General features: G+C 39.4%; 1 long non-coding RNA gene across 2 annotated transcripts; it reads right to left on the reverse strand.

The window, feature by feature from the left end:
• Positions 1-42,016: 42,016 nt before the first annotated feature.
• Positions 42,017-111,442, reverse strand: LOC146985880 (uncharacterized). Of its 2 annotated transcripts, XR_015036000.1 has the most exons (6): positions 111,292-111,442; positions 110,004-110,084; positions 107,700-107,817; positions 92,789-92,882; positions 45,645-45,751; positions 42,017-43,140 (listed from the first exon to the last, which is right to left on the reverse strand). It is a non-coding gene; the product is annotated as an uncharacterized LOC146985880 (long non-coding RNA). The 2 variants fall into 2 exon arrangements; XR_015036001.1 differs by lacking the exon at positions 92,789-92,882.
• Between the last annotated feature and the right edge of the window lie 32,737 nt (positions 111,443-144,179).

Raw genomic sequence — 144,179 nt, forward strand, 5'->3', positions numbered from 1 at the left:
GCTAATTTGATATTTAATTACACCCGAAGGAGGGAATAATGTAGAATTAAACAAATGCAAACACACCTTTCAGGAAATACATTGAACATGCAGCTGAGGTGGTCTTATACATGTGGCGCAATAAGCTCATGGTCCAGAGCCGAGCTCATCGCTGACATTTCGTTTTTTCTGAACAATCTTATTCTCTTGTAAATATTTAGTATTATGCGTGGCACCAGGCCGCGCGCCGTGTATCGAAATCTACCCAACACTCCTAATTAGTGTGTTTTTTTAGGCCATGTGAGTCTTGTTCAAGGAAATAAACCGTTTTCCCTCAGTGCCACCGAAAGAAGTTGACCCTATTCCTAACTAAGGGTTTCCTTCTTTTCACAGCTTCATGTCACTCACGTGCTCTGCTGTCACCAGCTCCTCGTGCTTTCTGAACTAATTATAAAAAATAAATAATAATAATGAAGTGAAAATCAGCTTTCTTATTTGCTGATGCTGCCAGCGGCCTGGTAATGACCGGGTATTCGCTGATAAAACAAAATGTAAAATTATTACAACCTTGTAATTAACTCATCCTATTAATCCACATGCCACAATAACAATAATAATATTAATAATTATCCTCTGGATTACTGAAAATGAAACGAGCTAATTCTGAGATGTTTTTTTCCCGTTTTAACTCGCCTTTGTATTGCAGCTCTTGCTCCTCTGCTAGTTGAAATGCAATTAATATAAACGGATTTTAAAATTGATCTTATTTTTTATTTTTGTTTGCAATGACGAGAACAATTTTTATAAATTAAACATGGAAAAACTCTTAAATTAATAAATTCAATTGCTGTAAAACGCATTTTATCTGGCATCAAGGACGCTGAAACGAACCTCTCACACTGGATGACAACAGATTTAGCACTAGTTTATAATATGTATTGATTTATAACCACTAAACCTTCTATATTATACACCCAAAACGTGATTTAATTGCAAAAACGAGAATATTATTGTGAGTATTTTTCCTATGTGTGAATCTAGAATAAATGAGTTGAAATGAACAGTGTCACTTGATAAACCGTGTTCATTTCCTTTCACATGTCCCTCCCTCTGAGCAGAGCTGCTGCAGCTACAGAGGTTGAGGAATATCAGGGACCTCACTGGATGCTCACATGTTGTGGACTCAGTGATCAAGCTCTTCTAAGCCCTGGCGAGTCCTCTGAACCTCACAACTATATGTAAACAAGTTGTCAGTTTGGGAATAATCTTCTTTACTTTTTATTGGAATGAAAATTCAATCTCCCCAAGCCTAGATTAGGCAGACGAGTTCTCTCTCTCCCTCTCTCTTCTTCTTCTTCTCCTTTTTTCCGTTCCTTGTCATTGGTAGGGCTGGACTTTGGTGGACAATAATGCAGCAATTGTTGATGCTTTGTGACCCATAAAATTTGAGGGTGGCTATTCTGGCTTTGGTATGTAATTATGCAAAACACTTTGCATAAAGACTTGCCATCCGATCTAATGATAGAGCCTGCAGTCTCATTTCCAGAGAGGGAGGCACCAGCAAAACCCTGCACACCGAGTGGCGGTGGAAAAGCTGCTATAATAAAACCTGCACATAAGAATACATGCTATTGTTCAGGTAATTTTGTTGTGGTGTGGATATTTATCATCTAACAAAATAGCATAGTGTATTTAAATTTAACTGCTACTCAAAGTATGGATGTCTTTTGTGCAGATTATCTGTTTTCAACCATGTTATCATACAATGATACTTTAGCTTTAGATTTTTTTTCCAAACACCACACAACAGGGTTTTTTTTCTCTTTTCTCTGGATCTATGGTTATTTTTAGTGTGAAATGCTCTGGTTTTCACTATGGAGAGAAAAAATATATATATAAAGAAAAGAAATGCAAACATGAGGGGAAGTCAAAGCAATTTGACTTGATGTGTCTGCACGTAGGAGCAGAGGAGCCAAAGGACACAGTTCAGGTTCATCTTCTGAATTGAGGAAACCTATTTCATGGCTCACACAGGGTTTCCTGACTCCATGGCTCTGGACTAGGCTGAAACTACCATCCACATTACTATGACAACGTTTACTCCCTTTTAGTTTGGCGAGAAATAGGAGGTTGAAGATTTTTGTACACTAAATTTCAGAGGTGGTGGAAAAAAACACAACATACATTACTGTAACTTTTTTTTTTTTTTTTTTTGGTCAGAATTTCCAGGATGTTTATTAAAAGACTTGCAGACCACATGCCTTTGAGGTGTACACTATATGGGAGATTCTGTGTATGCACATAATAAACACTTGTGCTGCCTGACAGAGGTGTGAATCTGAGAGCTTTTCTACCAAATGAAGTGCCAGCAGAGAGAGAAATAAAGAGATCTGCAGCTGTCAGGGGTCAGTCAGGCAGAGATTGCTTCTAGAGATCTTTTGAAAAAATCACACGTTTGAAGGCTTAGTGCTTTGCTGTCTTCGCATTTCAAGCTCAGATCAGTGGAATCAAAAAAAAGAGAGAGAGAGAGAGAGGGAGAACATGGGATGGTGAATTCTGATGTTGGGATGGACAAGGAGCGAGTGATTTTTTTGCAAAGAAGGAGACAGGAGCCTTTTTACCTGAAGCCTTTAGAGGAAGGAGGAGACCCCAAGTTTTTTTTGTTCTTACATTAAAACATGTAACACACAATTAAAGCTGCAGTGTCTCTCATGTCTGTGTGGAAATGTAACGTACAAACCGTGCTCTGCTCTCTCCTCTAATTTGCTCTGTGTGTGTCGACAGCAAAGAGGAGTGAAGGAAAACAACTCTGAAGTGTTTCACCACTCTCACATGGATTCAGTTTGCTGCTGTTGGGGAAACCTTTATAGTTAAAATGCAGAGCCCCACTTCAACACAACTATTCATGCACAAGAAAGCAGAAATAAGGAATTAAATTAAGAGAATTTAACTCGTCATTACTAATTATTTACAGTACATAACTTCATTGTTGTTGTTTTTTCTCCTCCCAGTTACTTTGCTGTGGATTTGGAGGAACTTTTGATCCTTGTTCTGACGCCTGAGCCAAACTGGATCTGTGTTGCTGTGTTGAAATGTTGTGCTGGTGATCACTTGCTTAATCCTCGGTCTTACAGCTGAGTGATCAAAACGTTAACATTTTCTCTACAAGCTTTTCAGATCGCTCCATTTATTGTTGAAGTTGCCTCATCACACACAAGTACAAGTTTCAAGTGTTGAAGTTAAGTAGTAGAGGAGAGGAGGTGAGTGAGCAGGTAATCAAGAAGTCATTAACAAACTGAATGGGACCATGTTTCATTTATTTGTTCATGTGTCTGGATGGAAACACAGTGATGTGATGACGACCAAAGATCCTAAAGAATCAAATACACACTATTCAACTCAATAGGTGTTGTCGCTGCATGTTGCAAATTAAGTGAAATATTTCATTTTTCATTTTAAGCGACAGAAAAGTTGTGTTTTCAAATCACTCTTGTACACTCTTCTCTCTCTCTCTCCCTCACACACACACACACACACACACACACACTAAAGCCCCAGTAAGCAGTGTTAGTCGATTTTGCCAAGGTGTTGCTTTCACTTCAGAAAACCAACAGTGAATCCTCCTTTAAGTTTAGACCTTGAGCTTTGATTTGACCTTTGACATTGCAACAGTGTCTTCTCAAACTTTTTTATTTTATTTTTTATCTGTTTATTTCTTTTCCAGAAAATCCTGGACTGATGAGTCAAGTCAGTGTTTTCAAACATTGTCTGGCTTCTTCCCCCACAAGTTATAATAGTAAAAAGAAAAAATAGGTGATTCCCTGACAATAACACACTGACAATGAAATGTATAACAAGCCCATCCTTAACCTGATCTTCCAAACTTGACTTGACACTTTGATTCCCCAGTTAACTGACAGTGCTCCCTAAGCAAGGACTAACATTATCTGACAGCTATGTGTGTATTCAGTGTGTTCAGGCTTCTTCTTTTCATTGTGGAAAAAGTAAATCTGTTTTTAAGATGAAATAAGAGAGAAGGGAACCAAAGAGAAACTGTTAGAGAGACACACAGGGGTCAAATAAGCACATTATGACTGATTATTTGATTAATAATCTTCTTGACTTTGAGTCTTTCTGAGACAAGCATTCAAAAAAAATCTTTTCTTCAAGTAGCTTTTGCCTTCAAATCCTCACGGTTTCAATCACAAGTGAGTTCTGGAGAAACACATCTGTCTTAATGTGAACCCTAACTTCTGAGCGTGTTTTGTAACCATTCCTTTTTTTTCATATGCCATGTGATTTCTTTTTTTGCCTGCTTCCTGCTAGAGAGGCAAAATATGCAAATCCCATCAGATTTATAACACTCGGTGCCTTTCAGTTGTTCATGTGCTTCTGCTGTGGTGTATTATTATTTTCAAGGGGTTCTCAGCAGGACATAAAATGATCATAAGTTATTCGTCCACCTGAAAAAAAAAATTTCATTCTCCCTCTATTTCAAAGATGGACCCAAGTAAAAGTGATAATGACGTGATTTATTATCGTCTGAATGGATGACGGCGAGCTGATTGCTTCTGACACAGCTTCATGCAATGCTGCATATGAAACAAAATATAAATTGACAGGGAAATGATTTGGATGAAGTAAGAAATTCTTTCATGTGACAGCATCATGTGCTCATTAAATCATCAACTGCAAAACAGGTGATACAAACATTTTCATTCAAACAAAGGGAAAAACCACCAAACTTCATTCATCTGGAGCTGGAAATGAGATCCAGAGAAGCCTCTGAGTGAACTCTGAAACATTTGTTTTTGCTGTTAATAGTGTTCCTCAAGTTTTATTTTTAGACAACTAACTGAAACTTTGTTTTTCCTCTTAATTAGCGGTATCAGTCATTTGAAACTCATTGTGTCAATCTCTTATATAATCTAGAATTTCTGTGTCTACACAGATTGAAAGTTTCTTGCATTTGTACTTGTTTCACTTTGGTGATATTTTCTTTCCCTGTTAGTGTTTTATTTTTCCTCCAAAGCTGTCCTGGCAATGAGATCCAGTGGCTTCAACAGAAAGACCTCTACCAGGCCTGGTGTTAAAGAGCTCTGATCTCAGCCATGACAGCTTAGTCCAATCAGCCTGTTCAACATGCTGGTTTGACTGTCACTTTCAATTTTCACATGACCCCTTGGTCCTAGAATGGGGGATAAGTGGCAGAAAGTAGGACTGAAAGCTCATATTATTGGTCTGACAGCTTCACTCATCTGAAAGTAATGCAAAACGCAGTTCATATTTATACTCTGACCTTATGCTCAAACAGGGAATCTACTGTATCTACATGTTAGGTGCTGAGACAATATGGAGGATTCCTGCAGCAGCATTTAACACAATGCATATTGTTTCCGGGCAAATTATTCTGCAGATTAAAGAACATCAGTTCACTCTTTTTAACAGTTCGGTTTGCATCAAAGTGTTTGACTAAATATTGTTATGAGAAAACAACATATGGAAGTTGGGTTTTTTTGACAAAAGCGCATGAAAAAAAAAAAGTTTTTGTAGCTCCATGCGCACATATTCTCAATATCCGTCCTGAAATGTTTTATCTGAGCCGCATTTATGCACATGTAGGTCATAGAAGAAGAGCGCTATCGGTGACGGTGGATGTGGTCATTATCAGACATGGTGCTAGACAGGAGGGAGGGGTTCATTGTTCACTGTGCGCTGCCTGTCCAATGACTGAATAAGGTGTGTTCATTGTTCATTCTCTCTCTCTCTCTCTCTCTCTCTCTCTCTCTCTATGTGAAAGCAAGTGGCTCCAGCTTTTCACCAGAGTTATTACTGCGCTTAACTACAACATTCATATAATGTGGTGACAGTGAAATACTGTAATTTGTAAAAAAAAAAAAAAAAAGGGAAGTAAATGAGAAAAAGTGAAATTGTTGGTTCACCTCCCACAATGAAAACATCCATAATATTTTGTCATTTGCCAAAAGGCTGCAAATGAATGATGGTGTTTGGTTTAAAAACATGTTCTCGCGTCAAAGTGAAGGCAGTAAACATGTTCTCAAATTACACTCACATTGGACATGAATAAATAAAAACATTATTAAAGCTAATACACAGTTTCTTTCATCTGCCAGTGTTGTCTGTTTCAATACCAACCACTTGTCCTAATTCACTCATATCTCCATGTTTGTAACTCCAGCAGTAAACATAGAGAGTTGAGTGATGGAGCAGTAAAGTGTGTGTTTGTGTGTGTGCGTGTGTGTTTTTTTTTTAATACTTGTATAATCCACACTTCTTGTCCCCTGCCTGCCCTCCTAATCCCTTGGCATGTGTTGGTGACATCACATGGCTACTGGCTCCAAGTTCTCGTCCCCCTGCAACTGTCATTAACTCTGTGAACAAATGAATAATGACTGGGAGACTCGCTGGCTCCCACCACTGACCTTGGGTATTATTAGAGTGACCTTTCTTTGGCTTGACCAAAAAACCTTTTTGATATCATTGCTGGAAGTACACTAGGAATGATGGCCTGTCTGCCGACGAGGGGGAAAGCCGAGCATTACACATGGGGGAGTGTGTGTGGGGGGGGGGATGCTGTCGGAACCACCACCAGTGTCGTGTAAACCTATACTTTGCTCCCACTGCTCCTTCATGAATACTTAATTAGAGAGCACCGGCTGAGATACCCGGCTCACAAGTTGCCTGACCTCGCTTTACCAACAATGCACAATATTTGGGTTTAGCTGGGCGACATGGTCAGGTGACATGTTTCACTGTAAAGGAGAGAGCCTTTTGGGAATCTTGTCGCAGTTAGCTGTGTGATATCATCTGTGCTGTGAGAGGAGAGGATCAGTCAGGTGTGGCTGTGGGAGGAAGCATCTCCATATGTCACAGAGATGGTTCTCAGAAGAACATGCTGGAAATCACATGCTGATACTGATCACAACCTGCACACAGATGACTGGTGTTTCATCTCTGCTGCAGGACAGGAGAGGAAAGTAACTAACTACATGTACTCCAGCTTAATTTTGGATTGAAAAACACTATTTGATACTTAGACTCCACATTTTAAATTGACAGCTACAGAGACTTAGAGATGGTGGTTTTACAAAGTATCAGCTCCACTCTCAATTATCTACAATATAAGAAACAAAAATCCAACATTGTAATATACTGTAAAGGAACCCCCTTCTCATAATCACTGTGCAATTAGCTGACAATTACTTATGTAAAACTCTGTTATGTTGCTGCTTTGTGTTCATCCACCTCCTTACTCGTTACTCTGGAAGTGTCTCAATATGTGTCTCCTGTTATCTATAAAAAGAGGAAGTAGAGAAAGAAGACAAGATGTTACATTGACACAGTGACATAAATTCAGTGATGTAGACACTGACAATTACATTATGAAGTCAAGGGACAATGTAGCGTGTATTGGTGCATGGGGTGCAGGCGTTGACCTTTTCCATCAAATTCAACTTCTTAACTAAAACACTAAAAATCGTCAGAGCAAATTGTTACCTGATTTTTTTCACGGACCTTCATTTGACACCATGAGTCAGTTACTTTGCAGATTACAATGTTACCAACAAAATACTATGTGATGAGCTTTTCAAATATTCTACATTATTGTGAAATATGTGAAATATCTATATAATAGTGAGTAGTTGAACAAGAATGCATCAGCATTATTTATCCAATCAAACACATATATATTAAATGAATGAAGCTCATTCTGGTAATAATTATGATGATAATACCAATTTAAGTGGTATGTGTCAATGCAGAACTTTTCCTTGTTATTTTTCTATGGCATTTGAAGGATGTGCAGACCCCCCATCACTACTACATAGTAACTTTGCATGGACACATGATTTAGTTAAGGGAGGAGCCTCGTGCCCTCCACTCCCACTCAGAAACACTCTGCTCTGTGTATATCTAATTAGCCTGCAAAGCTCTGAGGCTGCCAATAGGGAATTACAAACGTGTTTTAAGCATAATATAAACAACTAGATGTACTTTTACGCAAACTTAGTCTGTTTCTTAATTAAGCACCAACAAGTATTCAAAGAATGAATAAATGCAGTAAATGAAACTGTTAGATTGTTATTCTTACCGCCAGTAATGGAGAATCCGTCCCAATATGAGCAATGACAGAGATGTATGGAAGCTGTAGCTATTTAGAGCTCTACCAGAACGAATAAATACCTGAGATGAAAGGTAGAGACAGAGGCTGGCTGATGTAATCAGTGCTGCCACATCAAGGGCTCTCCATCATTACAATCTGTAGATTGCAATAAAAGTTCCCAGAATTGCACCGAGGAACCCAATCTAAACCAATAGACAATCACAGCCTCTGATCTCAGTCCCAATTGAGACATATCCCAGCTGAATGTCTCAGAAATTAGACCTACGAGGTGTGTCCATGATCCGGAGATGGACAGATAGAGCAGGTGCTTTCTCTCTCCGACACAGACCAACACTCACTCACACACACGTGAACGCCAATCAATCGATAAACTTCACAGAAGGTTTTGTTATTTACGACAATTAATGTTGGTAAAAATCTTTTTTTTTTACACAGCTTTGCATGAGCCTGAGGGGGCGGATTAAGTCACTGTTAAAGGGCGACAATTAGTGGTTTGGTTATGTTGAAGTCACAGGAGCGGCGCGAGCTGCTCAGAGGAGACAGGAGGATGCTGATGTTGTCCAACACAGACCAACACCGCGCGCACAATAACACGGGCTGTGCAAAAGTTGCGCTGCTCGTGCCCTCACAGAGATTTCTTAAAACATAAATACATAAATAAAATACAATAAAAATAAAATCAAACATGAAATAAAATAAAAACAAAATAAAATAACAGGCCATTTCAATATAACGAGAGATATTTTTTAAAAAGACATTCCGTCGATTTCCTGCTCCATTAAACAATTCTTAGTGAAAAAATAAACTACTTAAAAACGAAAATAAATAAATGTACGCGAAGAAGCATCACTTTACCTCCTAATTTAGTTCTCCATGGTTGTTAATTAAAAGTGCCACTGCTCAAAGCTGTGATGAGCATGGTGACCATTAGCCTACGTCAACATTTTATTCATCTAGCAAACCGTTTCAAATTTTATTCGTTAATATTTTTTTCACAATTACATCTACACAAAAATATTTACATTTAGGTCTACAGCCTGACCTATAACCAGGAGATCACAATGTATCAATCAAAATATAGTTATCAATTAATAATAATAATAACAATAATAATAATAATAATAATACTTGTGTGGTAATCATAACAATAATAATAGTTTCATTGTCAGTATATTGCTGTGACATATAGCTAAATGTGTGGGCTTTGTGGGAGAGATGAAATGATTCCCACTGCACACAGACACATTTTGCCTAGAACAGATCGCAGAACGCGGCGGAGAAAACAGCAGGTTGAATGTCCGCCCAACACCTGTCATACTGACGATGACGAGAACGACATATCAGAAGAAGGAGAAGAAGACGCGCGTAACGAAAAGGAGCGAGGAGGTGATGTGGGGAAGTGGGCGATAGATGTGCACAGGCTCTGACCTTTCACACAAAGTTGAAATGTTTCTGGGCGCAGAGCACATGTGACCAAGGTGGCCTAGATGATAGAAATCAGCATCAGGACGGTAATTACAGTATAGTTTATGGCTGGCTGCCTTTGCCAAAAACAGTAATTGGAGCACATCTCTTCTTTTAAGCAGGAGAAAGCGTTCAGCTTGGAGGATAGAGGCAGTTGTGAAAGCAATGATGGATACTATTGTCCAAAATTTGACCCTCTATTAACATCTCTGGGCAGCATCTGGATCCTGTCACCATGGAAAAGGACAAAAGTCATTTTCTCTACATACCAAATCCCCTCTTTTTAAACGCCCCCCCACCCCCCAATAAATGGGTGGAGGCCAGCCCAGAAGCCCAATCTCTTCCTTTATCACTCCACACTCCACACTCCACAGCACCACCTCTCCATCCTCCCCTTTGTTTTGCAGGTGTCTCCAATTACCTGCTAATTTGCCTCTAATCTTGGCACAATTCTTAATAAACATGTTTATCCCCCCAAAAAACCAAAGTCGTTGAATTTTTTGGGCCAAAAAAAAAAGAAAAGAAAGGGAAACATAGCAGTGACATTCTCCACCACTGTGTCATTAAACAATGTGCTGATTTATTAATTTCCGAATAAAAAGTATTGCAGCCCAAGAGGGAAGTGAGGGGTGTCTCTTGGTGATAGATGCAGGTTGTCGGGTGGCATTTCATTATGAATTTTCTTGGGGAAAGACGAGTGCCAAGGACCAGTCAATTCAACGCAGACACCAAGAGAGAAAGAGTGTTGCTAAGAGACAGAGATGCTGCACAACTTCCATCAGGAGCTTGACTCTGACCTTATGCAAATTAGCTTCTGCCAAATCTTTTGTGTGAAAGCAACTGCAATGTCTCTAATACCTGGACTAAAAAAAAGAAAGAAAGAAAGAAAAAAGCACTTTAATATCTAGATTCCTCTCAGGATGCAAAATGCACTTTGAGAAGTGTAACAGTGCAACAAATCCACACCCCAGCACACTTGTTAGGGTTTTAATTGAAATGAAAGAATGTCTAAATCAAGTGTACAAATAGACTAAGGGTTGCCTCTATAAAGCTTTAATTGAATTTCACAATCACAATAATTCAAAATGCTCTTTTTTTTTTCAAAATAACACCCTGAAATTTTAGGACTTGACATGTTTTCCTGGCTGTACATGAAAGTCCCGCTACACCTACAGAATATCAAACTGAATGTGCAGAAGGCACCGCGTCTTCTACGCTGCCTTCAACATGCTTGTCATTTTCCCTCCAGGCAGAAGTATGACATTTTGCAGGAGACGTCTTGTAGCAACATGGATTATTTACATGTGACACATCAACACAGTGCAGTTTTCTTGACCTGTGTGTCATTTAAGACAAGCATGATAATGATGGTTGGAGGGTGTGGGAGGGCGGTGCAGGGTTAGATGATGGCAGAGGGCAGGGAGGTTGCGACCTGTAAGAATGGCTGTATCAGGTTGTAGCAGGTTATCTGAAGTGGACGCTGATAATGGCTTTTTAGACATGCCAGGTTTGATCCTTTCACCGCAGAGGAGGGAGGGTTAATCAATAGTCTGAGCAGATCAGTGATATGAGGTTACTGTATGAGCAACTAGTCAGCAGCCAAACAACAACATGGGCAGACTGGTTAATTGGCTGGACATTTGACGAGGTCAAGAGGAGAAAGCAAAAAAAAAAAAAAAGATGCAGTTATCAATAGAGAAATATTATGAGCTCTGTGTCATTGGGTGTTAAAAATCAAATCAATTGCATATTGATTGCACATTATGTTATTGGCTCTTTATGCAAAAGAAGAAGCATCTGGAAATTTGTAAATTATGATCACAGCATGCTCTTCGCATATTAACTTATGGGCACAATAAACACGACTTCAAGGCGCAAGCATAAAATAGGCCTTTTAATCAAAGCTTAGAGAAATATAGATCCGTTTTGTTCACTGATTCTTCACATTATGCAGAGAAAAAGAGCGAGAGAGAGGAAAAAAGAGAGGAAACAGAGAGAGAGAGGGAGAGAGAGAGAGAGCAATAGACTACCGTGTTCAAAGCCAACCTTGTCAATAGTACTCACAGTGGGCTAGGGGAGTGTAATAGCACTTCCCTGATTCTACATTGATATCATATAATCCAGTGTGCCCTGTTTCAGTATCATATTTATCTAACCTGCTGGGGGACAGGGTAAGGGGGACAGTGTCCCTGCTGCTAGGAGCAGACACATTACACACTGCCTCGTGTATTCTTATTGATTACTCCCACCCCACAGCCCAGGGACCATAATTTAACTCAGCAGGCACTACAGTTAATACTGGAATTCAAACATTCCATCTACACTTCAAGAGACAAAAACAATTGACACTTTAAAAATGTGCAGGGCCTCTCTAAATGGGATCTGAAGGGAATGGATCTCCATTTTCTGGTCTCTGCTTTTTTCTTTTTTTTTTTTTTTTTTACTCCTCCTCCTCCTCTCCTCTCCTCTCCTCTCCTCTCTCCTACTTCAGACTCCTGTCTGTGCAGTTACCATATTGTTTCTGTGGATAAAGTGCCTTGAAATAATTACAGTATGTTAAGGAAGTTGTTCTTTTCAAAGAGGGTAGAGACTGATTTAAACATTTTACTTTACTGTTTTATTTTTCATTTTTATTTGGACATAATAATAAAAAATGTATTATATTAAAATTCTTGCTGAAATGTATTTTATCTGCTGTTATTCAATGCATAGGAGGAGCATAACATAAAGAATGGGACTGTGCAGGCTTGTGGTGTCTTGCTCAAGAGCACAAAGGTAACAGAGGCAGCAGGAGGAGATTCCCTAAACTTATGTGAGGTAATAAAAAGTGAGAATTTCAAGCAAGTAAGAACAATTCAAATATCGTCTTTCTTTAAATGTTGCATGCTCATCAGAAAACACCTCAAACATCCCAACACCTCCTGTAAGAGCCTTTCTGTGGGTCACTGCACTGCACGTCCTGCATGGGGTTTAATTTCAGCTCATTATAATAACTTCAACAACCCCAGTCAACAGTTTGATCGTGATGTTTGAGTCAGTTACATCCAGTGACATTCATAAAGCCATGTTAAGAGCTCTAACAGCAGGGAGCTAAGCTGGTCAGTGGAGCAGCAGCTAGAGGGGGGTGATATGGACAAAATTAATACTGTGATAATCATCACAGCACTCTCATTACCCATTTTTTTCCCTTAAATATGTAAAATAACATGATTGGCTGAACAACTAGTGTTCAACCCATTACGGCGGATGTTTTAAATTTTGAAAAATACCTGTTCCAAATAAGACAGGGTTGAAAATGTAACTTATTTAGATGATGGAGAAATGAATTCTCTATGTGATCATTCTGAGGCATGATCAACATAACTGGATTTCTACCTGGCTTCAAATTAATATTAACAAACAAACACAAAAACATCCACTATGCAGAATTATTGCTCATCGTGTTTACAGGTAATCCCTCCACCTGAAATTCAATTTAAAAATCTAAGGATTATAAAAAAAAATTCTAATCATGGGTTTTTTTTTTTGGGTGAATGACGTCGACAGTGACATGTTTTTTTTAAAGCTAAAATGAGCATCAGTGGGGATTAATATGCATTAATTAAATTGACTCTGTTTCCTTTAATGAGAGGGAAAGGATTTGATGTTAATGCTGTTGATCTCATGGAGGCTTCAATCCACCTAATTAACCAGTATTTCTGCAACACACTAAAATAATCAATAAAAAAAAGAGATATATCATCACTGCTATGGATCCCTATACGCTCAAATATTCCGATAATTAAAACACATCACATGCAAGCTCACCTCAGCAATGACAGAAATTGGCTTTGCCATTTGGAAACATGTTTCTTTCTTTCTTTCTTTTCCTTTTTTGTGGTGGAATAATTAAAACCTGCCTGTTTTATCTTGCTGTTAGTCATAGTGTGGCAGCACTCACTGTTGCATCTGTGTGCTGTGCAGAGATAGAGCATCTGTAGAGGGCCAGGGAGCAGACTCCAGAGATCCATCCATCTCAATCTGAGGCTACAGCTGACACCTTACAAAGAGGTACAATTAATAGGGGCATTATCCAGCAGTAGGCAACAATAGAGTCCTAACGTAGAGACACCAACCTCGGGAGGCCCGGAGAGCAGAGAAAGGGAGTGTTTATGGGTGGGGGGAAGGGCGAGCCAAAGTGCTTCAAAATGGGATGCATTACAACCAATGTCTTCAGAACATGAATTACAATCTATTATAACTGAGCCTTATGATAGATGGTACCAGCTGCTTTGTGTGCTAAATGGGTCACTTCCAGCAGCTCACCCTGCACTCTTCACGCACATTTTTTAAGGCTTTGTACCTAAAATCTTACATTTTCATAATGAAGTGTTCTGTGATTATAATAAATGAGATTTAGGTTTTTAGATCTTTGGTGCTATGAAACTCAGGCTTTGAAAAAAGAAAAATTAAGTGTAAAAAAAAAAAAAGGATGTTTTTTTTTGCTGGCAGTGGTTCAGTTTATAGAGACATCATCAGGAGGAAATCTGAGATATCAAATACAACATAACTGATAATGGACCTCTCATGAAAGTGTCCTATTAGTGCAGGTTGATTGCAGCCCTATGGTTCACAGGGGAGAGGGCGGAGACACCGCTGCACTGACATTTACAGCAATCCAGGAGTTGTTTGTGGTCACTGGACTGGAGACAAATGCTGAACCCAAAGGTCAGAGGTGAGGGCTAAATTTCATCCACAGTGGAGGTCCCTCTGTTGGAAAAGACAAACAGAGAAAGCAGCTGAGGTGTGAAGTGTTCCTGCTGTCCGGAAAATCAATCAATCGCCATGTATAAACACAACAACCCCAGACCAAAGGAACACAGAGCTGTTATGGCATAAAATTGTAAAAAGGACAATGAACACAAACGTGTGCACAGATCAATACGAAATGAACTCATGAGTGAAACAATAGTCCGGGGATGTATTCTTAAATAATGAACCCTAATCACTTTTAAGTCTGCTCCAGTTTTTATACGGAGTCAAGAGTCCCCCACAGTGATCGTTTTATATTTTCCTGCTCATTCCAAGGGGAGAGGATGAGCTTGGTTATGGATTAACGCTGTGATCAATAACAAGATAGGAGTCCGGCTTTCTAAGCTGAGGAAAATTAATTCGAAATGCAGTCAAACTCTTATCGACCCACCGCCAGGGGTTGCTTTCATTGCAGGTTGTTGATAATCCACCAATATTGTGATGAGCAGCTAATCTCTCATTTTAAATATGACCTCCACCGCTCATAATAAAAGTTAAGACTGCCTGTCCATTTGTTGTCCATACAGCGAGGTCTCCTGCTGCTTCTTTGTCAGTAGCAAGATTTTGCGATCTATTTGTCCACATAAAGTGGTATTCTTCACTCCAGAGTCTTAGTCAATCAGACAACTTAAATATATTGATCATGAACTGCTTTGAACACTGTCACACCCTTGCTCAGCTTTAATGTATCAGATCTGAAAAGTCTTATTTTTGAATACATATTTGATCTGTTTGAAATGTTTCAACACAGACGGTTCGTTCATGATTTTCAAGCATTAAACGCAACATTTAATATATTTGAGAGATCTGATTTGAAAATGAAATGAGATACAAATTTAATCAGATGTCATACATATAAAGACTGTGTGTTTACATGTTGTCATACACACTTTGCAAAGGTGATGTGATTCATAATTTGCTGTCACAATTTCATTTGTGCAGTAAAAATGGGCTGAAGCAAAGAACTTTAGTTTTCTTTCTCCTATTTACAAACATTTTACATAGTCATAGAGAAGATCAAGGTTATGCTAATTAAGGTACAAGCCATAAGCAGATTCTTTACAAATAAAATATTCTTTAAACTATTATGTGCCAAGGCCAGTTACTTCCACTGGGTCAATTGTCCTGTCCAATCAACCAATCAAAAGTTAGCCCTCAATGATACAAGGCAGCTCTTGTGATATGTCTTGGTCACCTCCAGCCAAACATTATGCACAAACCTTAATGACTGAAGAGCAGAGGAAAAGAGGTGTTACGCGAGTTTCAAATCAGAAGCAAAACAAAGCAGGTTAATTGATGATCAACACATTCTGACTTTAATGAGGCCCTGCTGCCCACAGCCAGGCCCAGTTCAGCATATACGGGAGTTTCTCCTGACTGCTCCAGTTTCTTTGATCTTGTTTGCTTTTTCCACTGCTGGGACCGTCATTGTTGGTTTTAATTACTTCACCACCAAATGGTACAGATGAAAGATAGGTGTCTGTAATTAATAAAATTTCCATAAATTTGAATCTCTAACCAGTCTCATTAGCTCATGCCTTTTGTCTTGACTGAAGTCCCCATGTCATCTTTTTCCAACTCTAACTATACAGAATAATATTACTTAGAGCAGGAAATCACTTGATATGCACCATATTTTCCGATAATCAAATTTCACTGTAGGTAATTAAATACACCACATACTGTAGTCCTATGCCGATGATGGAGGTCAACCTGAAGAAAATGCCAATTGTTGTATAAAACCGGTATAAAACTCTAAAGTCTTTTCAATTAGTCATTTCAGAGGAGCAGCAGTGGGTATGTCAATTTTATTCAAGCTCAAAAACGTAATCAAATTGTTGAAGAACTCATCTTTGATCATGTGTAATCAGGATCAGGGCTGTGTGGTTCGTCCCTGGGCCACAAACTAAATGAGTTGCTCTGCTGCTGGCACTTACTGCTTTGGATGGTAGTCAGCTTGGCAGTAAGAGAGCTGTGGTGTATTCACTTAACCAAAAAAAAAAAAAAAAAAAAAAAAAAAAGGACAGTTACACAGAGGGGCATTTCGAGGAGAAAACACCTGTTGTTTTGACGACTTCAAATATGTTTGCATTGGAAAGCCTGGGCTCTGGTTTTCACGTCTGATCAGGACTATGTGTTTTTAATGTGATTTTGACTGTTGAAATATATACGTATTTAAAACATAAAAGAAAATGTAACAATACCTCTGGTGTCTTTTTCTCTGTTGAACAAGTTCCCAACAAAACTCTTGGGTAAAACTGTGAATATATACTTTTTTTTCAGGCTCACATACATAAAATATCAATTTTTATGCAATCATATTAATAATTCATCACATTACACCACCGCCTCCCTCTCCTCCCTCCATGATTTTAAATATAATAAAGACATCCTTCCATCAACATTATAATTTTTTTCTGTTTACCTACAGAGTAAAAATGAAACTATTCTCAATTATAGTAGACCAGGTCAGACACAGGGAAGCAAGTCTTTGTTGCTTTGTGACAGAGCTCTATAATCTTGTGGGGAACAGCCTATCATTACCAGGCAGTGTGGTAATAGACTGACATGGATGCTATGGGGAGCAATTGATTCCACACATCAATCAGGAGGGAAACTCATCTTAACGATTGCCGAGAAGTGGCTTGTTTGTCCTCAACATCACAATAAATGCTAACATGGAAGCAACGCGTGGTACCTGCATCTGAATGAAGGGGTAGTTACCCATCATGAGAGATTCATTAGTCTACTCCTACTTCGCCCGTGTCTTCCTTCTGATATTTTCAAACATGTCTAATACCTGCAGATGTAAACTGATGAACACCAGCCCAGAAAAAATACTAAGTAGTAATTGCCTCTCAGCTGTGAACTTAGTTTAAAATTCACACCATTAATCTCACATTTGATTTCAACACTATTTTTTTTTTCAGTTGCTCCACTGATGGACTTACTTGTCCTTGTTAATGAATGAGGTCACATGGTTTTTCATTAATGGGGAAATTAAAGTATGTACGATATGTGTATTTCTTGATATTGAAATGTGTTATTGACATTTTTGCATGTTCAATAAATCCAAAGTTTTGTTTGTGGACCTTTGAAGATTTTCTTTTTCTTCCCCTCTACCAACAAAAAGCACACAGCGATATTACTTTCTTCCATCAGAATGTCTCTGCTACGTCTTTATCTGTGGACATCTGTGCCAGTTAGTATAAAAGACGCAGCTGGATGCAGAGAATTTACCATCTTCCACTCTAAAAGGGAAGGGTCCCACCTGATTAAGAAGGGCAGGGGAAAGACTTTGGCAGGCCAATGGGAGAGGTCAAGGATAGACCAGCCAGTTTCACTCCCCCACCGCATCATTTTTGTATGACAGCATCACCCTAAGGTTGAAGTTCACCCAGACTTTTCATGAACAGAGCGCTTAACGTCAAACACAAGATTAAAGCGGGGGTGTCGCATCTTGGCAGGACCAAATGAAAATATCAACTGCTAAGCCCCCCTCTGAAAAGCCAGGGGACAGGTATCTAATATTAGAGAGTAAGCCTAGTTAGCAAAGGCGGCCTGCTGCTTTCCACGTTCTCAGTGGTGGTCAAAAGGCCAGGCTGGCTTTGGAATTGCTTTATTGGTGAAATATATTACAGTAGAGGCCTGCAGAACTGCCTTATTAGGAAGGCAGCGAAGAGATGCCCTCATGACATATAGCAGGAACTGAGGACATTTCCATATTACTGAATAAAATACAATCTTAGATTCTATTTTATTTGCTATGCACCAAAGAGTCATCCCAATCAAAAATTTTGCATGGACACACATTTACTCTGGGGTTCTTTATTTAGAAATACAAAATGAAAGAAAAAAGACAATTTTATTAGCTTGAAGCAGTTTGAAACACCAAAATAAGAGCTCAAGTTAAAAAACAGAAATGATGAAATAATAAATTTAATTACTATTAACAAATATCACTGTGTAAGTTTTAAAGACCTTCCTAAATTGTGAAACTGAGCTGGAAGTAAATGATAAATGGAGACAAACTGGATCTAGTATTTGAGGAAACCCATTTTTAGACAGAAGCCATTTTGTAGTACAAAATGACTTGTTTTCTTCACCAGCAACAGAAGCTGGTGCTTCAGCTCCTTAAGTGGCTTGGAAGCATAAAAGAGGCTTATCTACCCCTCTCATTTCTTCAGCCACATAATCAGATGACCTGAGCAGAGTTGAAGAGAAACAAAGATAGTCAGCACATCTATCTATCTATCTATCTATCTATCTATCTATCTATCTATCTATCTATCTATCTATCTATCTATCTATCTATCTATCTATCTATCTATCTATCTATCTATCTAAAGAGTTAAAGAGTTTAACTTGGAATCCGTATTTGACTTTGAAGAGACAAATCACTGGAAAGAAATTAAAGCTGGAAGTAACAGAGTTCCCTCCACACATCTAAAATAGTAGGAGACAAAGTTCATGACCCGAGTTCACTCAGCTTGGAGCGCAGACATAAATTAATACACAGGAGTCTGACCACAGGGTAAACTCTGGCAGAATATATTGAAAGTGGATTTAATATGGAGTCTTTACTTCAGATTTTCACACTGCAGGTTTCCCCTTTAAAAAAAAAGTTTCTTTAGTGAGAAAATGCTACTGTGGTGCTTCATGAATGTATTTAGATCAAGAAAAATACATTGAAAACAATTAAAAGTTGGAAATGTATTAATAAATGTGATGAAAATATATATTTACAATGAAATCTTTCTTAAACATACACAAAGTTCCTCACAGCATGCGTTCATTTTAGGTTGACATTGTAGGTAAATAAATGGCTTAAAGATATTTTCCTCATATGATCCTTGGCAGTGCCTAGTTTTTTTCTGTAACATAGCACTATTTATAATCAGAAACTCTAGTAAGACATGAAGCTGATCTCGAAGGCTTTTCTATAATCCCTCCCCTGGAAGTGGTCTTTACTGGAAGGCTAGTTTGTGATGGGCTCACCCAGTAGCACAATGTTGCATTGGGATACAGCATTCAGCTTAAGCCAACTTATCAACTACATTCAAAGCACATCCATTGAGCTATGTGGGGAGACTTTTTGCAGATCTATTAAAAATACTCTTATCTGTATTTAGCATATGCTGTGTATGTCAGTGCTGGCAGCTTTAGACGGATTTACACTCAAAACACCTCAAGCTATTCTTGAGCTGAAACTACTGATAACATTCTGAAACTTCTGCAGACAAGCGGGTTTTACAAACAGATAAATTCATTCAGCACAGTATTGTATCATTTTATTTACTTATTGTCATTTTTTTGGGTCCACAGTGGCTGTTTTTAAATACAATTTTTGCCCTTTTTCTGCAGTGTTTGTTTCGTTTTTCCTTTACAAATTACTTTGCTTTCCACCTTGCGTATAAATAAAAGCTGATTTAAATATTTAGCAGAAGTTCATTTATTGTTTGACCGTGGAGAATAAAAAGTCACTCTGAAAGATCTGCCCTCCTCACTCATGAAATAGCATCTCACAATATTGACACAACATGGAAGATAATTTTTGTGACTTTTTTTTCTTTCTTTCTTTCTTTCTTTTTTTTTTTTTTTTACTGTTGCAGAGGGGACATGATCATTTATGACACAGTTTTTATTTTCCCTTTATTTTCATTTTGTTTTGGAAGGTGAGATTGGAGAAAAAAAAAAAAAAAAAAGGTTTCCTAGCTGTTAAACAAACATTGAAAGAAGACAGTCGGTATAAAAGAAATGTTGTTGCTAGTTAACAAGAACTTTTGGAATCCAGCAGCAAATAATGTGGAAATAATCCACGCGTGAGGCTTTCAGTGCGTTTCAGTGGGAAGTCCTTCAGAGGAAACGCTGGGGCTGCAGAAAGCCTCGCAGTCTCTATTTCTTTCACTTTTCTTTCTTTGCAACAGACAATCCCTATTTATACTGCAGAGTAATTACTATAAGACTGAGGCACGCTCATATTTACTTTAACTAAAATGTAATTAAAAAACAGTTGAAATTTGAAAACCATACAAATTAGTTTGAGTTTTCTTGTGATATAATAGGCATTTTAAAGAGGATTTAATTTTCCTGCTGCTAAAATTGGGGCAAACAGGTTAATTTGTTTATTTATAACAAGTTATAAAATATATCTGGCCTATTTTTCCAGGATATTTGTTGTAGCTTAAATGTGTTTTATTTAAAATAATTATCTACCCATCCGTATTTTTTCAATTGCAAGCAAACCTTTATTTAACTCTGCTCTCTGGGCTGTAGAGGTCTGGCCTTTGAAGCGATTGAGAAAGAGCACCGTTATTCATGCTGCATTCAATGCTGAGAACTGAGACTCCAAAAACAGCAGTATCCTCTCATACCTGTTGAGAACACTTTCATCCTTAATGGGCTCATTAGCCACATTGTTAATTGAGTGCTATTCAGGCCAACATCAAACCTAATAATAATTGTTTACTTACTTACTTACTTCACCAAAATAGACCCAACTGTGGCATAATGCTGCTCTCTTAGAAGGTATATATGTATGAAGGGACACATATTTCTGAATGAACTGAAAACACTCTTGTCATTAAATGCCTCACTTCACATTTTGAGAGTTGTGCACTGCTGCTATTTGATTGAAAAAATTTGTTGGCTCTCTCTATTTTAAAAACTGAATCAACAGATCAAAACACATTACAACTCCTTTTTTGTGTTTAAAACCTGCACTTTAAAAACTATTTTCAACACCTTTAATTTTTGTTACTTTATAGTGCAAAACTCTAGAACTGATTTTTAAAAATTATTTTATGGATACACTTCAAATCTAAACGTTGCACGCATAATAATAATAACAACAATAATAATAATAATAATAATAATAATAATAATAATAATAATAATAATAATAATAATAATAATAATAATAATAATAAATATCTGTAGGTTATTTATATGTAAAGACATATTTTATTTTCTGAGATCTTGTCCAGTAAGTTTCCTCCTCCCACACGCTGCTGCCATATTAGTGGATAATGGGATCCGAAAATGGAAGCTAACTCATTCGAATTAAATTTATCAGCATGTGCTCAGAGGTAATAAGCTGTCAGTTATAAAATGAAGATTTGTATTTAGATATATGATAGGAAGAAAAATGAATAGGCAAAATAAATGAAGCTGCTTTACAACTAAATTACTTATTTGGAGCCAACAGACCACGAAGAGAATCATGATGATGACAATGATTATTGCAGATAATATTTTCCCCACGGAGGTGGAGATAGAAAAATATGAAATAATTATGTAATGCAGGTCCACAAAGAGTTAACAGGAGGGAATATTTGCAGAAATGTTTTGATAGAAGGCACCAAACCTTGAGGCATTATCCAAACATTATAGGAAATCTAATTAGTACTGAGGGGGGATGTTAGTCCAAGATGCACTGATCAAAACCAGACATTGTAAACTGCTACAACTGACACATGAAGCATTAACATTCATATACAGGCATATAAAAAGAAAACAAAAAACAAAAAACAAAACAAAAAAATACACAAGCAACTCCACTACTTATAATCATCACAGTGATAATTAGGCTATGTAAATTTCTGTGAATTAAAGTGAACGTAAAAAACGTATAGTTTTTGTTTACGATCTTCTGTCCAAACTGCTCCCACTCTAAATACAGTTGCAGCACAGTGGGGAAGCTGCATATCCATTTCAAACTGAAATTTTCATCATAGCAGGATTTCTATTTTTAAAAGGCTGAGCTGATGAAAGCTAGTTTAAGTTACACCTAAGCTTGGGGCTAAGGCAGCTGAATTTCAGTTGATTATGCATGATGAAAGTTTTTATAAATGACACCATAGTCAAAACATTTCAAAGGAAACAATCCCTGCTGTATGCCAGGATACTGCAAATGTGCCAGAAACCACATGAGAGAATTAGATGAGAGGAAAGCGAATACAACTGGGTAAAACAGAAGCAAATTCAAACACATGAAATGTAACAATATATGACAGTAACTGTCTTATTATTGCTTATTTTCCTCTGGTTCCCCGGTAACTAATTTGTAATTTCTGTTATATGTCATTTTGTTATTTACAACCGATTTGATGGCTGCAAAGTGTTGTTATTTGCCTGTTTTGTGTCTTAATGACATAGTTTCTGCTGGAACAAAGGCGTTAGGAGCACTCTTTGTATGTTGATGAAGTGAAACATATACATTATGGCCAAGACTTTACATTTTTTCCTGTATAAAAATAAACACACTCACACAGCTATAGAATTAAAAAACCTTCCCATGTGTAGCACAACTGATACAATCAGAAAGCGGCTGTAGGGTTTAATATATATCACTTATTGGGAGAGAAATAGATGGTAGATATGTGCTTTCATCTGACCAGCTTGGTGTAAACAAGCAAAGAAAAGTGTATTAAAAATGCTGTGTCTATAGGGCTCATGCCTGATGCCTGTCAAAGCATTAAAAAGGAGAGGTACTGTTATCAAATGCTTGGGATCAGCAATAGTGGTGGCACATCACTGAGATGAGGTATGTCTTCCATGGGGGCAACTTGAGGGCCTTTTGTGAATTTATAGAGTACGATAAAATCAGCTTCATATTTCTCCACGAAATCGGCTGATGAAAGCAGCCTGAGAGAGAATTACATGGCAAGAGTTTTGTCACCAGACCCATAGGCTTTATAGGCTAGGAATTGAAAAGGTAATGAGAAAAGCCATGCTGCAGGTTGGCTGTGTGTTTAATAAGTCATCATGCCTCTATCTATTGTTAGCTGCGCAGACCCCACCAAGATTGTGTTTTCACCATGCTTAATACGCTGCAGCTAGAAGGCATTTCAATGGATATAATATATCCAGCACAGTGGCGCAGGCTAGCAGCTTATAGCACAGACACCATTACACAGAGTCGTGTGATAACAATGAACAAAGAACAAAGTCTAAAAAATGAGACTGTTCTCTAGTTGCCTCTCTTCTTGAAGAATATGTGATTGCAATTAAGATAGACGACTTTACCCCCCAAAATAGAAGAAGAAGAGAAAAAAAAAGCCAATTCTGGGACCTGGTAATTATGTGCAGAAGTTACAAGTAAAATTCTCCCTTCCTGCACAATGCATGTGTGCAAACGCACAACATTGTCAACCACAAGATAAAGAGTGATGTAAAGGCTGCAGTGCTTAGGATACTGAGGCTGACACTTGGCAGATGTATTTCTCTCTCTCTTTTTTAAATTGTTCATCCCATAACTCATCAAACAAATTTCTGCCATCCCAGTGATCTCTTTATTCTCCTCAGAGGTTTTTCTGTCTCTAAGTAAACTCAGGACACATAGGAAAGAAAAAATAGAAGAGAGAGAGAGAGAGAGAGCCTGAAGGAAAATGAATTTAAATGTGAGCTGATGATGAATGGTTGAACTGATTTTCTGGCAAGAATTAAAGCTTTGCAACGACACTTGACACACATTTGATGAAAGAGTAAAAGAAAAAAAATGAAAAGGACTACTTTTTACAGTTTGTGTAATTACTGTATGACACATATAATGGGCCATATTTTCCATTTTGACAGCACATCCAGAGCACATCTTTTGTCTTTATGTCATTGCCTCTGGGTATGCATGAAAACAACACCATTACTACACTCAAAGCTGGCCACACTGTTTGTTGTACAGTTGTACACTTCCATCTTCTTACATGAGCAGACCTGCTCTAAAAGACAGGCTTGTCACATGCTCTGATCAACCAGAGTCAGTCAGAGGGATTTCTGAAGCGTGTGGAGTTTTTAACATGGAAATTGGCTTTGAACCCCATCTGCACAGGTCGGCACATCTTTGGGCAAAGCTCTGCTACTGCTGACAGGGAAAATGAACCATCAATTCCTCATAATGTGGCCTGATTATTATCCTACTTACCCCCCACAAACTAACTTAGTGAATTTCTGCACCCTATGAAATCTGTAAACTCAGAGACAAGGAAGACCTAATGACTTTTTCTTTTCTCCAAATGGCAGTCAAACAGAGGCACCATCAACATAGCAATTCCAAAGTAAAATGAAGCTATCAACACACCACTTTTAGAGCAATGCATGGTGGTTTTTACCAACACTTTAACACACACCACACAATGCCCAATAGAAGAAAAACCTATAGCTTTAAATCTGGGAACAAAAACAAGCCTATGTAAAATCTTTAAGGTGACTAACAAATAATCCCTAAGAAACAAAGATGACTGACAGTAAATTGGTATAGAGGTATTCTTATCATGACAATAAATACACTTTCAAGTTTAACATAAAATTAAAAGATATATCCTACCTGTGAAGAAATGTTGATTTCAGCCCCCAAAACCAAAACAAAATAAAGCAAAGAAAAAAAAACAAGTAAATATAGCTTAATATATTAATTTTTAACAAGTGAAATTGGACTCTGACTGTGACACATGATACAAACCAGAGTAGAGTTTGAATGTGTGAAGTGTGTTCAGCAACTTCGGGAAGGGACCTGTCAACGTCCAATCTAGGATGTCTTTATTTGACACGATTGGTTTGTTAGGGTTTCTTGAGCCAGTCCAGCCCGCTGGTGTCCCTTTCACCCCTAAAAGCAGCTGGGCCCTGACCCTTGCAGCACTGGCCCTCAAAGCCAAGCTCTTTTCAGCTCAGGCGTATGGGGAACCTCCCTGTTCCCTCCCACCAGCAACATCCCATTCAGCTGCAGAGATAACTTTATTCATCTTGTGCATCATTGTATCCATTTGAATGCAGAAACTATGCAGACACTCGAGTGAATTGGACTAGCGTGCGTGCATGTGTTAAGGACAGGAAAGAAGGGGAGGTGTTATGTCTTAATTTCTTCATTTTGACAGAAATTGCATGCATGGCTTCACTTTGGAAAACCACCTTACGCCTTTTCATTTCAGTACGAGTGCTTAGAGTATCACATCTGAGGAAGACGGTGCTATGATTACATGTTAGGATTCTAAATATGTAATCATAGCACAGAAATTCAATACATTTTGACAAATACACCAAATGTGTGCAGATGACTCTTGTGTGCCACTAGAGTTAATTTACATGAAAGTGCCAAACAGCTTCTTTTTTTTTAACTCGCTTTTTTAATTTGGTAAACTCTGCTCTCCTATTTCTGATTTAGCGATGGGCAGCTGGCAGGGACAGTTGAGCTTATTTTCACCTGCCTAACACCAAAACAGCACTCGGACCACCCTGCTCTTCTCTCATCATTCATATTCAAGCCAGGGCCTCTTGACAAGTCTGCTGATCTCACTCAATGTTTTGTAATTTGAACAATACGTTTTCACTGTGTGGGCAAAAATGCTGAGGCCATCACACTTCTTGAGACCAGTCTTGTGAGACTCAACTGAGGCAGAAGCTCTGAATTATTCCTCCTCTGAGAGAGAGTTATGCTTGTCTGTGGATCTGCCTGATCCCAGACAAGTCTAGTGTTGCAGCCACACAGAGCACGATATCCTGCGTTTCCATATTAATGTGGCCAAGACACTTTTTTAAAGACATAAAACTAAACAAGTAGTGTGAATGCATGAAGGTTTCTAGTTTACACCTTATTCTGCACTTTCGAATTTCCCGTTGTTAGTTAATTGATGCTTAAGACATTTCATCTCATTTTAAAGCTGCTTATTTTCAGCCATGTTGAATATAAATTCAGTCTAGGGTCAACAAATAGAAAGGTCCCCATCAGATTGTGTTCCTTAGACTGAATTTTGCTCTGAAATGTTGTAACAAGGGTATAAATGGTGGATATGTGCTATGATATACTGCATGTACATAAGTCACATTAAGTTTTATGTTACATTAAGTGGATTGGAGACATAGTTCTTTAACTGTCCAGTTCAAATATGAGTTTTCATGAGATTACGATTTTAAGACAGTAAACAAATGTAGGAAAGTTTTATCACAGCTAAAAAAAGAAAATGCTACAAACTTCTGTCCCTAACTTGAGCTTATTCTCCCCACTTGCAATGTGGCTTGCTCCTACATAAGGTGCAATGATACTCAAAAATATGATTCTTCATAAAGCGCACAAATATTTGTGATGTAGCCATTGGTAAAAATCCTTTTGGGGATTTCGATCTAAAAGAGAGAGGTTTATACATTAGCGCTGTAGTTGCAAAACACTGTTGATATTCAAATGATTATTGTTCAAAATCTGGGATAAGCCTCTGTGTGAGAGCTCTTCTAAGTGCCTACAACTATTGCTAATTCCCCTCACCATTGTGGGCCGAACAAAGGCCTTAATCCCATTTCACTTTTGCAGAAGGCTGGGGCTATTTTCCCTCTCATAAACCAACAACACTCCCCCTAGCCAGAGCTGAGAGGTTCTGAGAAAGGGGCCAGTGTGTGTATACTTCAAGGCTTTTTTGTCCAACTTGGCTAGTGCTCTGCATAAACTTTTAAGTGGTCCCAGTAGGCCTCAAACACCTTTTGCCAGAAAAAATAAGCTACCACAAACTGTAAAAAGGAAACCAAACACTCTCTTAACCTGGACAATACAAAAGAAAATATATGAAGTCTTTTATAACTCTGATTGGGTATGGGCTGCAAAGAGTTAACATGTTTTTTTCATGCACTAGTAAAGGAACTTTCATTCTTCTCAAAGCAGCTCTCTTTCTGTGCATTGCAAATCCTTTAATACATTATTTATAACATGGTGGTCCACTATCAAAGCAAGTGAAGGAGGACAGGATTCAGTTTTTGTACTTTGTAGTTTAGCTTTAGCTTGCAGCAGAAAAATAAAACCACTTCTGTGACTTTGACATAATATTTTCCTTTGTTATTCAACCCACTTTATTTCTACCTTTCAAATGTTATGCTTTAATTCAAACAAGTAAGCGTTGGTGTGGCTGAGTGTATGTGTGTGTGTTTTTTTTTTTTTTTTGCTCATTCAATTATAATTACATCACAGAGCCCCAACTGCAAATGTGAATATTGTAAAGAAATAGAATTACCTTTCTTTAAATAATCAAAAGCCTGCCATGCCATTTAATGTTCACCCAAAGAGTATTTAATTTCTGCTCATCATTGAATTCCAGAAATTGTATAGAGGAATATTAAACATTCCATATTCAATGACCTTTAAAAACCTTTTTATCTGTTTAATTCAGTTTTATATATAATGGTAGAATATATTCAACAGGAGTTCCTGAGTGTAAATAGTAATAGTGAAACAGTGTGGAGCAGGCAGCAGTGCCACAAACCCAGTTGTTTAGTAAGTAAGTGGAGGTTTTATTCAGCTGCTGTGTCATGTGGTGCATGTGAACCAGCATGCAGACCAGCATGTGGCCTGTGTTGGCTCATGTTAGGTGTGTAGTCAGAGTCGACTAGCACTTAAAGACGAGGGGCATGGCAAATACAAACCAGCCAGGAATTTTCCTCGACAGCCAGACAAACTGTCCTCCTTTAATCTTAATCAATTGGACACCCACGAAGTGCAAACAAATCACAAACCTGTCAGTGTACACAATACAGTGTAAAGAATCTGCAAATTACATGCGGTGTGGACGAGCTGCAACCCCCCTCCTTCCTACAAAGCTGCTGGGCTGAGTCCACTAAAAACCTTCACATTACCCAGATCATATTTGTGCCATTGACTTACAGTGTAATAAAGAGGATCTCTTTGCAAAGATGCCCACTGGAGTCCAGAACTGTTAGCTTAATATCCACTGGGATCCACTGAGGTGAGTGTAGCCTTTCACATACAATACTCGGTCCTGGAAAGTGATATGTCTTTGCTTGATGTTAATGGTTTGTAACATCCCAAGATAGCAAAATTTATCTCTGGCAAACCTGGCTTTATTTTATTTCCTTTGCTAAAGTTGACAGAGAGAAAAGCCATAGTTAAAGTATGATTGAATTTTACGTGTGCATGCAGGGAGTCATGTATCAAATTCTAACTCTTATCTGCACAGAGGACCACCTGAGGCTTTTTAAGGGGGTTGCAGATGGGGGAGGGGATAACTTCTTTTCCTGCCTTCCAGTGCCTTGAAAATGAACATTCACCAAACAATGAAGCTGTAAAACATTTGTAAGTGCATTGAAGTAAAATCATGAAATTAGGTAAGTATTATAGTAGCTACACATTATAGAAACCTTTACTGATTATCTCAGGTTTGATGTGTTTACAGCTGCATGGTCTCATATCTTGATTGGTGTCAATGATATTGGTGAAATTGATTGTTTAATACCGAAAAATCCAGGTTTAAGGCATAAGTTTGCAACATTTTACTTGAATGCAGTAACGCTGTGCAAGATGTAGCTATTGAATAAGTGAAAACCACTGCTCAAATAAAACACAGAAAACTGTTAACATGAAATACTCAAAAAGGAAGAGAAATCTACAACCCATTTTGTTCCTCTTGCTGTACATGGGAAACACTGGAGATAATAATACTGGATTACAACCACACAGTTAATATGAGAAAAAAACTGATTTCAATGACGATCCTAGCTGCACATTTCCGTTGCCAAACCTTGACCATATTTCCCTTGACCACTGTCTTTCCATAAGCTAAACAAAGTAGCCTTAGTTGGCTAAACCTAACCAAACCTTAACCATGCTGTACTTGTCATGAGCAGATATTGAAGGAATAATCAATTGAAAACTTTGGCAGTGAATGATTAAAAATGTTGTCACTGAGTGTAATCTGGTTTTTGGAGAAATCGTCCAATATCAGCGGTCTGTCTGGTGAGTGGGCTGTGTAAAAATGATCTTTGTAACCAACATGTTGTGAGTTTCCCCACAGAAAACGTCCTGGCAGCAAAGTCTGGCAGTAGAATCATCTACAGGGTGTCCTGATTCACTTCACTAATATCCCATTCAACTCAATGATGTCCGTCGTCGCAGAATCAAACCGAACTCTGCAAACTCATTTATCGGGCTTTGTATGTAGCCTCAGCCACAGAACCTAAGCTAGTGAAAAACACAGCTTTTGGTAAAAATCAAGTGTTTTTGGTGGTTTGTGTTGGGCTTACTTTTGATCTTCCTCTGGCTGCAGAAATAAAGGTTTTCATCATGGAGCCGTTTCGTGAGTTTCAAAGTGTCTTTTTGGCACCTGTCCTAAAAGAAATGAAGAAATATAGTCTTTAATGTCAGTCTCTAAAAGAGGCTTCATCTTTTAATTCCACATCATAACTTTTTTGAGAGATTTAATAGCTGGGGTAGAAACATTTGTATTTACAGAAGGAAATATCACAATAGAAAGTCACAAGATTATAAATTATTATTCTTTAGTTTCATTTAAAGAGCTCATAACCTGTTTTTAATTTTATTCAATACCTGTCATATACAAGTTTAAACACAAAACACTTCAAGCTAAAAAGACAGTGATTTAGTTCATTTTGTTATCTTGAACTTCTTGTAACAGTTGGATGGAAACATAAAAAGACTATAAACCGTTTATGACTATTCTGTTATGTGACATTAGAAGTCAAGTAAGTCAAGTTTTTTGCAGTAAAAAAATATGACAGAGGTGACTTTTAGGGAGGATATAGATTACCATATGTCTGTGCTGTGGTTCTTGTTAATGCTAACTTCTACTTTTATCCTGAGAAAAGGCACAGGGTCGTCAGCTGCTTCTTGTCATCTGCCAATGCGGAGTTTTGCAAAAAGGGGAAAACACACATAAGTGTTATCATGCCTAGACCCCACCCCTCCATCTGTAAAGTCATTGTTATCAACCACAGGGAGTCACTAATGCAGACGTCACCAACCACATACCTGAGAAGCAAGTGGGGTTACTGGGACTAAGCTGAAGATACTGTGGTTATCTGCTGTTATCGGCTGTTATCCTATCTATATTCTTTATTAACGTTGGCCCTGACAGCTCAACATATACTGCAACTTGAGAAAACAATTGAAAATACACAAATGCACGGCAAATTCAGAAAACATCTGTTGGACTGAACTTGCGGCATGTTTGTCTGTATGTGTTCTTTTAGGTTGCAGGGGGTTGAGCTCTCAGGGCCATCAGATCTATACATGAAAAAAAATCTTGGTTTTGCATTTTTTGTTAAATTGTTAAAGAAATTGTTGAAAATTTGAAAATATTTATGGTAAGTCTTGTTTATTTGTCTTTTTAAAATATATATTTTTTTAAAGTGTTGTGAGATTTCAGTCAAGATTTTCTGTAGAGTAACTCAACACCATATGGTTTCACTGTTCAACTGTTTGAACGTTTAAAGCCTGTCGCACTTTTGACCACATCCAACAGTGATGGTGCATTGACACCCTGGGGTGCATCAGCACAGCATGCTGAGAAGTTAAACCAATGAGGTCAAACAAGATCTTAACTTTTGCTACTTTAGCACTGAAGACATAGTACAACTATGGGTGACGGGAATGCCATTAGTTTTTCTGGTGAATCCTGATACAGGAAAAACACTGATCATATCATAATTTGACCTGATAATGGTGTTACATGAAAAGTCTAGAGATCACTAAAGTCAGCAGCATGATGGTCCTCTGTTGACTATGATTAAATGTAGGAAAACTTCATGGCAATCCATCAAATATTTGATTCGATATTTTGTTCTGGACCCAAATGATGGACCAACTGACCATCCAACAGACCGACATTGCCATCCCTTGAGCCATGCTAGCAGGCTAAAAAACTGTGTCCACATGGCCACATTTGGGATATTTGCAGTTCTGGCACATTTGATAGCAAAAAGCTGGCGGACAAGAGAATAACAGACAGACAGAACATGTTCATTTTTTTTTTATACCTTTCTGTATCTTCAGATAGTAGAAGAACATTTAGAGCGACTCCACAAGGAAAAACTCAATACTCACATAAGCTTCTGCAATCCTTTGTGCTGTGGATCTATTGTATTTTATCAGACTTGTGCTTTTTGAGACGGCTGTTAACTGGCTGGTGATATAGAGTCAACCAAGGAATTGCGCCTGGCAACAAACCTTTAGCTCTGATTTAGAGCAATGCTTGTCCAGGACTGTTTGATTAATTGCAATGTTCAATTTTAACCTTCCAGCCAATTAGCATTCACTACACTAAAACATTTTTTTCCAATTGTCCGTGAAGTGATGATCAGCCTTATCTACAGTTTGTTTCCCATCAATTTTATTATTATTATTTTTTTCTCACATTTTTTCTCATATTCTCACTCATATTTTCCTTCCTAAACTCAATACCTCATAACAATAAAGTTTTATTAAAAAGTTAAAGTTGAAATATTACGTTGACATAAGTCTTCAGCCCCTTGCTTAGGTCCCTCAAATTTCTCTTTATTATGTTTCTCCACCAGCTGACTGGAAAAAGCACATACCTGTCTACATGCGACCTCACAGCTGTTTTCAGACAGACAACCAGTTGTAACCATCATGTCTGGTTTCCTCTGACATGGGTTAGAAATGACATCAAACTGTTTAGTCTTGGTTTAATCAAACTGGGGAGTCTTGTTTCCTTTGTCTTATTGGGGCTTTTGTTTTTGAAATCTTTCACATCAGGCTTCATCTGGCCAGTTTCTCGATCATAAAGCATTGTTCAGACTAGTGATGCAGGAATGATTGTTCCTCTGGAAGTTTCTCCAGGATCTCTGCAGCTCAGCCATGAGTGGACCATTGGGTTCTTGGTCACCCTTCTTACCATGGCTCTTCTTCCCTGTTCAATTGAACCAGGTGGTCAGCTCTAGAGTCCTGGTTATCCCAGACATCTGCCATTTAGGAATTATGAAGGCCACTGGGCTACTCCGTGCAGCGTAGATTTTTTTGTGGCTAATCTGGACCCTCTTATTGCTTGGCTTTTGGTCTGAAATGCTGTGCTCAGCTGTGAGACTTTATATAGCCAGGTGTGTGTTATTCTAAATTGTGCCCAATCAACTGAATTTCCCAATTTCCCACAGCTGGACTCTTAACCAAAGCGCAAAACTATCTCAAGGACTAGCAGAAGAAATCGAAGGATTAACTGCAAGTGCCGAAATGTATGAATACTGTTAATGTGATATTTCCGTTTCTTCTTATCAAGATATATGTCAAGAATCAAGAATTCTGTTCACTTTCTCATTTTCATATAGGTTATTGAGTTTAGATTGACAATGGGGGAAAAAATCTTTTAATTAAGCATAAGGCTGCAACATAACAAAGTTTGATGGGGTCTGACCACCTTGAATGCTTGTATTTTAAGATGCTTGTATGGTGAAATTGCGAATGATTTGTTTTTGTAAAACTGGATGATTTACATATATTTTTTATTTTTTTAAAGACCACAGTTTGTTTTGTTCTGTTGTTCTGTTCTGTAAGTTAAGTTATGACTCAATAGATGGAATTAAAAATTATCAACATGTTAACAGACTTATGAGTGGGTGAATTTTGCTTTATTTTACTTAAGTATTGCCTAAGTATTAAACAAACAAGACTGGTATGTTCCATGATACAGGGCCATAGCCCACTGAAAACTCTTACGAAGGCCACACACAGGGTGAAATAGTCACCTCTGATTGGAGGGAATTTCTCCCACTCTAGTTATAAACTAACTAAAATGCTTTTAGCTTATGAAAAAACATCTAAATGGCGTTAGAGGTTGAATAAATGAAATATCATTGGGATCGGACAAACATTCTCAAACAACTGCTATCTGCAGTAGCGGAGGTTGCATGTCTGAGGATGCACTCTGAGGATTTGACAGCTAAAACTCCAAGAATGAAAATCATCAGTGTGTGGTAGTTCTGTTTGCAAATGCCATTAGTTAAGCATTTGCACACTGTGTTTTTAGCTCTATTGTTCTCTATTAACAATTTGCACAAAGTGTAGTAATAATCTAGCCTCGTAAACCAGCCTCTCCCGGAAATGGATTTCATTTCATTTCTGAGGGAGAGTCTGGCCTCATCCCCGTTGTAAGCGTTTGGGGTGGGCGGGAGCTGGGCAGGAGTAGTAGCATTGACAGACAACCCCATTCAGCCAATCAGCAAGTTGGTGTAGTGACGGGGCTTTGCACCAGTCGGTCCCTCCATCAGAAATGAAATGAATTGCATTTCCGGGAGAGGCTGGTTTACGAGGCTAGTAATAATCTAGAAAACCGTTAAACTTAATCCAAAATTTGTTTCAGTTTCTATTTCAAATCTACACATTTTTTAATCAACACCGAGACAAATCAGTTGTTAGCACTATGTGATTGAACATAATAAAGAGACTTGATGTAAGAAAGGTGTGCACTCCTCAGCACCTTGTACAGAAAAGGCTGTATAGAGATATCGTGTATACTATTATATAAGTCAATATGGCTAATAATCTGTCTTTATGTAGTTCATTGTTAAGATGGTGTAGTCACATCTCCTCTCCAGGAGCAGCAGGTATCTCTTTACAGGAAACAGAGCTTTTAGTTGTTGGCTATCATGGTGAAGAGTCAAACATCTTTAAAGATCCAGAAATGTTTCTCAGGAGTTGGTAGAAACCAAACCACAGTAGAGCTGCCGCCCCATGTTGAGGCTATAGTCCTTACTGCAGGCGGCCCTGGTTCGAATCCCGCATCGGGCAGCCCTTTCCTGCATGTCATTCCCCCTCTCTGCCCCCTTTCCTGTCTCTCTCTACTGTACTATCAATTAAAGGCATTAAAAGGCATTAAGGCATTAAAAGCCCAATATATATATATATATATATATATATATATATATATATATATATATATAGTATATATATATATATAAATAATCACAGTACAGAGGAAACTGTGATCATTGGGCTCACTGTGGGTAGAAACACAACTCTAAAGGTATGTCAGTGCTGCTCCATGTTTGCGAGATGTCTAAGTAGGAAAATGTTTGCTTATATACAAGTCCTATAGTTTTGCTTTCCCTCCAGAAATGTGTCTTGCAGCTATCTGTTAACTTGTAACCAAACTTAATTTACATTATCTTCAGTGTCTGACAGATGTGTCAGTATTTCTGATTCCAATTCTGATTCAAGTTACATTATACAACAGCTGTGTCTACACATATCAATGTGCACTGCCACATACAGAGGTATATACTCAGGTAGAAGAGGTACAGTAGAAGTCTTGGTACTATCTTCTCCAACTCACCCTATTGAACCTTACACAGCTGAGCTATTTATGCAGACACAAATAACTGTATAGATACTAAGATATGTGCAGAATAAGCTGTCATGTTCTGTTAAGATCTGCTAGAAATAAAAAATAGTTTTACAGAGAATAATTGAGTTTCTTTGCAACATGTTTTTTAGGGGTTAAGAAAGAAACCACTTAGAAAAAAGAAGAGAAAAGCTTTGACTTTGTGGCACTGTATAAAAATGCGTATGTCTCGGAAATTGTACAACACAAAAGAAGCACTTAGCCCCAGTAGCTTATTGGTCTTATTAAGGTCCTAACTGGTGTGATAAGTTGTAACATCCACGTGGTCATTAAATAAAATCTCTTATCAGGTGTTCACTTGTGTAGAAATTAATCAGTAGTTTAGTAAAGAACATTTTCACCTCAGAGTTTAATTAATATTAAAGGAGTGGCAAAACAATAGCCCCACTGCATTTGAAATCTTAACCCCAGGTGCCCTCATTTGGAGTGCCTAGCATATCTCCATGCTGCACAAGTCTAATCTATGGCATGTCGGTGTGACCAGGTGAAAAGTGGCGTTAATTCTATATTGGAACTGGGCATGTGTTGAGAGCAGCAGAGACAGGTAGAGCATGCCATGGGAGTTAGAGTGTGACCTGACAGGGATTGGCAGGCAGGGTGTTAATTGGATAGGTGCGCCAGCCCATTTGTGTTGGCCATCCCATCACAGAAGACAGTGTACCTAGTTCTTGACTCCCAAGACAAGCTGCTGTGCTCTTCTTAGACATGCTCTGAATATAGCTGGTGAAATTATTTGTTTCCCCAACAGCCATGTGACTTTCCGCAGACACAAAGCCAGGGGGATGGAAAAGACAATACAGTACATCACAAGGTAGAGCCTCTCTAGGCTACAATGCAGGTTATTTGGATCGGTAGAAATTCAGTGTGGGTGGGCAAATCATTTCAGAAAATAGTACATATGAAATGAGGAGACAAAGATGTTTTCACATTGACTGTTTGACTGTTCACATTGATTGTGAAGTTAGCTCTTCCTGAACATAAACTTGTCGTTTCAGACATCAGAACATTTCTAAATGGTAATTTTATTACTGATATTAATCAAAATGTAGGTGGTTACATGCAAATGTACTACTTTCATTAAAAAGACTATATAGAATGCAATATTCACCCTGTTCATCAAACTGACTAAATGCACTCTTGTGTTTTCATTAAGTGTTATTAAGTATTAACTTGTAGAGGTCATTAGGTTGTGAAATTTTTACAAGCCACTAACAGACTAAATTAGTGGTACTGAAAAGTAATCAAAAAGTAATCATATGTAATAAATTACATTACTTTAATGAAGTAATTCAAACATTTACATTAGTTAATGATTTTTTGACCAGGTAGTTAGTCATCTGTAGCTAATAACATTGCAACAGTTCTTGTTATTCAGGCTGAAAGAAGTTCTAAATATTTACATCATGATCATTAACCTATTTGATTGTTTGTGCTGTGTTTGATTCCAAACATTTTGTAGCTACAGTGCTGCTAAACCTTCTAATGTCAATTATGTCACGTCTTTGCGAAGTAGCTTTGTGATAAACAGAATAATGCTCAACAGTCATCACAGTACACTGCTTTAGGTCACTCAAAATAGTTAGCTATACTTTCATGTTCACTTTTAGATATTGTTTCTTGATAATTAGACTATTAATATCCATGATGTAAAACTTAGAGTATAGGTGAACACGGCAATGAGGAGTCACAAAATGTTCCATTGTAACTAGGGAAAAAAGCTAAATCTGATGTTGCAGTGATGTTGAATATAGCTGACTACTGTAGCTTGCTTTAATTCCACTGTGAAACTAGAAGTGCATGGATGATGTCTAATATAATCCACAACAACCTTAAATCATATCTTATTCACATCTTAAAGCTTTCTTTCAGCCATGTTTGGAAATCTCTTCAATGCATTTTTTTAAAGTCTAAATTTATGTATTTATTTTTCTGTCTCATTAAGAAAACTGACGAAAACATGAATGTGGCAAATTGTTTGGAGAAATGTTTGATCCTCTATTTTGCTTTGCACACTGGCTACAAACATCTCTTTGCTGTCTGATGAGCAAACATGGTTCAAATTATAAATGCTTCTGAGTTATCATCATCAATAGTCATGGACTGCATTTCTTAACCATGATTAATATTGACTGATAAATATATGTGTGGGAATAAATAAATGTTGGTTAAATTAAATTTAGAGGCTTAAATTTGTGTATTTTTGTATGAATCTGAAAAGCTAGCATGTGCACCAATATACTGTACCCGTCAAGTCCAAATGTTAAAGGTATTCTGTCGCCTTAAAAAACATGCTTTTTCAGTGATTTTGACGTGTACTGATACATCGATCATGAAGGACCGGTTCCAGTAAGGGCTCTGTTCTCTGATTGATTTTCAGCCTCCTTGGTTGTAACGAAACATGTCTAAGTTCACACATCAGCCTCTAATTCTACTGGACAACAAGAAGAATTTTTGGGCGAGTTCAGCAGATCCTATGTTTAACCTCGACCCATGGCTCTACAAACGCTGTGAACCCATTAGCAAAATGTATGTCCCAATTGCTAACATGACTTAGATTGTGTGAAGTGACTGTCAAATCTAGGATTCCTCAGTGACTCCTGTCTGACAGGACCGCAGCTGTGGTGGGGTGGTTTTGTTGTGTGTAAAGAATTATGACTCATACAATATTTCCCACAGTATGGATAGTTTTTATTTTTTCTGTATGTTAGTACAGTAATAGATGAAGTGCTAAAGTAGTATGACTTAGAAAGGCATTAAGTACTTAAGAATAAATTACTGCTCTCACGTAAAATGTCTAAGTAACTGCAAAATGACAAATGGGTAAAGGATGTTTTTAATATTAGAAAACTGTAACTTTGCATTGCATATTTTGCTTTGTGTGTACGAATGCACAATTGCACATTGCTATGCCATATGAACCAGTGATGTCTGCTTTTATTTGAATATGAATGCTCTTTTAATACAGCAAAGGGTACACACAACCTTCAATTTAACCTTAGCCATTGTGTTCGATGCAGACTAGCCTTTCTATTGTTAAAGATGCTGCATCTTATTTTTTTAATAAGCAAAAGGATTAAATTAAACCCCATGCAATCCAAATGGAATGGGGATTTTTGGATGCATTCATACAAAATGTGTCTGGAAAAGATAATTCCACTTAATGGAAGCATTTAAAGAAGTTGGCTGAAGCCTCCACTGCAACTTGGACTATATCATGTGTTTTTTTTTCTTTCTGCTGTCATAATTTATCTTAAAAAGGAGGAAAACTCAACATTAAGACAACTGTTTACCACCAATTCTAAATCTACTTTTAATTTTGATATACGCTGTAAATAGTGCGCTTTTCTAATTTGGAAGGATATTAAATTATGCATATTAAGATCACAGTTTAGTATCATCATAATTCTTCTTCCTACTCTTCCTATTGTTATTGTTATTATTATGTTCTTTGTTATTTCATCTTATTTAACTACCTTTTCCTTTCCATTTCCTGTCACTATCGAGCTTTCTTGCAGCCGGAGTTGGGGGCTGGAGTGAGCTGTCAGATTTGCGGCCGATATCTCAATTAAGCAAAAAAGGAAAATCTATTGTTTATGGGGGTGTGAGAGGGTATTTCCAAGCCGCAGGCTTTAAAACGAGAACAAGAATGTGTTCGGTCAGCTTGAACAGCGCAGGAGGATTTTGGGGAGGACTCCTCCTTTGTGACACATGCAGCATAGACATAATGAATTATATTATAATTACAAAGCACAGTCTGTAGAAGTGGACAATATAGATATTTGGCCAGGGGGTGGAGTGTGCTGCTCCATAGAGACTGGACCACTCCAGACTGCATTTCTATTCAGATCACTTTAACTTAGACAAATCTCAATATGAATGAATGGGGCTTTGTCTGGAAAATAAAAAAAAACATTTGAACAAGGACGCCTCATCTTCTCATACGCTGGGGGCACATCAGCAATTTTACACACGTCTGAAAAAAGATATTGAGCTGCCAAGACTCTTTTTTGTTTTGACTTTGTCAAAATAGTATTCACTACATATTTATCTATAAATAATCCAAAATAACTGGCAGAAATACAAACATGTTGCACTCCTAATATATATGTTTTTGTTAGCGGAAATATATTTCACCAGAGAACAATGATTTGCGTGGGGGAGTGCGCCGTGTGTGGTGGTGACGGTGGAGGAACTGTATATTGTGGAGAGACTGGGCAAAGCAGAGCGAGCAGGGAAGCAGAGGGGAGGGAAGCTGGCAGTGACTGAGAAGATGAGGATTTGACGGCAAGGTGACAAAGAGTTCAAACAAAATGAGGCTTGTAGATTAGCTGCACTCCCCTCAGTGACAGGTGTCATCTCTTGGGGCAGTCTGTCACTCTGCCTGCTGCCACTCTTTCTATAATATGAGGAGAGAGAGAGGAGAAGAGGCAGCACCACTTGCACCTCACAAGGCACGGCCTAGCCTGCTCTACCTGCCAGCTACCCAGATTAAAGCCTAAGTGGCAGAGGGAGCCACCGAAAGTCAGGCAAATGTTTATTTACCTTTGTCATGATTTTACTTTGATGATGTCATCACAGTCACGGAAAGTTCTCAGTTAAAGTCACTGTGAAGCCACTTAGTCAGGGACATTACCTTACAATAGTGAAACCTGATTTCCTTTATTACTCATTGACAGGCTGAGGCTATGCCCTTCAAGCAATCTATATTACTTTACACCTTTAATCTGAGCCATATTAAGTTATCACTTTTCCCATTCCTATTCCTGGATGTATTGATCCATTACGGGGAATGTTCTAAATATTTTTTTTAATATATGAATTTTGCATCAAAGGGATGAAATGCTTTAATGTATCAGGTATGCAATTATCTGAATTGGAAATATTTCCATATTTATTTTATCCATAAAATGTTTCTCAGTGAAACTGAAACAATACCTATTTAATGATGTACATATGTCAATATCAAAATGATGTAAGATTTTGAATATATTGTTCTATTAATAAGTTTGTGTTTAAATAACAGGAGACAACCCTAAAGTTAACAAATGGACAAAAAGGTTAAGGGAAATAGTAACCAGTGAACGGGCAACGCGCAGAGAGAGAGAGAGAGAAAGAGAGAGAGAGAGAGAGAGAGAGAGAGAGAGAGAGAGGGAGAGAGAGAGAGAGAGAGAGAGAGAGAGAGAGAGAGAGAGAGAGAGAGAGAGAGAGAGAGAGAGAGAGAGAGAGTATTCTTCTTTTGTAAAAAGTGCGAGTTTTGCCCAGACCCTTAACAAGTCTGTGATCTAGGAAGGTATTAACTAAAGCTTGGAGGGAGCCAGCTCACATCATCCTGGTGACATGCAGGCTGAGACCTGCTGCTCTCTGCCCAGGACTCCAGCCATCTGCTCCACAGATTGCACTGAAACTCACACAGCAAGCCCTACTGCCACCCCTCTGGGTGAGAGAGTCACCAGAGGGTCACTTACTTCTTCAGGACTTTCTCCCTTATAGGTTTTGACTGCTCTCACTTGTTTGTGTTGATTTGGGTCGCTAAGCAACCTGCCGAATAATCTCATCATCTTGCACGTGAGTGACAAACTGAGTGAGAATCCACAGTATGTTCGACAGGCAGCGAGGGAGACTTCACAAAAGGGAGGGGAACAAGAAATGAACGAAGAAAAAAAAAAAAGCAGAAGTATTGTGATGTTTGTTTTTGACAGATGAGGGATGCCCCCTATTGACTTTGTCAGGGAAGCTCGAAACAGGGGTAGAGAGATTAAAGCCAGAGTACAATGGTGATTTCAAATTGTGAAGAGAAATAAATACCAGCATTCTCGGTTACAACCATATTAGTGGGAAACGGGTCCCTAAGATTATATGGACAAAGGAAGGGCTTGGGTTGGAAATTCAGATGGCCAATATACATTAAGTTTTTAAAATATTCATTGCACGGGTTGGAGGGGATAGAAGGTTATGTGAGTATTTGGTGCCCTCCCGAATGGAAAATTCTCTCTGAATAACAATCAGGTTGTATAGAATCAGATGTATAATGAAAATGAAGATGAGTGGTAGCTGGTTATAACTATACAGGATATAAGGGGTGGGGGGGACAACAACTATAGATTATCATCCAAAGTTTGACACAAAATAAAGCATGAACATTTGTTGACCTTCAATTTTTTTTAAATATATATATTTTTAAATGGTTGTTTCTCTTTATTTAAAAATGTTTCGCTGTAATGAATTTCCCGATAAAGCGATTTCACACACTTGCAGCATGACGGCATCTGTGCCCTGCGCATTGAAAAACAAGTCATATGCCTCACAGTGTGTCTCTGGTCTGTGAACCAGTGTCCGTTGGGGGAAGCGACCACCCTGGGCACAGTTGTGCTGGAGTGAGTAATGAGGCAGGCTTTCCACGATGGCTGATAGAGGCTCCCATTAACAGCCATGCTTCAGGGTATTCTCTGTCTCTGTGTTGTGGAATGGAAATGAGATCTGATAGAGCCATGTATAATTTGTTGTCACATCAAAGTGACACTTATTAGCTTTATTTCCTTATCATTGTTACATCTACAGTACCTCTGGGTAAATATTTCAGTCAAGCAGGCGGCTGTTAGCACGCTTTTGTCATGTGCCTCTAAGTACAGGAGTAGTCAGTACAACTTTCATTGATTGCAGTTCTGTAACAACTGGTTATGGAAACGTGTGTCTTCTATTGACGTGCTTTCAAATTGGACACAATGAACGTACTTTACACCACAAATAGATTTCCTGAAAGCTTTATATCCAAGCCTCCTCTTAGCTTGGGAATAGTTTGGGCATTTTAATTCTTCTGGGAACGCAAACATTCCTGTTGTCCCCCCCCCCCCCCCCCCGTTTTTGCCTGTCTTTTCCTTTCATCGCCGAGGTTGATCATTTTATTAGTTATATCATCTTACAGTAGGCAAAAGTTTTTGGTGCCACACTGGTTTTTCATATATTTTATTCATCAATTGCTATTCTCACATAGACACACGTTTGCTCATGCACACAGACACACATGCAAACACGTCTGTTTTTTTTTCTCTCCTATTAATCTCACAGGTATCCTGAAGTGGATTATTTTGAATGTATCCAACAGCCCTCTTCATATCTTTGTGACTTTGAATTGGGATATTGCTGGATGGACTGCTATCAGAGCAGAATTATTTTCCCAACTCCAACAGAGAACTGGGCATTGAAGGGCTATATTTTACCATTGCATCTATAGATGTGCAGCATTATAACTCATGAGTGGCACCTCATTTCACACAGCCTAATGGCTTGACACTGAGAGCACACTGGAGATCCAGGCAGGGGAGCTTCCCTTCATTTTTTTTTTTGGTCTAAGTTTTATGAGATACAAGGATTAGGGTTGATTGAAAGTCACAGTGATCTGCTACACAGCACTGTGGCACATACAGGGATTTTACATGAAACTTCCCACATTGATAAGTTAATTCTATTAATGATACACAAGCAGCTCATATTGTATCACTCAGATTTATGTTTTTACAATTTCTTCAAGCTCAATTTTCTGTGCCGAATAAAATTCTGACAAGTCAAAGATAAGTTCACATGTGGGTCTTTATACTTCCCCCTCCAAAAAAAAAAAGAAAAAAAAAATCCCCAGACTGCAGCAGCAGCCCTGTGATATTTAACTGATTTAGATAGAGAGAAGCAGAGACTGAGGCACAGTCTACTCCTCAGTGAACTTATCTCGCCCGCCTGGATGTGACAGACAGTGTAGCCCTCCAGCTTAGTTGTCATACACCGGCGACCAGTCAGAGCTCGTCAGGTTGCATGATTGTATAATTGTGTTGTGACACCTTGAACCCGCCGGTGGTATATAACCATGTTAATTTTCTGATAGCACACCGTGGGCCGTTAGAATCAGAGTTATGATGGGTGTAATTTGTGCCTCCAACGGCAGAGTGAAAGGAGCAGGTCATCAGCAGGATAAATACAAATTAAAATTGATGCAGGTCTCATTTCTGCTTGACCAGTTTGTGTTGGGAGGCTGCAGAGAGCTAGGAATGGTACACTTGCCATTTGTGCCATTTGGTCCTCCATTTCAATTCAGGCCCTGCAGGCAAAAAAAAAAAAAAAAAAAAAACTCCAAATAAAAATGTACCTGCCCAAAGATGTGCTGCAGCATCACAGGCTTGATAATAAAGCTCAGAAGGCTGGAAATATAGGTGCTTTTATAGTGCACAAATTCAAGTTGTGCCTCTGAGGAAGTTTCTCTTATAAAGTTTCTAACCTCTAATTTCATGTTGAAGCTAGGGACAAAAATAAATTATGTTACAAGGAAAGGTGAAAATAAAAGAACGAAGTGCAGGGTAGATTTTTGATATTTTTTCCTATTTCAGTTGGAACATTGGATGCTTTAAAAGAAACGCGTGATTTGCAAAACAATGCATGACTGACAGCTTCATTTTGATTTCCGTATTGGCTGTTTGTTGCTGTCTTTGGGTGTATGTGTGCTTGAGTGTGCATGTGTGTGTATGTGTTTGTGTGTGTGTCGTACGTCCAGCAGAGCCAAAGAGGCATCCTCCTGAACTCCTGTCACAGCTTCTCTGACTGGGAGTTCAAGAGCTCTTCATTACAGCCTCTGCGCATCTGAGGGAAAGAGAAACAATGCTTAGAGCCCAGTGCACATAACCTTTCCATTCAATCAGCAGTTCAAACTGTCTCCCACTACTGCAAATCATTCTGTTTCTAGCTAGTCAAGTGCACCACTGAGTCAAAAAGGCTGCTATCAAAAATGGATAAAAATATCTTTCACTATATTGACCAACATAAAGAAACGGAAATGATCATCTCAGAAATAAAACTCTTTTACGTTCATGTGATAAGCAGACAATATGAGCAAAAATAAATGACATCCTTTTAACCAGGCCTATGCATTACTGACAGCCTACAAAAATATATACATTTATGAAAATGAGTGGTAAAACTAGCGTGACAGTATAACCAACGTCAAACAAAGGCTCGTCACTAATGTTTTATACAAATCCACTGATATAATAATTATACTATCCCCAGTCTTTAGTGGAGGTTGATTGTTCTTGCTGTGAGCTAACACACTTAATTGTAGTATGCAAATGAGAGCAATTACAAAGCTTTTAGGTGAAGAGATGACAGCTGAGGTTGGTTTTATTGGAGGCCTCGTCCAAACAGTTGTCATGGAAACCACATAGAATAACAACTGTCAAACGGATATAATCTCATGATATGTACAGAAATTGCCTCCTCTCTACTTTGTGTTCCACAAACTGATCCATGTGAACGGGAGATTTTTTGATTACTGAACAAATTGTCAATTTGTGCTGTGCAAAGGAAAAGAGGATTCGTTAGAGGGAGAGAAATGTTGGACTGGATTCAATTTCCAAACCAAAGCTTCATAAGAATGTAAAATATGCTCTCACACACAGTCCGAGATGCTTTGAGCTTTGTGTAGTGTCAACAATTAGCAACATGTATCAGAAAGGAATTTCTGACAATTATTTTTACAGCAGTTGTCTCAACGCACATATCTCACTCTGTGAAGACTATGAATTGAACAAAAAGGCCCCCACTTAACATCTGCTCTAATTGGTAAGTAATATTGGCTATTGATATGCGACAGTTTATATACTGTACACGCAGCCGGCTTCTACACAGTCTAGACTTAATCTAAACTGAACCGGCTTTATTTAGGTGAGTGCTTATTGTCAGTGGGACTGCCCAGAGTCACCTTTTCAAACGGCTGATCACATGACAGTACTAATGATGGCGCTGATGACTGTCATTGTCTACAACATGACACAGGACGCTACCTTTCCAATTAAACTCAATCATTACCATTTTTCACTCTACATCATTTTGTTGGATAAAAAAATCTTGACGTAGTTGTCTGATCTTAAAATTATATACTTTTTAGATTTTCTTTTTAATCACTGGTAAATTAGACAGTCACCACTCTTATCTTTGTTTATTCCAAAATGACAGCAAATGAAACAATCACTGCCGCTGGCATGCAAAGCAAAAAGTTGTAGTCTAAAATCAGTCAAATTTTCTATAACAATCTATATTACAATTACTCTTGTGCAGGCTTTCATGAATTAAATATGAGTTGTGTCAGAGAATGAGATGTTATGGAGGTAAATGACAAGAGGCAGCCTGTAATTGAGGTGGTGGCAACATGGGCCTACTGAACTAATCCCTGACTTGGTCATGTGACGGGCTGTTTACCAATGGCTGGAGTTCTTTTCACCACAAAGCCAGGGCAGCTGGGAAAATTGATTTCTCATCTGAGCTGTATTTGATAGCTTTTGAAATCAAAAATTGAAATTAACTAACCTACGCCCCATCATTACAAAAGAGCAAATTAAACTGCGCAACGGCAGTTCCTCCGAGCTATGGAGGCCTGTGAAGGAAACAAAGTCGAAGATGCGAGCTCTTGTCGGCCCGTGTCCCGCAAGCTGTCTGCCCAGTATAACATTAAAAACAATACATAAAAGCTTTTCTCTCCGGCTTCCTTTTAATCTTAACCAGCAAACAGCTGCTATTTTTAAAATATAATTTAAAAAACAACAGCAATTTTGCTTTGTTTGACTTAAGATTGATAGATTTATTATTTAATTTTAATTATAATATTTTGTTGTGTGGCTTTATTTGAGCATGCCACCCTGTTTAAATTTAATTTTCTGCAAATGTAATTCATACTGCATAATAAAAGCATATCTAATCAAGATTGTAATATAAATAAGGTTCCCCAGATTAAGCTTCCAAATACATATTCTTGGTTACTTAAGAAAAAATAATGATTAAAAAAAACAAAACAAAAAGCTTCAAGTTATATTATTGTAGGGAATTCTTTACATGATCTTTACAGATAAAGCTGAATTTCCCAGCAGAGCTACTGAACTAATCATGACTAATTCACTATTCATTAGTGGAACAACCCAAACAGCAACTTAAGATGCATTCAGGAGTAAACTCTCCTCGTGAGTGAGTGAAAGTGGACAAGATGTGAAGCGAAACAAGGTAGCTGGTTACACTGACAAACGACATGCCGAAACAGATGTTCCTGCAGGTGGACATGAAGATCAATAGGCGGTGGAGAGCAGCGAGATAGTTACCTGAGCTGCTGGAACTTGTAGCAGATGTTAAACAGACTGATGCCCTGGAAGGCTGATCAATGGACAGGAGGCAGATGGAGGAGAACATGGAGGAGTGCTGGGAGGCGCTGTTAGCAGAGAGAAACATAAAATAATGGGAGTCACATTTGATATGCAGATGGGCGCCTGTCCACGACGTTAACCCATCAACAACAAAAATAATAGGCTTCAACTTTTTTGGGGGAAACTCCAGCAACTCCAGCCAAAACTCTGCTCCCTTCGTTGACTTGTGTGTCGTGCTAATTACTGGTGAATATCTCCCCTGTCAAAGTCAGGATTATTTGTGCCATATCATAATTCTGCACAGGTAGGTTAAGGCACCGTGATGACCATTATCGAGTGCGAGAAGCACGAGACTCAGCAGTTTTTCCGGGCTAAAAACTTGCCTAATTAGCAGTGGTAAGAGGTAGTGTCAGGCTGTGATCTAACAGACTATCACCTTTACCTCCCATTAGTGAATTAAATACACACTGGAAATCCCAAAGCATCTCTTGGCTGTCACTACTGGGTATAACTAGTATGTTATCAATCTTGGTTTACAAGCATGTGACATTAAAAGGCTTATTTGCAGTGTTTGGGTATTTTACACGCACACAATAAGCAAGGAATGTAATTCAAACACATTCATTCAGCAATTTAAACATATCACATAAATTACATTTTGTGTGTGGCCCAATAAATTCCCAGAACTTTAATCAGATTAATTCAAAGTAAATAAAGGTTTGAGGTTAGTAACAAGTGCAACGTGTCTCTCAGGTCTTCCCCCAAATACTACACACCTGCACGGGGACATACACACTCACAGAACAACAGGCTTACTGTACACACACATACAGTCGTGCACACACATGCACAGATCTTCTGACATCCAGCGTCCCAGTGGCCTTGCTGTCCGAGAGGCAACTTGAACTAGGCGATAACCTGATAGACTTTATCTTGTCTTTCCTGGGTCTCAGTGAAGCCTGAAGAAGACACTTCAACTGCACAGCATCCCCCCAGAGTCCTAACCTTCCCCTCATCTCTCCTCGCCGGGATCGGTGCCTGAGAGCTGTCAGCGGCCTGTTGCTTATTGATGTTTCTGCATGTTTTATGTCTTTCTGAGATATGACGGCCCTGACACAGTACTGATTTCAATCAGCTTGCCACATACCGCAGAGAGTGACAGCTTGGGAAAGTAAGAAGGATAAAAAAAAGAGAGAGAGAGAGAAAGGATTGGTGGGGATGTCATTGGCTCAGATCAGCTCCTGCCTTGTCTCTGACCGGGGGATTCTCCTCCCTTCTAATGAAAATGTTTCATTCACATCTCACATCTCATGCCTCACTCACTGATGAATTCAATAGAAGAAAAAAGAGAAACGAATAGTGAGGGGAAAGAAATTCAGCTTTTGTCAGATTGGGGAGGCAAGAAGAGAGGATGACCCCTGAGCCAAAGGTTTTGACACTGCATCAATCCCTTTAGGGGTGAGGCCTGCTGGACCAGCTCTGGCTGAAGATTACTGCAGCACATCTGAGGGATGGCTGCTCTATCTATTTCACACATTCTATGCAGAGGAGAGCCTTGTATGCTTTGGATCCTGAGCTGCCCAGTAAATTAGGTCTGAGATCATTCCATGGAATGAGGGGAGCTATCCAAGGCAATTCAACTCCAAACCATTGACAGAAAGCTTACCGAGTCGCTGGAAAAAAAAAAAAAAAAGAAAGACACATCTACTCTCTCTTTCTCTTTATGATACCAACTACAATGTACCGTGGGTAATCCCAATAAGGCTCTTTACTTGCAAATTCAAGTATATGCACACATGTACCGATAAGACGCTCCCACGCAGCTTTCTCACATACGTGTTATTGACAAGCATATCACATTTGTTCAGCTCGCACCGCTGCTTTTGTCCCAATCTGGGGTAATATCTTTGACTTATTAGGTGGCACGATGGGAAAATATGGCGTGGTGATAATTATAAATTCTCATCAAGATTTCAGACTGCTCGGGGAATACGTGTTGGCTCGCGTTCAAGTCAGTGTCCAAGAACTTCTGGGTTATACAGATTTTTCTGTTATTTATTGTTCTGTTGCTCAGAATGATGTAGATGTGCAAGAACAAGATGATAAAATATTTATTCTCCTTCTGTTTACCAACATTACATCTTGTTTAATATTTGTGCTATACTTTTTCCCCCCATTGTTCTTCTTGTCTCTATTTCCTATGTTGTTATGTCTTGCTTTAACTTAATCTAAACTGGATTTTAAAATGAGAGAAAAAAATCTTTAAGATCTCATAGTCTTTTCAAACTTGTTTTTGTCTCAATCTGATAAAGCACAATTTATTCACTCGTGTTTTCACTGAGAGATATCAAATTAATAGCTCTAGTCAGGGTACTTTACTTTGAGTGCACAGTCATATTTCGCTTTCAGTTTTTTTTATAGAACACAATTACTGCAGCCATAATGAGATTGAAAATAAAGACTAAATTAGCTGTCATTAAATTATTTCAATTTCCTTCGCCTAATAGAAGATTGTGACAGGTGTCATAGTTGCCGTTATGTTTGGCTTCGCAACATGTTATAATGGATAATTGATCCATCAAAAAACATCAAGCAAAGGCAATAACTGGCTTGAGACTAGCGTACTGAACATGCAGAAAATCGAATTTAACCCCATGTTGACTAAGACACTCCCTTGCTCTGTCGATCAAGCATGTCTCTCCTTGACAGCTCTGTTCGCATGTTGTTAAATAATCTAAAGGGAAAAAAGAAACATGAAAGAAAAAGCAGTCTCAGAGGAACTGTCACAGAGAAAGGAAAATGCCATGGGGGGCGAGGAATGCCTTCAGTCAGACAGCTTTTCACATTTTAATTTCAGTCTGCGGGACTGACTCATGGTAGCGCCTGAGTGAGTGGGTCCTGGGAGTCAGGGCTCGCGCTGACCCCTGAGCATAGACAAGCCCAGAGAGATGTCAGCTGAGAGCTCCTGAGGATCACCAGGCTGCCAAGCGCTTTGAAAGCTGCTGCCAATTCAGCCTAAGTTTCAGCTGAATGGTCGCTACAGAGAAGGGGAGCGACAGCAATAAAAACAGGTTGCAAAAGGAAGAGAATTTGCTTTCAAAATGTATTTGGCCTTTGACCTTGCATCCAACCCAGTGGCCTCTCTCTTTGAAGCTGAGCATATTTTTTTTGAGAGACACTGAAAGAGGGGAGGGATTCAGGGGTGGACTTGGGGCCTGTCAGTATAAATATATTAATAATCTGACAGCTTCATCTGCTTTTGAGGGCTAGACTTGACAGCTTCACAATGGCCTGCGCTGTAGTCCTTCTCGTACATGTCTAGCTTTCCTGTCTGAACAACACAGAGAGTTTATTAAGACATCACACTCCTGTGAAGTATTGATTTTACACCAGTCTCTGTCACTTACTGTATTAGCCCAAGCAGGAGCTCCAAAATAAACTATGACAGCTGCATGTAACCTGCTGAATATGTTTGAGAGAACTGCTCAGTTCAGGTAAATTTGCTTTTTATTTTGCTGTACATCTTTAATCTAATACCGCCTGGCCAAGTCCCATGATCAAACATAAAAACACAACAGAAAAAAACCTTGGATTTATTTTATTTTTTTAAAAGAGAAAATAGAATTTTTTTGACAGTGACAAATAAAGGAGAAATGCATTAGAGAAGCGATTGTTGCAATTAAGTTTCCTCAGCTCAGGAAAAGGAGCGAATGCTATCTTGAACAAAGGAGGGGGATGTGCATCTGCCTGTGGAAATGCGCCCCGCCTCTCAGACAGTGGGTCTGTCCATGGAGAGACAGAGGGAGAGAGGGGTCAGAGGGAGCACAGGTAATTGAGGTGTCCCCTCCCCTCCCTTTTTTTCCAGGGCTTCTCACCCCATCCTTTCACCCCCCACCCTATCCACACAGCGGGCACAATTACGCTCCCCATCACCCCACCAGCTGGCCCCCGTGATCCCACACTTCTTACTAAACGCGACTCCATCGGCCCTTTCCCTCTTAACCTCTTAGCACCCGCTCCGGGGGAATGGTAAGGCTGCACACAAAACTGGGGAAAGAATTCAGACAGTTCTACTACTTTTAACACTTTACAAAAAAAAAAAAAAAAAAAAGACGCTGAGTTAAATGCAGGTTGTGAATTGAGAATTATACTTGGTTTATGGCAGGTGTATACAGCCGACATCAGGCTACAGACTGCAGCCCTGAAAAACTATTTAACTGCACGAGTGACTCTTTTGAATTCCCGAGCCAATAGGAGGCTGTGGATTAGTTATAGTAAAATATTGTCATACTGGGTAACAAGACACTGCTAATGTTGTGATAATTAATTTTACACTTTAAATTAGATGAAATTTGACACATTTTGATAGATTTAAAGTGAATTGAAATCCTACTTTCAATAAGGAACAGCCCATCCTACTACCCATCTAGTATGCTAACAATCTAAATCAAAACGTAATAGCTATCAACATGTATGTTAATTGAGTGGCTTGAAATAGATTTCAACACCAGAGCATCAGTCTGATCATATTTCTCAAACACGCTCCGAGTGTCTCTTGATAGACAGTGTTTTCACTCCATCCCTTCACATTAATGAGTGGGAAGGCTCTCTTGTGCGTTATTACCTGAAATAATACCATATGGTATAATGTAAACAACATCTGCATATTCATGTCATAACTTCATCTGTTTAATTAGTTCCAGTAAAGCAGTTTACCCTCTGAGGCCCTCCCTGTCAGAGCAGTGATGGTAGAGCCGTGCCCTGCTGTCGCTCCTGACAGTCCTCCATTGTTCAGTTGACGCTCCTGCCCTGTCTGTTTAATGCCAGGTGCATCTTTACAGGCCACGGATCAGGTGAAGTGAGTTACGGAGTTTCTTTCACACCGATGCCATAGCTGACATATCCCTCTTTAGCATGGAGACCTACCAATTATATGTAAACACGGCTTGGTTAAAAGCCAAAGTTTGACTAAGTGACACCATCTCTGACATGCATCAGCCACTGTAAGCACACAGCTATCAACATACGGTCACATATGCATGTGTGGTGAAGTGCCTCTATTTTCACTCTAGACTATCACAGTGTCATGCACAGCTCAGGTCAGTCACATGTGTAAAATAACACATACTGCACATTCTGTTTATTTTTTTTTCTATTTCAATTCTGGCAAGGATTAAACTAATTCAACAGACACTTGTCATGCAATATAACACTCACAGACATACGCTTCATGAATGGGTAGTCTTTGATAGCTAACACTGCTCTACAATGTTTTTATGCATGTTTCATTTGGCAAGCAATGTTCAATGTATATTATGAAAACAATACTAACAGTGCCAGAAAATGCATTGCAATATCTTATATGCTGTTTGTCTTTTTCCTTCCTTCCTTTTTCTTTCTGTTTTTTTTTTTTTGGACACTTGCGATGAAAACTCCTACAAACAAAGAAAAAATATATAAAGAAGAAAAAAAACAGGCCAATGTGGTATGAGAAGCTTGAGTGGGCATTCTCTAATTAAATTCTCCTTCATCAGGCGCTCGTTTGTGCACAAGCATTAATACTTTTGACCCCATGCAGCCCGAACACTAACATGCCTGAGGAAGGAAAAAGAGGAGGGAAATGAAAGAGAAAAACATGAAGGAATATCTTATTAGGGGAGTCAGGCATGTTTTGGCCCTCGTTTCTTGATGGCTGCTCTTGGTGTCGCGACCTACTGGCGTCTAGCTAATACGACAGTGTACGCCATGCCATTGTTCTCAATCAATAACTAATTATCAAAGTACTGGCTCCGACTCGTATTGTCCTCTTTGCTTGGAGCCCCTTGTTGTGGACTGAAAGACAGAAAGGGGGAAGAAAGGGGAAAGGAGGGTGGCTTTTGGCTGCACAGTGATGCTGCCGCCACAACATCCTCGCAAGCCTTTCAAGATACACTGTGCCGTCAGTTTGAATTACCATCCCCTACTAATTGATATGAATTAGAACAGAAGAATTATTGTTGCTGCTGAATGTCATAACGATATCCTCAAAGTAATCATGGGAGACAAAAAGAGAACAGCACAAAACACACAAGCAGACCAAATAAGAAAAGACAAATTAAGCCGACTCCTGCTAGGGACTTTGCAAACGAGGCTTTAGACAATAGCGAAAGAAAATTAGACTGCTACCAATCTGTATGTTTCATTATTTCAATCTTGTTTGCAAGTATGAACCATGATTTTAGCAAAGCAAAAAGGATTCCTTTTCCAGAAAGACAGCATGAAGTTGTGCTTTATTTGTAAGGCATATCTTAACCATCAGCAGGTTCAAATGAAGCACTCTAATCACTGATACAATGTCCTTTTATCACCTTGTCATTGTTGGTTGGTTTTTACAAATGAGCTGACAGAAATAGAGGAACCCAGTAATTCGTAGTTGGCAACACAGGGAGGATTGTGTGCTGGTGCCTGCATGTCTCTGTGCCTCCTAATGGAGAGGCGAGTCCTGTCATCCCACGTGGCAACACAGTTCACTTCTCTGCAGTCCTGTTGGTGCCACTGGCACCAGGACTGGGGGCCAAAGCCCCCAGGAGCCCGGGGGGTGGCTGGTGCCCCAGTGGCAGGCAGGGGTCAGCCTAGTAAAAGTGCTGCCCTCAGGACAGTGAGTCTAATCCCACAGCAAGAGCATGGCAGCTGGAGCGGCCTATCCGTTCAGCCTGGGTAATGATATCACTTGCACTGGATCTGATGTCTGACCTCATTACCAGAGTTTAATTGTGTTGCTAACAGAGTTTCAGTTCTTCTTTTCTCTGTCCTCTTTCTGTTTTTGACAGCTCTCCAAAAGAATTTCTGTGATACTTTCAAAGCTAAATTAATTTCCTTTGCATTTTGCTTTGTTTACCATGTGGTCATTATAATTAAAAAGAACAATATGAAGTCTTGGCTTATCAAGTAAAATACAATTTAATGTTTTTTTTTTTTTATCAGTTAAAGGGAAATGCAGAATTAATTATTAATTTATTTATACATATATCTTGTGAGCTTGATAGTTTCAAAAAGCTAATGAACACTCATAATTAAACTTTCCCAGAAAATCTATCATGGATCTGTCATTTCAACTCAAGCAACAACAATAGAGACATTTTAATGTGCACTGTGGTTGTAAATAAAAAAAAAGACAGGTGGTTATTGATAGGGGAATCATTTGAAATAGAAAGGAGTGTATTAAATCAGCAGTTCATTAACACCTTTTAAATATACCTGGTCCTCATCACATTGTGTTTTATTGCAGATGAGTGTGAAAAAGCTTCACTATATATGTAAATGATGCTGGTGTTGTTCACACTTTTAATGAGGTAATGACTTTTTAAATTTATTGCGCTATTATAAGCAATGATTTAAAAGTGACAATTTTACCCTTAGATTTTTATGTTTTCAACTGAGAAAAGTATGTAACGCTACATGTTCTGGATGACTATAGAGCACTGGGCATTATGTCTCAGGGGAAATATTTCTTTTCTATTTGTGCAGGCTGTTTTGATGCTTTGAATCGAGAGAAGCCGCCCCCCGCCCCAACTTGTTGTGAGCCGTGCGACCTGAGAGCCAACCGTAACCTGCCCTCCACCATGAAGAAAATAACTCTCTTTCATGCCATGATACCACATGAAATATGAATAATGAAAACAAACAGAGTTGTGGTGTAAATAGGAAGCATGACTGGGGCTTGGAGTTGCAGATAGCGGCTCAGTTGCCTCGCTAACACCAGCCATCTCCCTCCCACATAGCTCAAGAGGTAGCGTCATCTTAGTTTCCTACTCGGCACCCAAGCTACAGCCCTCCGTAACCCACACACCCTTAGGAAGCTACCAGTGGGTCGTGGGGAACAGGCCACTGCTGTTAATGGGGTTGCTCTTTGAAAACATCACAACACAAGTAAACAGGGCACTCCGTTGTGTATTAAGTGCAGTGAAACTTTGAGTAAAAGTACCACGGTGGGTAAAGGTTACAGGCACAAGGAATCTGAGCATGTGTGTGTGTGTGCAAACAGCGGTGTGTGTACAGGTGCTGTGAAAGAGACAGTGTGCTGTATTGAAAACGCCTCATTACTACCCTTCCCGTTTTCTTGGACTCATATAGTGTAGCAATGTGCCCTTGAAAACAGACCCCAATTAATTCTTTGCATTGTGCATATGGATAGATTTTCCAATATTCTCATCATGAAAGAGCAATTATAATTCCATGATTCATATGCACACTCCATTTGAAGCAGCTATCCTCGCCCATTGTCAGTTGTCAGAGTAGAGGATAAACCATGAAAAGGCCTAATCCTGCTATGGGCAGCAGGCTTTAATGAGCAGCCTGTCTCAGGCAGAGCCATGTGATACCCTGGCTGGGGCCAGACCAGTGCAACGTGGAGGTCAGCTCCTAATGGAGGGCTCCATGGCTTCCCCTCTGGAGAAGGGCGGAGCCCACTTACATTGACCTGTTAAGTCAAGTTGCTCTCCTCTGACCCTCCAAAAGGTGGCTGGATGTGGGAGATTTTCAGGAAAGCTACAGCACAAACAGCCGTGCTGCCTGCAGGCACTGAGGCTTGCTAGGAATGAAAGGATGACAAAAAAAAGAAAAAGAAAACGTCAGCTCAGAACAAGGGACTGGAGCCGGTGAAAGATGTAAATTCAAAGCAAAAGCAGTAGAACTTTAACCTATGGGCTATTACAGAGAAAGTGAAACAGAGCTGCCGCTTGGAATTAGGGGACAATAGGGAGTTCAGGCTAGGGGCATTTAACCAATGGACATCTAGTGTATCAGATCCCAATCTTAATGACATCAGTGACCGAAGCTTTGCAGAAACTCTGATCTCTGGTGGCATGAAGAAAGGGTCACAGCCAGAGGGGATTAGTAAAATATATGGAAAAAATAAAAAAATATGAAAAAAAAGAAAGGATAATGAAAAGAGGTTATGAGAAACTAGGGGAATATTATTGCTGGACTTCACGGAGATGCAGAGGGGAGGAAAAAGCTGTGCAAATAGTCATGGGATTGCAAAGTCAATAATACGTGCAATCTTCACAGACAGAAAGCTATAATCAAAAAAAAAATCCATATTGAGGGTGAATGCCAGAGTTTTTCAAAATGTCAGTGGAGTGTGTTTGCAGAAGGGCAGGAATGACAGATGAAGAGCAGGGAGGTGAGAGGCAGGGACACGAGGACAGGCGGACTCTGTGCTGATGAGGTCCTGGACACAGAGACCAGGCAAAGTGCAGCACCGGGCCAGTAGAGCACTCTGCCTCAGCCTGCTCCCTACAGAAAAGCCAAGAGGAGTCAGCAGGGCTACTGCTATCTAATGGGAACCATCCACTTAAAATTCATAGGTTAACAAGACAGTAGGCAGTCTGGATTGCAAAGCGGCAGCAAGAGTGATTTGTGAAGATACTTTAAAAATCCACAATTTTAGAGATGATAAAATTAGTTTTTCCTTCCCAGTACAGTCCTAGAAAATACAATGCTTTGTACAACCAGGCAAACACCAGGCAACTGAAACTGGGTGATTGTAGAGGAAGTGCAGTTTTTGTGAATATAAGCAGTTAAGTTGAGTCATTTTAGATATATAGATATTTTCCATTTTCAACTCTGACAAAAATGCAGTGAAATGGAGGGGCCATTTTTTTTTTTTTTTTTTTCCGATTTCTGTCTCGTAAATCCTTTTCAAACGCAATTCCTATTCTTCTTTTGAGGTCTTTTAAGTCATTATAAATGTTTTCTCTCTCCCTCTCTCCGTCTCTCTCTCCCTCTCCCTAGCTTTAGTCTTCTTGAATAAAATAAGTGCAGATTTGCTGGAAATCAGTGGCTTTTGTGTGTGGCTGCAGGAGCATGGTGAAATGTTTGGACACTAATACCCATTCATTTCGGTAGCGCCATAAATAAAAGCTGCCAGCTATGCGGCTGCCGTGAAGTGGTATTCTTTGGTGCCCAGCAGGATGTCCTGTTCACATTAGCGCAGCAGGGAAAACTGGCCGGAACAGCCAGACAACTAAATCAAGACATTGTCAACTTCTGACAAAATTGCTATAGGGGGGAGAACCGGTTTTAAGAGGGTTGTGCATGTCTGGTTGTGTGCATGTTGCAGTGTGTGTCTGTGTGTGTTTGTAAGACACAGAGAGAAACAGAGAGGGAGAGCAAGAGAATGAGAGAACAAGAGAGGCATGGGGGAGATACATCTTTTCAAAATGCTGTATATTCTGAAAAATAATTCCTAACAGAGTAACACCATGGGGCTGACATGAATGAGGAAGTGTTGCTTGAATGGAGACAACAGCGCTTAGCTCAAGAAATAAAACCTAAACCTCCACAAACACTCATCTCCTACTGTGTTTTTTTTTCCTCAATCCATGGCAAAATGCCTCTGACGATCAATTTTCCAATATGTGCCAATGTTGTGCAAGCTTTCAAATTTTGATGCGATAGAATATATTGCAGGTGATTTTCTAAGTTTGTCACTGAGCTCGAATCCAGGCATTGGATTTTGACTTGTTTTGGGGTGACAGGGCTCTGGCCTCTAGTCATTTTGAGCCGCCTAATTAACAACTGAACATAAGTCTCCTGTCTGCACTTATAAACTTTACTAATCCCCCTCAACCAAAAGTAAAAAAAAAAAGAAAAAAGATCAGAGGTAAATCTTTGAGCATCTGTGCTAAACTTACACCAGGTCAGGGCAAACAGCACACATGTGACTGTCATAAAGCATACTCGTTTAAACAAAGTCCCAGCCCTGGGCTAGATTTGCAGGTGGTCGATTGCCTGGTCTTCACAGAGGTTAACTCTTAGGGAGTGCTAAAAGCTGCAGGTCTGAAAGAGTCCTATCATCAGAGGAGGCCTTAGTGCCAACAAGACCCAGATAATGTCAACTCTGACCTCAGTTAAGTACATAACACAGCAAGAGCTCTTGGATGTGCTGCCCAGAACAATGTACGGGGAGAGGGGAAATGCCGCGCCAGGGCCACAGCTGGGACATACCATGCCAGTGGGCCTGCCATTTTGATTAGGGGTAAGTAAGCCTTTTAACTTAGTTAGACTGAAAAGAAAAAAAAGACAGGGTGGAGTTTCTATTCATATCTTTTCAGCCTTATAAAGCCTACTTGACAACACAGTGGTTCAACACTTCCCTACAATGGGGAAGTGAACCATTACGGTGCATGTCAGAGGCCTAATGTGTACTGCAGATTATACGTGGAGGAAAAGAATGAAATGAGGTTTGGCAGTGCCACCGTGAGGTTGCGGCTGGATTTTGTGTATCTCGAGGCATCCTGGAGCCCGTCCAGACTGCTCCTCTTTTGGAGTTCTGTGAACTGGAGATGAGGAGCGCTCCCTCTTTCTGCAGGCTCGAAGTTGGAGTCTTTGCTGTAGGGTTCAGTGGACCTTGAGAAAACACCAGTGAATCCGTCACCATCATCCCTCCTGGGACAAAGCTGGCTGGCCACTTCTGAAGCTCCAGTGACCCAAGGCTTGAACCCTGCTGCTCTCCATTCCCTGCCCTACGCAGCCACTGGGAATCTATGACCTCAAGTTCATCGAGAATCACACACTTGCATGGCAGCTTCAAAAGCAACGGCTGGCTCTGTCGTGTTTTTAAACTGTGTTGTGCCCTCCACTGGCTCTACGCAAATTAACAAAGAAAAATATTGATGAGCACACTATCTCTGTCTAAGAATTATTTATTTCCAGGGAAGGAAAGACATACCATGGAAGCAAAGCTCGTTTTTTTTTTTTTTTTTTTTTATATTTTTGTCTCCATATCAAAAACATATCATGAAAATATGAAAACAGTTATGATTTTGTAATAGCTTTCTTACTGCATCCAAGCCCAGATGGTTCTTAATTGGTTGGCAAAGGGAGCAAGAGGTCTTTTTTTGAGGCGTGAGTGTGTGATTGTTGCTGCTGAATTGCTGCTGTGAAAGGCTGGCTGCGTGATGTGGAGATGGAACAGTGTGAGAAGAGGTCACACAAAGGAGCCACCAGCCTTGCACGCGGGGGATATTGGGGGTGCATGGTGTGTGTCTGTTGGGGGGGCATGCGAAAGACAGCTTAAGACGAAAAAGTGGAAGGGGGTGGATGCACAGAAAATCTACTAAGAGAGTGAGAAAGTCATTAAGACTGTTTTTCCCCCGGTGACAGCAGTTCACTCATGTATTGTGATGCTGCCCAGGCACAGTATTTATCTTCAACACTAGGCTAGTAAAAAAAAAAAAAAGTGCATGAACCAAAGCCACTGTTACTTATATCTTTAACTGACACCCTATCCTGGGAAACAACACTACATATACAACATATACAATACTGTATATTGAAAATATATACATCTATTTACAAGAAATGCACATCAATATGAAAGTAATTTACCTACCAATGCCATTACTACTACAACTACTAATGGCTTGGATTTATATAGTGCTTTTCATGACACCCAAAGCGCTTTACAGAAACCATTATTCATTCATACCACATTAACACCAGTGGTGGTAAACTACGTCTGTAGCCACAGGTGACACTGTACCAATGTGCCAAACAGCCCCTCAGACCACCATCAAACATTCACACACATTCACACAAGGCAAGGTGGGTAAGGTGGGTAAGGGATGGAGCGGGATTCAAACCACCAACCCTCCAGTCGTTGGATGACCCACTCTACCTCCTGAGCCACCGTCACCCCTACTACTACTTACGGATTCAACAGCAAATTATTACTATTAGGGTTCCAATGTCCCCCATAGCAGGAGTGAGCCAAGTGTTGACAGGTACATTAACAACACCAAGGCTATCAGCTCAGTTTACAGCATTAGTTTACAAATTGTAATAGCTACCATTATATGGTGAATGCAATTGTAAATCCAGAGCTGAAAAAACACCTCCCAATAATTAAAATTCCCAGATGAAGGGCAGCTCCCTGTGAATTCCAAAAAATGCTAAATAAGAAGTTGACCTTGACCTCCCAAAACTGTGCACACTGTTACACTCCTATTACTGTATACACATTAAACTCAAAGAACTTCACTGCTGACTCCCACACCTGCATTACTGCACCTATTCCGTGTAGGTAATAAATTTAACTGAGCTGTCTTTGCTTAATAAAACAGGCTCAGAGAGGGCAGATATAAGCAGGAAAGATGAAGACCTAACACTTGTGCAACACCTTCTAACCGGATGTCTTTATGAGCAAAGGGGCAAAATTAAGCTGTGTCACAATGGCAGGCCATGGGAGAGGTTGAGTTAGACATCAAATCAACAGCAGTCCAATACAGGATCCCATTATCAATGACACTATATGGGTGCCCCTGGCCAAAAGTCCCCTGCACTGCAGAAGTTAAGGTGTTGCTTGATTCATTAGTGCCTGTGTCTGTGCTGAGGTGATGGCTCTCTCATTGTCCTGAGAGGGGTGAAAACTGGAATGTCTTTTCTTCCTGTCAACACTATGTCACTTTAATTTCTTTTTCTGACGCCCAGTCTTGACACCTGGAAAGGTTTGACCGAGCATGGTAGCAAGGGATCATAGGAGAGTCCTATTTAAAGGGAGTGGTTGACACTGTTGACATTTCATTCTCCTTCTTCCTTGCAGCCTCACCTTTTCTTGGGAGAACAGAAAAATGCATTGAATTAAAAAGGTAGATAAATTGCTCATTGTTTGAGAGAGCAGATAATGATCAGTCATAACTCAGATGTTCTTTAAAAATTTGGCCAGACACCGACACTATCATCTATGTGTTTGAAACTGATCACAGATGGCCAAGGGAGGGATTCTAGATATTAAAGTATCTTGCAGTAAATTAAATTAAAGATGCAATCTCACTCACATCATTATGAACATGACTGAGAAGCAGAATTATTCAGGCAATTTTATTGATTGAAATGTACTGCAGTCTCAACAAAACATAATTGTTAAAAGAATTATTGTAATGCACATTATTGTCGAGCATTTGTGTTGAAGTATTTACAGTATGAAGTCACCCATAATACACTCGTAGACTATAATAGCTGTCAATGGATGCATAGTGCTAATAATGTAATGCGCCCCTCCCTAAGGGAGCTGATCTCCTCATCTGGGTCATGGCGAGTATTAAAAGGGTTAAGGGTGCACAGTAAATTTATTGTGGGTCTTCCAGCACCAATGGGCTAGAGCACTAATGGATGACCTTGGGGTTTGCCTGTTCCAGACTTGAGGAGATCATGTCTCACCACCTCCCTACCACCAGGATGACCCTGGCCCTCTCTGCCCCTGGCCTCAACCTTTAACTCACTGATCTTTGACCAAATTATTAAGCAGACACCTGCTTTCCGGTGTATGGTCAGAGTTGGGGGAGGACTCACTCTGGGAACTCTAATTTGATGTAGATGTGTGGTGTGACAGTATCCATCTCGCTAAAGATAAACCCATCTGTTAGACTTCCCAGCAGTATGACTTTCACTGACACCTGCACGCAGTGTCATCATTTCACTGTGTCCACAGATGGAGTTTAACTTAAAAACGTAGTTAGCCTTCATGGTTTATTCTAATATCTAACACTATTGTTTGAATTTGTACAAATGCTTTTGATTTATGACCACATAATCACCACACAATGCTGCATATAATTCAGGAGAACAGGTCCCTGAGTGAGGGGACAAGTATTTTTTTGCAAACTAAACCATGGGCCCTGCGGCACACGGTTCCAGTGACATCGCGCTTCATATGATATATGTTGACTTTCAGGTACAGTACTGCAGGGCTGACATAAAGTGAAGTAGCCTACACCTGCTACTAGTTTTTTGAAAATAAATGAACAGCTCGGTCCAAGTCATTTTCTATTCATGTATTTCACCCTCAAAGCTCATTAATAACAAAGTAAACTACCTGCTTTGATGTATCATTCTACATTATAAAAGGAAAAGGGATAAACACACAAAACACAATGATTTTGTTTTCATTTACATTAATAGTATTTCATTTTCATAAAATAAAAACACATTTTTTTCTGAGACCAACAAATGCACATAATCACATATTCATGCCACACGCCCACACACATACACACTCAAACGGTCAAAGTGGAGGTGGCACAGAGAATTTTGTGAATTTGTAAAATATGAAATATAGTCCTCCGTCAAGGGCACTGAGGTACAGGGACCAGCCCCAAAGACTGCTATGGACCTCAGGGACTAGTATGTGTCAAACCTGAGGAAAAAAAGGAGAGAAAAAATGCTGCCATTAAGGTATAGCTTGGAAATGACACTGACCTAGGTCTGCCTTCTTGCATTGTCCCACCATCTGCACAAATGTGAACTTTGCCTTTAAATCCTGGCTTCTCAATTAACATGTCCAGCTGGGTGGAGAATTCCGTCAGCTCCCTAATATCATTACTGCCACACCAGACTGTGATATAAATATTAAAAAAGTGCCCAGAGCTCTTTGCTTGCTATGTAAGAGCTTCTACTTCTTGGGTTATAATGAAGTGCACCCACATAGCAGGGTGACTGCAGAACACGTGGTCTTATTAGGGCTCCTACAGACCGTGAGACAGAAGGGATAAATGTCTTAGGCCATCTTTCTTTGTGAGTTCTTATTCTCTCTCCTACACATGGGGGATCTTAGACACAAGGCAGCACCTACATGGCAAAACAACATATCCTCCAACGCTCTACCACGGCAGAGACTCAAGCCTCTTTGAGATATTCTAGTGGTCGCAGACAAAGAGGGTTTAGAAAGCATCAAGTCTTCTTCCAAAATGCAAGCTGTGTGGTCTTTGTGATAGCCCCATTACAGCATGAAGGACTCTTACTTTAGGCTGTATGTCTGTGTGTCTCTGTCTGTGTTTGCTTGTATGGATAACTGTACTTTCCAGGAAAAGAGATCTTAAGAGGAAGTCTTTGAATGTAGGACATTGGCGCTGTAGCGGTTAATCTCCCCCCACGGCTTTACAGACGGCTGTGGATTTAGAAGTTGGCATCATAACTGACCAGTGCTGTTTGATTAGATAACAGGGGATCTACTGCAGGCATCAGTGGTCCACCGTGCTGAAATGAAACAGTTTGCTCTTCGCCCGTTCTGCTTAGAACCCGATGGGGGTGATTCTTCAACACTCTGATGCCACAAGCTGCCAAGCAGCGCCCACCACAGCGATACCACGATCATGGTGATACTACGGAAAGCACCATCTTGTACCAGATGTTGGGAATTAGCTGTCCCTTTAGCTGTCACGGGTTGTGCCCTGCAGCTCTCCTTGAGACTCACTGTGTGGGACTGCAGGTGCTGATGAGTTGCCAAAAAGGGCCATGGAAAGATACTCAAACAGCAAACACTGCTTTCTGCACTGACCCTGTTTTTGGCTTTTAGGCCAGTCTCGGTGCAGCCAAAGATGCAGACTGGCTCATTATGCTTGGTGAACACACTGACCAGAGGAATATTCTTTTGTTTACATGTAATAGTAAGAGAAGTTGATCTCCACACGGGTGGGTACTCTGGAGGGACAGACTGAAGAGCAGGAGGCTCCACATTTGCTGCAAAGGATGCAATCACAGAAATCTAGAATATAAACTCAATGAATTTGATTCATAATTTCCCAGTTCCACTAGAAAGCAACAACAAATATGCCCCAAACTTTTTTGTTTCACCATCTGCAAAAGCGAAACTTATGTGTCATTTTCCCATCCAGCATCTATGTTGTTTAGGTATCAAAAATACCATCAACGTGCTCATTGGGGTTGGTTTTAAAAGTGGTGTGGTCAGGCACAATGTTGGCGTATTTCTATCTTGAGACAATAGGAAGCAACTGACCAACACAAATCTGGTCTGAAGTCAGTTGTGCAATATGTATTTCAAGGGTCATTATCAAGATTGTAATGCGCACCTACATACATCTGTACACTCTACCTGTTATGCACAAGTGCGCTGAAAATGTGCTTGAGATGTTTGGTTAAGCCAGGTAGAACACTACAATACAGCCTGCACAAGTCAGAGCCTTCTTTCAGCCTGCAGTAAGTCAGAGCCTTCTTTGTGGTATACTGCATGTTTCACAAAACTGCCATGTGTCATGCATGTCACTTGGACATAGATAATGCTCTGTAGAAAAGCATTCCGTCTTATTACCACCACCATACTGTTTATCATTCATCACCTAGACTATTTGCAACACCACAGTTTCATCAGGAACTTTTTTTTTTACACACGTCATCGTATTAGTATATAATACTGTATATTTCCAGAGCTATTTTGTAGAACATGACTCAGACCCTTCCTTGCACAGAGCCTGCTGCATGTGCAACTCACCACCAAGTACTGTGTGTTTTAAAAGTGAAGAGACGATTGGTTTATTGCACATTCCTCCCAAAACATTCCTATGATCAATGAAGAGATTGAGCACAACTTGTTTCCCTGCATGCACTTGTGCCATGTGCTTTAGGGTGTTAAAATAAAGCCCTATATGTTCATTGTACTACTCTCTCAATTTGTTCAATCTTCAATCAATTTGTTGTTGAAGATTATCACAAAGCCTCTTCCTTTGGCATAAGATTTCTCTATAATTTTCAGTTGCTGAAGATAACTGCAAAATAGCTTCCGTTTTATCTAGACACACAAGACCTCTATTTTATGCAATTATAGTGTAATCAGATTACACTAAATGAATTCATTCAGAATTTATAGTTTTTATGTAGTGCAAAGGAATCATACTGGCATCTTTTTTTTGAAGGCCTGTGTGGGAGCAGCAGGACTGACTGGTTAAGCTCAGCCTTGGCCGTACTGTGGTGGAGGGCCTTTGTTCCCTAAAACGAAATATACTCTAAGTGCATAGGGGTGGATGTCACTTCAGATACAGATGCATTTGGGGTCTGCACGGGGGGAAATAATGTGCAACAATGATATCTTTGATCATTGCTAGAACTCCCCAACACAGGAACTGTGTCGAGTGTGGTTATCATCAACCCATTTCTATTCCCCCAGCACAAATCATTTCATGGCTCCTTCATCCCATGTGCCAGAACTGGGTTTCAAAAGCAATTTCAGCTGAAAAATAAGGTGCTTTTCTTCAATTTCAAGCCATTTGTATCAGGGTTAGTGTTGTTTACCTAGCTAGTACACTGGTATTTACATACCTCTTTAAAGAAAAAAAATGGCCTGGTATGATTTATGGACTGCAGCAAGAGCGCAATTTTCTATGTCGTACACCTAATCTGAGAGGGTATGGAGAAAGGTCACATTGACCATACAAATACCACGGCCCTTCCACAGAGAGTGGGTGGATATTCATTCTCTTTAAAAAAAAATGTCAGTTAGGTCTGATTTATGATATGCAGAGCACACCGGGCTCGACAACACCTTTGCTTTCAGCCTTATGTCTGGGCCCATGTTATACAGAGAATAAGAAAAAAGAATAATTTATCCTGAAGCATGGTCTTTGATAACACCATGGGAATACAATACATTTAGGTTACAATAATGTTAGTTATTTTTTCATCGATTTGCTTATTTTCTTAGTTGGTTTATTTTACAGTGAAAGGAACAATAAAAGAGCTGCAAATGATGTGTTAAAATACAAAGAACAAAGAAAGAGGAAAAAGAAATGGAGAGAGATGCTGTCAGGTGTTAGGATCAATGCCATGTTTCAGAGTTGTAACCTTTAGCCTCCCCCTTGACTCCAGTGTGATATGATACCATGAGACTGATAGAGATGGAAAATACATTTTCACGTACTTAGTGAACACGATACTGCTATGAGGCTTTCTTTCTTCTTAATTTCCCAAACACATCTTTCCTTTATAGTGTCAGGAATGAATTTGATCCATACAAGAGGGACAAAAAAAACATTTTATGATTTATTATATAGTTGCTTACGGCATTCTGCCTTCTGATGTTTATTGCCCACACAGAGGTAACAATCAATGAGAATCTTTTAATTTATTATCCATTAAAACCTGACATTGTCAGGTGTAAGTTCATTAATATTAATATCAACTCTGTCTACCATGGTAAAGCCATGTGGCATGGACGCTTGTGTCTGCTGGAGAGAATAAAGGGAAGACTCCCAAAAAGGTCAGCCAATTCACAGAACTGCTGAAACACTAAGCACAATAATAAAGGGCATCACAATCAAGATATTATCCTGGGACAAGCCAATGAGTTGAGATGACAGCACCCAAAACAATTGTGAGGCTGACGTAATGTATGCTTTCTTTCAGGTGAGCTACATTTCAAGCTGCTACACTTGATCAGAAAAGTGATGAGACAAATAACTGTTGTGTATGTGTATTTTTCAGCTTTAATTATTCATGTAAAAAAAAAAAAAAAAGAGGCTGGATGAGATCAAATATAGGCTTCTTTTGTTTCACAAACCATGATACACAGGCTGGTTTGGAAGCTACATTTCAGCTCTACATGTGTTTGTGGTTTTGTAGTTTTACTCTGGTAGTATGACACAGTTGACTTGGAACAAATTGACCTGTATGATATAAAAAAGGAAAAGTATACAGTGTCAGTTTTTCAGATTCCGTTTCATGTTCGGCATTACACGCTCATTATTTACAGTCTGCTCACTCCTTGCATGGACGGACCAATTTATGGGGAAGTGGAGGATCAAGTTCAGTCCTAATGACAACCCCTCACTGACCTCTCCAGAGAAAACAAATGGAGCCCCAAGGTGATGTTTCAATATCACTAACTACTTGGGTGTCCTAGGGAAAGGAACAGATGTAGCCCTGAGGATGAGGAAGGGGTGAGGTGCAGGTCAAGGTCACCATACGCCAAGGTTAGGGTCAGATAAGCACGGCTGGCTCGGGGTCTTCACATGCCCACAGGCCATAAAAGGGAGGCGTGGACAGAGACTCAAGAGCTATGGATCAAGTGTTATTCCACTGAGGGCCTGAGGGGCGGGTGAGGGCAGGGGCACTGAGGTTCAGCACAGTCATATGCCTGGGTTATGCAGTTTGCTCTGAGCCTCATTGGTTGCTTTGGGCTGTTATTAAATTATGTGTTTATCAGTAAACAAAGTGAGAAATTCCCTTTAGAATAATGCAAATGTATAGCATGTATCTATGTAACATCTATTTAGTCTGTGGTAAATGAATTGCTACTTCTGAGTTGTTTTTTAAGTCTTCTCAATTGAGACAATGCTATTTGAAAAGAAAACTCTCTCACTAATTATGTGCAACTTACAATGCAAATGCATATGTTTATATATATATGTGTGTGTGTGTGTGCATGTGTGTATATGTATGTACTATGTTACAGCCACAAGAAATGATCTCTAATTGGAAAAATCTAAATGAATTACTTCAGGTTATTTGTTAAGACTATGAAATGTCAGACTATGCCATTAGTTGCAGTGGGAGATCCCCTGGTATTTGGAGGGAATAAATTAGCTCTACCACATTTATTTTGACTTAATTAATAAGATAACCTAAGTGATTTATTTGATTCCCCAGACTGTATGGCACAATAATAAGCTACAGTACGAGGTAAATTTGCTAAATGTGTTCAACTAGAGAAGGACAACAGGAACAGAGTGAGACTGCAATTACTGTCATATTCATGGGGAGGAGGATGCTAATAGGGAGATTTTCTGCTCCAGATCAAATCAAATGTAAATGTATCCTGGTGGGTTGTGCTTCCTTTAATTAGAAGGTGCAAGTAGTTTGATAAACTCTTAAAGATTGTGGTTCTTTTGGTTGTCAGCTCATTACATGCCTGCTCATTCTGCTGTGGCACTATTCAGAGCATAAAGCTTTTCCATAAATCACACTGCACTGTATTAACAACACTCTGCAGTGTGTAGTTATAATATGTGAAATACACTCTGACTCAGAGAATATAAAGACAGTCACTGTCTCTATTCATCTATAATGACTCAAATAAGAATTCATAAGTAATGAAGAGTGTTGATCCTCTATTCATTTTTTATTCATTTCTCAGGTGAAAAACAAAGTGACCTTTCATATAATGAGGAGATTAAAGGAGGTTCTAAACATAAGGAAACTAAACAAAGTCAGTTGCATCCTTCAAAGGCTTCTGAAAAAAATATATATTTGGGAGAGAAAATGTGAATTTAGATTGTGAAAGTTAATATATGAAACTCATCTCTTCCTTTTTTGCCATCTCCCTTCATCTAGCTTTTTACTAGAATTACACTAATGCCACATACTGGACTGTATACGCATGATCCTGCAAAACCGCAAAAAAAGAAAAACTTTTCAGCACAGGCAAAAAAAAAAAAAACTTTCGTGATATCTCGTTATAAGGAGAAACTTCTCTCATTATAACTAGAAAGTATATATCATCGAAATACAGTGGGTTTCTTGCTTTAACAAGTACGTTTTCCCGATATAACAGGATGCATTTATTGTGAGACTGTTCATTGTTAAAATAACAGGATTGAAGGAGCTGATGGATGAAGGTTAGGCAGATGGCAGAACAGGCTGTGCATTGAGTAATAATGCAGCATCCTGACTATCACAACTTAAAAGCTCTAACAATGAAGGAAGCAGCCTCTTTTAGCAGAGATGCACAGTAGACACAATGTACAAAACATAACAATGAGTCAATCTTTTAAAATTATTTGACCAGAACCAAATTTTGTTGTTTGTTTGCTTTTTGGTTTTTTTGGGTCCTAAAAGGAATTTACACATTATCAGCTCTTTCAAATGCTCTTACTCATTGGTTTCTGTATTGTTGTGTAGCGAGGCAACACAGTTTGTATTATGGTTTTTTGCTATAACACTCTTGTTTTTCTATCATAATGACATTTTTCTAGTAGTTTAAAATTTAAAAAATTCTGTGGTTTATATAACAATGGTTGTTCTGTACCACAATATGTAGCATCATAGACAATGTGTGTAAAACCAGTGTCAATTACATAGAAACCAATCACAAACTATCGTGCGTCATGAAAGATATTGTAAATCCTCAAAGCAAAACAAGTGGTCTAAATGGTTTTCAAACTAAGCTGGATTAATTAATCATTGTAATTGATCACCTTTACTTATCATTGCCTAGGTGACAGCAATGCCACGGTGCATGGATATTATTGGAGTATCCCCATATACTGTACATACACACAACTGAGGCTCATTACCGAGCACTGATGGTGTGTTACGTTGTGTCATTGTTGTGGATGCCTTCCTTATTATAGCTGTTGTTTTAATGAGATCTTGAGAAAAGCTGTTGACAGTGAGTGCATTAATATATAACATTAATAACGGCATGAAAGCCAACTGACTGTTGTCATAAAATGTGATAGGACGGGTGTGTCGACATGTAGCTAGTATAACAGTGAGAGGACCCCAATATGACATAAGGAACAGATAAGACTATGGACAGAGACAGAGAGAGAGAGAGATTGGGAAAGTCAACTGAGAATGGTGGAGAGAGGGAGAGTCTGAGAGATGACTCCACAAAGGTCATTCCTTTTTTGTAGTCAATAATTGACATTTAAACACACGTTTCAAACGTCACTGATAAAATTACGTGAGATAATGGCGAACTAGCTGCTTACACTGGCATGCAATTACAACCATAATGAGATGCAAAAATGCAAATGTCTTTGTGCATGCTCCAGCCTCCTTTTGTGGGGTGCCGCGGCGTCTGTGGTGGATGATAGATGCCACGCTGGTGGTGGTAGACAGAATGGTGACATGTGGGAGTGGGAGCAAGCAGAGAACAGAACTGGGGCAAATATGCCACACAACCTCACAAAATTAAATCCCATAACTGCCCTAGCTAATGCTTCCCTGAATGCTCTCCAAATACAGTTAATTGATTGATAGAGATATTTTTTAATTAGTGGGGAAATACATAGATTACAGGGTGTTTGTGTAAAATATCATAATTGCTTAATATAGGAGGAAAATTATACATGTTGTTTTCTGTTAGAAAAGGAAATCACTGATTCTTTAACATTTAAACAAAGTTTTGTCGTGATGCAGTAAATGGAATTAGTGTAAACCCTGTCAGGCTGAGAGAAAATCAGGCAATCTTGTCAAAATATCCAGTTTCTTGTCTCAAAGAAAACATTCAGCCACCAACATGCCTTTTTTACTTGAGGCGCACTGTATGGACATTATATTTAGCAGAATAGATTCATGTAACTATAATGGAGACAGTTTGTACTGATCACTTACTCCCTTAACATCAGATTTAATGCTGCTTTGCAATATAGCTCCTGAGAGCATAAAATACTCTCCATGGCGCATACCTATACAAATACTTTGCGTAAAGCCTTTGCTGATACCTCTACTTAAACAAAGCTAAAATAATGTCAGTGCAAATTCCTGTAGCCCACTCTCCTCATTTATAGGTTCACGCTTTCCAGACTTGTCGCCCACCCCTCTACCTCTGGAGGCTGATAAGAATGGGACACAAAACATGCTAGCAGTCATGCTGTTTGTTAGAAGCAATTAATTTCTCCGAGGCCTTCATTCCATTCAGGGTAAGCTTTTGTGCTCTAAATCCCACTATTCTGAGCTTCTCTTGTGCCACATAGGAGGGTATGAGAGAGTGGAGGATCGGAAAAGAGAGGGAGAGCCCGAGACAGAAGCTTTGGATGACAGATTATCTTGGGCCAGTTAAGCATGTAATTGCTCAAATGAGTTAAAATCCCTTCAAATATCTGTCTCTGCACCTCATCACACCACTTCATACACTCAAATATTTGACAATTGACAAAGATATACCTAAAAGGGGTCTTCAATAGCCGATTGCCAAGACTTTGCTTTTTTCAGCTAAAGGTATGTTATTCATTTTATTTCTATATGTGCTGAGAAAAGTAAAGAAAAAAAATACAGGCGTTTAAACCCACAGACTTTTCGAAAACTTCAGTCGCAAGAGCTGTTAATCAGTGAAAAGCAGTGGAAGCGCCTCTGAGACACCTTCTAACACCTGGGATGTCAAGATCAACATGGAGCCTCACCATCAATGGTACTGCCACATATCTAAAGAGTGATGCTAAAGATCACATAGCAGGGTGGATGTGTCTCACATGAAGAGACAGGGGGATTGTTATACAGAGTAACAGACACAGCAGCCCACAGATTCAGATCTGGAGAATGTGTGCCTTCCTCTTGCCAAGCCTTTTTCACATAGCCACTGTTGCTCCAGACTAAGGCTGATGGATCCATGCCTTAGAGGGAGAAGCTGCTGCATGCCAGACTTGTGAGGGTCACTGAATGGACTGTTCTCTTGTGCTTTCATTTTTCAATTTAATCATTATTCTAATCACAGCTTTACAGAGATTTTCCCCCACTGTACTGCATCAAAGACTTTATATCAATTGAATTGTCTATGGCATTTAGAGGGAATTTGAGTTGTAATTATTGCTTACTATGGTATGAAATAAATAATTGTGCACTCTCTATGTCAAGTAATCAGCGACTAAGAAACATGTTTTTGGATAAAAGAAAAGACTGTTTTGTGTGTATGATGGAAAACTAAATGTGATGAACATGATGGGCAGGAGAAAGAAGGGGACTTTTTGCCAGGTGTATCTGGCCCTTGCCAAATGCCACCCTCAGAGCAGAGAGGGTGCCCTGCATTGCCTCCCTGAATGAATGCTAATGAGGGCGTGTGTGTATGTCTGAATGTTATTCACACCACATCAAACTGGGCCTGCAAAGAGGTGCAAAACTAGGGCTGGCAGCCTCCCAAACCAAACCAACCTGGAAGAATGTCAGACATTACATGTGCCTAGGACACAGTACATGCATGGATTATTGTAGAGAAAAAAAACTATAGAGTCTGTTTTTACAGTGGCTCAGCTGTTAAAAAAAAAAAAAAAAAGTTGTCTCCTGGAAAAGTTTTAATGTATATTATGTTTACAGGAAATGCTTAGCTCCTTAATTATTTACATATAAATACCAAAAAAACATTAATAGAAATGAGCTGGAAGGTGGTAATAATGTTCTAATATTCATGCTTTAATTCACATCTTAGACATGATGGTATTTTTTGGATTGCGGCCAAACAAAATTGAGCTTGGATTTTTCTTAGTTGAAAGTTCTTATTTACATAATTTGACGTGAATTTAGAGAAATTACACTATGAAAAGAAACCCTGCTGTGATGGGTTTCCAGGATTCAAAGCCCATCTTTGAATTCAGTTAATTTTAACGGCACAGTCCTGGGTAACATTTCCGTAAGCGCCTGAAAACACTTACTGGTCAAATGCACGATTGAAATTAGATTAAAAGAGAGAAGCTTAAATAGGATTGTAATGATGAATGCATGCCTTTGATATATGTTGAACACAAAGAGTTTAAACAAAACTTGAACTAGCCTTCACCATGCACAAGTGAATGCAACACAACATTCACAAACCAATTACAATCATTTAGGACGGTCTACTTTGCTAAGGTGAGACATTCCCTGGATTGGCTTCACAGTGGCTGACAGCTGATGGGCAGACAAGGTCACTGGATGTACACGCTCTCATTTAAAACATAGACATGAGAGCAGAACTGGGGTTAGTTGGGTCTATCAGAGCTGTCAATCAATTAATGACAATTATTGAGCAAGGACACCCGTGGGAGGTGAGAGAGGGAATGAGAATGACCATGGGGGAACAACATGGGGAACGGGACGAATTATGGAGATTGGAAAATAATGACCAAAACTGAATGATATTACCAGCCCACACATGCAGATCGCTTACTTCCCAGCATGTGTAAAGTGTGTCAATTGAGCACCCTAACAGGGATTTGGACCTCGTTTTACTAATCAAACTATCAAAGAAGATGATATTCAATAGCTTATTAGAATTCATATAAAAATACCTATGAGTTTCATGAGCTTAACTAAATTATGTGGGCTGTCAAGTGACCCATAAATTACTTCATTGAGAAAAAAAAACACACACACACATATAGAAAGTTAGCATGACACTACACATGCAGAAAGAACAACTCAGAGGTGACACCAGATGCTGTCCCACTGCTGAGAAGGTGCTGGTAACGGAAACAGGACAGAGTCATGCTCAGTTTAAACCAGGAGAGAAGAGGGAGAGAGAGAAAAAGGAGGGAGGGAAAGCGTTTTGAAATTCTCCAGCTGGCAGGCTTTAATTTTCCACCATTCTAATTAAAATGCAAATTAAATTTATAATTAGCAACCACAGTATCCGAGAAACCACCTTGTGTGCAGCCCAAACATATGGGGCAACCAGCGGTGGGCAGCACTGTCTCTTGGAGACAACAGAGGTGGGTGGCAGGACTGGGGAGTTGTTTGTCGAGGGTGGAGCTACTGATCATGGGATCTGGTGCTGGTGACATGGGGAGCAGCGCTGCGCTTTAACCTGCTCCTCTCACCTTGGAGCCCTCTGAAGCTCTCCAGGCGCGGTGAGGCAGGGGAGCACGGCCCAGTTTACTCTGCTGTCACTGCCCATGTCACAGGTCATTGCATGTGTCACCTCGTCTAGGCACAAGTGCGGCGACCAGCACTGCTGGGGTCAGCTGCTCCAGATCGAAAGGTTTCTGACAAAATTAACCTTTGCTCACTCTCAGATAATTAATTTTTCATTGATGGCAATGCTTTGTAAACACAACACCCTGACATTTCTTTACCCAGAAAGGTTTCCTGCGCCCCATCTTCACGTGCTGCAGCTGTTTTTCTAGCATTAAAGATGAGTCTTACTATGATGTGGGGGTGTGTGAGCTGAACCATAACAAGCAGGATTTTAAGATAATACAACAGTTGAAGAAAGCTGAAGATAGGAATGTAAAACAGCCACTGTTTTGATGATTGACACTGATGATGATGAGAAAGCAAACTAAAAACTACTTTCTGCGCAGTTATCAAGAGCAGGAACGATGATGGACACGGACTGTAGTCGACTATCTTTTGTTGTTCGACACAAGTTGAAGCCAGGTCACTGTGGGTCAGAGAAACGCTTTCTCCAAGGTGCCTGGCTTTTTCTACTGACACTGCTGAAACGGCACCATCAATCATCCATCAGTTGTCACAGCCTGAAGCTAAGGTCAGAACAAATCCATGTCAAAAGGAAAGGCCACATCTTACCATGCGCTTTCGCTCAGCTGGACAGTCTGCCTGTGACACTGTGTCAAGAGACCGCTATCCCACTCTATAGTCCTCCTCTGTGACTGACTTAGTTGATGAGAAGGTTTCATGTGACCCCTTCAACACCCCCTATCCCCTTGTCACCTGAGTTGGACCACCAAGTTCCATTACGCAGTTAAGTGTCTCGACTACAAGACAGACTTATCTGCGAAGCTGTCAGGTGAGTTAACTCGCAAAGCTTTGGGTAGACAATTGGACGTGGCCCTGTGTCACGACTGACACCATTTCCTCTTACATGCTGCTCTCCAAATGACACTCTTTGCTCTGCTAGAGTCAAGCATGGACACACTGTCATCAGCAGTCACATGAACTAAGAGCCACTCATAGATACAATAAAGATATCCTTGTATTGAAGAAATCCCAAGGAACCTGTTTCCTCTTGCTGTGTTTTTAGGGATTCACTTTCGAGATCTTCAAGGCAAAAACTGGGACCGAATATGTGGAGGTGTTGACAATCACAACACTGGATAAGCTTTTCACTTAACCACATTGTTAGTATATGACATCTTTCCGTGTGTCTGACGGAGCTGACGAGTCGATCACAAAAGAAACCTTTCTGCTACATTATCCTAACTGCAGTGGTAGACAAAAAAGTCAAAATGATATATGGCTTAACCAATTTGACAGTCACTGTTGCACAAAACATGGTTTCTATATATAATCCTCCATTGTTTCCCTTCTCAAAGAAATGTTCCTGCTAGCTGTTTGGTTGTGCCACCTGTTGCCTTGTTAATCACGCTGAGAAGATACTCATAAATCATAACATTCTTCAATTAATCAAGCTGTCAGCTTCTAGGTGAGGGGTCATGCATGGAGGAGACAGAGGTCATCGGTGTGGTGTGAAAGGGTCGTGGTTGTGTGGCATCTCTTATTCTTGGGAAGTGTCAGTAGAGGAGCCAACGGAACAAAGGAGAAATCAAAGTCCAAGGGACACGAGGAAGGGGGGGTAGGTGGAGGCGGCGGGGGCAGCCACACCAGAGCCAGAGAAAAGAACCAGGGTGCAGAGCATAAAGCCAGTCAAATTGACCTGTCATTACATCAAGAGAGCCATGCCAAGCTGCTACATTATCACACTCGCCATACCCTTTTAGATGACAGAGTTCCCGCAACTTACCAGGTTCCTGCAGCACTCCATTTGCATAATTAACAAGTCATTCATGTGTCATTCATTTGACTTCTATTCATTTGTAGGAGACTTCAGATTAAATAGCATGCACTGTATCTGGTAATTTCAACTGGGTGTCACATGCTTATTACCCCAAAAACAGAAATTAAAGTCTATTACTAGTGTACCTCCCCCTTTCAAGATAAATGATGATGAACCACGTGCAATCGCAACATTTGTGTGGCCGAAGCCTGTGCATCTTTACAAATGCTTCAGGTTGACACAGATATGAAAGTGCAAGTCCTACAATGGCTGCTTTACTAAAGCCATCAGTGGACTTCAAAAATGCCCACCGGCAGCCAATGACACTTTTCTTGCTTCAGTGAAACTGCTGCTTCTGTACAGTTGTGTACTGCTACTCAGTGGTGGAGGGAGATTTCAGATCATTTTCTTGACAACAAAAGCATCACACTTGAAGGGTACTACCTTACTCTACTACATTCTGCAAAATGTACTGAATAGAAGCACTCATGGGGACAGAATGCCTCCTATCTCTTTTTATTTTGAAATATTCAATGATTGGATGACCTAAAAGTGCTGCATTTATGTGTACGCATCAGTGGTGCAGCTGGTTGAAGCAAAGCTAATTTAAAATACTTAATGTACAGTTGAGTAGTTTAACGTAAAGCAACACATCAAACTGTATTAATAAGCTCATAATTTGCAAATAAAATATGAATATATACAATAACTACAACCTATAGCTATGTGTACAGCATCATAAAATACATTAGGTTTTGTGCACATGATTTCCAGCAGCTACCTAGCCTCTATAGGCTGTACCCTACTATATGTGCTTGTCATATTCTCTTGTAGCCAACTATACATTACCACTTTCACATTGTTAAAGATCAATATTAAAAAAGCGCAAACAAGCCTCAAAGATGAGGCATAGTACATGCAGGTCTGAGGTCTCTAAATAAGCTAGGTGTTACACAGTAGTTCAGTTTATCTGTGTTTTCTCATTTGTCTATAATGCTCCCTTTGTTCAGCAACAGCACATTCATGCAAATTTATGTGGTAAATGTGAAACTAAGTAGCAGAATAAACCTAGATCCTTCCCAACTCCACAGCTCATGGGGGTGAATGAACATCATAAATTTCTTTCTGACTGTGGAAATTATTCTTAACATTACTTTCTCCCAATTTGCCCCATTCATTTCAATAAAAGCATGCCATTTGCAGATGAATGCCAATCTTTTCTTGTGCTTCACATCTTAAAAGCAAAGTACAAGTACTTTAACCCGAAACCCTTTTGCACATGAGGTCACTCATTGCTGATAATTACAACATCTGTAATTTCCTATCTTAATGTGCTATACATCACGGCTGAACTTTACCAAGCTTGACGTGTCAATCTGTTCTATGTATTTCCCTTTGCATTAGTGGCTTTGAATGACATTTAAGTCTCACAAACGTTGTTACCGGCCCACTCATCCACCACCTTAGAATTTGCAAGAGATTTTAGTCATTGATTACTAAGTGTTTGGAAGTCTAATGCAAGTGTATCTGGGCATATTTAAAACATCTGTAATGAGTCCATGTTACCACTTAAGTCAATCACTACTCTTTTGTTTAAATGGGAAGAAATGGTGCCAAGACTGAAGAGAGTCACCATGTCCACATAACAGGGCATACTTGTGATTAATTATGTGAGAGAGCGGCTTTTTTTTATTAATAACAAAAAATTACACATTTTAAATGCTTCAGATGACCAAAGCTTTGTATTTTTGAAAAACATAACAATGGTTATGTGGTGTTTTATACATTTAAACCAGGCAGGACATTTATGCACCATTGCCAATAGTCCTTTTTTTTTAACAGATTGATTAAATGCTTTAATCAATCACAATCCCAGCCTGTTTATTAATCACTTTATCAAGCAGTTGATGCATTGCTGCTTTTAATGGACTCCATTTATTTTGATTTCTCCTCTCTTCATCTTATCGAAAGGGCTCTCCCAATCTGGACAGATAAAAAAAGGGGGATACGGGAATGGCTGGCTGTAGTGGCGAGAGCTCAGACAAGCCAGTCCCTTAACTTCATTACAATCATTCTGCGAGGACTTAACCAATTTATTAGTGGCAATATGTGCCGAGAGCAATGGCTAGGTAAACCACATAGCCTAGCACAGATAAACAGGCCCCCATTCATTTGTCTCTTCACCTGACATCCTGGTGATGTATGATCCTAATAAGATTAATATCCCCTGGATTTACTCCCTCTTAGTTCCTGCAGGCATCTTTTAATGTTACTCCTCATTGATCTAAGACTGTTTCTCAACTCTGTGCATATGTTGTATGAAATAGAGATAGAAATAAAGCAGTTTGGATAAATATGTCAATCCAGACACAGACAAGGCAGCTTATTCTTACACTTGAACTATGAATGAGCATTCTTCCCCCCCATGAAGGGGGCTGAAAACTAATTTCTAAAACAGAAGCTTCTCCTGCAATTGCATTTCAAGCTTCTGTTGTATTCAATAACGCATTAAAGTAGTCATTGAACCTGTCATGTTCTGGTCAGAAATGACCACAATTAGCAAACAATCCATCTCCTTTTAAGCCCCCTCCCAGCCAACCCCCGCCATAGCCCAACCACTGCAGCCTCTGGTTTGGATTCAAGCACAGACTTTCTGTTTCATCCATATTTCCCCTTGTCTGCCCTTCAGCATCTCCTCTTCTCTCCATTGTGCGCTAAAAAGCTATTGTCTGCATCATCTGAAACTCTGTTCGCTGTTATGAGGCAGCAGTGAAAAACACGAGAGTGCACAGGTTTGGAACGCTGAAAAGAAAATTGTACTTAAGTGGTCTTCTCTTGCCCATCACCTCTAGCCTCTACCCTCCTCCACATGAGAAGGGCTGCTGGGGTGGGCTGGAAGGGGAAGCCAGCAGGGCAATAGCAAACTTGAAAGCAGCCAACATTTGCAGCACTCTTGAAAAACAAGCATTTCACACCTGAAGCCTTTCATGCGGGGCCTCGAGGCATCCCCTTCAAGGCATTTAATTGGCTATTGCTTCAGAGCTCGTTCAACGCGCCTATTATGGTGAGGCGACAAGCAGCCAAGTACGTCGAATGAAAAGGGTCCTTCTCCCAGATGGGCCTAGTGGTATTAAAAACTGCCCGATCACTTCTTGCTGTTGACTGGCACAGGTAATTCAGATGTAGGCATATCTACAAATACTTGCAATGAAAGGGGAACGGCCTTCACAATTTCTTTCAAATACTCAGTCGCAAAGATTATAATATGTAGATATTATATTGCGATACGGATGTGCATGTGATATACGGTACAGCAAAGCAAACACAGCTCAGCACAAATCGGATAGCCGTCTTAATAAATGACACTCAATGTCAGCAGTCCCGTTTATCAATGATGACATTTGAACAAGCTGTGAAACATTTCCCTGGTTATTGTCAACTGGTGAAAACATAAAAATACCCTGCAGCATGCCTCCACACATCAGACACTTTGATCACTTAACAGTTTTTGAAATGAAGACATTTGTGGCTCCTCTCAACATATATTTCATGCTTTAATCTCAGCCCTGGGACGTACGGCTCTAGGATATGATGTTCCACTTTTGTTTGGCAGTTCTACCTTAAAGATATGGTCCTTTTCCTTCTCCGTGCCATCTGCCATCTGAAGTTTCACCCATACCAGCCTTAGGCATTGGAGCCCTCATTGGCAATGTTTTTGAGAGCACCCTGACTCCCTATGGATGGACAGCCTTGGGGGAACCAGATAAAGTAGGTGTTTAGTCTCTGGGCTGCTGATGAGGAAGGGATTGGCTTTGAGCTGGGTTGAGACTCATGGGAAATCTGGCGTGCAAACTAATTACGTTGTGCTGCCAAACTGCCTGTGATTACAAAATGGAGAGGCGGCGAAGGTGGAGCTTAGACTTTATCAATTGCCCTACTATTTCTTTTTAAAAGAAAACAGCTAAAACTAATGAGATTATTTAACGATGTTCTTTTTTTTTTTTTTAGAAAGACTGGAATGACTCAGATTTGTTATCAATTCTGAGAGAAGGATGAATGATAAACAAATTAAGAATCATCAGAAAAAATAAATTAGTTAAAAATCTGAATCCTCTGACTTAAAAGTTCTGTCACCTAAGAAGAAAAAAAAAGAATTCTCAGGATGGTTCAGTAACAGCAAATACCTAATTACTTTCTGCATGTTTCCCCACCTGCCTGTCACACTTTTGTAGAAAGCCACTTAAAAACAGGTTAGTTCACAAATTATCTGCTATATTTGTATTAACGCCTCAGCTGGTGGCACCGACAGCCCCTGAAGATACAGGCAAATCATTAAAGGTACAATGGGCTACTAGTCCACCTCCCTCATCATGGACTAAATCAAATTTCAAGATCTGTATCTGAATATTTGTACACTCTGTATTCTGTATTACCTAATTAAAGTTTAGTTTAGATCATAAAAATTTTGCACTGCTTCCTACCACATTAATTATGTCGTTTTAAATTCTTTTCCCAGTGACACATTTTAACCTAAATGTGGAAGAAATTCCACATTTGTAGTGCTAAAAGAAATTATTTATTATTTAAAGTTGATTTAAAGTTGTTAAAAAGACTTGGTGAAACACTCTTTTTGCAAAAGGGAAATAATACAAAAGACTTTTTTTTTTTTTTAAGATACCACATGTATACAACCTTTGATAACACTAAAAAAAATTCCAGCTCTCCTTTTTCAAAAATCCTTTTGTTGTTCAGGGCGCAGGTGGAAGGTTGCAATAAAGCAGAGCAAGGATACTTATAATGGCAGATAAATCTTCTGTGTTGCCTCCATTATTTTTATTGCATTATGTTTCATTACATATGAATGTGCTTAGCAGATGTCTCGAAGCATTGTGACTTACATAACTTACATTCTGCCTCATAACCCATTTATACAGTGGAGCATGTCACCAACTCAGATGAGGAACATTTGTCAAGGATGGAATGACAGCACACAATGAAGCAATATCATCCTTTAAAATAACTTCCCCTATTCTTTCTCCCTCACTCATTCATTGCTCTGAAAGAGGACTCGGCGTCTTGCGGGTTAAAAATAGGGAAGTGATTTTATAAGGGAACTGTAGGCACAGTCATGGATCTAATCATCGCGGGGGGATGCAGGTAACATCAGTCAGTGACATGGAGCAACATGATATCAGACACAGAATAGATCACTGTCTGTGTGGTATACATAGCACCACTCTTCCTGAGACCTCATCCTTCAAAGGGGCAAACTGGTTGTGGTTAGGGAACTGAACTGGGGACAAGAGGGCTGCAGGTTCAATATCTCCAGTCAGACACCGAGCAAGATACTTAACCTGAGCTGCTTCAATGAACATCCCAACTAATAAATAGATGGCATATAAAATGTCAGCACATGCCGGCAGATAGTAGCACTGCAATAATAGCACATAATGTACGCTCAGACTCTGCATATCACAACATATGCAGTCCAGACTTATACAGAGCATCTTACACAATATGCTATATTACCTATAATAGAATTAATAGATGTAAACACCTTTTTAACAGTTATGTTTTCTTATCCTCCTTTGTTATTTACAGTATGTTGTCAAATTTGTTTTGTTGCATTATCAATCCTAGTACGTTTATTCTTTTGAGATTTTCTTTTTAATTAGTTGATTTTTTTTTGTCATTATTTGTCATGTCATATTTATGTATTAAAAAGAGTCCGTGTATCTCTGTGTTATTGCTCTTATCCTATAAAGCACCTGTCTGACAGTTAAACCCTTGAGTAAGCTACAGTCTCTTTTCTGTACCTTGGCTCTCAAGTTTCTGTCCAGCGTTCACAGAGCAAGGGAGAAAAATCAATAAACCAACAGGACAGCTAGTCTCAGAGGATTTCACTTTGGATTAAGAATAGAGGGGAAAAAAGAGCCAGAATGCAATACTGAGATCGCATTATGACATTATTATCAAAATCCTCATTGATTACTGATGTGTAAAAATAAAAGGTAATCCTACAAGTAGTAATTGAAACGAAATCCAGCAGCTCACGGTTCAACCGGGAATGATAGCCAATGACATGACATTAAGCAACGTAAGACAAGGGGCAGTGGTTTAAGTGATCTGGCAGGCGGTACGATGCCCTCCTGTCAGGATCGATCAGTCCTGCTGAAATTTAGAGCAACACTCTAAATTGATCTTAATGGTGTGTTTCATCCTCCAGTCTCTTCCACACATTGACTGGGAGCCAGTGTCCTTCATCATGCCGGGTTGCTGCCCTCGCTTTCAATCTGGGCATACCACTGATCTCTGCTCTCTGAGGAGAGAGAGCAAGTCGGGCCAGGGGCACCCACAGCAATGAGTGGCTTACATCCCACCTCCAATAGTCGGGGAGGTTCCCCTTTTAAGGCGCTGAAATAGGCTGCAAAACAAGCCCAAAGCCACTGCTGTGTGCCAAGCAATTTTCTGATCTGATCATAATCCACTTCTTGGGTATGTGAATTATCAAATGGCATGGAAGAGCATACATAGAGTCAACGATAGGAACTAACTGTGTGGCAGTGGCTTCTGTCTCGATCTTTAATGGGGCAGACCCGTAAGGAGAAAAAAGGAAAAAAAAAAAAACCCTTCATGCCCCTCTCTCACTCTGCTGGAAAGTAATCTGCTTACATCATTAGGCTAAGCTTGCTGAAACAAATTACTAGAGGTGTTCCTTTTTCTCTTGTCTTTTTGTCAGCATTTTAAAATACTCTCCGCCATTTTTCCTCACTAGCGCCCCCTCCTCTCCAACACCTCTACACAATAAGGCCATTTGCAAATAACAACAATTGGAAAAAGAAAGGTCCCTCCCGCTATTCACAACCCCTATCTGGTTCTGTTCCTGTCCTTCCATTTTCGGGTGATCCAGTCATGTAGCGGCTAATAACCTGAACAGAGAAGAAGAAAATACCAGGAAAAAAGAAGAATGAACTGAAGCAATTGAGGTCCCCCACCTGCGGTTGCACTTGGTAGGGATTTTTGAGGGTCTAGTTTAGCTTATCACATTATAACCCATTTAGAGATAAAGACATGTCCCAGTGCTTATTATAACTCTGTATCATGCTGAGCATGCAAACACATATTTCAATCCGCTTCTCTTTAAGATATTTCTAAGAGCAGATGTAACGTTAACTCCAAAGTCAATAGAGAAGAATCAAGCAATGTGTGCAATGTCCTTGAAACACTTTTAAACTATAATTTTGATGTTTACTTATGCAATTCTGTATTATTTCTTGAAATGATCACAAAATAATGGTTTAATTGTTTTTGTAAATTACTTATAAAACTACTTGCAAACATTCAAAACATAAAAAAAACAGTTATGTTTTTCAAAGATGAAAGATCAAAGCCAACCTAACCCCTATTTGTATTGATTCTGTTCATTACAAATAATCATATAGTTGCCATTTACTATATTATTATTATTATTGTATTTCTTTTATCACAATTTCAGCAACACTTTCTCTTTTAGGGATGATTAGTCATGACTGTGTGTTAGAATTTAAAATTTCATTACTTAACATTATTTCAAGTCTTTCTTGTGGGAATGAAAGAATTACACTGCAGCACACCATGTGTATTTACAATTCATAAATTAAATGCAAGCTTGTCATTTAGTCCGTATGGTGACAGTAAACTGGAGAATTCAGTCTTGACAATACAACCTGGACTTTTAAAGAAACCAGTGTGCAACAAAGCACAAATACTGTCTGCTTTGCCCTGACCTTATTTCCTCGACACACAAAAGAATACATAAACAGATATATACTTTAAAATCAAATTGCTTGTGTATTTACCTCTTATCAACAGCCTGGCAGCAATTGTGATTCATAGCAGTCATTTAAGTGATAATGCACTCATTCACTACACTAACAAACACATACCTCCTGGTTATCTGTGCGTCAGCGTCGTTGCAATGCTAGTCGCCAAACAGGAGGCAGAAAACTCAAGATGGTGTTGATTGATAAATTGACAGGTTAATTTTCGTATGGATAATGAGAGTAAGACCCTGAAAGATGGTTGAGAGAAGTCTCTGGCCCTTTGCTCTACCTTGGATGCAGTGCCATCTATCTATTACTAGTAGAACCGCAACTGGGAGCAGGTACTCTCAGGCCCTGCCAAATGTTTGTACCATCTAGGTTAAATGAGGTCTCAAGCTTTATATATGAATTTCCATGTTGTTTTTCCTCAGAACATATTCGCCATTCACAGGAAATTAGACCATATTCAATTTGCACCATGGCTTCTACATCTGAAAAACCAAACAGTAACGCTTAGGAAAATCATTTTAATATGTGGTTCTGCGTTAAAAAAATCAATCACTTCGACTAATGTGTATATTATCTACAGCTAATTTAATTATCAATGCTAATTTAAAAAAGAAAATCTGCTGTAAAAATTCTCTGAACTTTACCATACATCCTGCGACTTCCTTCCAATGTATGTTACACACTATCGTAGATTATAATTTTGGAGAAAAATGTCATTTTCTGTGGTTGCAATTAGTAAAATTGCATGTGAATAGTCAGAAAAAAACAGAGGACAATCCCACTCTGGAACTTAATTAGAGGGCAAACTGTTAGAATAGAAGAAAGGGTTTAACTAGAGGTTAGAAAGGTTTCTATATCTTACACACATTTCTATGCTTGTCACTGCAATGTGCCAAGTCTGCAAGCACTCTAATTAAGCCTCCACCAGCATTACTATATAGCTATTCCTCATGAATCAGCATACAACGTAATGCTAATCAAATGCCACTATTTTACTTGCAGACCTAATGGCCATTATTTCTGTCTTGTCTACTGTACTCTATTAGTGAATTTGTGTGCATCTTCTTTTAATAAGGCAGACATGTGCAAAAGAATATCATTCACCATTATGACAAAGACAAGAGAGTTACTGAATATGACCATGACTTTATCTTTGAATAAAAACTGCAAATTCTTGATAAAATTACAAAACCAGTTTAGTTAACTTCAGACAAATTGCACAATGGCGACTAAATGTTATTATTTTTTCTAAATAGCAGTACAAGAGGATAGAAAGATGACCTAATTTATTTTTTCCCTCAATTCTCTGGCTTCAAGAGACCCTGGTCTCTTTTGGATACGCCTCGACTGTATTTTCTGGCCACACTTTCTCTTTGCTGTCTCTCAGTAGTGAGGCAGAATGAGAAAACATTTTAAATGCATTATTTAATCAAACCATTAATCAGAAAATATGAGGATTCTTTTATAAAGAACCTGACAAATTCACTAGAATGTATGTATTTAGTATCCAGTTTCAGGTTAGAGTTCATTATGTTATGTTCATTACTTCTGTAAAAATGTGAGGTTTCTCCTTTAATTTTACCTAAATAAGTTTAATAATAATAAGTCCAGCCTTGAAACGAACACGCGAGGGGGAACAATTCACATGGAGCACAATAACAAAGTCTCGCTCTCTGTGTAAGTGCTTCACAGAAGCAGGAGCGGCTCTGTTTAGTACAATGTTTGATGATATGACCACGACCATGAAAGAGGACAAACAGTGCGTTGCCATGGATGCAATATGGGGAAAAAAACAACTTTGTTTTCTGTAAGCTACACTGACTGTCGACAGATGTATTGATTGATGTAATAATGCAATAAATTATTATTATAATCATTATAAAATTTTCGATCAAAAAAAACCCTCAAATCCTTGAGATACACTGCAGTTTTTCATGTGTTTGAACAGTAAAAAGGGTGTATATGAAAAAATGATAATAAAAAAAACACATAAATAATAAATGTAATAAGAAACTAAATATAAAAAAACAAAAAACTCGGTAACATCTCTCTCTAAATCAAATCAAAATTAATTTAATACAAACAAATGTAAGAAAAGAACGAAAACTGCAGAGCGATCCAAAATTCTTGTATGCACATCTAAAATACTGTCCCACTTGCTTTTTTTCCCAGCGTTGTTAGCTGTGAGAAGGAGAATTACGGCTCAGGGTGTCATTCTGCTGCTGTAAACTCTGATGATTACCAATAACCACATGGTCACAACTAGGGGTGCCTCACTCCTCCTATTCATTTGAACAGTGCTCTGAGCTCTGACAGACACCACAAGAACGAAAGCAAGGGTGCAGAGGACAAATCTTGGGGGATTCACCCCATCTGAGGCTCCAAAGCACCCAACAGCTTGATCCTGTGTCACCGTGAGGGCATGGCTTGGCTCTCCCTTGATTTGCCTTTGAAATCTAAACGTTTAATTGTGGTCAATGAAAAGGGTTCAAGCAAATGAATGGTTGAAGAATATGAGCGGAGGGAGGGGCTTTTTCAGAGTGTCGGGCTGTAAAATGAATATACATAAAAAGCAGGAGGGTGAAAAAAAAATCAAGAGGGAATAATGAAATTAGGGATGGGGCGAGAGAGAAAGAGACAGCAAGCGCTGGAGAACTTGAAGCACTGACCCCTATCGTCCATGGTGAAAAGCAAGAGATTAGAAAGTGTTTCATGCTAATTTCCATGGAGATTTCTGTAATTTCTCAAAAATTACTTCTTCCCGCTTTGATTTGTCCATACTGCCTGGCCCCCTGCTAGTATTGTCGGGGTGGTCTGCTCTATCATGTCTCTGCTCTCGTGGGCCCCTCGATGGCCCCTCGCTGCAGCCAGCCGTCGTGAGATTACTGAAGCGGCGCTGACGTCTCTATCAGCTCGCGCCACCGTCATGCCCTCTCCCAACCCCCCACCATCACCCGATCCCTTTCCCCTCAGCCTAGCTTCCTTTCTGCCCACCCACCACCAACCCGCCCTCAGTGCAAACTCTCACAGATCTGTCAGATGATGGCTTCATTGGTTTCGCGCCGCTCCCTGCAAACTCATACCGGTCTTTTTTACACTCCCTCATCCCGTCCTCTCATCCCTTCGAGAAACCTGCACCACAAGAAAAATCTCTACCCCCCACCCATTGTAGACTGTTTCACCTTTTGCTATCCCTCAGCCTTCTCTCTCTCTGCCTCATCCTGGTTTGTGCTTCTGCCTGCCACATCAAAGGAGAACCAGGGGTCACGGAGCCACAGGCATGGAATATAAATGCAGCCAACTGCGTGGCAGTATGGGAAATCAATCCTCTAAAGATAGCTCCATACACTTCATGAACCCATCATCAGTCTCTGATACATATAGCAGCATATAGGAATTTGCGCGGACTTTTATACACTGAATACTGCACAATATGTTTAGTCTAGAAACAACTTACAACCTCCTCTTCTTAGCCAAGAAATGACAAAAAAAAGTATGAAAACTGTGAATAGGATGTCTTCATAAGGTGTTAAAAAAAGTGCGTGTTCAAAAGATGAGGCTGGTTCTACAAAGCTGCAGAAGTCTGTGTGTGCGTGTGTGTGTGCGCACGAGAGAAAGGGGTAGTGACGAAAAAATCTGAAGGGAGAAAATGGCTGAGAATGAAGCAGAAATAGGTAAACAACTTTTGTTGAAGGCCCTGAGCTCAAGATTCACGCCAGCATACCCTGGTGATGTTTCCTGCAATATGTCATAAATTTACTCAAGTTTGTCTAAGCACCTGTCTAGTGGATGGTGGTGAGAAATGTCTGGCTGAACAATAAAAAAAACCCCAGACATGACAGAGACTAGCAGTAAAACTTATTGTTATGATTTCTATATGTCTTGAGGGATGAATGGGAAAACCAGTGTGATTGCCAGTGGGGTCTGTGGTGGGGTTCGATGGCTCCGTGTGGGGGGGGGTGGTGGGGGGGCAACTGGCTCTGGTTGCTTAGCATTAGTATTAGATAAACACTCTGTCGGAGGATGTCAACGTCTCCATTAATGCCAGAGCTGCCACACAGGCCGTGCTTGAGTGACACAGTGTTTTGTGGAGTGTGACAGGGGTTGTAAGCGCTAACTCTCTCTGGCTGCATCTCCGAGCCTGGTGGAGCCAAACCCTAGTGACACCTGGGAGGGTGGAGGCGCTACACTCTGACACACTGGGGGAGATGATACATGGTGTCATCTCATCCTAGCATTGACTGTACTAAACAAAATTTTATTCAGACTCGTTAAAATTAATGGTCAATAAAATACCCATGAAAAATTCTGTATTTAATTGCAACCCATATCTTCCATTTGACCATTTATTCAGTGCTGTCATCATTTTTTTTTAAATTTTTAATCAAGACCAAGTTTAAGATAGAAAACAAAAAGCTTAAAAATATCTGCTCACTTATCACTCTGTACCGACCACAAGCAGATTAGCCTCATCTGCAAGTGTGGCTACCCCAAAGGCTTTTCCATAGTCTTTACAAACCACAATATGGAAGCTGTGTGTTCAGCACACATCTAATGCACTTAAAGCTTGCCGCAAGTACACATACATCCAGCCACACAATGAGCAGGATATGGGTTTTTCCATGCTTTCCCGAAGTGGATGGAAAAGTTTTCCAGTCAATAATTATGCAGACAAGACTATTCCAGTCAAAAATATGAGATGATTTTTATTTGAAAATCTGGGAAATCCAGCCTCTTCCTTGAATTATAGGAACCCCAAAAAGATAAAAAAAGTAAAGTGAAAATATCTAATCTAATCTAATAATAACTACCTAGCTACTCAGACACAAATTACTTCAAGAAATAAATACGTATGTCAATGCTAGAGTTACAAAGATGTGCAGCTCAGCTGTCATCCTAATATACAGTATGATTGTTCTCTAAAACAGTAAGACAAACAGTAACTACTGTACAACAGGAGCTGCTTTGTTAACAAGAAAAAAACACACAGTCCTGGAGAACAATATGAACCAAACTGTAGTTGTGCAGTACATAAAGTTCATAGTACATTTCATCTTTTTCTCCAATACATTTTGCAGCCGGAAAGATTGGAATTTTTCAGTCTGAGAAAACAGCATGGAGAATTAAACTGCCTTAAGCTCAATAATACTGGCCATCTAGGAGCTGCTGAGTTGTTCTGTAGGCTGGAGGGCTGGACAGTGTACTCTTCCCCCTAATGCCCTGTCCATTGATCTTTCCCGTAACTACAGCTCCCCACAGAAACCCACACAATCTGTGCAGAGGAGTGCTCCTAGGCACCCCCCACTTCAAAGGTGCATATTTACTCTTAGAAATTTAGAGAAAGTGCAGCTGTGGATGCATCCTCCAACCTCAATCAATGATAGGGCTGGTCCTCCTGACCCCCCCCTGCTGGCTAATAAAGTGCTTCTTAGGCTTGGTGGTTTCCCTGGAAGTCTTATGGGGTTGGTTCAAACTAGCACTTAGGTTTGTTTCCATTGTCTCTTCTCGAAAATTGATTTTTTGAGAAATACTTATCTTGTTGCTCAACAAAGTTCCATAGTGAATTACAGCAGACAGTTTTACTGTGTCCCTCCTTTTTTTCCCTCAATGTGTGGCATTTAATAACTGAAATTAACAAACAAGAAATAAACCACCAAACTCTACAGAGTCCAACTGTAAAACAAGCCTCAACAACAAGAAGCTCTGGACACAAAATCTTACCTTCTCTTTAAGTAATTGACATTTTTCATATCAGAGCAGAATCTCTGGCTTTACTCTAACCTCAAGAGAAAAGAATGAAGACTTGACTGTGTATTGAACCTACATACTGCCAGGTGTAGGCGATGTAGACGTTACTTTCAAAAATCCTTTTTGTTTCTTTTAATCCTCAGCATTTCTGTCGTCTCCTAATTTCAGTCGTTGTCTCCTGAAAGTAATCTCTGAATAAAACAGCTTCATTTTCAAATTACAAAAAAAATATGTATTACGTCTACTTAACATATCCTGTTTTCCTGTCTTTGACAAGAAATATTTCACACTGGGATGCACATTGTGATAATTGTCATTCGTAGTCTTCAAAAACAAATGTGTATTAATACAGTAGCTAAAATAGGCCTTCTGCTGAAAATCAGACAATCAAAATCTTTTGTAATTAAGCACAGCGATATTCTAATTACAGAAGATTCGAGCTACTCCATGCTGCTTCCTGCCCACTCTGTAACAATTAGGAAAATATATGTCAGCTGTGATTTTTTCCTTTATATCACTTAAATGTGTGTCTCAAAAGTGGCGCAGTGGGAGATTTATTCAGAAACAATGACATTTTTAACTCTGCTGTGGAAGAACTGCATTCATTCTGTGCTCAGCAGGAATGCCTAAGTTTTAAGTGACTGGAGTAAAGGTCTACAGGGATTTGCATATCTGCACAACACCGTTAAAACTTTAAAGTAGAAAGTCTTGTGAGTGTAGTGTTCCCTGTGAACAAATTATACAGTAAAAAAAAAAAAGTAAAACTTCCACCTGAGAAATCCTCTCTCGCAGTCATAATGTAGACCTGCATCGTTTGCATGATGAGCCTGAAAACTCAAGACCTTTACTACGTTGTCTGACATTCGTCATTTGATCATCACTCCGTAGGTGAGTGCATGCCTATCCAGCCTTTTTCTTATCGTGTTGATTGCATTCTTCAAGTCTGCCGCAATAGCGTTAGCTGTGAAAACGGTGGGGGAAAAAAAAAAAAACTTGTTTCAATGTCATTAATCCTAACTTGTTTGGACTCCTCACATTGACTCTCCCACACATCTCTTTTTCTCCCTTTTTTTCTCTCTCAGCACATACTATTGCTCTCACTCTCCCTGCCTCGCCAACATGTTGACAGCAGTTTGTTAGTAGGTATCAGTTTTCAGGGAGCAGCCTGAGAGGGAGAGAGGGATGTGGTAATCATCTCTATCTCCGGCTGTTTGGCAGCGTTCCCCTCGGCATGCTGGCAGACACTTGCCATTGAGCGGCTGTCAGGCAGAAAGGGTGTGGGATGTGGGCTCAAGCTACACAGGTCACGGTCATTTCTTTCCAAAAGCCATTGAAGCTAAAACCTTAAGTGGCATTTGAGCTACCTGCACTGTCAGTTCTGACACTCACAACACTAACAAGGAGACCACCGGTAGAGAGTCAAACTCGATTATGTCTCCCTGGTGGATTTCCTTAATATAGCTTAGCTACTGCCAGGCTTGTTTTTTCTAACAGAGAGCACATGCTTTCAATATTATGAGAACTGTTCTGCAGTTGTGTCAGGTACTGTAAAATCCAGCACTGTATCTAAAGAACGTAAAGGAAATATATATTGCACTCATTAATTAATATAACAGACACAAGTACCCACTAAACAATGAGGGGGAAAAAAAACTGTTAATCAATTTTAATACGACTCATAAACTGTCAACATAGTGTAAAGGGTTCCTATTGAGAAAGGGGCACTAATTATGCTGATAGTTGTGAACTGTTTACTGCCTGACTACACAACAGGTAAGAGGTGGAGAAAGGTTGTTTAATTAAGAGATAGCTGGGTATTCAGTTTCAGTCAAGAGAAGAGGTAAGAGTTGTTAAGCAGCGAGTGCATGGTTATTAAATTTCTAACTATTAATTCTGTGTAGTAGGAATTCTGCTTGATTGGGTATTTCTTGTTAGGCATATAGTGGAAGTAATGTTGGGCTCATCTTACACGAGAACTGCCAAGCCCCAACATTTTTTTTGTTGCTGCTATTTCTGCACTGTTATAAAAAGAAAAAAAAACGCTGTATACCCAGTGTATAGAAAGCCTTCATGGTAAAAGTGTGACGTGCTGATTTACAATAAAAACAAAGAGGAGAGTAAAAAAATCATCTCTAATTAAACACACCAACACAAATGAATGATGCTGTTTCCCAAACACGTACAACACAGTGTACCACTGTTTTCCGTACACACCGAATAACAGTCATGCTCTTCATCATAACTGTTATTTTGCATTAATTCCGGGCCGTATTTAGTTCACAAACCAAAGCCCCGTAGTTTATGCTGAATTATTTGGAAACACAACTAATCAGCAAAAAAGCATCAAGTTCTACAGAGAGGTTAAAACTTTAAACAAAACTGCATGAAAAAGTAGCCCGACTTCCACAGCTGTAAACTGAATTGCGCTTGATAAGTTGCAGGCTCTCACAACCTGGACCTGTGATCTTTAGAGTGATACCCTCAAGTTCATAGCAACAAATACACTCAATCACTCAGGGAGATCCTAAGTCTCTCAGTTGGCCAATTACTGCTTTTTAAAAGCCTGGGGCACCCAGGAAACTTTGACTCCTGGAAATAAAGACCAATCTGAGAGAGAAACATTGCAGCTATTAAAATCTTTATAATTCTGTAAATCACAAGTGATTTGTTTTGCCCCATGGCTTGTTCCGATACATCCTTGCCGCTATTGCAAAGGGCACGGGGTGACTGCAATTGAGGAGAGCAAGCTTATTTTTACAACTAAGCTTGGAAAAAAGGGATGCCTTTCTTCTTCTTCTGTTTGAGTGCAGAAGGCAAAGATCTCCTCTGTGTCATAATTGCCTGAAGTTAGAGAGTAAAGGCTCTGGACTCCTGATGTTAGTGTGGGCCTTTCATCAGGGGGGTTGGAGTCAGCGCTGTTTTAAAAGATCAGGCACTCTGGAGGATCAGACTCTGTTTTTATTTATGTAATAAAGGCGTTTTAAAAGAGAGAAAAATGATCATCACTTATCTATTGCTGCATGAGATGTTTCCCTGACTGGCACTGTCATCGCTGGGTTTGCTGTTTTTGTTGATGCGTAAGGTTCCCATTATTCAAGTTAGATTTACATTTTCTCAATTATTTTATTTTTGAACTTCAATATTAAGTATGCTATATTGATTAATTTGAGGATGGATTCCTAATTTAGCCTGCTTATTCAAACAAAGTGGAAGCCAAAAGTGGTAGAGAGGATCATGCAATTATGAGTAAAATCACTCCAATTAAACACTGCCATGTTAACTTTTAGAGAGCACACACTCCACATAATATAATTACAAATTGGGATGAAAAATGGAAAAGAAAACACCAACATTATGGAATGAAGCATTTACAGTTGATGGATTCTCAAAAAGCTCTTCTATCCTGTGGTGCTCAGGGTTAAGAATGGCACTCCTCTGCTGCTACAACGCTCTCCCTCCCAACTGCCACACTCCCCATTCAGCGGTGCAAGGCCCTCTGGTACTAGACAAGGGCCCTGACTGAGGACGCTTTGATACTTCAGCCTCTAATCACCAGAGTATCCTTATAGTGCTGAGCTGATGGACGAATGGGTCATAGGAAGGATGTCCCGACCATAAATCAGACTACAGGGGTGACAGCACACAAAATAGGTGAATTGTCCTTGGGTTCGCAATGCTGGCGGCATCCCTTGTGTCCCCGACTAACACCACCCTTTTTATTATTTGGGAGCAAGTCAAACGGATGCCCTACCAGCCATTCCGCCCTCCCCCTTGTGTTTTTCCCCTAGTCTTCAGGCCTGGACCCTGCTATGAACTGTTTCCAGAGTCAGTTACTGGTGTAATTGAAAGTGCTTTGTCATCGCTTTCAGCCAAACACTGATGGATGTGAAGCTGAATGAGGTTTGGGTTTTAGTTATACGAGTGAGCCTGTGTGAGATTTATCACCAGAGGCTTAAGAGGCTACAAGGGACCATTAAAGCACCACTGCCGTCCACATCACAGTGAACTGTTCATTATTATTCATTAAAATAGAATGCCTTTAATATGTCTAGTTTCCCATGTGAAAAAATTGACATACATGTTTTTTGATGACTATTGGAAAACTATTCAGTTGCCCAGTTGTTTTTTTTTCTTTTTTCTTCTTTTTTTTTTTTTTTACATTAAACTCAGTCTGGTGATTTTAAAACATGTAGGTAAGACATAAAAAATAAAGTGGCCTAGAAATAAATCAGGATCAATTAATAGTTTTATAGTTTTTAAAGTGTCAGTAAAAACAAAAACTCCAGAAAGCTTCAGCTTTATGCCTTCATGTGTGTATTGGATCATTTCGTTTTTCAGTTGTGCACTTTCAAAACTCAAAAAAGTGAATTGCATAATGCATCTTCTCTTAACTTGCGGTTTGTAATGTTAGAATATAGTCTTAATATGGACTATATGTAGTTTAAGCCCACCAGTGGTTTTCCTATCTTTTCATAATTAGTGTGATCTACAGAAAACCTATGAAACCATTTAATTTCAATTCAGAATCGACATCCACATGCAAAGCGTGGGAGGTGTGCTAGTTCTCATTGTCTCCCACTTATTATAGGCTGCCCCCAGCTGCCTGGGCTGTGAGGGCCTGAATCCTGGATCCTGGCTCCCGTCCAGCTCAGCTCTGATCTGGGCCTCTTTGTGATTTGAGGAGTATAGAGCTTTGCTGGGCTGCTGTCCTAGAGCCATGTTGGAATGCATGAGCAGTGGTGGAGGTACAGAGGGAAGTGACCTCATTGTGTGATGCGAGCAAGAGCATGGGGCAAGAGTTACACACTGAGGTTGGTTGGATTATAAATAAAGTAGCGTGTGGTTTCTGTGCAGCTGCAGCCGGGAAATAGGGAAAGGTGAATATCAGTGCTCAGAGCGCAGTTGTAAATGGTGCCCAATACTAACACTGGCTCAAGGCTGCCAAGATAGCATGGCCAAATAAAGTAGATTTATTAGAAAAAAATATCACCCTGTCTCTGCATTAGATTTTTACTAGATTACGCTTGTTTATTTTTTAACTTAACATTCTATTGTCAGATTGATCATCACTATTAATAATTTCTGAAATCTTAAATAATAATGTTACTGATGGTAGGAGGATTACAAACGTCTTTTCATCTTGTGCTTGTGGTGCTTTCTTTGTTGTTTGAATCCCCAAAAATTTAACAAACAAACATTTTTTTCACAAATTTCCCTCAGTGTAAAAATCTGTCTTTGCAGCACACACTTATAAAGTCTAAAATTTGTAAACGTAACATTGTACAAAAGCCAGTCATGTGGACTGTCGACTGCTGACTGCGTGTTGAATGATACTTTCAACTGACCTGTCTGAGGCCTGTGTGCGTGAGGGTTGTCTCGTGGAGCTGAGGGGGAGCACGAGGAAACAAAAGACCAAGACCCTGCCACAGGCACAAATACCTGGGAAGAGAAACAAAGGCAACTTCACTTTAACAGGAAGCACAATGTCCAGGATAAACAGAGCTTACCTAGACGCATCATCAGCGCGTGAAACTTAATATGACTTCCAGGATATCCCACAGAAAGAATAAAATGTGCACGAGACCTTAGGGTTACTTCTCTTTAAGTTTTGTGCTTGTTTTGGCACCATTAGTATAAGTTTACCAGCACCAGCTGAATTCGTTTTTCAGCCGAATCAAGTTATGCCAAAGGCTGAACATTTTATTCCTCATGGACTAAATTAAACTCCCCCGTATTTTCAATGTAGCCTCCAAAAAAAGGTGCCTTTTTTATATTAAGCATTTCATAATGGTAAGAGTGGATACATCTCACTAGGAGAAATCAATAGATATGCTGTTACCTATGGGGAAATTAGCATGGTAAATGAACATTAACTTGCAGATGGTTGGGTATGGGGCATCGCTGTGGCTCCTAACAAACAATTGATTAACTTGTAAATTCCCATTGCCCAGCTGTTATTCAGGCTGTTTACCATAAATAAAAGGGGGGGAGTAGAGAAAGGATCCAGATGCTTTGAGTGCAGAAGAAAGGCAATCTGTCATTGTTCTCAACTAACACTGATGGATGCTGCTTTGAATGGGGATTGGTTTTAGTTAAACATGACAAAGTGAGGGATGACACGCCATTGGTCACAAAGGTCTGGAGGTCCAGCAACGCCTCAGCAGTTGCTTTTTTCAGCCAAGACAACCTCTTGTTCATGTATCAGCTGCCAATAAAAGGGAGAAGTTGTTGGGCCAGGCTTTTACGTTTGTTTGTTTTGCTGTGTGTTTGTGCTGAAGTTGAAAAATGAAAAAAACTTTGTGCACACTACAGCAGCCAGTACGATATATTATTTTTTATCCTCCACCAAGAGGAGTTCTGATTCTAAATCACTCACGTGAAAATCCTCTTTGCTTCATCTGACTTGAGTACAATGAAACTAAAGCTCATTACAAATATATCATTGATCTCTGCCCATGATTTCTGTAAATATTCCAGCACATTTTATCTTGTGGACATTACAGTTGAAGAAGTGATCATTATCTGATGAACCATTTGCATTGGCAGCAAACCAAACCAAAGTTTCGACATCAGGTAAAACCATTAAATGCAGACATCCAAGTCAAATCATGCAGTATGATATAAAAACTTTAAAGATATGATGTGTTTTGAAGATATTCTCGTCAATTGACAGGAACATGGGAAGAAAAATCCAGTCTCAACCAGACTTCAGTGTGATTCCAGATTGTGAATGGTCCAGTAAACCCTAAAATAACTGTGGGTGATGTAAAATGCACATGTGCTCCTCTTCCAGCCACAGACAAGCACATATATGTTCTTGGTAAAGCATGACATCAGAGATCTGGAAAGAACAAGACAAGCCTTTCTTTGGACCCAAGACTTCAGGCTGCTGGCCCCAGAGGTGATCTAGTTCCCCATATGTAGGGGGTGGTGACTCTACTGAGCACCACTGAGGGACAGTTTAAATTCAAACTTCTGCAAAACTCATCATTCACTGTCAAATATGATTGAGGTAAAAATCCACCATAAAACACACTGTCCTTTCATCTTCTATCATTGACCGTTACGTTTCTGCACATAAAACAACTATACCATAGGCTTGCAAAGAGAGGGGCCCGTTTAAAGATTTCAAACCAGTCAGCACGAGACACCACCTCAGACACACACACAACCACCGCACATATACAGTCATATTCAATATACAAGCAGCTCTCTGGAAGGAGATCTCAAACATACAATAAAATACAGTGATGAATCTACAGTTGCAAGAAAAGTATGTGAACCCTTTGGAATTTCCTAGTTTTCTGCATTAATTGCTTTGCTTTTCATTGCAGGCCTGAAGTTTGCCACTCCACAACACTAATGGGAAAATGTTTAGCGGACTGATGAAACTAAGATTTGATTCTTCGTATTTTTTTAAATGTATTAATTTATTTTTTATCATCCTAGAGGATAATGTCAGGGTAGCTGTCCACTAGCTGAAATATATATATATATGTTGTATGTTGCGTGATGCAGCAGCACAATGACCCTAATAATTGAAGTAAATCTACTATCTAGATAATCTATGATCACCTTTTGGAGTGGCCGAGTCAGAGCCAGATCTGAATCCAATAGGGATGCTATCGAATGACTTTGAGAGAGCCATTCACACCAGACATCCTAAGAACATGGCTGAGCTGAAGCAGCTCTACAGTATAAGGACAAATGGTCCAACATTCATCCTGAGTGTTGTGCAGTTCTGATCTGCGGCTACAGGAAACGTTTGGTTGAGGTTATTGCTGCCAAAGGAGGTTCAACCAGTTATTAAATCCAAGGGTTCACTTACTTTTTCCACCAGCACTGTGACTGTTTAATGGATATGTTCAATAAAGACATGAAATAGCATAATTGTTTGTGTGAACTGTGGTATTAGGTTGTCACATTGTGATTGTTAATACTTGTGACTTAGATGTAGATCGGATCACATTAAATGGCCAAATAATACAGAAAACTGAGAAATTCCAAAGGGTTCACATACCTTTTTCTGCCACTGTATTTAGAAATTTACCAGGTTTGTAGAGGTTTTATTAAAATTATATTTATCTAAATACACAACTGAATAGCCTCATTTAAAGGAATGGTTTCAGTTTTCATATGTGGGACTATGTGAGGCAGTCATGCATAGTCGGCATATTATCTGCAATAGATTCATATCAGTGCACACTCAGTTGAGCCTAACCGACTGTGAACATGTGTTTTAAACACTTTTATAAACATCCTCCAAAACAACTGAATATCCGTTTTCACCACTCTCTTATTCACTCTGCTGACCTGCAGCTGCAGAGTATAGTGTGCTCCATTGTGCATGGGAACATGATAGTTCAGGGGTTTAAAAATGTAGTGCCAAAGGAAAAGTGCTGCTTTCACATGAAGATAAACCTTTTAAAATAGTCTACATGAAGCATATACATTAAAATGGATATTGAATGGTTTCAGTGGCTGTTTTAGACACGTCTGTGATGTTTTTCTGGTGGCCCCGTGCACAGTAACACATGGCTCTGCTAGTGTGACGGTGCTCACGATCACATCTCCTAACTGGGTGCACTGCTCAGGATGTAATGCAGGTCATGTAGAGACTAAGAAAAATCATAAATAAATAAATAAAAAACATCCCTTTAATTGTGGAAAATGTCATCTGGTATTTCTCCATCCCTTTATGCTGCTCTGATTTCAATAACCTTTTTTTTTCTCTCTAATGAAATTGTGACAAAACTTTGTAATAGGGTGAGTTCTCCAAACTCCCCTCCAAATTCCCCCTCTCTCTGCCTCCCCATTTCCTGTCTCTCTCTAACTGTACTACCAATAAAGGCATGAAAAGCCAAAAAACAACAACAACAACAACAACAACAAACATTTAAAGTTGAGCAAGTTCTACAACTGGGTGTCTGAATGTTTTACTTTAAGACAATTCAATTGCTGGCTGTTTAGGCAGTAAACGAGCAAAGCTAATAAGGCACACACACACACACACACACACACACACACCAATATCTGAATATTAGTGCTAGCATGAATTAAAAAAAAACTACCAGAATTTCACTCACCTTAAAAAAAACAGGAGTAGAGAGTCCCTCACTTTTAGTTAATTAATGAACTGAACAACAAATCTGTTGGATATTTGCACACACAAAAATCTTCCAAAAGGCACAAAACACCACAAAAACATCTGAGAGGTCACATTCTCGCTTAAGCCAGATACACAACAAAGCCCTCTCTGCTGCACAATATCAGGTAACCTATGCAGATAAAGACAAAAACAAAACAAACCCTCTTTTCCACCATTTGAAACGGCGATGTGTGAGTATACAGACAGCCAAACTCTGCAGTCACAAACTGCAAACACCCAAGCTTGTAAACAAGCCTCTGGTGGTAACATTAGTCCAAACCCCCAGCAGCAGTTGCTCCAGTCTACTTTTCAGTCATTATTTTCCCATTTGATAAGAGCTCAAAAAGAATCAGGGATGTAACAAGTGCTATTTTATAAGCTAAAAAGGCAAAGGTAGAACATTAGAAAAACAGGTTTCAAAAGCTAATAAAAGATGAAAGATGTTGCTGTAGTTATGTGTACCTAAAGTAATACCTGAGTGTAGTTGCCCTACAGTTTTTTTTCCCTGTAAACTAATATTCTACATTAATGCTTTAAATATCTTCAAATCAAAAAGTGCATGTGCATGAGGAAGTTCACCAGGCATCATGTTCATGTCATTTTGACTTCTGCATGCTACTCAACTAGACACACTTTTTATGTAACCGATTTTGCATTTGCATTAAACCAGTCTGATAAAGTTGGTATTTTCATTGGCAGTGCTCTAACTTATTCTCAAAAGAAGGTCATTTCAGAGAGACATAATCTGTGTTTGTCCCTCCAACACATCCTGAGGCTGAAATCCCTATTGGATTACAACTAAAGGGGAACTAACTGTATAAACAGAGCGCACAGCTGAAAAACAGATTTTGACTGTTTTATTAGCTCCAACTGACTGTGCAGGACTGTGAGGCATTTTAATTGGTGAAGCACTATACCTGAGGGATTGTACTATTTTGACAATGCTGGACACACAAAGATAGTGGAGCAATAATGACAAACAGTTTATGAGAAACTTTGTATTTCTGTATACTGGAACAGGTCGGTTTCAGAATACACTGTGGTTCTGTAATATTGTGACTGGATATCTCGTTTACTGTGCATGTACTTCTGTTTTATATTGGACAATGGAGAAATGGTAATGAATTTTGCAGATGATATCTAAAATCATGGAAGTGTAAAGTGTCCTTTACTTCTCAATAACCATAACAATGATGAGCATGAGCAAAGTCACATGCTGACATCAAATCTATTAGGCTATATGGAACCTGATGACCAATGCATTTTCTGCACATAGTTAATATTTCCTCAACATACACAAAGATTGTTTCTTTGTCTCTCACACTTCAATCAAAACCTATTAGAGAGACAGTCACTGCTAACTAGCCATTCACAATGGCCATGATACTGTTGTGACGCAAACAGCTAAGGTTGCCACTTTTTGCTTTTTGGATGAGCTCTAAAGGGCAGAGAGATTTTTTTTTCCACAAAACCTATAAACATTACATATTCAACAATACACAGGATGTAATAACTTCCATACATTCCAGTGGCAATAAACGGCTACAAACTATGACCATCTTTCTTCTTTCTTTCATTTAGCAGGTTTTATTCTAAGTCAAAGGCAATAAAGTAAGTAGAAAAGTTTAGCCTCTGTGGAAAATACCATAAAGTTACATAGCTATAGGTTAGCAAACAATAATCAAACTGAGGGAATTTGCTACTCCAGTCTTTCTAATCAATTTTTCAGTTAGATTTAGTTTAAAAAAATACGATGTATTTTAAGGGGAAAATAATATCCATTTAGGTGTTTTTATCTTCTATGAAATAAATCCCAGTGATCCTTCAACCACCTCACAGGAGGCGGCATTGCTCATTACAACCTACAAGTGCATCTAAGGGCCCAAGAGAGATGCTGAAGACAACAACAAGGTGTCAGCTCAGAATCATGTTCCAGGGACTACAAACATGCTTGTCGAATTTCATCCAATCTGGACAGTAATTGGAGAAATTCAATATGATTCTATTTTTATTTGCATTTCTGTGCTATTGAGTTTGAATGTTCTGGAAATCATCATTGTTTCTATTTACAGAAGTGCAGTGTCTTTTGCGTTGTGAAATGTGACATTTCAAATTTTAACAAAAATGGGTCGAATATGTCACGGGGTGCAGAAATGTAACTCCTGCCTGATAGCACATTTCCTGTCACAGACTGGGTTTTAATTGTGGAGAACCAATATGATTCCAGTCATCAATGAGACAGAATGTCAGATCAGCATGTTTTTTGTGATGTTGCTTTTAGTTGTCTAATGCGAGTCCATGCGGCCAGACTGCTCACAGACTTGGCCACTGGCTGAAGCCAATTGTCTGAGTTAGGCAGCAGAACACAAGACTCCCCACTTGGAAAAAAGGAGGAAAAAACAGTGGAGGAGTTTTAGCAGTCAGCCCTCAGACAGGAAGACTCTAGAGGAAATACCAGAAAGCCATTAACTAACCGCAGTATTATGGTGATCTATTTGCTGGAATGGGCTACAGACAGCTAATGAACAAGTCCATCACACATGCGTGCACACCGAGAAGCAACACACACTGAGAAGCAATGCTGAAAGAGCTCTTGCTTGTACAAAACAGTGTGACAGATCAATGCCCGATTCCTAAATCAAGGGAAAAGGTTATTCTCTGTCTCACTGGGATTCCACTTACTATCCCCCTATATCTAAGACACTCCCATACCCTTTTAAACCAAACAAGTCCACCCCCCCAAAAACAACACACACACATCGCCTAATTAAGAGTGAGGCAGAGGGGCTTTTTTGTGTCTGTGGTTATGCTTGCAATGTTAGTGTCTGGAGTGTGAAAACAGATCTGATGGACTGGTGCCCTCAGCTCTCCCTGATCAGGTTCCAGCAGGTATCCCCCATGATTGACAGCTCACAGGTCAGCCGCCCATCTCTCAGTGTGTTAGAGGGTGGGCGGTAAAGAGATTTGGAATGCCTGGGACCCTGATTGCTTTATTGCTCGCCTGTCAGAACCATTGTACAGCTCTGTATTATTAGGGCTCACCATCTCTCACCGTCTGGAAGGTGTCGCGTCTCAGCTCTGCATAAAGAATCACCACTCCATTCAAAATCCTCTCTCTTATTGGCTGAAGGAAAAGAAAGCACAGATTTTTTCACAGAATCTCCTGTATTGGTTTGTCAGATAATGCAACACAAGAGTCCCCAGGGAATGGTTTGGATAGCACTGCTTTACACTCGAATGCAGAAGATTTGAGATCATTTGGCAATAATTTAGCACAGTGCTACCAACAAGAGTCTATAACATTATACAGGAATTACTCTGATGTTCATGATGCTGAAACAGAAGATCGTATTTATTTAGCATTTTGCTTTTCTGATGTTTGTTTTACTTTCTGAGCCAAAAAAAATCCCTCCTCTTGAAAACCTGTGATATTCTGATGTAGCTGAGTCTGAGACCTAAGACAAGTATAAATACAATACAAATACAAATACATGCATAACAATGCACACAATGTGTAAATAATGGCAACTAAAATGTCAAAACTCTTATAGGATTTTACAGGCACACAATGCTGTGTGCCAAGTATGCTATGTCTGATGCGGGTTGCATTGCGAACTAATGGCATCTACTAGCAAGAGACTCAATCTGCAGAAAATGAATCAACATTTGTGGTCATTGATTTATCATTTAAATACTTTTGTTCCCCCCCAAGTAACAAAATGACAAACATGAACAAACCCCACCTTTTCAGTTGTGAGGATGTATTCTATTGTCCATTTATTATTGTTTTTTTTGGAGTATTGGACTTAAAAAAAAAAAAAGAAAGGGTAATGGACAATGTTTACTATATTTGTCATTATATAGATCACAGATCAATTAACAGTCTCATATATTTCAGGTAACCAGAGAAACACCAATTTGCACATTATTAGATGGTATCACCTTGCCGTAGCATTTTCTTTTTAGATTTAATGATGACAAGATGTCTTTAGTCACAAAGGGTTCAACAGTTTTAAATTCAACAATTGTATTTTCCTACAATTAAAGTGTTGACTAAAGATGAGTTGGGGTATGTCAAACCATGATTTGATTGTGTTGTCACTTGGCAAGACAAATTTAAATGAGATATGCAACAATCAGTATTGCAGTCTAATTAGATTAATTCACATTTACTTCATCTTATATGGACATTTCTGAACATAAAGTAATGTTGTGAGAAGTGTATTCTTCACTCTCAGTGAAACAAAGAGCCTTCTCCAAAGATACATTGACCCAGTAAACAATGTGTCTACACAAATCCCTAGCTGATTTTTTCCTGTTATTCCCCAGGCCGAGATGACAGACTGGCATGTTGTTGAAGGTCATCTGAGCTGTGCCTCCTGGTCCCCTGGAGCCCAGGTGATGGCCAGGCCACATCCCCAAGTGCTCTTGCTGCTCCAGGCCAGCAGAGACAAGCCCACTGGGGTGCCACGTCGCTGTCTCCATGGAGATGAGGCGACAGGCTAGCCGTGGCTCAGACTCACACCTTTATGGTCAGCGAGTCGAATCTCTAAGGAGATTTCCCTGCCTGACAGCAGTTGCACGCAAGTTGTGATGGTCCCCGCTCCGACCCCCAAAACCATTCACCCTTTCTTTTTGTTGTCTTTTTTCAAGCCAGTGCAAGCACGGCTCGGGACACCCCCTCCCTATAACAGTCCAACCATCCCTGCCATGGCAGTGCTACCCTTGTGGAGCCTGCTGGGAACAGTGGTGAGATGTTATATTAGACCTGCAAGTCTGGGCAGGGCCTGGGAGGGGATGCAGCGCAAAGGGACTGCCCACTCTGTCTATGGCTCATGCTCCATTATGATTTTTTTTTTTTTTTCTGGGGGTGTGAACGCATCATTCCCAAATGCTGTCTCCTTTATGATCCTCTCCCAATAGCTGCTGAAGAAAACTGGCTTGACTAACGTGGTTCAGAATCCCTGTTGATCCATCATGTCTTATTAGACTGATTATATTTGACAGGTAGTTGAATAGCAGATGCATACTTTCAAATGTATACATCACTGACAAGAAGCTTTCAAGTTAGCGGTCGTGCTGACAGCATTGTTCTTCATTGTGTACATGTGTCCAAATCTGAGAAATGAATGATAACCTCTTCATCACTCTACCCCCTGAGTGTTCTTACTGGAAGCCATATTGATTTTGTTAGTCTGAGAGTCCTTGCATTGCCTGGCCTTTACCTCAGGGACAAATCTAATTGTTTATCTCTGGACAGACTTCTGCCTTTACTCCCTTCTGTCTCATTATGTGCCAAGATTTGTCAAGTCAAGTCTCTCCACACTCTCAAATCTCGCTTTACAACATGTCGTTCGGCAGAACACTACAGATGGCTTACTTATCAACAGACCCTCCCACATGGAATGCTACAAACATGACAGCACAACACACTTGCAAAAATATACACAAACTGACATACAATGTAATCACACTCTGGAGACACAAATACACACACACTGACACACAAAACATGAGTCACTTTTTTTAAGAAACACTGATTTTTGATATCTTTGTGAGCGCTTTCCTGCAAAGAGTGATCCATAACTATTGATTTTGGGGGATTGACAACACACTGAATGGAAATAATGTTAAAATAGTTCTTCACTGATTCATTAAAGACAATTTTGACATGTTTTCTTATTACTATTCACTGTTATCACAGATGGCTTACAGTAGAAGAAAACAGTACCAATGAAAGTCCTCACTGAATCAATGCAACTGCTAATTTAACCAGATGGGTGAAGTCAATGGACCCATTTGTTACTATTCCACAAGTTTGATATTACAAATGCTGTAATTTATTAATCAGACTCATTTTCAGCAAAGCAGTGTAACTTCTAGTGCAACTTCCTAGATACATTACATTATACTAGACGAAAGCATCAAAAATAAATTAATGACCAAAGCTATTTTCAACAAGACAATAGTCCCCGTTTTGCTCACTGTGCTCATCATTTTTTTTTAATACAAACTCTGTCAATAATGAGCTTTTTTTTAATACAAACTCTGTCAATAATGAGCTTTCTTTTAATACAAACTCTGTCAATAATGAGCTTTCTTACTGCTTTAAAGTAAATGCCTTGTGAAGCTCAACCAAAAGACACACAAGAAAGTTTAACTGAGTAACACAAAGCTCCCAGGACAATGCTGGAGCTTAACTTCTCTGCGCTAGGGGCCGCACTCACAATGTATTCTTAAAAATCAACTCGTCTACGAACAAAATCATTAGAAAAAAAAATATCAGTAGCAAAAGGGTGAAAAACTACAACCAAAAACCTTTAAGTAGGTCTTTTTAATAAATAAATAATTCTAATTCGTCAGCAGGTTATTAGCTGCTTAAGAACTATCACCATCTTTAACAATCCGATTCAAATCAAAGGGTTAATATTTGAAGTTGAGCAACTCTCGGTTGTCTTATTTTTGCTTTAAGCAGCCCCTGGCAAAAAAAACAAAAAACCCCTCATCACATTCCAAACAATCAACATTACAAAACGTCAAGGCATTTACAAAACTTAAACAGTTGACTAACTTATTTTATTTTATTTATATTTTTAATAATCTTGCCTTCTCATCAGCCCTCCAAACTCTTTCAGGCCATTGGAAGCCCTTGGTCAGGTTTTATCAGCGAGTTAACTCCAAGGAAGTAGGCCAGATCGATAAGCACATTCTCAGAAAGGAGCCAGAGCAGAGAGTTAGAGGCGCGGAGGAGAGAGGCGCGAGAGGCAGGGAGCAATCAGAGAGCTATGGATGTGTGTGCCTTCAGGAGTGGATCGATGCACTGACAGGAGCCCTGCTTTGTTCTCTCTCAGTGCTCAGATGTTAGGCGTGCTTAACATGATTGCTTAAAGGTTTTTGTTTGCCTACTTGTGTTTTTGTTTGTCATTTTGCTCTACTTAGAGTACATCCTGCTGTCCCTTTTGTTAGTAACTTAGACAGGTAGTTAGGCTGACTCTGTTAAGCCTTTTTCTTCTTACAATTTTTTTTCTTTTAAATCAGCAAGGGTTAGCTCGTGTTATACTTTCACATATTTCAGAGCAGGGAGAAATGCCAGGTCCGTATGGGCATAAAAAATGAAATATTGTTCTGAATAAACAGTTTCAAAATTATGATGAGTAACAGTATTCAAAAGCATGCCTTTGAACCTATAAGAAAATCTACTATGAAAGAAAGTATTAAGAAAGACTTAGGTGCCCTTCATTCTTTAAATTTGAGGACTGCTTGCTTTTGACAAATTGGTCTTTGACATCTCTGGTCATGTCTGTAGTTCCAAGGAATTCTTCATCATTATAAAACTACATTCTTTATCCTTAAGCCACATGGCCACCCAAAACGAGTTAAACACTTTGCCTCACTAACTACTCTGCCAAGAATTACTTCTAACAAGAACTTGGGTGTGCCTGCGTCCTCACAGAAAGGTGTTGACCGCAAAGGACAAGTAGGTGTCAATAGATCTGCTCTCAGCGCCTATGGGACGTTGAGACGCATGAGCTCTTTTCCAAGGCTTAATAAGATGGCACAGATGCGCCCTTGTCTGAGCACAGCCCTGTGTCTCATTGTACGGTGGCCTCCCAACCCTGCCACTGCAAGACCTCTATTGCATTGGCTGCATGAGAGGGTCTCATTAGGACAGGCAAACGAAAACCGGGGTCAAGGTACATAAAGGTAGCCACAGCTAAGGAGCATGCCTCTAAGACAAGTTGGGAGCTCCACCACGTCCTTGGGCCACCCCTGCAGACCTCTGGTCCTCCCCATCATGACCTCCAATATCCACCATTATTTGATGAAGCAGAGCTTGATAATTATTTTGCGTGGATGAAGAGGGGGGCACAGTGTGAATGGAGTGTCTCACTCTAAGGCAAAGGATAGTAGACAGAAAAAAAAGGAAAAAAAAAACTAACAAAAAAAAAAAAAGATCAAAAGCAGGCCTTTCGCTTTTCATGCCTCAGAGGCTCCAAAGAGGATAAGGAACAATTGGGCCCTGGGTATCCTGTCCTCTCTGGCAATTAGACTCAGCTGATGAAGTGAAAGGGATGAATGGCAAGGTTCAAGGCCTTCTGTAGGATTCACACAACAGGGTGTGTTTTTACCTTCTTCTCCTTTATCTTCATCTTTCTTTAGAGTGGCAGCAATGCAGTTGAAATATTTCCAGATGAAGACAATGTGACTCAAGGTGCCAAGTCTTAATCATGGGGGCTGATGAGAGTGAAGAGGTATGAGAGGAGCTAAGGGGCACAAACAGACTTCCATCATATGTGCACAAATTTAGAAGGACACCCACAAAAAATTGGTCCTGTGTGGTCACATTCATTTTTATTCAAATTGGTAAAGAATGTAGAAGTTTAAATCATGTATTCAATATTAAATACTGTTCTGCAGTTAGTATATAGTGTTGAGTAAGATGGAGCAGATGCACCTGACATACTGTATGTACAACTGAACATAAAGTGTTCAGTGTGTTCAGAAACACACTGGTTGATAAAGAGTGTGTCCATTTCAATAAAGAAGATTCATTCTGCCTCTGTAAATCATCATTACCATTCTCAAACTTTGTATTCATAAGTAAGATTTGTTTCATATTTCCTATTACTGCCATGGGAGAAAAATACTAGTACAGAGACAGAAACAATTGTCTGTGTCAACTGTGATCAAGTGTAAATGAGAAATTTCAAAAATTGTTGATAGTTCTACAAATATGAGAAAAAAAATCCAGCTTGACTGACATGGACTGACATAAAACATTGGTAAGCATTCATTCATTCAAGCACTGGAAGAAATTTGATCCCTTTGTTTCAACTTTGTATAATCTTTGTATAATATGCATGTGCAGTAATGCCCTTTCAAAAGGTATGCAGAAGGCCTACATCAATTATTTATTAAACCACAGCATTAACGGTTCAAGCCAAGTTCTCTAATGTGTAGGAGGAAGTTTTAACCTGATACACAAAGAAGGCGAAGTGTTAAGTTATTGATTAATGTCAGCAAATACATTTGTCAATCTAGTTTCAGTGGTTTGAAAATACCAAGTTTGGAGACTGAGAGTGAAACGAGGAAATGAGACGAAACTATTCTCTGAAATTCAAGCGTATCCTACAGCTTGGCTGAGGCCAAAGATCCAGTGATCTTTGAAGGGTTGTTGGCTCATTTTCAATAAGTGAAATGAAAATAAATAGTTACTACAATCCTATATTAAGAAGCAACGTGGAGAATCCTACAAGAAGTCAAATCACATCCCATGGACGTTATCAATACCACACATGCCATGCCTTCCACAAATCTGCGCCAAACCCTTGTACAGCCGCAAAATTGGGCTTTAAATTTAGACAGTTGGTTAAAATACATCACTTTAACAGCGCATTACAGTAATGGTGTTGATTTAAGGCGCTTTAATCTGAAAAGCATAAACTTACAAACCACTTGCTGCTATTAAGTTATCATATATTTCACAGAAAATTTCTTACAGTGCCCATGCCAGTAAATGGGCCCCAAGGCTTTAATGATAATGCCACGCTGCACTAAAACCTTAAGATGATTAGTGATATTCTTAAAGCCTTGCCCACTGATAATGTGTTTAAAGAAGCGATACGGCTTTTCCAAGCTTTGAGTTCAAAGTCTGAGAAGCATGGGGTCAGGATGCCAATGGGCTAAACAAAGAGTAGCCAAAATGGGCTTTGAGGGATTTGAAACTTAGGCCCCTGAGCCCCTTTGATCAAAACAGAACTACGGCCATAGAAATACTAAGTATAAAGTGCCTGAGACTGTGGTGGAGCTGCCAAAGAATCGTGAGTTTCGCATGTAGGATGAGACACTATACGTTCAATAACAAAGAACAGAATAGTAGGAAGCTAATAAGGATGGAAGCTATTCTATTCTAGTAGAACAGTTTTCTAAAATTGGGTGCCTTGATGGTACAAGATGATGACCCTCAGCTCTGATGGGAACCAAGCCCCACCCTAACTCTCCTAAACTAAAGACTATATTACACTTCTGTATCAAGCCACACTCATATCACTGTATGAGTGATAAAACCTCTTTATTTTACATCGCAAAAGAAACAATGGATGCCGAGTGTAGTCGATAGGAGTTTAGATGTTTTGATTTCCAACAAATTTTAGCTAAAAGTTTGGATACTCTGTTTAAACTAATGACATATAAATACTAAATAAGATGGTGAAATCACTTTCCTACCATCTGTTTTGTGGATGTTATGTGTTAACTCTGGACATATCCATCTAGCTAATTAGTTCAATGTTGACTCTTAACGAGTGTCCTGTTAAAGTCAATGAGCCTGATGAAACAAACAAGAAATAAAAAATATTCAAACTCAAATAGAATTTCCCATCTTAAGCAGACTTGAGCAATTAATTGGGCATGTTTTCATCTTATTCTAATGATAAATCCATTAAGGGCAACTGTATTCAAAGTTAAAATGACCACATTTGACAATAAGACTAACAATGTAACCTGGCCAAATGTGCAGTGCCATTAATAAATCTCCTTCCTTTAATGTCAAGATACCTGAAGTCGTTAAATGAAAATGAGCAAATAATCTAAAATCATACTCAATCACAAACTCAATTATGCATGTTTATTATCATCCTGTCAGTTATAGTGTAACACCTCTCGGCAGCTACATCAACAACTGATTAGTGCTGGAGACAACCGTAATGACAAAGAGAACATATGATGGAGAAGATGATTAAATTGAGACAATTTCAATTAGCCTATGCAAGGTTTTTTTTATTTTTTTTATTTCCTTATCGCCCTGGTGGTTAGCTCATATTTAAAAAGCTATCATCACAGACTGCACAGTGAGCCATACAGTGTGACTGTCGTATCACAACAGCACACATACACACTGTAGTTAAGACTTTCAAGACCATGGACATGTGGTATATGCTGAATATTTGGAGAATGTACAGTAAAAGGTAAAGTTGTCATATATACTCAGTGATTTGATGCCTACCTATACCATTAGTCATGTACTATAAGTGTGGTATCAGACAAATTACCAGTTCACTGTTCAGCATGAAGCTGTACACTAGTCAGCTGTGGTTTACAACACTCACCTTTAATGCCATCTGGAGCTCTTGATGTTTACTCTGGCTGCTTTTTCAGAAGATTCATGGGACCAAGGTGCAACACAATGTGGGAAGTCAGATGCCGATTGAAGGAGAGGCGAAAGACCTGCAATGTAGGAAATTTTACTGGTTTATCTACCATGTATTTCCTCAAACATTATCAATCACAACTTTTGAAAGAACAATGATGTCATAAAATATCTTGTTAAGTGCAACCAATACTTCAAAACCCCCAAAACATTCAGTTTAGTCACAGGAAGAGCAACAAATCATCATATTCAAGAAGCCAAGCCCTTTAATGCTAAAAATCTTTTAGCTGTTATCAACATAGTTGCAAAACAATTTTGTGTTCACTGAATAACCACTTGATCAACCAATAGTTGCAGCTCAAGAGGTAAATGTATCCTTGTATAAATATAACTGAAACAATGCATTGGCAAGTTTACGCCAAGTACATGACAGAAGGACAGATAGTGATGACACACATCAGGTACACTATGTGTACCTGGGCTCAAGTTGAGCAGCCTCGAACATTTGTTACAACCTCTATGCAAATCTCAGCCAAATCATTATAAAGCTGACACATATTTATTGTACTTATACTTTATGCTTTTCCTCTCCTGACCAACTCATCCCTCCTCATTCACTGTGAGTATTTAAACTGATCATTTTTGGTATGGAGGACATCTTTCAATATATATTCATAATGAACAAAAACCCATTCCATTATTTAGTCCATTACCACTGACAGATGCCTCCTGATGACACAAAGAGATGGGATGCACAGAATATAATAGGTATCTTGTTTTAATTGCTCAAATTTTCTCCCTTTTTTTTTTTTTTTTTTAAAAGTGACAGGGCCATTACTCCAAAGTCACCACTTATCAGTGGTATCACTGAGGATTAATGGTTTCACTTGTGCTAGTAAGAAATGTTTAAGTTGTCCCGATTATCAGTGCAAGAAAAAGAATAATGGTTATTTGTCATTGTGTTAAGCAGTTGGAGAGAGACTAATCTAACAAAAGGCTAAGTTAAGAATGTGATTAACCCTCTCTGGTGAGGCTGAGTGGGATGTACGCTGGTTTGTGCACAGTAGTCAAGCCTCTCTCAAAAGTAAAAGATGTGCCTAACTGATTCGTAGTCGAATTATCTATCAGCAGCTATACCATGGTCTATAACTGTATGAGGCAAAAAAATATGCTCAAATGAGGGTAGTAAAGGCTAATAAAAGAAAATCTGTCTGCACTAACAAAAAGGCCACATAGCTTCTCCATGTTTAAACTTCAGTCCAATATTCTGTAGTTTAATCCCATTGGTTTGGTGCAGAACTGATACTATGGCCTGGACATTGCAGTCAGTAAATAATAATTCATAACAAGAACACAGTTAAAAAGAAAAAACAACCAAAACAGGAAAGAAAGGCCATTCAAAATGTTAGACCAGAGAAATGCCGAATTCAACAATCTCATAGTTAACAGTTAACTAAATAAGGCAATAATTAAAAGAAAAATTGCGATGAATTTTGACTGCAATTCAAACATTTTAGAATTTGAATTTAAATAGAGACTTATGGTGTGTTTGCAACAACAGCAATTACCACCACCAATAGCTGCCATACAAGCCATTTAACACATTTGTCTCGTGACGGATTGTTTTTTCCAGCAGTACAGTCCCTGAAGCTTTTGTACTGGTTGTAGGCTTGTTCCTGCACCAGTAATCTCCTACATTATTTTCCTTGTCTGTCACCTTTATAGTATCTATTAGCCACTCTCTACTATCTGTTTGTGGGGCATTTTCTCTTCCTTTTCCCCATGAATGTTTTATATATTGGAGGGAGAATGATTGTTCTTTGCAATGAGGCCAGCACATGGCCTCAGTAAGACAAATTGCTCCAGAACGTCTAAATGGCAGTCAATGATAACTCATTGTAAGGAGAGTAAGTGACTTCCAATGGAGTGGATAGGGGACAGAGAATAATGGCAGACCACAGGTGAAAAATAGATGTTTGGCTCAGTGTAATTACTCCATTAGGGGGCTCTCTGTTAATCTACCGAACCACAGCAAGTGTTTTTACAGCAATGAGGAGGTGACGGGCGAAAATGACTGCAACTGGACAGAGAGGAGCCCCGCTACCTCCCCAATCACAACACACACTATGAAGTGTTTACTAATGGACAAATGTACTCTCAGTCTGTGCTCTCTGCAGCATCCCACATGTGCTACTCCAGTTTCAAGTAAGTGTGGTGATAGATGTATTGACGAAGTTCATCATTGAGCTGACATATTAATTACCTGCAATATGGTCCCATGCGTTCAGAGTGCTTTAACCTCCTCTGTCTCAATTGTGTACTGGGGGATGGATCAGCTGTGAGCCTGTTATACATGAAAATCTGGGTTAGAACAAAAAGGGACAAAGGAAAAACCCACCCGCTGGAAATCAACACCCCCATTCTACTGATTTCCAGACAAACATAATGATAACAATTTTTTGACCATTTGGTGTCTGCTGCTTCCGCCTGTGGCAATCTAGACAAAAGAAGCCTGGAAAAAAAAATGGACCAATATGGTCTTAAGAGTTTATTCTGACCACACAATCTGTTTTCTCAAGTCAACTTTTAAAACACTGCTATGAGCAGTGCCCACAGCTTTATCACTGAAGCTCAGCTTGACCTTGCATTCACCTTTATACTATCTCCCATCTGTTTAGGTTCCACCCTAGAATCCATCCCAGTTGGCTGTAGGCCCACTTTGCATTGGGCTTTCTCAGTGGAACCCTGAACAAAACCCTGTAGGAGCAAAAAGACTTTGTGTTCGGCCTATTCCGGGGAAATTTCATCTTGCATTTCTGCGTTTCTTTCGACACCCGACAACATTACTTGGTCTTTTCAAGCTTTTCCCCCCATGTGCAACATAAGAAGCCCCGGCTAAGAGATTCACTCTTCTTTTTCTGCAGCTCCTCACTTGACTTGAATCAAGCACAGTCCTCCAGCATATAGCTATATGAACAAGAGGGCCAGAATCATGTGGTTAATTCTCTACTTTTGTATATAAATAAGCTGTGACCATCAATCTAAACAAAAAGAGTCACACATTTTTAAAGAAAATGAGTCCATTCTTGTTTTTTTGATTGTGCCAACATTCATATTTAACTTATTTCCAAGTGAATTAATGCTACACATTTATCTGCATTCATGACTACAACTCTGCTGATCCGAACCCTCACTGCAGCTCATTAGAGGGGTAAACTGACCTTCAACTACTGTAGATAAAAAAAAAAGAAAGAAAAAAAGAAAAAGCGTTGAAAGCTATCAGCAGGCAGGTGTACATAGCTCAAAACCCATACAAAGGCACCAATGGGGGGAAAGACAAGGCGTCCAGCTGGACAATTTTCACTGCTCCAAAAGCTACAGGTTGCGGTAAGGGGACTTCAAATGCTAGGGACAGTGAGAGGTGCCATTATCACTCAGTGCTGAAAAGGAGCACGGTGACCCGATTAAAGCGAGAATTTCTGGGTCACGGTCTTGTTTTTCAATGCTTAATTTGTCCATCGATAGTGACACGGTCCGTGGCTTGCACCTACCTGTAATATTATCTTTCTAAAAGTCGTGGTTCAGACAAGGGCCTTGTCAGAGTAACCCAACACGGACTGAGGAAGTGAGTGAGCGGAATTGGCCTGCAGGAGCAGAGGCGGCAGCGGCAGCAGCAGCAGAGAGCAGCAGGCAGGAAGCGCCGGCTTCTCTCTCCGCCTGTGGAAGTTGCGGGCTGCGGCGCCGCTCAGTGGACACTCCGGTTTCAGGACCTGTTTCTCCTCTCTTCATTTCTCAGTCACGGCATGAGAGAAATAGGCACTCTTTTTCAAGTTTGCGAACCCTAAACTTTTTGTTTGTAAAGAATACCTGTATTTATTAAGTGTTTTTTTTTAATGATTTTATTTTGAAAAACCAACTATGAGTGTAATAAAATATCAGTCAGTAAAGTATCCCTCTTGAAAACATAGCATGTACAGTATTTATCAGTTTGTGTATTTATGTTCCTCACAATTGTTTCATACACCCAGATAGATAGATAGATAGATAGATAGATAGATAGATAGATAGATAGATAGATAGATAGATAGATAGATAGATAGATAGATAATTATGCATACATTGTGGTTTGACTAGAGGCCACCCAGGTGTCATTTCTGGGTTAAAGAGCAGGTGATAGGTGATTTCCTAGTATTTTGTACAACACACTAGCTTTTCTAAAACTCTGGCCCCTTAAAATTGCTGTATATTTTGTCATGGTCCTATGTGCAGGGAAAACCAATTTAAATTTGACCTCAGTCAAGCACCACTCTTTCCTGAAGCAAAATAAATGTACAGTAATACTGTGAGCTTATACATCATATTTCACCTGAGCTAAAGCTGGTTAGGTTGTGTCGGTGGCCTTTGGTGTTCAGTAACAAACAAGTTCACAGTATCTGTGGTCCAGCCTTCTCAGGGCTTCCTTTGCATGAGGCACACTGCCCTTCATCTCATGCTAATGTAGTACAAAAAAGATATCCAGCTTTAAAGACATGGCAGTCAGTTAAAAGAAGGCTGTGCTTACTGTTTGAAGCCATAAATGTGACAGAAGACTTCAAGAGGAAGACCCAAGACTGGCAGTCTAAAGATGAGTGAGAGGCAGACAGGCAACATGTTTTTTTCCCATCCAGAGGGATATTCTGTGGCCAAGCTTGATTATTAGAGATGAAGGACAGGCTGAGAGGATGTGGGATTGTTAAATCCTTGAATCCTTTCACCAAAGCCCCCTCCTATAACATTCTTCTGCACTCCATCTCGGTGCATTTATGGTGCGCCCTTGATTTTCCTCTCTTTTCTTTCTAAGGCTGAATAAAATTCAGATTCCCTGATAATATGCAAAATGCAGAAGAGAAATAAAGAAATATAATATAATATAATATGATTTATCGATATACTTAAGTATTTAGGAATAATATTGTAGTCTGTTTATACTCCAAAACCAAATCAATCTCATACACTTTCAAGCATTGGCAAGAATTCATAGGTTCATCCCCACCGATAACTAATCACTACACTATACATGCAGACAGCACTTCACTGTCTACGGTGTTATGGGAAACCCTGGCTGTGGTTTCAAAACCTCTGCTCCCCGTGCTATGAGAGGCTGTGCTTTATTTGATGCCCTGTCCATTATTGCCAGCATATTTGAAAAGTGCTAAGCCTTGAAACGAGTCCCATATTATTTCAGTCCGGACTGAATATTTCACGACAGGAGGCACAAAATGAGACCTTCCCTCAAGAGACTGCCTGCAGTGCATTCTACTTGGTGCAGCAATGGGAAGGTCCCATACTGTGCAAAACACACTTGAACAAACAATTATATATCTATCTGCCACACTTGTGAGATTTTGCTGTATTTCTTTTATGCAAGTGGTTGTGTGGGAGAATGGGAAAGAAGTGCAGAATCGGGGGATACTGTAAATAAGGAGGTTTTTTTTTTGCTTGCTAGTATTGGTATCAGCACACACATCAGGGTACAGTGAGTAATCAGTGACCCATAAAATAAGGTGTTTTATCACCACCTAGGAGCAGGGAAACTGAAGATCCCTTTGAGTTACACCCAGAGAATAACAGCAGCAGGCTAAAAACAGGAAGCTAACCAGATTGATTCTTGAATCACCCGTGCCTGGTTGAAATCGGATCCCAGTCTTGTGAGATTAGCCAACGACATTGTCTGTGTTCCGGTGCATGATTCCATAAATGTGTAACAGAGAAGACAGTGGACTCAGTTGTCTGGTAACTGTGCTGCTGTCTTTTGACTGATTAAGGAGCGTGTTGTTGAAGAAGCAGCAGTGGCAAAAATGCTTGCAGGCACAGTGTTCATGGGTGCAAGAGTGGCAGGACAAGGAAAGTTCCTGAGAAATGAACTTAAGGAGCATATGTAGGTGTGTTACAGTCACCCACTCAGACTGCCCTCTGCATATTTATACATCATTACTGTTTGAATCATTGCTAGAGTATTTTTGTTAAAAAAAAAAAAAAAAAGGCAGTCTCTGTGGAGATGATGGCTTCTTTCATCTGTCTGAATATTTTTTTCCTCATTGACATTTGATTTTGTTTATCCATCTTTGAATTATAAATTTGTTATCAAACTAAAAATGCCCACCCATTACAATTTAAGGTTGACATATAAAATATGATTCGATTTTATGTCATAATATTGAACAAACTCAATTTGCACCTAAAAGTAGATTTTGCTACAGGAAAAAAGTCAAACAACAAAGCTTCGCTTAATCATTGAAACTTCAGCTGGCAGTGACCTTTGGGAAGGATCCATATCTCTGTTCCTGGAAGAAATTATTTGGATGGCAAGCAGTTGTGTCCTTTGTGTTTTGTGAAGATATTGAGTGTTTGAAGTGTTAACACTGACACTAAGTCTTTGGGACGAGCCGGCGAAGGAAACATGTCACACAATAGGGTGGGACTTGGATCTTTGCTTCCCCCTTTCTGACCTCTGACCATGGTCTTCAGGGCTGCTGCAGCCACTGGGTCCTTAGTGGCATTGTCGGCATCGATCATATCATCACAATCTACAGAAACAATAATAATAGTAAATATGATGACAGTAACAATACTGATAGTTGTAATAGCAATAATCTTAATTTGTAGGGCATGGTTCAAAACACCACAACAGGACAGCAAAATGAACTAAAATCATAAGATAACAGATAAAAAAAAATAGAACCAGTTCAGTGAGTAGTATAAAACAAATCATAAAACAGTGGGAGATGAGGACAAATCAAATAAACTAAAAACACAATAAAGTCAAACTAGAAGAAAAAATGTTTTGAGAATGGATAAAAAAAATGTTTCTGACTCTGCCAACCTTATTACCTAAGGCAGATCATTCCACAGCCTCAGGGTCTTGACAACAAATGCTCTGTCTTCTAGGACAGATAGGAATCACTTAACTAATACTATGTATTAACACTGGGCTAACAATTCGACCCTTAGCTAAAGGTTTTCTTTCATTTATTTAGTTTACTGTAGATGGTTTATATATTGTTGTTGTAATGTGAGGATTTGGCTATATAAAGCATTTTAATTCTAAAAGTGTTATTCAAAGTAAAATGCTTAAATATCATGTTAATGGGTCACCTGAATCCTATACAGTATGTAAGCTCTATGATTTTCTGCACAAACCTTTGTAAAATTTCAAAATTTCAATTTTATGTCCTCATTTCAAGGCTTCTCTATTGAATCTGCTTTTATCCTCATGGTGGCTTCAAGAGTCTTGGCCGTCTATTAGGCATCTGCTGTCATGGAAATGACCTTTGTTAATGAATCTTTGAATTTTGGTTGACAATGTTTTTGTGTGATCTCTCCATATTATTTGCCTCCAGTAGCTTGGCTGACATAATCCATTGAGGCCACACATAAAACAGTGTGCCATCTGCACCTGGAGCATGGCTATCAGCTCTGTGCCCCCCCACCCCCTACCACCACCCCCCAACACACACACAGACACACACACAGCCTTTGCTTGAGCTTTCTCCTGCCTGTATGTAGCCTGACCCTGCTCTTCCCCGTTCCAGGCTACAGAAGCCAAACCAAAGGCAGCTTTCAAGGGGGACTGTCTGCTCAAATCAAGTCAGAGGCCTTTTTAGAATCGGTTCAGAGATCATAGCAAGTAGAAGTCAGGGAAGAGGATGACCCTCTCCTCGAGGCTTGATCGGATCTTGGCCCAGTCAAACCCAGCAGGGCTCAGTCTCTGGACAGCTTCGTCTCTGCAGGCTTTGACTCTGTGATAGTGCGAATGAAAGAGGGCACCAAGAGAGCAGCAGTTCTGATGTGTCAGGCTCAATGTCCTGGCAGTCTCGCAGAGCAAAGTGGGCAAAGTTAAGGACACAGCCAGCAGGCACAGGGCCAGAACAAGACCCCTATATTGTGTGACATGCCATCTAATGGCTGTCCTTTTGTTTTAAATTTATGCATCTGAGATAAGTTGGGGCCAGTAACATAGGTCACAATGCATGAGACAAATGGGCGAATATAAGCAGGCTCTTTAATAGCTCAAATAAACATGATGTTTACAAGTGTAAAATCATATATTAACAGATACAGATATAATTGCCATCCCTTATTAGTATCCATTAGCATCTGTTGATTTATCATACATGACTCCCATATCCATTAGTAATTAGAATTAGTTTTTATTTGTCCGTACGCCACATATATCCAGGTGTTCAACCACATCTTTTTTACATTAAAAGGGGTAAATTGTGAGATTATATCTGGAGTCTCTTGCTTATTTTGCAGTAGAACAACATCAGGTGTCAGAAAACTTTTGAATTCTGCACACTGTAAACATGGCTACATATTGGGATAGAGAGAGCCAGTTGTGTCTTGTTGACTCACAGGATTATTCACCCTGTGTTTCTGACCCTTCTCTACTTGACTTGGACTCCCCTCACTCCCACCTCCACAGATCTCAGCATTCATTAAGATTACGTATTTACTTTAAGCCCGCCGCCTCTTTGCATAATGGCAAGCAGGTTCCCCGGCTGGCACAGTGTGTTTCAAGTGCTCGGTGAGGGTAGGACTGAATTTTAAACACGATGTGTCTTGCCTCGAAGTTGACCTTGCACAAAAAGCCCAGTGATCTCATTCTTCGCTTCAGTAGAAAGCTGCTGATTCTCTCTGTTGCAGTGTTGCTCCTGTAAGAAAGGAGCCCTGTATGGCCTGCATATCACTGCAGGCTACTTCTACAGACTCCCTCCACTCTCTTTTTTTTTCACCAGAACGGGAGGGCAGGGAAAATGGCTCAATTCATAATGCTTTGATATGGAAATCTAGGTTAATTTCTCTCTCCAAAGGGAGTAATTTACAAACAGAGAATATAATCCAGCTAAATGCGTAAAAGGAGAGCAGCCATTTTATACTTCAGCTCAGTGATACTTATCTCCAGTTATTATTTTACAGAGATAGCAAACATGATAAAGCCATCATTCACACTCAGAGCGTACTGATCATGTATCTTTGTTAATATTGTATAGAAGTCACAGTTCCTTGTCTCAACCACAGTCATTTCCCACATGACAATGACAGTAAGTGGATATCACCCCGCTCCCACTGGAAGTAACTTTATCTCAGACTTACTTTAGGCCATTGAACTATTAGGTCATCAGAGGTCATAGAAGTCCCCTCTATACATTGAGGCCACACTGCTCTGTCTACTCATATGGATCATAACAATTAGATTAAATTGCCTCAAGCTCTAGAGTGGCCCTTGGCAGCTTCCCTTGGCAGAGCTATCTGTTAGAGCACAAATGACAAGCAGTGTATGAGACAAATGTGGGTGATATTTTTAAGATATCCTCACAAAACAGTACTTAAAATTTTATGTTTCTAGAGCCTAGTACAGTTGCCAAAGTCTATGAGTAAAGCAGCTAGAATAAGACTTTCATCAATAGCTCTTTAAATGCCTATCATCATGCTGGTACCATTTCATCCCTGGCTTTATGTGACTGAAAGCATTTATTACAGTGACACCCAACAGTTACTTTGATACCGTGCCTGTCAGTCTTAGGCACTGCCAAGCTGTCCTATGCGACTCAGGGTTATGAAGGTTAATATTGCCTAGTGCTCAAAATTCAAATGATGACAGGATGGGTTCATTGATGAATGACTGATAGTTGACCCCATATTTCACTTGTCATTGTGTCCACTAAAGCTTTCTCAGACAAGGTTTGTCAAAAGATGTTTGCAGCTTAACCCTCAGTTGTTGTCATCTTTCCTCGCCATCTACAGTATGCTGCAGCTGATGACTCAGTTCCTGATCGTGACCCGTCGTCAAATCTGGTTAAAACTGGATTTGCTTTATAATCAGTGCTCACAAAATGACAGTCTTAATTTACACGTACTGTATGTCTTGTGTCTTATATTGCTTTTTAGAATATGTATACACATAAAACTGAATTGTAAGAGCAAAACTTTAAATAGTGAAACAACATCACCATATTCTAATACTTTTCAATCCGTTTTGTTAACATTTACAGCAACTCTTAATGCCAGTAAAAGTCCATAAAATACATTAACATTTGCTGCATCTTACAATCTATACATTGTTTTAGGGACAAGCTTGATCAGAAAGGTCCCAACCAGGGTTCAATTCAATTCAGTGAACACATAAACGTGTGTGTGTGTGTGTGTGTGTGTGTGTGTGTGTGTGTGTGTGTGTGTGTGTGTGTCTGTCTGTCTGTTCGTTCATTCAGTTGTAAGCAGTGTGTGTGATTTCGTGTTTTCACTTCGAGTGTTTTGGGGGCCACAAACAAAATCTTGTTTAAGGCCACCAAAATCCTGGGGCCAGCACTGGAGCCAATCCTTAGTTTGTTTGGCCACATCAAATTTCTGACATCACAACTTTTTAAATTTGGTACTTGCTTTGAAAATAATTTGGAAACATATCATGAATACATGAACATACATACATACATGAAAAAAACAAACAATAGCATGAGTTTTATCAATGGTTATCAAAGGATACTTGTATGGTCTGGCAGTATAATGTCTTGTCTGTTCATAATGACCTTTAGAGTAAGACACTTCCAGGCTTCAATACATGCATTACCTCTGTACTGTCACATGCTATTTCTCCAGAAGGCGTTCAGATGGTAACCTCATCTGGTCATGGTTGGCCCATGATATGCCACTGCTTTGTTGAGGTCTTGATACCCTCATCTTGCTTGTGGGCTTTGCTCTTTATGGGTTTCAGCTGGAGGATACCTTTGTGAAACCTTGCAGTGATGAGGGCAATAAGTCTTTCAAAAGCAAGTCAAATCATAGCATAGCTTGACACATGTAATGAGCTGCTTCAATTGTAGTTCAGAGTCAAAGGTCAAAGGGTAGAATATATGCTCTATTCTGAAAAGGTCAACTCAGTCAAACTTAATGTGACATACACTGAGTGTACACAGAAGTTTGGGGTCAGTGTTAGTTGTCCATAATGATCTATACATCATGTTTATGTAGAATCTATGCTTTTACTGTATATAAATTCCAAATAAATGTTAAAAATTATCAATTTTATTTCTCGGACATATCTGCTGATATCAATAATAGGCTCTTCTGTTTCATCTTGGTGCCATTTGTTTGGCTTGGTGTATCCTTTCAATGAGACATAGGCCTACAGTATGAACCCAACAAATGATCACTGATTATGGTAATGATAATGCTTATTCACATTTGTGTTATTTTTTTTCATCTCAATTTCACATTCAGCAGAATTCTCAGTTTTTTTATTGATGCCCTAAATTTACCTATCTCACATACAGTCTCCTTGCTACAGCACTTTGACATTTCTAATTTCAAGCAAAATATCACTACTATCACAACCTTCTCCTTCTACTTCATTGGATGGGGCCTACTGGAGCAAGCAGGATGCCCCTGTTAGGTCTCCCTCCTGCCTAGCGTCGGCACCACTGCACCATACAGCCATTAACCACCATTACCGGGCAGGGCCATTTCATGGTCAAAGAGCATTTTAGTGTTAGCTCTCCCTGGGGCGACAAAATCAGCCAAGTGAATTTCAAGCCTGCTCTACTACATATGCTGTGTTTTACATTTTCCCTTTTTTCAGCTTATTTTCTCCCGTAACATCTCCCTGTCGTGCACTTTGACTCTTCAAGTGTGACTCAACTATACATGATCAAGGGCATGAATGTCTGCAGTGAACTGTGAACTTAGCAAAACAATAAGAAAACGAGCAACACATACTTGATACATTTTACTTTTATACTATGACATAATGTTGAGATCAGTGAGAGAATAAACTTTACAATCCTATCAACAAAGGAAAGGACTGAAGAACTAATTTTCATAATAAGACATTGTGATGGCCAAATGCCATATTGTGATGTTGAGAAACGACAGTTAATTATCTGTTGTTGCTTTATGATTTATGATTATTGGCTAAGACCACTAATGGGGCTCTACTTTCTCCTCCTTACATCACAGCACATTAACATTTTCATGGTCTGGCTATCAGGATGGACCTTTTCAACCCCATTCAACTCTTTACCCACAAAGTATTCAGCAATGGGTGGAATATGAGGGAAACCCATTAGGGGGCTGTGATCAAGTTAAAAAGTTAGTAGGTTACTTTCAGCAAATGTCAGGGTGTGAGGGTTGCACATTGCTGATTCAACCACCTGACTGACAACATTATGGCTCCTCACATATATTGCAAAATTAAAAATAAATAAATAAATCAATTGATGTTTGCGTTTTATATCCACCATCCACCCAAACTACCTCTTATTGAGCTATTTTCAATTGTCGCTATATATTGAGCCAGTGTTAGCATTGAAAACTGTTTACTTATCACTCTTGCTTTGAGCTTCAGCCATCATTGTGTTCACAAGACAAAAGCTTATAAGACTTAAAGCGTAATGTTTGTTTGGTAATTAAATAGCTGTTCATGCTAATGCTGGCTGGCTACACTGGCTAGCGCTGGCTGCAATAGCAAAACTTACAAATAACTTCTTCAAATGTAAGCTTTTCTCTTTGTCTTCCCACAGTATCTTAGCTTCAGCTGTCATGTTAAAAATAGTCAAACAATGATCAGTTTCTCTCACAATGAAGCAATTTTTTTTCCAGTCGAAAAACATGCAAATCATTGTTATGAAATAGTTGTAAATTAATAAAATATATACCAACAAACAATGTTATGCTATGTGTGCATTCACACTCATGACAGCACATGGCTCTAAATGCTGTCAGTTCAGGTACTGGCAATCCCCCTGAGTGAAGTCTCAAACATCTGGAATTCCTCAGAAATGAAGTAATCAAAGTTGACGTCAAGCTGGTCCACAAACTTTCTTCCCAAGAGCCAGCAATCTGGCACGACATCAGCATGAAGTGTAAAGAAACATTTTTATTAACAAATTGCTGTGACTTGTGGTATATGGCCATGTAGAGCAGCAGAATATAGCAGACAGCTGCTGCTAGCAGACCTGAGTTATAAGTGCTGTGCATAGACTGTCGCTGCCATCTGGCTTTGACCAGTGAAGGTTAGGTGATCTAAAATGCAAACATGAAGGCTCAACCCTAATGTGTGAACAAGTTAAGGGATCAAACAGATTGTAACTACCTTCTAAACAATACCTGACACATGGAGGCAAACTCTCATTTTTCAGAGCACAGAAACCTTGAATAGGGGTCAAACTATAGTCATGTTTGAGATTAATATTTTCCTGACAATCAAGGGGATTACATGTATATGTGCAATATAGCAGATAAAGCTTGATTCCCTTGTGCTTCAAAAGCACCCTGCTGATTGATGTTGGCAGAAGATGGCAACGCCACTGGGTGATTCTTGGGATGAGAGCGAGAGACACCACCCACTGTCAAGTTGTACACCAGCTCAATAGTCCACCGAGCACTGACAGTCACCACAGCTGTACATTTTACGCTACCTGAAGCCCAATAATTAGCATTTCATTTTGAGCAATGCAACAACAAAAAAACAACCTAATAAACAGAACATGCACCCCCACAGACTTTCATCACGCAAACGTACACACATCACACACACAGAGAGAGATTACTGTATTTAGCACATCCATAGAATTTCCTGTTAATTTGTTTGATTTTTTTTTTTTTGAAAGTTAGATAGGATGAAATGAATTGTGCAGGTTTTGTATTAATTTGTGTCAATGTTACACTTGTCAGCTTGAAGTTGACAAGAGGAGCCATATTCTTGTTGTACAGTAGGAATCCAAACATGCTGGTTCTGCCTCATGCTGCTGGCGGATGACACTCAGGGAGAGATCATTCTTGCTCAGTAGGCAGTTTCCTCTCAGTTGAACTAGCCAGCTGTTTGTTTCTCAAAACTTGACTGTTTGACATATGCTGTATCCATGTTGCAGAAAATCACTCCAATAACAAATCACTTTTCCGCAAACTGTATCTGCCCTTGCTCTGTTTGGTTTGATATTTTTAAGAAGTAAAAAAAAAAAAAAAAAAATCATTCCCTAATTATTTTGAATACATTTTCTGTCTCCTGTTAGAGCTACTTTAGAAAATACTGTAGTATTTGATGTACATTCATTATATAATTTGGCAGACAATATGCTGCAGGGGGATTACTGGATAAAAGGCTGACCATGTTTTGTATTTTGTCCCGGAGGCAGACATAGCAGGACGAATCAGCAGGCCTCAGGACAAACCTCGCTGTCACCAGAGATGGAGAGCCTGGCCGACTGTGTTGACTGATTGTTAGCATTAGTGGCTGTGAGTGTGATTAATATGCCTGCCCCTCACATAGCACTCTGGAAAAAGAGAGGTGTAGCTTAAAACTGAACAGGGGTGGCCACATTTCACGCTTTCAAAGAAGATAATGCATAACCTCAGCGTGGCCGGCTGTATATGGCAGGATGGATGGCTTTCAGAAACCAGGTGCTGTTGCATTAATTCCTCCACCCTAAATCAGAGCGAGGATGTGCTGGCCTAATGAGCTTGTTGTGTGGGATGCTGTGAGTGCTGCTGAGATGCTGTGAGAACACACTGCGCTCCAGCTTAGTGAATTTGAGACTGCCATAATTGCTGCATTGTGATGGTGATTTTCTTCTTCCGCATCTGAAGCAGCCCCTTAGCATCTGCTTGTTTGCCTGGGCCTCCTGTCTGCGGCGGTCATAGCACTCCCTCTGCTTCCTCACTCTGGAGCCTGTAGCATTCACCAAACATTTGGGCTCTAATTTGAGAAGATTAGGTCCCCATGCTGATAAGTCAAACATTGCATCACAGCCTTTCTGCTGTGATATGAAAGGGTGTCACTATGCTCTGGCACTGCTGACAAAAGGATGCGCATGTTTGCAGTATTAGTGCCAGCAAGCAATCCTGCTTATTTTAAGATTGTTGCCTCAGCAGAAAGGTTAATATTCCATTATAATATACACACTCTATATATTTATATATGCACACACTTTATCTTGTTGACTGAGGCTAAAATTATCAGTGCCAACATGTTGGACCGTTGCCTTACAACGAGCTTTAACAGGCGCCCACATTCATGTGTTTCTATTATTAAGTTTCTTATGGTGCAGAAATGTGACTTTGCTTAGAATACCAAACCAAATGTGTGAATAAACCACGTCCAGTCAGTCTCGCATTCAGCGGTAGACATGACATGATAAAATGCCACCTTCAGTTCTCCATTCTTGTACGTGTGAAGGCCATAAGATGGCTAAGCGATTAACCGCGCTGCTCACTCAACATCTGTAAGAGGTTCATCTGTGCAGCAGAGATCCATGGCTCGGGCACTCCCTCTGTGCCCCTATGGAAAAAGAGGCCTGCCAGAATGAGGAATGATGGCTAAGGCCCTGATTATTAGGATTAATTGTCTTTTAGTCATGCAGTGGAGCAGGAGTGCCAGGGTAAAGCAAGGTGGAAATAATGAGGGCCAGCCAGCAGTCGTCATGTTTTCTTTATAAGCACCCTTCACAAAACACTTGCTATATGGTACTTCACTCTATCAACACTATTTAGATTGGTGATAAGCATGAAGTCATAATAAAATGTGAAATGGAACGGAAGATGAACTGGCAACCCGTTTTCTTGTTTTGAAAAGCACACCGCATTGGTAATAATACTGGTGCTGTGTGGCCAGTAAAAACACACCTGCCTAGTTAGGGGTGTCTTACGGCATTTGCCTCTTGCTCACTCTGGCCTCAGAAATCTCTAGTATTGATCTGTGTGATTAACTAAAAACATATTTTCAGTACTTTATGTTTTTGCACACACACACAAGAAAAGTTAGAGTGTTGTGTCAAGCTGATGTTGCTGGTAAAGCAGAAAACAACTCACAGAGTACTTTCTTTTTAAAGCAAGACTGTGGTAAAATGTTTCAAGTAAATATTGCCAATTTTTCCAGAGTGCCAAAACAAATGGAGTTTTAACAAACAGCTTCACCTAATTAATTTTTCTCTTTTTTTTAACGTTCTTTGGATATCTTGGGAGTGTGGTTTTGTCTTGAGTTATAAAGCTACAATGTTTCCTGTGTTTTCACACAACACTAAAGTAGCCTCATGTCCTCAAAGTGAGCGAGAACCGATTTCCAGAAAAGTTGCAAATAAATGCCTTTCCACCAACTAAACGTCTAAACAGCTGTCACTTCCCGGCATATTCATTCATCATTATTAGATAATAAGTGGGGAATAGCCCCTGAAAACCTCTATTACCTTTATGTACTCTGCAGAAGTGTGCCACAGATAACAGATGAGGCTGGACTTGATATAAAATTAAATTACTTTTTTTCATATTGGGCACAATTAATGGGTTTTAGAAGCAGCTAGGCTCAGTGCATTTAGGCATGTGTCCTATCAACTCGTCCTGGGGATTAACCTATCTACTTTGCATTGGCCTCTGACTGCATGCAAGCAATGCTAATCTGCGCACAACCAGACAAGCCCCCTTCAATAACTTTCAAAAACTTCTGCATTGATGATGGAATATCTGTCAGCCGGATGTCATTAATTTTGTAAATGATTAAGCATGCATTTACGACGTCTTGTCAAGTGGAAGTTTTGAGCTGTCACTGGTTTGAGTACAGGCTGCTTTTTTCTTTTTTCATATATATATAAAACCTTGTGAGGCTTTGTTTTGTTTACTGCTTGATGTAGAAGAATACAGCTCTTTGCGGTCTGTGAAGGTCAGTGAAATTCTTAAGTCAATTACATAATAAAACCATGACTGACTTTTCTTGATTTTTGTGGTGCTATTTATTATTACTTAACTTGACTGTAACTGTTACTACATCAGCTTATTCTCTGCAACCTCCTGGAAATATTTGGCTTCTGTATTTTCCCTCTGAGAAGGTCTTTCTTTTTTTGTTTGTATAGTCGGATTTGTTCTGTTTTGTGTTTGAAAGCACTACTGGGTCAACACTAGCTTCCCTGTGGCCTTGACTGTGACAATGCAGCAGCTGAATAAAAGTCATAGGAGAAATGCCTTTGATTGTGGAATACCCTTCCAAATCTTACATAGCCTTGGGTAAAAACATAGAACAACAACGCAAAGGTACAGTACAGCACAATGGAGGCGCTCAACATGAACTAATCAGTGTTTTGGGAATATATAAGTCTCTTTGACTTTCAAGGCATTCAGGGGAGGGAAAGTGTTTCCAAGTTGTTTGTCATCTAAACAAATCTTCCCTGCAGCATTTCTTCATACTTCCAATAATAGTGACTGGTTCAAATGCCAAATTATGCTTTGCTCTGACATATTGCCCACACCATGTGGTGTATATGTGTGTTTGTATATATGCTTGTGTATATGTCCCTGCGTGTGCACGTCAGGATGTGTGTCTCAATGTGTGTGTGAGAGACTGTTGTGTGTGTATGCGTGCCCGCTTTTTGTATGCACTGTACGTGTACGTGTTAGTGGAGGTGGCTGGTGGCGGTGTACCAACTAGTCACGGACCTGGAGGATTAGATTTACCATTTCAAAGATGCCTGTGTTTCTAAAGTTTACACACACACACGTACATGCACACAGACACGCACACACACTCATACAATCACCCACCCACACTCTGCTTCCCCAGCTTGTCAACGTGCAACGTGGGCTGTGGAGGCTTGTGCGAACAGATGGGAGGAACCAGCATAAAATAAAGTTAAACTAGAACAGAATGACTATGCAAGTGGCGTGGCCGCCCTTTGTTTGCTAGGAAGGTGATCCTCAGCAGCTGGGGATGATGGAACGCATGATTAAAATTACCAGAGGGAATGATTAATATCTCCTTAAAGCACACACTTCCAGCATATCAATCATCTCATTACACTGGAAAAGTTAATTGTGTGAGGGGAGGGTTGGGGCCCCTGAACCATGAAAAAGTAGCCCACCCCTCGACATGTTTACTTACACAACAGAACAGACCCAATAACTCCATGTGTACTGTTCTGTGTTTTGAGAGTTTCAACTGCTTTCACTGAAACAGGCCCTGCTCAGCAGGGGACACTGTACTTAACAGCAGCTAGAATTCTTACACACTGACAAAACTTTGTGTGCATTAGTGGTTACAAAGCTATTAAGTACCTGGCATATGTTGGTGAAGAATGCAAACTGCACTTTTTGGCAGGGGGTACATACATTTATAAAGTACAGTATGCTCTGCAGTGCATCGGCACATGCAGGTCTCGGCCTTCATGTGAATAACAGCCATGAAAATGGTCGAGTGCCATGTATTAGTTGGATATTAGAGAAATCATAAATGGCAAGGTTATGAACTGTTGAGCTGTTTAATTGAATTGAGATAAATTTCCTGGTTGCTATGATTTCTAATAAGATTTGTATTAAAGGTTTCAACTTCCATGGGACAATGTGACGTCATGAAGTCCTGAATGTATACATGTGTGCATGTATTTGTGTATACAAACAGCATGTGCAGGAAGTGGATAATTGAAGAATTTTCTATGTGCTAAACCGTGACAAAAAAGGAGACAATAAATAAAGCTGCATTCACAGGGAGATGAGGGAGGTAAGGGTCCCAGTGCCTATGGTGGCCCGGATTGCCCTTGCCTTACCTTCCTTTCCCCTAGTTGCCAGTGTGTCCTACTCTTTGCCCTCTCTGCTCCGCTGCGCTCGCTCCCGTCCCCCCTCCCACCTCTCCCTGCGTGCCTACGCTGCCTGAGCCAGCTGCTCCCACTTCATCTTCAGCAGCGTCACCAGGCGGGGTATTAATCATGTTTTTCGAGGGGGACACTCTGCTATTTATCTCTCTGACACTTCCAGCATTCAGAGGCCCGTTGCTGGGCACAGCCCATTGAGTAGTAAGATTACACATTACTTCGCTCCATTGCTTCTCCCTGCCCTCTCCATTGACTAGCTGTTCAACGGTGGCATCAAGCTTGCACGATCGGACATAATTTATGCCCTACATGTATAAAAAACACTACCCCATTTCTCTGTTCTCACCCTTTATACTTCAATTTGGCTAATACGTTGCAAGTATAGCTAACATCTATTGGATTCCATAAAAAGAAAATACAGTAAGTGATGGTGTATTATGACATACTGACACTTCTACAAGATCAGTTTGACGTAAAACACTGTAACAGAACTTCCCAAAACAACTTAATAAATGTTTCATGTGCCATTTGTTGCTGGTGTAAAATGCAAATTATTGAGTCATATTCCTGTTAATGAGACAGATTAGTATTTTTACACACGATAACCAGAAATTTAGCTGAATGAAAATGACTAATATTCCCGTAAATTGCATGGAAAGTGTCTACTTTCAGTCTGTGATGCACTCACACAGTATTCAGTGTTCAAAGAGACAGTCAGTGGAAATGGTTGCATCTGTGAAATCCAATTACATGTGTTGACCCTTTACTTTTCCAGTTCCACTGCACGTTGAGGCACTTTTACAACTCCAGTGTAGCTCATGCCATAGATTCAAATCTCAATCCAATCCGCCTTTGAGTGGGCGATGAATTGCAGGAATGAATGCAACACCATTCTCCTGGTATTTTGGTTCAGTTTCAGTGTGTTAAATGTATGAGAATCCTCGGGCTAAAGTAATCTACTACCTCTTCCCATTGGAAGTTTCTCAAACAACTGAATTATACCGAGGATGAAAAAGCTGTCTTAGAGAAACAGGAAGCAGTTATGTTGGCTGATGGCCAGTCTAATGGGCTGATGGGAATGCTGAATGAATGAGTGATTCTCCAGGGATCCCCTCAGCTTTTGGTGGAGTTCTGAATTGAGAGTGTCAGCTAACTCCTCCTCTGCTGAAAATGGAGGGTAAAAGTGCATTGAAATCCTGCCAAATAGTAAATCAAATATGTGTACAAAAAGGAAGTGAACATTTTTAGAACAATAGAGTTAAGTACACCCTCAACCCCCAGCCTGTCCTCTCTCTCTGTCCTCTCTCTCTCTTTTTCCCCCCTCTGTATCATTTTCTCTTTCTTTCATACACATTAATAGTCTGCATACAGGCTAAGTTAGGAGTAATTTATGTTTTTTTTTGGTTGAGCTGTTATTGCGGAGGATTGCCCAGTATAGCTCTGGTTCTTGCTACTTCCTCCTCTTTCACTTTCCTCCACATAATGTTCAGAGGTCAGCAGGGGGCTTGGAAGCACATCTTTGCTGATTTCCAACCTGACTCCTATCTTTAAAATGGTAGGACCAAACTGACCTAAGCCCTGCTGTCCACTGGATGATCTAAAGTAGGTCATTTGGAAGACAGCAGAGATCCGGTGGGGATAATCTCTGCTATATTTCTGTTTCGAGAGAGAGCACAGGCCTCTCCAAGAGCCAAAACTAACATTCTGTCATCTTGATAGCCTGCTAGTTGCCTTAACTATCTTAGAAAAGTGTTAACTGCAGGCTTCAGTTTGTAAGGCTTATCAAAATTTCACACTGAAAAAAGTTCATTGCAACTGAATAATCACCGTCAGTGGATTTATGTACAGAGATGAAGTAAATTTGCACAAATCTGCAGCATTTACTAATTGCACTGTGTTTTGACTGCGCTGACTTGTGGCAACGGGAAGCCAGAGAGTACATAATGGAGAAGAGATTTATTAGCTGTGTGACTGTGTTAACTAACTTTCCAATTAGTGACCAAGAGTGCAAGTATTCACCACGCGTCCACGTATTTTCGAGGATGAGTGAATTACTATAATTTCACTGTGCCAGCATGGGGTAATTATTACTTTTGATTCAGTGAGGTTGCTTGATTTAATTCAAACTGTAAATATTTCTACTTACATTACAAGAAAATGCATTTTCCCTCTTTTTAATGCACATACTGTAGTGTTAGTTACACTCAATCAATCATGCTGAAGTCTTTGTTGAATTTACTTTGGGGAAATGTAAACACAATGAATAACAAATTTACGTAATTTGTTGATGATAATGTCTTATACTCACTTTTATTGATTCACTCAATTTCTAGCTCATTAAATATGGTTTGTCATTGGCTGGATGTCTTTAAAAAAAACAACTTTGTTCAGCTGCAAGGCCCCTCACTCTGCAGTGAAAAATTAAAAACATTCAGTATCTGGAACAGCTTGTACGTAAAGCCCACTCCCACACCCCAGACGTTTTAGACAAGTAGAGCCGTCGCCCTCTTCAAGTCCCTGCAGCTCAAAGTCCAAGCATCTGCTAATATGAGACAGGAAATGGCAGCAAAGAGGCTTAATGGCCAATGTCTACCTACTCTGTGAGTGGTTCTTTACAAGAACGACAAGAAGTGGGTGTTAGTGTGGGGGGAGAGAAGGGTGCTTTTGGTTGAGGTGTGCTTTAGGGGGCAGAAAGATTTAATAAAGTGAAGAGAAATGACATCACCGAGAAATATGTATCTAAAGACTGAAGGCAGGGGTATTTGGATGTGTCTGTTTGAGCCAGTGCATATATCCTTTGTCTGTGCCTGAGTGCCTGTGTGTTGTTTTCATTCACCTGGTATTTTTGTTGTACCTGTCATGTATTAATATAAGGCAAGGGTTTTGAAATGTTAACCATCAGTCAGTATGTCACTGGTTCTGAGACTGTTGGCTTCTGTATAGACGATGGCTCTCAGATGAAAGCCCTGGACTCTCCTCAAAAACCTTGGGAATGGAGCACGGTATATAGCTAGCAGTGATAACAAGAATTTGGCTTCAAACAGGGAGAACATCAAATACCCCTGTGTATGTGTGTGGCTGTGTGTGTGTTTTGTGCACGTTGGTATGTGTTAACATGCCTGTATATCCCTATACATGCTGCACATCTATGTTTTTATCCACCATTATGTTACAAGTCTGCATGCAAGCGTGCATGCGTGTATGTGTGCGCGTGTGCACGGGTGCGCCTTTGCAGCAAAACCCTCTCATTTCAGCTCTAATGACACAGTATGTTGTGGCTGAGGCCACGGGATTTGGACATATGTTCACCTTTCTTTTGATGAACAGAAATTGAGACCAGAAGAAAGGGGACAACATTTGGACCAGGGAATCACCAAAGGGAATAAGATGAAAAGGGAAAGACTAGATGGCTAGTGAAACCCTGTCATGACCAGCAGAGTGGTCCATTCATCTGCTCTAATTCAGGGCATTAGTGCCTCACAGGATCAACATTGTCAAGGCTACAAACAAGAATTGTTATAGACTTCACTATTGCAGATTCTTTCATGTGTCTCACATCATTCTTTTATGCAGTAAATTTCGTAACAGTGTGTGATAGCAGGGTCATTGTGGTGGCATCAAAGTGGAGAGTGACACTTTAAAGAAGGAAGATACGAAAATACTTCAGTGTACACAAGACTTTATTTTGATGTTGTTTTTCAGCATGCTGAGAGAGCATCTTGTGCGCACATGTTTTGACCTTAAGAGTAATAGGAGTAATAATAAAGTGTTAGCATGATTAATCACCCTATCTGCCACTGATTCCTGGAGGACCGCTGATATTCTTTCTCCAAATTTTGTATTGATTCTGATCAGACTGTGTAAAGTTGTGGCTCGACCTTTCTTTACAATTCCCTTGCTTGGGTCTCTCCCAGCATCTGTGTCTCTCAGCATGAGAAAGGCTCATTAATGCTTTTATTGCGATGTCCCATCTTTGCAGCTATGATTGATTGTTGAAAATTGGAAATGCTCTATGCTGTGATTGTTTTGTTAAACACCCACATAGTATTTATTACGAAGGTCAAATCATTGTGATTCCTTCATCTAAGAATATCTGATCTCAATCTACCTCAGAAACAATTTGATTTTGACATACCTTTATACTTTGCTGCTGCTATAGATAGTGTTCAACCACACTAATCAGCTTCAGAAATGGTAATCTATCTTTTTATTTTCCGGGATTCCCAGCAGAGGTTGTGTTCAGATGTCTGTCTCTATCATAGCTCAGTGTCATTTCACTTTGTAATCAACTCACTTATTTTAATTAAGCTGTCATAATTCATATTTTGCTTATCCTTTTTAATAACTACACTATTTCATTATTTGTCTTTCACAGCATCTGTATGGTTGGGATCAATAGCTGATTATCAGCTACGCAAAATGTGTGTCAGAGCTTATAAGCTTCCAGCAGCTGGAGTTTAAAACAACACATGAAACACTGCGAACAAATTATGTTTTCATTCCCACAGTTTGAAAAACATACCAAGACACAGACTTGCATTTTGAACCAGAACACATTGATTTACAATATGTTATATGGTTTTAAAATAGTATATGACAATGTGTGTATGTGTGTGTGTGTGTGTGTGTTGACATATTTCAATATCAGTTAATGTTATTGTTAAAAAAATGTGTATATATATCTAAATAACATGTGTGGTGTCCATTGAAGATACATATCATTTGTATAGAATTGTTACTACAGTACAGTAAGTCAGTGAAATGTATGTTTACTAAATCACAAAAAACAATGTTGCACAAAAAGTAAAAGAACAAGAAATCATGTTCAAATATAAAGTAAAGGAATAACACCTGCCTCAGGTTTGAAGAAAATTATGAAATTAGGTTTAAACCACTTTTAATATGATCATACACAAGTCTATAATTAATTGAATTATTGGAAGTAAGTGCATCTGCTGCAGTAATCAGTATAATTGAAGTGTTGTATGCTTAATGAGTTGCTCATTAAGGGCTCTAAAATAAAGTGCCCCATACTACTTCACATTTTGTATTTTCATATTTAGTTAGTGTCCATTTACTTTAATTATATTGAAATGAGATTAAAAATATGCATCTTTATCTTCTGGTATGTTTACTACATCTCATTTATAATATATTGATCAAATCAGGGAGGAGATTGTTATAGACAGTATGGCAGCCCTTTGGTCTCTCATTTCACTGCAGCAAATGAGATTTTATTTGCATGACTCACAGGATTTTCAAGCTTCAATGTATCACCAGTGTGTTTTTTTTAACAAGTGTTGTCAAATGACAATGCCATCTACGCAACAAATTACAGGCAATTAATTTGAACTTCACAGTTGAAATAGGATTTCCAAGCTGCCTGTGGATGTGTATGCAAAAAGAGGAAAATCATTGATCCTTTAATGCCGTCCCAAAGGAGTCAGTGGTGGGCTAAAATAAAGAAGCCCTTAAACTCTGCAATTGCCAATAATGAGCTATCATTACTCAAATTACAGCAAGCACTGATTGGGTTTAAAGTAATGAAGAAAACAACATGATCAATCATCATCAAGGCCTGGTGTCTTCATGTCACAGCTCAGGCCTTGTGCTGTGAGTGGTGGGGCAGAGCTTCATCTACACGGGCCAGGACTGGGCCATGTCCTTGGGGCAACCATCCATCCTGCAACATCAACATCACAGAAGCAGGAGCACCTGAAGCGATCACTTTGATTTCAAAAATACAGCTAGAACCAACACAAGCTGACAAAATCGCCCAGATGATGGGACAGATGTTTTTAACAAAAGATAATTGTTGGTACTGTATATGATTATCATCGTGTATTTCCAGTGTATGCTTATTATCCATGCTCACTGCTGTCCAGATGCTGACTTTTGTCTTTTGGCAGTCATTTCCACCAGAGTTGAAATTTGTAAGGAGCTGAATATAATAGTTACCTTTCATAATCTCTACCATAGACGGCTTGTCAAGCACCCACACTCTCTATTATCATTTTAATACCCTGCATGGACTTATTTCACCAGGGTGCTGACAGAATGGTTTCTGAGAGTAAGTCTTCTTATGGAAAGGAAAATTATTTTCCCCTGGTTCATCACAGATAGCTCAATTAAGATAAGAAAGTACAAATCTGAGTTGAATTATGTGAAATATGTAAATGAAAAAGAAAACTCCAGGCAGCATGGAGTAAGTATTATTTGCTTAACAAGGATATTGCCATTAATGTTTTTCAAGGTAATTCCTATTGATGAAATTAAATAGTCAAGCCATTCAGAAATCTTAGCCTTGTAGTAGGTCTACAGTATGGTATGCAGTTTGTTCTTATTCTCTATGTATGTGCACTCTGTCAACTCATCGTCTCCAACTTATTTGCCATTCAACAGTTCAACCAGCCTGCCTGCCCTCAATCTCTAACGGGAGATGCAAGAGCCGCAAAGCAAAGTTTTATTGCTGATCCAATCCCTGTTTAGATTCAGTGTGCATGAAAGCTTCTAAAGTTGCCTACCATCAATAATGAGGTCTCATTTACACAAATTACTCTGAACGCTGATTAGGTATTATCTAACAGCAAGGGCCACCTCGATCAATCATCATCAGCCTGTGGAGCGTCAATGGACATCGAAAGGTTAACCCAGATCTTAGAGGCCCTGCCAGTGTCAGCAGAATCAGAGTGGGAGGCCTCTATGCTGTCGATAGAGCAGCCAGACAATTAGGTAATGATTAAAATAGCGGCACCTGGGACTCAATAAGAAAATGAGCCATCCCGGCATAATTTGAGAATGATTTGTTTACAAATCCATATAGCTGTAGACGAAAGTCACTGAAGTGCAATGTATTAAATGTACAAAGTCCTTTCTGTGGCCCTAAAAACTTTCCTAAGTTGTAGTTGGTCAAAAGTGCTTTTGACAATCTTAGTAAAGGTAACACTAGATTCTGGAGGTAAGTGTGTTTGTGCAGTTTTATTTATTTATTTTGTGTGCTATTTTTTTTAAATCTACCTACAGTATTGACAAAAACCATAAACTGTGAAGAAAATCTCAGCACAACTGCGCAATGTTGATCTTCATAATGGCCTCAAGTGAAAACTTTTCAAGAGACCATGCAATGATCCTGAAGGGAAAAAATATTCATAGGACAAGTTCTAATAGAGTAGATAGAATAGAATGGATGCAAATCTTTCACTTTAATAAAATTATATTTTATTTTTCATTTCCTGCTGTCATTTCCACAATTCTTGAGTCAATGTCATTGTTAAGAAATATGACTGAGGAAATGCACAAAAGCAAACAGTATGTGTAAAATAGCAATATACAATATATACTGACCTTTCATCTTGTTACTGTTTCTTTGCTAAAGCCCTTAACACTGTTGTTGGAGACAGGCTAAAATATAAAATAGTAATAGAGAAGACCAGAGTTTTTATAGCAACGGGCCCATTCATTGTTGAAACCCTATAGACTCCTGCATTAAATGGAGTGCTTTCAGGCTGAAAATCAATAATACATGTTTTGTTTTTTTTTACATTGATTCTCTTAAACTTACAGTTCTCAAAGAGACAGAATGAATGTCATAATTACAAATTCAGCCTTGACAGCATGCATTGGCGAGATGGGAATTACTGTAAATAGTTGAAGAAAAAACTCTTTTCCTCTAAGACTGTGAATGTAGGGGAAAAAAGATTTAGTATAGTGGTGTGCACATGGATATGTGCTTGACAGTAAGGATGGATCAGCTGCTTGTGATCTAGGAATATGCATTAGAAATGTCAGTTAGACTTTCAGCAACTGCAAATTAACTTTCCGAAGCACCCAGGATGATGTGGACACAAAATGGTCCATATACAGTACAGACCACAGGCGTAATTCTTCCTCATATGTGGGCTTCAAAGCATTACAGTATCCTCTCAGGCCATTTAGCCCTCACTTGAGCAGGAGATGCAGCAACAACATTCAAAAAGTTTGCTAGCTGTCAGCTCTCTGGTAACTTATCTGCCACTCCATGTGAAAATAACTTCCTTGAGACACAAGTGAAAATGTGACATAGGAGATACTGTTCACATGATGGGCTGGAGGGCTAAATGACTTCCACGGCACTTGGACTTTGCTACAGTGCATTCCTTATATTTGCTCAAGCAATTTACTCTTCATTCCGTAAATACAGTAGAGTATTTTTTTTATTTAATAAGAGTAGAGGATTCATTTAAACACATACCCCAATACTCTGTTTTGTATTTACTGTAGACTGCATGTTTGGTTGTTCTTGATACCTTTTTTAATAACGATTTCTCCTTATGACAAAAGGGGAAGAAGAGCCATACAGCAGCTTTTTGATTTGAATAATGAAATTAAGTCCCTTTCTGTCTTTGTTCCCCATTGTTTGACAAGCATTCAGTGTGGGATAGAATAAGACGACAATAATTTGAATAATTTGACCTCTAATTTTAGAAAGTGTTTGTACTGCATTTCAAAGGAACAGGTGGGAAATGGGAGTAAATTATCAAGGGAGTGGTACCTTGATCAGCAAGAACATCATTAAACTCTTTATATTATTCACCGATTGTATATTACCCCTTAAATGAACAAGGAGCAATGGTTTTGCAGATGTTTTCAGTTGGTGGTTCTGTCTTTGGCTGCAAATATTCTGGCTACTGTTGGAGATATTACAATGTTTGACATTATCTGGACAAGTAGGATTTTCCACAAGGAGTCTCACTACACAAAGCCAAAAAGCCAATACCACACTACTCATTATACTGTATACTTCTTATTCAGCACCACTTGGAAGCTACCTCAAGCCAAATATTTGCTCATTGGAAAACCTTGTTACCCAAATCAGCTGGTGGCCCTCAGTATACATCCATCCCATAAGGAGTGAGTGCCAGAGCATGCTGTGTGCATCCACTAATACAAATGGACTTCTTCAGATAGGTCTGACACTTACAGCAGTGAACAAACAGTGCAGCCTCTTTATGTAATGGGTAGCAGTGGGGCACAGCAAAGAAATGATGAGACATGAAGGGCCATTGCCTCTGGATAGAGGCGAGTGCTATCGGGCCACTAGGATTAACACATGTCCCCCACAGCCAAGTCACATGCGTTCCCTGTTCGCCGCCAAACAAGTAGGGTTACAAGTGCTATTACTCTCACCTTTCAGAGGGGGTTTTGGATAGAGAGATCATTAAATTAACCGCAGGGCACTGCATTTGTGACCAGAAGTACATAAGCCACTTGAGGGTGGTGGCCTACACTCTGTGTTCCTTGAGATGCATGTTTGCTGTCCTCAGAGAGCCGGTAAGACACTGAGGTGAGTCTGGGTGTGTAATGGTGTTAGCCTTTTGGTCATTATGTGCTTAACACAGTAGATCTTTATTATTGAGGCTATTTCTCTCTAAATTCACTTAGTTGAACATAATCTTTTTTTTTTCCATGACCCAGTTCAATATCTGGCACTTCACGTTGACTTGACTGGGAACTCTTTCCTCTGTAAGGACGCTGAAAGGTAATGAAGGAGTGCCTCAAAGTATTTTTCAGCCATCAGTCTTTAGCCTTTCAAAGAGGAGGTGATTGACAACATCCTATCAGTGTAAGTGTGCGGTGTATTATCATAGTTGTCCATCCTGTCTAACAGGAGAGGATGTCCCTGTCTTCAGACGATGCTTTTCATGAAGTGGCTCTGCCCGATCATTGTCAATAAATAAATCTGATAATTGTCAGTGCAGACAGCTGTTTGTGACAGCTTTGTTGTCTTGACTCACTGCATCCTGTCATTCTCACAGAGGGAAAAGTGAGTTTTATATACTCTGACTGCCATCCGGGGAGCGGAGACATTTGCACATGAATCAATTGTCAGCATCACTGTACTCTGACAACTCGCTGACAGCTCAAATACACCGAGAATGTTGTTGTGCACATTTCTCTTGGTGGCATCCAAAGTTTGTGCAGATATTTTTCCCAGTCATGTGATTCAAGGAATCTGGAATATCAAGGTTATATCTATCATTATGAAAACAGAAGTGCAGAAATCTTCAGAATTATGGACTCGAGCAGAACAGGAAAGTAGATGAAACATTTTTCTTTTTTTAAATATCTCCTCTTTCAACAGCTACTTGAAAGTGAGCCTCTCCGATTATGATTGTGGCTCTTGTTGCTCAAGATAACTGCTTGACATTTGCTAAATCAGTCAGTGTCAGTCTTGCATACTCAATTTCCCTCCACTTGAAAGCTCTCTCCAACTTTGGCATTTTGCAATGTTCTGTCACTCAAACAGAATTTACTATGGGTATCGATAAACAAAAACTCTGACAGCACAGCAAACAAAAAGCTGAGTTTTATTACAGAAATAACTCACAGTGTGATCTCTCCGAGCATCTGGACTTAAAATGATAGGGGTGGTAAAACCAATAAATTACATGCATTAACATATAGTATTTTAGATTCCCCTTTCAATAGTGTGCTCTTGTATGGTGAAAAAAAAAATCTTACTTTGAAGACATCTGTAGAAATCCTGTGCAATTTTTTTTTTTTTTGCCTTCGGATAATACTCTTATCTTCCACCTTGCAATGAGGGACTTGATAGGGGTTTGGCATATTAATAAAAGCTATAACATATCAGAAGGCTAGTGGAGAATTGACATAGTATATGCTGCAGGGATTTAACTTCAGAGCTTGTGTTACAGGATGGGTTATTTTACCACTCACCTGGTAGCAGAAAAAAAGCAGAGAATATAGTTACTGTGGTTGGCCACATGTATTGTAATGCTGTTGGCCTACAGTAGGCATCAAAAGCCATGGGTTAATAAGATTAGGAAAATTAAGATGACCTCCTGTCAACAGCAAGCCACTTACCCTGGTAGGCCGTGGCACATTGATCCGTGGTGGTGAGAGGAACCCTCTCCAGTTGCACTTCATCCTGGACATCTCTTAAATGTTTTGCCAGTGTCAGTGCACTCTGAGTGCCCCCGTTGAAAAGATAATCACTGTGATCAGTGTTCTTTAAGGCTTGACCAGCCACAATAATCTGCTCACTCCTGCCTAATGGCTCTGAAGTTCCCCTGCCCTACAGCTCCCCTGCACCCCCTGACTCGCAGCCTGGAAGCTTTGGCGCCGATCAATTAAAACGACTTGAACATTTAAAGGCCTGTCAATAAACAGTCCCCTATGACTCAACACTACTTGCTGAAGTGTGTGGATTTGTCTCATGTGCAGAGTCACTTGCTTCCAATCAATGCACCTCAATGTCATAAACACAACTAATTATTAGACAGTATAAACCAGCCACATACATACTTGGTTAAGGTTTAAAATGTACAAGTGCCATATATATATATTACATGTACATTTATGAGAAGCTGTATGTGGGTGATTTAAATAAATTCAACATATCATACATGAATAAAAAAATGTTTGCGGTTGAATTGTTTGTGTTACACGGTTGTCAGAATTTACTATTCTTTATTCAGTAATGCAAAAAAAAAAAACACAATTAAAATTTCAAGGACGATATACTGTAGATCAATATGTAAAGGATGGTATTTTAAGTCTGTCATGCTACACATTTTATATAACATATGCACACAACATACATTTCTAAGTCAGTCCTTCTACCTCCTTGTACCGACTTGTCCTCTTTTATAAAGGACAGAAGCCAAAACCAGAAAAATAGAACAAGGTGTCCTCTGTTCCTGAAATATGCATAAAAATATGATGATATGGTCTTATATGTTATAATGTATATTTTCATACATATATATGAAAAGTCTAGAAATAACAATTGCATTATACTTAAGAAAAAAGGGGGGAAATGCATTTGCATGAGGACTGTGAGCTGAAGTCACCTCTCTGTTGTTACAGATGAGATTGAAGTTGATGCTATAAATGGGCCGGGTAACTCCCTTAAGGGAGCCTCAGTTGACATGTGTTACTAAATCTTATGGAGATGCCATCTGCCACTGTGTTAACTGTTGGGAATGCTGACCTCTGTAGACACTGAAGTCATCCAAAATTGAGTGGATCTGGAGACGCAGACACACTCACTTGTACTGATATTCGCCTTTTTAAAAAAACAACAACAACAACAACAACAAAAAGAACAATAATTGAAACCGCCTTTTTCCTGTAAACACAAATAAAGTGTGCGCAAAACTGAGTATGATGCAAGTTGTTCTTTTTGTAGTTTTTCCCTCTTTGGAGTAAAAATGTAAAGTTATTTGCAAGAAACATGGAAGAGGAGAACTGTCAACTTCCTTCCTCGCACTGCATGTACATTATATATGTTTATTTTGTTCTGGGGCCCAAAGTGTTGGGCTGAATATGGTGATCAAGTCCAGACTGTGTAACTGACACCGTGGCGTTGGTTGTGGGTGGATACACTTGCCTGAAGCATGGGGTCATGACACTGACGTACCAGGCTCTCTGTCCTCAGCAGTGAGTGACAGGAGGAGGCAGCTCACTGATGCCTTTCACGTGGGAATCACAGCTTGCAGCAATAGTGAAACAAAAACGTCTGTGAGACTTTGTGGGAAAATTCAATTGTGAGTTTTCTGGTCCCTTAATGTTTCTCTTAAAGTAAACTTCTGTCCAAAGTTTATTAGTTCAGATAACATTTTTGTCCAAAGAAATGAGCAGCTGTGTTTTCAGTCCTGCCCACAAGGTCACTCAATAGACAACGACTAAAAATAACTCCATCTAAAATTTCTTGTTGCAACAATTGTTGTATTTTCAGATGCAGAGCCGGTGCTTATTTCACATGCAGTGCAGTTATTTATTATCAAAGATATTAGCCTTTGTTTTCACTAGGGAGATTATTTTACTAATGAAGCTAATTTAATGAGCAAATGCTTTAATTTATTCTGACAATTAGATGGGACAGAAACAGCATATTAGTGGTTACATTTGGCTGAAAGGAAAGCCTCAAAGCACATTCTTTCTAGCAGTGTTTGACAGTGAAGGCATCAGTTGTGTCAAAGTATCTGCTTTGCTGTCTTGAACCGTTGTGCAGCGCTAATCAGTTTGTGAGCATTTGGAAGTTCTTCTGACTACTGAGCCATACAATCTGCACACCTCAAAGACACCTTTCCTATGGAACAGTGGGGGGGCTGCTCGCTTTACAGTGAGTAAGTTCTTCACTGAGTCTTGTGTAGAAGTTTGCCGGCTTATTACTCAAGGGGGGGTCTTCACTGTTTTCCTTGCATGTCCCATGGGTGTCTTTTTCAGCTGTAATGAGGCCTCCTGGACCAGAAAGCTCTCTTTAAAACAGGGAGTAATGAGTCCTTGTTGGCAGAGAGAATGGGGATTTGCACTACTCAGTGGAAAGGGAAGGTCACTGAGAAGAGTTTTATTTTGGGAAACTGTCTTGTTTCTGAACCAAACAAAGCTTAACGGGAAACACTACAAAGTCCTAGTGCAGGAATTGACTACTGTGGTCCAAAGGCAATTCAGCACCTTCAAAGTTCCAACGTAGGTTTGACAGCTTACGTCCTATATCCTCGTCCTGATGGCAAGATTTATTATACCTGGTAATATCACGTTTGCAAAAGCATTTTCATAAGGTGCAATACCTTTTTGAAATGCCTGCATTATGCCAGGTGTATTTATACATTTTGAGTTGACCAACTGATCAAAGCCAAGGGCGAATGTTGCATACAGGTGTAATTTCAATCAAGCATGAAATTAAAAAAAAAAGCACATTTCATTATGTCAGACATAGTTTCAGCCACATTATATGCTTTTCAAGGTCATGAATATGATGAGCTTTTCCAGTGTGAATGCACATAAAGCATGCAGCTGCATTTAAGACGTAATGGAAATTCCTTTGCATTTACTACAGATTATTCACAAGCTTTAACTAGGCTTATTTTTCTTTTCATCTCTCTGTTTCTTTTTTTTCTTTTACATTCTTTTACATTTATATATGCCCAAGCCAAGAAAAACCAACGCATCATTTTTCTCCTCATCCAACAATCCATGCTAACTTAAACCTGAAAATGGGTTCTCGCCCTACATGGACCTATAGTGGGGAAGACTGAGTGCAGCACCTGCTAACCTGGAGTTGGGTAGCAAGGCCAGGCTGCTTGCGACTGCCTCACGTCATCCTCCTGCACCAGTAATAACTGTCACACAGGCTGCCACCATGACACATCGAAGCATAATTGGCCCTGACAAGGGGGCAAATCATCAACACAGGCTTGATAAGCATTACAGCCAAATGACAGCGTACAGAAGTGTATTAGCAACAGTGTGACATATCACATTACTACTGTGAATACAATAAAGGAGATACTAAACACGATGGCAGCTTCAATGACCGTCAGTTTCTTCATTCTTCTGCCAGGCCATTATGTCCCATTTGCTGTAGCTAATCTGTTGCACAAAACTGTCACCTTAGACGCAGTAGATAGGTATTATATACATGTAGCTAGATAATGTAGATAAGATAATTTATGGCAGGGGTGTACTGTCACAAAAATCAAATTACCTTATAGGGCTGGCTAAGTGTTACATTGCATGTTGCTTTTCACCACTTAAATGTTTCTTTATAGGTTTAAGGGACAATGTGATCCAGAAAGAGGTTTGCATAGATGACCCTGTGCCATATATATATATATATATATATACAGTATATAATATTTTTTCTTCCATGTGGTGAATCTCTAGAAAAACAAGTTCTCCACCATTATTCACAGTGTATGGGTAAGTTTTTTTATGACTTGTGCTCTGTGACTACCACTAAATGTCCTTAACTCTGATTGGAGCTTTTATGACTGACTTAGGAGGTTGATTTCTGACATGTAGACAGTGGAAAATCCATTTCCCTTAATTGTTTTACCACTTGTATTAAAGGCAGTGCCATGTGTAACAGGAGCCTTCAGATACTGGGACAGGTCTTGAACCTGATAACTTGTACATGTTTTATAGCTGTTACATTATAAATTATTTCCACAGACTGAGGCCTTGAGGGATCATATTCTCTCAGCTTCAGTTACTGGTAACATCTTTTAATGATATTAACAAATTTGCAGCTCTAGTGTTTCAGCTTTATCTGGGAAATCTTAAACGGCTCCATGGTAAATACTTGGTTATGATATTATCAGGCACAGCCCATTGTGAGCTGGGTGGATCATATGGCTATTAAAAGTGGGCCAGCAGTGGTAATAACTAAGATCATAAAGGCCTGTGTTGCTGCCTAACAGCTTGTCTGCATTTCCTGTTGTAACAGTGAGATATTGGCAGGAAAAGGAGGAAAGAACGACCATTTTAATGGTTGCAAAAGTAGCTTTTTACGGTTTATTTTTCATAGCTGTATGGTGCTTTGTTAAACCGCTCATTAACCTCGTTCATAACTTCCTCTGCCATATTTGATAAAGTATTGTATTTCTGCTCAGCTTCAATAGTGCCATAGCTAATGAGGGCCTCAGAAAGGTGTATGGCCACATAAATGTGTTTTAAGGTTCACACTCTTACAGCATTTTGTAATGTTCAATTAGCCTCATACTGTTTGTGCATATGGATTGCTTTGGCAAATTGAGGCTATTCGTTATTGGCTGTACGTTTACCTCGCCACGTCCTCTCATTAGTTCCTTGTGGGCTATTGTGTCTACAGAACAGTTGCCAATAAACTGAGGTGTTACTATTGAGGATAAACAGTACAGTATAAAATGGCTTTTATTCAGGCATATGATTACAAATCTTGCTGTTAAACCTATATGTGTTATATATTATTTCATAGAGTAATAAAAGCCCAGTAGTGGCATTGCCAAAACTAGTGCTGCATGACTATTTGGATGCAAAACCCATTAGTGTGATAAGGTAATGGAAACACTCTAATGTTTTTTTCTATTCTTTCAGCATTTAATTTTGCCATATGGTATTGCATTTAAGTTTGCATGACATAGTAATCTGGAAAAAAAAATTATAATTAGTTAATTCTTATCAATGTTCTATCTGATACAGATGAAAATGTGCATGAAATAATGAGCTGCCAGATATCATCCTAAAGAGCCATGAAGACTTATTCTACCTCTGTGGCCACACAAGACATGACAATTTTTAATCTCAGCATGGAACTGTGCCAAAGCCCATTTTATCCCAAAGACAGGGAGAGGGATTTGCTTCCACTAATGGAGTTCAAAGATTGCAGCGTGTCAGATAAGGAGTCATGGGAAGTGAGTGACAGCACTGGGTATGAAGTGAGGAAGGGTATGTGCATAGTTATGTGAGTGCTTATGTGTTGTTTAAAAGAGTTTTTGCTCCATCACTCGTCAGCCACTGTCACTTTTTTTTTTTTTTTTGCAACAGATCTGACTTTTAATAGACAAACCAGCCGGGATGAGGGGATGTTGCACCAAAGCTTCTCAGAATCATAGTTAGAGGGGCACAGGCAGCATCAGACCAGACAGCTATTTATGGGAGATGACAGTTTGCAAATATCTCAATCTGGGGAAAGGCACTCGGGGTGACAATGATGAGTGCTGTGAAATTGGAGGAGTCAGCAGCCAGCATTTATTTCATCAGGCTTTTTCCAATGAGGCGCAATTGCCTGACAGCGTAAGGTTATTGGTGGATATGTCATAACACCCACAAACCTACTCTGCATAGATACGTGTTTCTCATGAAAATATACTCCAAAAAGACAAAAGGTAGCAGGGGAATACTTGCCATGACTGGAACTTTTTTTTTGTAAAATAAGAATTCATGTTGAAGCAGTGCTGGGGTTTATATAATATCTTATGTTAGAACTTAATCTCCCTGGAAATATGTACATGTTTGTATTACATTTTATTGAATTGATTTAACCAAAACTTTATCAAATATAAAATAAAAAATAAAAATTTGGTCCTGTGGCATTTTATTCATCAGGTAATTTAACTTTAAATTGCAATAAAAATATGTCAGACCTTAGATCCTTAAGATGGCCTTGTATTTTCTCACCAAATTGCATACAAAGTTTTAAATTTAATTTCGGTACAACCATCACATTGATCCCTGAGTGACTACTGTATAGCTACACTCAGCACACATCCACCCATAAACTACCCCAGTCCCATTCTTCCCTCTGAGTGGTGCACGTGTCAGTCCTACTTTTTGGATCAAAGCTGTGTCACAGCCAATGACTTCCATGAGCCTCTAGATTAGAGGAGACGGGAAACCAGTTTGCCAGCAGGTATGTGCAGCTGAGTATTACAGCTGTACAAACAATATTAAACAAACAGGGAAAATGTTTTCCAAAGGAAGCCGGTAATCCACCTAAAAATCAAGGGCAAGGTGGGGATGAAGACACAAAGACTGAATTGCTTGCAACTGCTCTCTACCCTGTGACCCGTATCATTTGCAACATGCTCTCATAGTTTTAAACACGGTCATTTGGTGCTTTGGACTGTGCTCAAGTGACGCTCTAAAAAGTAAATATGAACTAAAAGCCACCTTCAAAATGTAATTATGTTAAGTGTAGGCATATGTTGAATCACAAACCTATGCTATGCAATTGTCATTTCAGTCAACTCTGACCTTTGAATTAGGTCTGGAACCAACTGATTTCATCAGCAACAGCTGCATTTTTCATGACTACTAAAATAAATTCCTAAGAGGCTCATATTTCTGTCCACTTGCACAAGTCAAGACCTTTCTCGCTACTTTTAGTTTCAACTGGTATCATGTTGGCCTGGATTTTATTGAATATGGCAGTGTGTCTGAGGTATGCTGAACACAACCGTTTAGATGTCTGATGTCATGGTTGGGTAGCCTATAGCATTGAGGTTAGAAGACCTTCAGCTGTGATTTAAAAAAGTACGGATGGCTGTACAAAAGGCAACTGCACCTACTTA

Source organism: Trachurus japonicus, chromosome 6 (genome assembly GCF_045865225.1).
Source record: "Trachurus japonicus isolate A0001 chromosome 6, Traja_1.0".
NCBI classification, from domain to species: Eukaryota; Metazoa; Chordata; class Actinopteri; order Carangiformes; family Carangidae; genus Trachurus; species Trachurus japonicus.